The sequence below is a fragment of the Lagenorhynchus albirostris genome, chromosome X (assembly GCF_949774975.1).
Source record: "Lagenorhynchus albirostris chromosome X, mLagAlb1.1, whole genome shotgun sequence".
NCBI lineage: Eukaryota > Metazoa > Chordata > Mammalia > Artiodactyla > Delphinidae > Lagenorhynchus > Lagenorhynchus albirostris.
The window spans coordinates 77,287,519-77,431,697 of record NC_083116.1 but is presented as its reverse complement, the minus strand read 5'-3'; the positions used below and the strand labels follow the sequence as shown (position 1 = coordinate 77,431,697).

The window sequence follows — 144,179 nt, the reverse complement described above, 5'->3', positions numbered from 1 at the left end:
GGTGTTCACCTAAGTCTGCTGAATAGTACCAAGCTGAATTTGGAACAGGGCACCAAGGGCAATGGGGCATTTGCCCATGGTAGATGAAGGTAGATCTCGGACCCTCTTTCCCATGGCCTGATCCCTTGGGAGTTGTGGAAATGAAGGTATATTAGTTGGTTGGTTTAGAAAGTGACCTTAGAGGGAAGAAAGAATCATTGAAGATGTGGTCCAAGGTCACTGAACAAACAGGTGGTATCATTGAAGGGGTGAGCAGCTGAGGAAATGTTAATAGGAATGTTTAGGTGTCTTCAGACAGGCATAGGAACCAACACGTAAGTTCCTCAATAGGGCCTATGGAGAATAAAGCGTGCCAACAGGCCTTATGTAGTCTGAGGAAGTAGGGGATACTTTTGAAGATTTCACATGATGAAAATAAGAAGACTTTTATTTTAAAGCTTAGAATAAACAGAGCAGGAATTTTTCTCTGTTTTGTTTGCTGCTATATCCCCAGCACCTAGAACTTGGCTCATAGTAGGTGCTCAGTAAGCATTTTTAAAATCAATTAATGAATTTACAGATACGGCAACTGAAACAGATTTATCCAAAGTCACACAGTGGCAGAATTGGCGGGTTGGTGGTTAGGAGACCCCAGGCCTCCACTATACTAACCTATAGGTCCTTTCAAGTCCACCTCGATAACCTGACACAATTCATCTTCCCTCAAGAAAAAATAAAATATACCTTTTTTGTTTCTTTGGTATAAAAATGATGCATGCTTATTTTGAAAAATACAAAAAAGAAGAAAATTACTTAGTATACCAGCTCTCAAACACAATCGCGGTAAATACATTGCTGGATTCTCTTTCCAGTAATTTCTTTTCTACATATAGGTCTTTGTTTCACAGGTCAATCTTATATTTCCCTATTCAAAAAATCCCATGCTCCAATCAAACTGCAACACTCATTTCTTCACTGTGTCTTCTATTTTCCCATTTCTACCCTTTCACCCGTGGGATTCCTTCAGTCTGTTACATTTCTGTGTGTCTTTATTCTACCTATCTTTCAAAATCCTTATTAAATGCTAAATTTTCCATGGCACAACTTGATTTTTTCTTTCTTATGGTATTGATTAAATACATTTTATTTCATACTCTGTAATGAGCCTTCCTCACTTCATGTCCTACCCCACCAAGTGTGAGCAACTTAAAGATTAGTCCCATATCTGACTCCACTCTTTCTCCCCCAACAGCATAGCCTATCACTATGTCTGCCATAGAGTATGTGCTCTGTAAAGACTGAATTGATTCAACCATGGTTTAATAAATTTATTGGACACAGATTATGTGCCAGGCACTGTGTTAAGCACTTTACATGCACTAACTCATTGCGAAAACACAATATTCCTACGGGTAAGTACTATTATTAGTTCTGCTTTAGAGATGTGAAAACAGAATGACAGAGGCTAAGTAATTTTTCCAAGGACATACCACAGTATAATATGATTCAAATCCAGGCTATTTGACATCAGGATGCATACTCTTAACTGTTATGCTCTGTTGCCTCTGAAAATCAGGGACAGAAAATGATGGGATGGAAGCAAGGAAATAGTTCAGGCACAGAAGGATACAGGAAGTGGCAGGGTAAACACAAAACACCTTCATGCAACATCAGTTTTACTTACAGATTTGGCCTGGGGGGAGTAAACAATTTAAATAGTGTTGCTTTTATCTTAAAACAAACATGGCTATATCAAAGAAAACAAAACTTGCATAAATATTTGATACATAACATAACATTTCAAAGAAAATTTGGCTTGTAGTTAGCTGTTTTGGGTTGCATCCCTAGCACACCCCAGAAAGACAGAATATTCCCCCCAACTTCCTGGAGTATATGAGAAACACTGGCTCAGAGGGCCATGACAAGAGTGATGGTGGATGTCAGTGGTGAAAAGCATGGGTGAAGTAATAGTTGGAATGCTAGTGGGCTGGAATGGTAGCAATTATGTTGACACTTTGGGTAGCAGCGATGACAGTCCTGACAATGGTGATGATGCCAGTGGTGACACATGAGATGAGAGCGGTGAAGATGAACAGTGCTGATCATAGTAGCTATGGTGATTACTTAATCATGGCCCAGCTTCTTGCCAAACTCTGGGCCACCTCCAGAATCAAATTGAATTAGAAGTGTTTATTTGCTCTCTCACCACGCCCCCCATCCAAATTCAGGACCCCATTTAGGAAGCCTTAGCCATTTTGCAAACTCCTGCTATTTCCCATGAATGCATGATCAGGACTCCATGAAGTTCCCTCTATCTGAGCTACCTGCCCCCTCCTCCCACCTCATTTATACATGCAGCTTCTTTATCTTTCAGGACTCAGCTCTAGAATGTCCTCATACAGCCCCTCCTAGCCAGGTAGACTCAAGTACTCCTGCACCTGTGCTCCCATAGCACCCTCTATTTGAGCATTTGTCACACATTGGATTTGAGAGTCATTTTCCACTTAAGATGTTGCCTTCCATCAGCCTTTGGGATGTGGAAGAGGATGAGGGTAAATCAATAAGAGATTAGTTTTCTCACTGTAAGACTGCAGTTTGGCCCAAAGTCACTGAACAGCCAGGTGTTTATTTTGAAGACTCAGAATCTTATGGGATGGCTTAGAGTTCTTTGAGAGGTAGGTTGATAGATTTGGATGACTTTTAATGGACCATTTCAACTCAAGAGATTGTAGCAGTCATGCCTACCCTGGGATGTTCATTCATTCATTTATTCAACACATATTTATTGAACCTTCAGTAAAATATAAGGCTGTGCTGACTGGCTCCTGAAGACACAAAAGGAGATAGTCTACTCCTCCCTAGCACCTGCCCATGTGTCAGTCAACAGACACTTATTGAATGCTCACATGATGTCAAGGCATTAGCTTTTTTCTATATGGCACCAAGGGATAGAATTTAAAGCTGCAGGAAACAGCTTAATACAAGGAAATACTTTCTAACCATTAGAACTGGTTATAATTAGAACAAGCTGCCTCAGGGAGAAAACAGTTACCCATCATTGGAGGTGTTTCAAACAGGAGCTGGAGTCTTGAAGTAAATATCTAAGATCCATTTGACCTCTGTTCTTCTGTCCCTAGAAAGAGCTCTAAGTCCCTCCTGTCTGTATCTTCATTGCCACTCTCAAATACAAGTTGGTCACTGGAGAATCATCTACCTTAGATTCTTCTTTTATTTGTTGTTCTCTTATTCCTTTATTTCCTATTTCAAACTTCTCTTCTCCTCTCCGTTTCCTTCCCATGCCCCAGTCTTAAGTGAGGGGTGAGAATGAGTGGCAAAAATCACTTCCTTTATGTGACTGCAAAACAGTGTCCTGACTCTCTCTACCATTTGGTATGGAGCTTTATAGTTTGCAAAGCACCATCACATGTATGGATCTGTTCAAGAGACATTTATTGAGCTCTTTACTGTCATGATCTCATGACATCCTCACAACAACCCTGTGAGGTAGTTTGAAGGGGCCCAGGACCCAGCTGTGGACTCTGGGCCCTGGTCACTTGGCTTGTGAGCAGCATCTCAGAGAGGATTGGACTTGCATCTCATGGATCCTTTCAGTCTCATTGGCTGGCTCTCAGATCTATCCCTAAGGAGGAGACAGTGCTTCTCCTAAAAGGAATGGGGAAAAGTTTAGACAGGCTTAGAGGCAAACTGGTTCACAACCAGCCCCAGCTGTTCTATGTCTCTAGAAAGAATGCTGGATCTCTCCAACCTGTACCCTTACCTCACCACCCTCAAATGCCTCATGGCCCCTGAGGAGTCACCTGGATCTAGTTCTTTCTTGCTGGAGGTAGGATGGCTTTTGCCAAAACAGACAGCAGCCAAGCAGCCTGTGTGGCCAGCTTCCAGCTTTGTGGCCTGGACAAAGAGGGTGATTTTTGAGTCTCTTGTCCATGGGCACAGAGTCAGAGGCCAGAATGATTCCGGGCTAGCAACGTTGCAGGCCCTCAAACCACTTGTACCACAAGAGAAGTCTCCTCCAGAAATGTAAGGGGGCCAGCCCTTACACTGGGGCTGAAAAAAAGGAACTGCCCACTATCTGTTAGGGCCTTGCCCTAGCTACCCTTACCTCTTACCCTACTGTCTTAGTCCCCATATCTCCCATGCAGAAATCACCTGAAAAGAAAAGAAAACCAAAAATGAAAATTCAAAATATGCAGAACAGGTCAGGTGGCAGAATTTCAGGTGGTGATCAAACTAAGGGGAGAAAGTTAGACATCTTCTACTGCTATCCATACTTCCATCCCTCTGTTCCATCTCTCCTCTTGCTATTCTTAGTGGCAACAGAAATGGTACTTGGGCTAAATTTATATTTGAATTATGCCCTTGTCCGTAACCCTGCCTCTCATTTGTATTAATTTATTTTTATTTCTTAGACTTGAGAATAAATATTTGATGGATATTTGGCCTGGTGTTTGTTTGTTTGGTTGGTTGGTATTTTTTGGTATCCACATTATTTGGCCTGTGTTTTTTGGTTCACAAAGACCATGCTTTGTCTTGTTGGATCCTTGTAAGACCTTGTAAGACGATCAAGGTGGGACTGATCAGCCCCATTTTGCAGATGAATAAAGTAAGGGAGAGGAGAAGCAATCTGCCTAAGGGCATAGCCATGCTCTTTTCTCCCATAGCAAGGTCATTTCCACTGAAGTGTCTAGGACTCATAAGATTAAGATAGCAACAGTATCCAGGAGGATAATTTTTGAGATCACAGTACCTTACTTGGCAACCCTGAAATTGAAAAGAGGCAGTGACAACTTCACTCCCATGGAGGGTTTACTATTGGCCCTTTTGTAGATCCAGTGAAGTGACTTAAAAAAATCTATGAGGGACTTCCCTGGTGGTCCAGTGGTTAAGACTCCGCACGTCCAATGCAGGGGGCGTGGGTTTGATCCCTGGTCGGGGAACTAAGATCTCACATGATGCTGCAACGCCTCCAAAAAAAAAGAAAAAAATCTGTGAGCAGGTGAATGGGTAGGGTTGGAAGAAGGTGGAGGGAATAGAAGTTCTGGAGGGATAGTCCTGAAGAAGGGCCCTCACCACCATAAGGAAGCAAGCAGAAAGGAATAACACCACTCCATTGCGCTTGGGCAGAGGTCCAAGCGCAAATGGGCTGATGCCAGTACTTCCTGCTCTAAACTTGGTGGAGATAGGGCTTTCTGGGCTCAAAATGATTTTACTAAGCAGTCTACTTACCTACCATTCACCCTGATCACTTTGAGAAGTGCTTCCCTGAAGCCAAGGAGTTGACCCCCATCCAGGGAAGAAGCTGGACAGGGGATGGCCAAGACTGATGTGCACACAGGCCTCTTCTGTAGTATTTAGGGAAATTAGAATATATGGATTTTGTTCCATATAATTTTAGTGCTTGGAAGTTTGTTTTCATTCATGCCAAAGTTAACCAGCAATATTAACTGCATTAATTTTAGCTGAAATATGAACACACAAACTTGTAAAACTGACCTGTGCAACCGACCATACTCACAAATATAATCATGAACACACACAACACCACTCACTTACATAATTTACATAGAAGTCACACTATAGTAAGAAAAGTAAGTATTCACCCCCTTATTCCTGTTCCCAGGGTAGATGATTGCCAAGATGATGTGTAAAATGGACCAGAATTTTGGGCCTAGATGAGTCTTTGAAAAACCAATATCTATAAATAGATCCCCTCCACACATACCACCTCTCTTCCCTTAAAAAAAAAACCCAGAAATTTCAAAGCTTCATTGCTCATTTCTTTGTCTAGCTACTAAGCCTTATCTGGTGAAGAAGTCTATGTGGGCACCCATGGTATCATAATACCAGAGGCAAAGGAATTGGTTTTCAGGGATAAAAAATGCAGTCCAGAGCCCAAGGTAAGTAATAATATGGGGGCTTCTTGAAAACTCCACTTTCCATAACAAAACTTCAGATAACCAAGGTTGGTCTAGGGCCACTGAGTGGTAGGTAAGGAATAAAACAGTATGAGTGTTTACCTTGGCCTTTTATCTTTTCACTCCTGTCTGAGATACCTGTCTTAGGGCTGGCTTCAGGAGGACAGTTTAGCAAGGGAGTGGGGTACGGGGTGCAGAGTTAACTGCCTGTGATGGAGAAGGGTCATGCATGAGCTGAGTGGGCTTTATAAATCTAAGTCAAAATGAAGACATTGTCTACATTCCTTCTCCTTGGGTCCCTTCATAGCCTGTTCCACTCCAATCTCTCCCAGTCTATTATTGATACCAGATACCAGATACTTTAGAAGGTATCTGGTAGGACATTCATTTGGTTAAGGGTAAATCTGCCCTGAGGTCCTCTTTTCAGGGGTAATCCACCTGGGAAGGGAAATACAATAGATGGCTAGCATTTCATTGTAAATGAATAGGTCCAGTCCTGAAGAAGCCTCAGAGTTGTGTGTGAGAGTGGGTGGGAGGGGTGGTGCTGAGAGGGAAATGGTAATGCAGGTTTTATATCCTATTCTGCCACTAACAGTGTTACTGAGAAAATCTTTTCTTTCTGGGTCTCAGTTTACCACCTGTAAAGTGAAGAGGACAGTCTGGTTCCCTTCCAGTTTTGACAGACATGAAAGTGTTGTATTTGGACTCACTTTAGCTAAATGTAGGGTGGGTAGGGGGATTAGGTAAGGGGAGATTTAAGACTAAATATTAATTATTCTTTCCTGTCAGGAAGGCTGGGTATGCTCTATCCTAGGAGTGTTTTCCTTGGGAGGGAAAGGTGGGCAGAGGAATGGTTTACTTTTTCCCCTCCCATGGATCTTTGGGTAGAGCAGGCACCCTTCATTTCAGCTGAGGGGATGGGAAGGAGAAAGATACCTGGGACCCAGGGCGTTTGTGTTTGACCCTGGTTAGAGCTGAGAAGACATAGAGGATATGTTCATGGGACAGGGTGTGCGTACTTGGTTTTTAGTGGCTAAAGAGTGTGACCAGGGACCAGTCAAGCTCGGTATATTCATAATTGACACAGGGTACTTATCATAAGCTAAATAGTAGTGCTAGTTTTAAAATATTACCCACATAATTCCTAGACTTTTAGGTCCCCAATAAAATCCATCAACAAACCTTGGTCTTTCTGGGTCTTTCTCCTTGGGTTTGTGGCAGCAGCAGCAATGCAGTACCCCACAGAGGTTCTTACTCTTTGGCAGCTACCAACAAATGCAGAGGTTCTGGGTAGGGCAGAGAGAGAACAAGGAGAAAAGGAACTTAACCAGCATTCTCTGGAAACAATTCAGACTGAGCTGACCGATTTAATAAATTAGGATTCCTGTGGGATCGGAGCAACTGAGAGGGCATTGCACTCTGTGGGAGCAGTATAATCCTTCAGATATCTTTTATTGGTATGTTGATTGAAGACATTTGGGATTCTCCTGGTGCCCCACCTAAAGGCACTTGGGTATGAGCTCAGGATTGGAGATAACAGGGTGCCCAAGCCCCCTTAGAGTCTAATAATCTTTCTTCTGAGTGGTGATCAGCAGGCATAAGCAATCAGTCTCTTGTCTCACTCACTGACAGGGTAGAAGCATCAGTGATTGTCAGACCACCAAGCCGGATATGGAAGCAGAATCTTCCTGCACCTGCACCTGCACCAAAAATTGGATTCCCAGGATCCCCTGGTAGCCCAGCCAGGACCACTAGAATAATTTGGCAGTGAGACTACCTGGAGAGCTCTTGAGACTCTACTAGGGGGAATAGGCTGCCCTGAGCGCCAGCCATTACCTCAACTCCCTTAACTGATTACCCTGAAGTTGATGAGTAAATGTGTCATCCAGAAATTGGTTTATAGAATCACAGAATCACATAGAGAATTTCAGATGAAGAAACTGAGGCTCAGCTGGGAAAATTGGCTCAGCACTCCCAAGTTCAATACAGAACTAGGTAATACAGTGTTTTTGACTTTGTCTTATTACATGATGTCACTTCTCCTTAGTAGGCTTATATTTTAGCTTTATTCTGACAACAGTGATTGTAATGATAATAATAATGATATATTAATGAAATAACTAAAACAGAAATAAAATTAGCATTAAATGAGAAGGGAGGGTGAAACCTCAGGCAAATAAGTAAGCAGCTGAAATCTGAAAAAGACAAGAAGGCCCCTCTGTTCAAATATCACTTAAAATATAATGGTCAATAAGCCCTTTAAGATTAAGGCCAGGGTGGGTGCCAGAGGTAAGGAAAGAAAGGAGGGAAGAAGAAAGAAAGAAGAAAGAAAGGGGTAGGGAATGTTTTAATTAAGACCCTGAAGCTGGGGGTTGTGGCCTAGCCCAATCCCCTCCTTGAGGATCTTCTTAACCTATGATACACAGTTTTAAACTAGTCATCTCAGCCCAGCTGGCTGGGGGGACAAAAAAGTAAAAGATAGTGGCCGGGCTGGGATTTCAGCCCTCTCCTGGGATAAAACTCTTTCCCCAAAGCCCCTTCTTCATTGATCACACTGTTCTCCTGGGGTCTTCATCCTTAAATTCTGGGTGTTTACCTGGCTTGCTGAATTGCTCTTCTCTCCCAGGGATTCTCCTTTTTTCTGGGTATCGATCTCTTTCTTGAAATTTTTCTTCCCCAACTCCCTGAAATCCCTGATAGTCTAAAATTTTATGAGGTACTCCTTCTTGTCCTGAGTCTCTTTTATTTGTCTTACCACCCCCACCTTTTTAACAATACATTTAACCAATCTCTAATGCTGTGGCCATTTTCTGAAGTTCTATAACTATCTTAGAATCATGGTCTTCAAGCCTCTGGGGTTCAGCCTCTCCCCTGGAGTTCCATTCCCAAATCACTGGGGTTTCAACTTTGATTGCCAATTCTCTCTCTCTTAGGGTCCCCTCCTTGCAGCCCTGGGACTTCCCCACCTTAGGCAGTTTTATTTCGTGCCTAGAAGCCCTTCCTTACATCTTTGTGACTTTACCCCTTTTCTGAAGTCTCTTCTTCAACTTACTTGCCCCAAATTACTGGAGTTACCCCTTCTTTGCATGCCACCAATTTTGCAGGGCACTTTTTTTCTGGGGTCCTCTATTGCTCCTGGTGTCTCCTCACTCTATATCTAGGGCAATCCATTTGGGAGTCCAAATTCTCTTTGGGGCTCTCCTTCCTATATCGGCAAGTCAGCTTTCCTTTCTCCTTCCCTCCCTGTACTTTCTTTCCTTTCCTCCTTCCTTCCTTCTCTCTCTCTCTCTCCATCTATCTATCTATCTATCTAGATATATTTAGATAGATATTCAGGTACCATATAATTCAACCATTTAAAGTGTACACTTCAATACTTTTTATTACAGTCACAGGATTGTGTAACCATCACCATAATAATTAGTTGGAGAACATTCTCATCATCCCCAAAATAAACCCCATATTTGTTAGCAGTCATCTTTCTTTTTAATAGAGTCCTAACTTTCTCCTTTGGTTTACTCTCTATGTCTCTGGGCCTTGCCTTTTATGAGGGGGTGTCTTATGTCTCTCCTGGGGACTCATCCTTACATCTCTGAAGCTGTACACCCTTTAGGGGCCTTTTATTTCTCAGGGTCTCCCCACATCTTAGGGCTATACCACTTTTCTGGTGTGCCCTTCCTGTATCTCTGCAATTCTACCCTTTTTCTTCATTCTTTCTTCTGGTATCACTACCCCAAATCCCTGGACCTATTTCCCTTTTCTGATGTCCCTCCAATATACAGGCCAGTCTTTTGAAAGGTTCTATTTCATTTCTAAAATACCCTCCCTTTAGATATAGAGTCCTACCCCTCTTTGGGTCCAAATTTTATTTAGGCCCCCATTCCATCTTTCCCTGGGGCTTCACCTTTTTTTCTGGAATCTTACCTTTCCTGGGGAACCCCTATGCTTGCATATCTTATCTTTTTTAATGTTTTCTTCTCCCTAAATTCCTGGCACTACAGGGAGGTTTTTTTTTTAATTTATTTTTATTTTTGGCTGCCTTGGGTCCCCACTGCCTTGCCCGGGCCTTCTCTAGTTGTGGTGAGTGGGGGCCACTCTTTGCTGCGGTGTGTGGACTTCTCACCGTGGCAGCCTCTCCCATTGCAGAGCACCGGCTCTAGGAGCGTGGGCTTCAGTAGTTGTGGCATGCGGGCTCAGTAGTTGTGGCACTCAGGCTCAGCAGTTGTGGCCCGCAGGCTCAGCGGCCGTAGCGCATGGACCTAGTTGCTCCGCGGCACGTGGAACCCTCCCCAACCGGGGCTCGAACCCATGTCCCCTGCATTGGCAGGTGGACTCCCAACCACTGTGCCACCAGGGAAGCCCGGCAGGGCAGTTTTTATCTCTCTCAGGAAACCTTCTCTCCCTCCTCCTGATTCCACCCCTTTTCCGGAGTACTGTTTTTTAGAGACTCTTCCTTGTACCACTGGGACCCCACTCATTTTCTGCAGTCTCATCTCTATCCAGTTATTTCCTTTGGGCATCCTTGGGATTCCACCACTTTTCTGCAATCTTCTTCTTCGCCTGGGTTTCTAGGTCTCATGGGATTCATTGTCCCCCATGTCTCTGTGGCACCACCTTTTCTTCTTCGGTATCCTTTCTAAATCTGAGGCTTCAATCTTTTTTATTCTGGGGGTTTAATTTTTCTCCTGCGGCTACCCTGTTCAAATCCCTTGGACTCTACCTCTTTCTCAGATTCTACTTCCCTGCTGGCATCTCCTCCTACTTTGCAGGGCTCTTCCTCTCCTTGGGATTCTTTAGTCACCAAAGTTTCTCCTTTCATTAGCAAGTTCCTCGTTTCTTCTGGACTTTTCCTGCCCACTCCTACTTGTCTCTTGAGCCTCTGTCCCTGAGGTAGCTAATTCAGCATGATCTGTGCCTGCGAGGTCAAGAATATCACCCCATAGGAAATGTGCCAGGTTTCTATCATTCAAAGGTTGTAGGGGCAAGAGCAAAGAAAAGTAAAGGTGAGTGACCTGGGCTTCCCTGGTGGCGCAGTGGTTGAGAGTCTGCCTGCCGATGCGAGGGACGCGGGTTCATGCCCTGGTCCGGGAGGACACCACATGCCACGGAGCGGCTGGGCCCGTGAGCCATGGCCACTGAGCCTGCATGTCTGGAGCCTGTGCTCTGCAGCGGGAGAGGCCACAGCAGTGAGGGGCCCGCGTATGGGAAAAAAAAAAAACCTGAGTGACCCCTGTGTGTCAAGAGCTATGCACATACATTACCTCCAGTAATCTTCACAGCAGCCCTCTGAGTGGACTTTGGTAGCCTCATTTAACAGATGAATAAACTGTGGCTTAGTGGAGAAAAGCTTCTGGGGCTGTATGGAGCAAAGTGGAACCCCCACCCCCTCTGAATGCTGAGTGGGAGTGGGGAATCATCATGCCCAGTCTGGGGAGGGGGCTTGCCTCTGCCTGTGCTACATTTCTCTGACTGGGAAGAACCCAGCCCTGCAGAGTCCCTGGCACTCTAGGATTTGACTCTCCAGCTCGCACTCCAGGAATGTCAGGGAAGAAGGAAGTGATTTTCGCACCTCGGAAGTGAGGTCATATATATACTTTCAAGTTTGGGGTGGGAGATCAGGGTGTTGACAGGGCTTTGAACCTATGGGAGGTGGAGTCGGTGTTGGAGGACCCTCCCTCAGCCCTGATTCCCCTCGCTGCTATTCCCACGTGCACCTTCTCGTGCGGAGCCTGGCCACGTTGTAGAGCTCAACTGCCTCCTGTTCCATCCCCGCTGCCCCAACTACATACCTTGCTCTGATCTTCTTTACGGGGGCCCAGGCACTAAAGTTGGCCAGATCTGGCTAGTGGAGAGCGATCGGCGGGGCTTGTCCAGCGTTTCGCCCAAAGGATAGGGGAGACATGGTCCGCGAGGTCGCAGTGGTAGCCTGTCAGAAGCCCTCAGCGCTGTCATGGGCCAGCAGCAGTAGCCGGGATGGTGGCGGGTTGCCGCAGGAATAAAGCTCTCTTCAACAATCGGCTGTATTCTCCCCGTCCCCGCCCTGGGGCCCCAGGCCCGTGGCGGCGCCCAGCGGGCTAGCGAGTGAGGCTGCCCTAAGTGCCTGGAGACCGATAGAGAAGAAGGTGAACAGGGATGCAGCGAGAACTGACCCTGAAAGCGCGGAACAGTCTTTGACCAGAAATTCCTGGTTCCCACTGGAGGGTTTCAGAACCTCCCTGTAGCCTGCCAGCCGCCGATCACCCCCCTCGCGTGTTAAATACGTACGTGAGTCATCTGGCGGGGGCTGAGGGCGGTTTGGATTGGACTGGGACGGATTGGACGGAATTGAGCTGGAAAGAGCCTCTGACCTTAAGACCGCCCTGGGGAGGGGCTACTGGAGAGCTGCGAAGGGGAGGGGAGGGAATCTGGTGCAGATCTGACAGCGCAGTGTTTGGGGCGGGGGCTGCAGAAGACTCCATAAGAATAGGGCTTCAGAGTAAGGGGCTGGGGGTATAGCGGACCATGTCTCCCTTATGCTTCGGGAGGCCAGGAAAGAGAGGGCAGGATTGGGGCCACTGTAGAGAGATGCAGGAGCTAGGGTGCCCCAGGGAAGACAGGGGTTGGGGATCCTGAGCAGAGAGGAAAGTACAAGGCAAGAAAAGACCTCTAGCTGAGTGATTCTGAAGGGAGTGGGGAATGAAAGGAGGGGGGCACTGAGGGATGAAGGCATAGGAGAATGTTTGGAAGAATGTCTGGCTAATTTGTAGTGACAGGAATTATACCCCAAGGACATAGGAAAGGGCAAGAAGAAATGATTTGGGTTTAGAGCTCAATCCTGCTCTCATTGGATCTTTCCAATCTTCAAGACCTTGTGGTGAGTGCTTCCCTCCCTTGTTATGAGGGAGCTAGTGGAAGTAGCACACCATACACACACACACACACACACACACACACACACACACAGAGTATGAGCCAGCAAGACTGAGGGGCTTCATGCAAGAGAGAGTATTTGGGGATGAGAGAGTAAAAGCAAAGAATTTGGGGGTGCTCTGGATATGTACAGTGCCAAATGTTGATGCGGCCTGGAAAAGAATGTGTAGACCAGATGTTTCCTTGGGAAAAGCACAAGCAATTTCAGGGAAGCACAAGGTGGAGATGAGGAGGTTCTGGAGATGCTGATGGGGAGGTAGGCAGAACTAGCTGATGGTAGAGCTCGGTGGGACGAGGACTGGAGACAACCCTGACTGTAGCCCTAGGGAAAAGTGCAAGGCGCATGAGCTAGGCTGACTGCTCAAGTGGGGCCAGAAGGAGGTGGCTCCTGAATGACAGTCTTGTTCTGACAGTCCCCTGGACACAGTTATTGGGCTATCATACTGTTGCCAAGAAACAAGCCCGCATTTGGACAGCTCCACTGACCAGTCTGAATCCTGTCTGAGACGGCTGTACAGTCCTCTCCCCACCCCCACTTCCTACAAAAGGGGCATGGGTTTCTGCCTGGTTTGGCTGAGCCCTATCCCCTGCCTTACTGGTTTTCTTCTGTGTATTAACCATTCAGACTGTTCAACAGTCCTGGTGTAACCACCTTATATCATCATGCATGTTCTTCCTCTGCTTACAGTGCTTTTCTCCTGCTTTTCCACCAGGTCGACTATTTAACCTTTAAGATCATACTCAAGTGTCACCCCCTCTGTGAAGCTGTCCTTTCAAATAATTTCGCCCAATCAGCACAAAGTTTCTATAGCATTTTCATTCACGCTTCCAATGTAATACTTGCAAAAATATTTTTGTATTGATTTTTCACCTGTATTCCTTAACCAGATGGTGAGGTTCTTAAGGGCAATGTTGTTATTATCTGTATCTCCACAACTAGTTCAGTGTAGAGGCCATCCTAAGGCCTCAGTAAATAGGTGGGTGTTTGGTGCAGTATATATCACAGGAGTAAGAAAGAGGAGGCAGGAATAACACATATTACAATAACCTGTATCAGTGGTAATGAGAGCTTTAATTTGGGCAGTGCAGAAGAAAAGGCCCACACTGATGTCAGCTCTGCTGCAGTGGGTGAATTGATGGGGCTCTGTGATTGATTTGATGTGGGAGGTCAGAGAGAGGAAGAAGTCTGGGATATTCCAGGACTTAACTCGCAAGGATGGGAGAATGGAGAGACTGTCTATAGAACCTAGAAAATCAAGGAGGTTGAATCAAGGGCAGGTTTTAAACATGCTAAATTTGAGATGTGGGTATAAGTGTGTATTTAGAAGATAGGATGGAGCTGGACATGCTAGGGAGCATCCTCACTTAGATTATGCAGAACCAAAATTCTGCAGGAGATCCTGCCAATTCCTCTTTTGCCCAGATGTACCCATTGCAGAAATGAAAGCTAATGGAATTTTGAGGGGCTGTGGAGCAGGATTTATGGCAAGCACATGGATGCATTTGGAGCTACGCTACCAATGAATACCCACATTTGAGAGAAGTTCCATATTGAGGGAGGAGTAGACAGGAATATGGGATATATATATAGGCTGGGATTCTTCTAGAAACTAGCTAGCTTCACAGATGCTGGATAGCAATCTGGATAGCACCTTTCTTTAGAGCACACATTTGTTTATCTTTTCCTACATCAAAACTCATGTGTCCAGTGTCCTAGGGATCCTGCTGTTTCCAGCTAATCCAATGGAAGTATCTCCCACTTCCCCTTTCCTTTCCATTCTCACCACCAGTTTCCTACTATGAATTTTATTCCAACTAATCAATTTCAATAGCCTTCCATCTGATGCCCTCCACCCTCAATCTTTCTTCAATTCATTCTGTGTATACCACCAACCATCTTCTCAATTCAACTAATAAACATAAATTGCTTGGCTCAGAGATTGGTAAAGAATAACTGCTCCATAAATTTTAGCCATTATTCATCTTCTGCAGGATCTGAAAGAGAATAGTATGGTAAAAAGAGCACTGAAATAGAAATTATGGCAGCTCTGACACTGGCACTGTGTGACAAATGACCCAATTTCATTCCTTTATATGGCTGAGTAATATTCCATTGTATATATGTACCACACCTTCTTTATCCATTTATCTGTCAATGGGCATTTAGGTTGCTTCCATGACCTGCCTATCGTAAATAGTGCTGCAATGAACATTGAGGTGCATGTGTCTTTTTGAATTATAGTTTTCTCTGGGTATATGCCCAGCAGTGGGATGGCTGGGTCATATGGTAGTTCTATTTTTAGTTTTTTAAGGAACCTCCATAATGTTCTCCATAGTGGCTGTATCAATTTACATTCCCACCAACAGTGAAACAGGGTTCCCTTTTCTCCACACCCTCTCCAGCATTTGTTGTTTGTAGATTTTTTGATGATGCCCATTCTAACTGGTATGAGGAGATACCTCATTGTAGTTTTGATTTGCATTTCTCTAATAATTAGTGATGTTGAGCAGCTTTTCTTGTGCTTCTTAGCCATCTGTATGCCTTCTTTGGAGAAATGTCTATTTAGGTCTTCTGCCCATTTTTGGATTGGGTTATTTATTTAATATTGAGCTGTATGAGCTGTTTATATATATTGGAGATTAATCCTTTGCCCATTGATTCATTTGAAAATACTTTCTCCCATTTTGAGGGCTGTCTTTTTGTCTTGTTTATGGCTTCCTTTGTTGTGCAAAAGCTTTGAAGTTTCATTATGTCCCATTTGTTTATTTTTGTTTTTCTTTCCATTACTCTAGGAGGTGGATCAAAAAAGATCTTGCGTGATTTATGTCGAAGAGGGTTCTTCCTATGTTTTCCTCTAAGAGTTATATAGTGTCTGGTTTTACATTTAGGTCTCTAATCCATTTTGAGTTTATTTTTGTGTATGGTGGTAGGGAGTGTTCTAATTTCATTCTTTTACATGTAGATGTCCAGTTTTACCAGCACCACTTATTGAAGAGACTGTCTTTTCTCCATTGTATATCCTTGCCACCATTGTCATAGATTAGTTGACCATAGGTGCATGGGTTTATCTCTGGGCTTTCTATCTTGTTCCATTGATCTATGTTTTTGTTTTTGTGCCAGTACCATATTGTCTTGATTACTGTAGCTTTGTAGTATAGACTGAAGTCAGGGAGTCTGATTCCTCCAGCTCCGTTCTGTTCCCTCAAGACTATTTGCCTATTCGGGGTCTTTTGTGTCTTCATACAAATTTTAATATTTTTTGTTCTAGTTCCGTAAAAAATGTCACTGGTAATTTGATAGAGATTGCATTGAATCTCTGGATTGCTTTGGGTAGTATAGCCATTTTCACAATATTGATTCTTCCAAAACAAGAACATGGTATATCTCTCCATTTATTTGTAATATCTTTGCTTTTATTTAACATCTTTATTGGAGTATAATTGCTCTACAATGGTGTGTTAGTTTCTGCTTTATAACAAAGTGAATCAGTTATACATATACATATGTTCCCATATCTCTTCACTCTGGCGTCTCCATTCCTCCAATTCTCCCTATCCCACGCCTCTAGGTGGTAACAAACCACCAAGCTGATCTCCCTGTGCTATGCGGCTGCTTCCCACTAGCTATCTATTTTACGTTTGGCAAGGTATATATGTCCATGCCAATCTCTCACTTTGTCACAGCTTACCCTTCCCCCTTCCCATATTCTCAAGTCCATGCTCTAGCAGGTCTGTGTTTTTAGTCCCATCTTACCCCTAGATTCCTCATGACCTTTTTTTTTTTCTTAGATTCCATATATATGTGTTAGCATACGGTATTTGTTTTTCTCTTTCTGACATACTTCACTCTGTATGACAGACTCTAGGTCCATCCACCTCACTACAAATAGTTCAATTTCGTTTCTTTTTATGGCTGAGTAATATTCCATTGTATATATGCACCACATCTTCTTTATCCATTCATCTTTTGATGGAAACTTAGGTTTGCTTCTATCTCCTGGCTATTGTAAATAGAGCTGCAATGAACATTTTGGTACATGACTCTTTTTGAATTATGGTTTTCTCAGGGTATATGCCCAGTAGTGGGATTGCTGGGTCATATGATAGTTCTATTTTTAGATTTTTAAGGAACCTCCATACTGTTCTCCATAGTGACTGTATGAATTTACATTCCCACCAACAGTGCAAGAGGGTTCCCTTTTCTCCACACTCTCTGCAGCATTTATTGTTTGTAGATTTTTTGATGACAGCCGTTCTGACTGGTGTGAGGTGATATCTCATTGTAGTTTTGATTTGCATTTCTCTAATGATTAATGATGTTGAGCATTCTTTCATGTGTTTGTTGGCAGTCTGTATATCTTCTTTGGAGTAATGTCTATTTAGGTCTTCTGCCCATTTTTGGATTGGGTTGTTTATTTTTTTGTTATTGAGCTGCATGAGCTGCTTGTAAATTTTGGAGATTAATCCTTTGACAGTTGCTTCATTTGCAAATATTTTCTCCCATTCTAAGGGTTGTCTTTTGGTCTTGTTTATGGTATCCTTTGCTGTGAAAAAGCTTTTAAGTTTCATTAGGTCCCATTTATTTATTTTTGTTTTTATTTCCATTACTCTAGGAGGTGGGTCAAAACGGATATTGCTGTGATTTATGTCATAGAGTGTTCTGCCTATGTTTTCCTCTAAGAGTCTGATAGTGTCTGACCTTACATTTAGGTCTTTAATCCATTTTGAGTTTATTTTTGGGTATGGTGTTAGGGAGTGTTCTAATTTCATACTTTTACATGTACCTGTCCAGTTTTCCCAGCACTACTTATTGAAGAGGCTGTCTTTTACTCCATTGTATATTTCTGCTTCCTTTATCAAAGATAAAGTGACCATATGTGTTGGGTTTATCTCTGGGATTTCTATCCAGTTCCATTGATCTAAACTTCTGTTTTTGAGCCAGTACCATACTATCTTGATTACTGTAGCTTTGTTGTGTAGTCTGAAGTCAGGGCACATGATATCTCTGGCTCCATTTTTCCTTCTGAAGATTGCTTTGACTATTCGGGGTCTTTCGTGTTTCCATACAAATTGTGAATTTTTTTGTTCTAGTTCTCTGAAAAATGCCAGTGGTAGTTTGATAGGGATTGCATTGAATCTGTAGATTGCTTTCGGTAGTAGAGTCAATTTCACAATGTTTATTCTTCCAATACAAGAACATGGTATATCTCTCTATCTATCTGTATCATCTTTAACTTCTTTCATCAGTGTCATAATTTTCTGCATGCAGGTCTTTTGTCTCCTTAGGTAGGTTTATCCTAGATGTTTTTTTTCTTTTCTTTTCAGTGGTAAATGGGGGTGTTTTCTTGATTTCATTTTCTGATTTTTTCAACATTAGTGTATAGGAATGCCAGAGATTTCTGTGCATTGATTTTGTAGCCTGCTACTTTACCAAATTCATTGATTAGCTCTAGTAGATTTCTGGTAGCATCTTTAGGATTCTCTATGTATAGTATCATGTCAGCTGCAAATAGTGACAGCTTTACTTCTTCTTTTCCTATTTGGATTCCTTTTATTTCCTTTTCTTCTGATTGCTGTGGCTAAAACTTCCAAAGCTATGTTGAATAATATTGGTAAGAGTGGGCAACCTTGTCTTTTTCCTGATCTTTGTGGAAACGGTTTCATTTTTTCACCATTGAAGACGATGTTGGCTGTGGGTTTGTCATATATGGACTTTAGTATGTTGAGGAAAGTTTCCTCTATGCCTACTTTCTGGAGGGTTTTTTTATCATAAGTGGTGTTGAATTTTGTCGAAAGCTTTCTCTGCATCTAATGAGATGATCATATGGTTTTTCTCCTTCAATTTTTTAATATGGTGTATCACGTTGATTGATTTGCGTATATTGAACAATCCGTGCTTTCCTGGAATAAACCCCACTTGATTATGGTGTGTGATCCTTTTAATGTGCTGTTCGATTCTGTTTGCTGGTACTTTGTTGAGGATTTTTGCATCTTTGTTCATCAGTGATATTGGCCTGTAGTTTTCTTTCTTTGTGACATCTTTTTCTGGTTTTCATATCAGGTTGATGGTGGCCCCATAGAATGAGTTTGGGAGTGTTCCTCCCTCTGCTATATTTTGGAAGAGTTTGAGAAGGATAGGTGTTAGATCTCCTTTAAATGTTTGATAGAATTTGCCTGTGAATCCATCTGGTCCTGGGCTTTTGTTTGTTGGAAGATTTTAAATCACGGTTTCAATTTCAGTGCTTGTGATTGGTCTGTTCATATTTTCTATTTCTTCCTGATTCAGTCTTGGCAGGTTGTGCATTTCTAAGAATTTGTCTATTTCATCCAGGTTGTCCATTTTATTGGCATAGAGTTGCTTGTAGTAATCTCTCATGATCCTTTGTATTTCTGCAGTGTCAGTTGTTACTTCTCTTTTTTCATTTCTATTTCTATTGATTTGACTCTTCTCCCTTTTTTTCTTGATGAGTCTGGCCAATGGTTTGTCAATTTTGTTTATCTTCTCAAAGAACCAGCTTTTAGTTTTATTGATCTTTGCTATCGTTTCCTTCATTTCTTTTTCATTTATTTCTGATCTGATTTTTATGATTTCTTTCCTTCTACTAAATTTGTGTTTTTTTTGTTCTTCTTTATCTAATTGCTTCAGGTGCAAGGTTAAGTTGTTTATTTGAGATGATTCTTGTTTCTTAATGTAGAATTGTATTGCTATAAACTTCCCTCTTAGTACTGATTTTGCTGCATCCCATAGGTTTTGGGTCATCGCGTCTCCATTTTCATTTGTTTCTAGGTATTTTTTGATTTCCTCTTTGATTTCTTCAGTGATCACTTCGTTATTAAGTAGTGTATTGTTCAGCCTCCAAGGGTTTGTATTTTTTACACATCTTTTCCTGTAATTGATATCTAGTCTCATAGCGTTGCTGTCGGAAAAGATACTTGATACGATTTCAATTTTCTTTAATTTATAAAGGCTTGATTTGTGACCCAAGATATGATCTATCCTGGAGAATGTTCCATGAGCACTTCAGAAAAATGTGCATTCTGTTGTTTCTGGATGGAATGTCCTATAAATATCAATTAAGTCCATCTTGTTCAATGTATCATTTAAAGCTTGTGTTTCCTTATTTATTTTCATTTTGGATGGTCTGTCCATTGGTGAAAGTGGGGTGTTAAAGTCCCCAGTATGATAGTGTTACTGTTGATTTCCCCTTATATGGCTGTTAGCATTTGCCTTATGTACTGAGATGCTCCTACGTTGGGTGCATAAATATTTACAGTTGTTATATCTTCTTTTTGGATCGATCCCTTGATCATTATGTAGTGTCCTTCTTTGTCTCTTCTAATAGTCTTTATTTTAAAGTCTATTCTGTCTGATATGAGAATTGCTACTCCAGCTTGCTTTTGATTTCCATTTGCATGGAATATCTTTTTCCATCCCCTCACTTTCATTCTGTATGTTTCCTTAGGTCTGAAGTGGGTCTCTTGTGGACAGCATATATATGGGTCTGGTTTTTGTATCCATTCAACCAGTCTGTGTCTTTTGGTGGGAGCATTTAATCCATTTTCATTTGAGGTAATTATAGACATGTATGTTCCTATTCTCATTTTTTAATTGCTTTGGGTTTGTTATTGTATGTTTTTTCCCTCTCTTCTGTGTCTTGCCTCGGGAAGTTCCTTTAGCGTTTGTTGTAAAGCTGGTTTGGTGGTGCTGAACTCTCTCAGCTTTTGCTTGTCTGTAAAGGTTTTAATTTCTCCATCAAGTCTGAATGAGATCCTTGCTGGGTAGTGTAATCTTGGTTGTGGCTTTTCTCCTTCATCACTTTAAATATGTCCTGCCAGTCCCTTCTGGCTTGCAGTTTCTGCTGAAAGATCAGCTGTTAACCTTATGGGGATTCCCTTTTGTGTTATTTGTTGTTTTTCCCTTGCTGCTTTTAATGTGTTTTCTTTGTATTTAATTTTTGATAGTTTGATTAATATGTGTCTTGGCGTGTTTCTCCTTGGATTTATCCTGTATGGGACTCTCTGTGCTTCCTGGACTTGATTAATAATTTCCTTTCACAAATTATGGAAGTTTTCAACTATAATCTCTTCAAATGTTTTCTCAGTCCCTTTCTCTTTTTCTTCTTCTTCTGGGACCTCTATAATTCGAATGTTGGTGTGTTTAATGTTGTCCCAGAGGTCTCTGAGACTGTCCTCAGTTCTTTTCATTGTTTTTTCCTTATTCTGCTCTGCAGTAGTTATTTCCACTATTTTATCTTCCAGGTCACTTATTCATTCTTCTGCCTCAGTTATTCTGCTCTTGATCCTTTCTAGAGTAGTTTTAATTTCATTTATTGTGTTGTTCATCATTGCTTGTTTCCTGTTTAGTTCTTCTAGGTCCTTGTTAAATATTTCTTGCATTCTCTGTATTCTATTTCCAAGATTTTGGATTATCCTTACTTTCATTATTCTGAATTCTTTTTCAGGTAGACTGCCTATTTCCTCTTCATTTGTTAGGTCTGTTGTGTTTTTACCTTGCTCCTTCATCTGCTGTGTGTTTTTCTGTCTTTTCAGTTTGCTTATCTTACTGTGTTTGTGGTGTCCTTTTTGTAGGCTGCAGGTTTGTAGTTCCCATTGTTTTTGGTGTCTGTCTCCTGTGGCTAAGTTTGGCTCAGTGGCTTGTGTGGGCTTCCTGATTGAAGGGACTAGTGCCTGTGTTCTGGTGGATGAGACTGGATCTTGCCTTTCTGGTTGGCAGGTCCACGTCTGGTGGTGTGTTTTGGGGTGTCTGTGGCCTTATTATGATTTTAGGCAGCCTCTCTGCTAATGGGTGGGGGTGTGTTCCTGTCTTGCTAGTTGTTTGGCATAGGATGTCCAGTACTGTAGCTTGCTGGTCGTTCAGTGAAGCTGGGTCTTGGTGTTCAGATGGAGATCTCTGTGAGATTTTCGCCATTTGATATTATGTTGAGCTGGGAGGGCTCTTGTGGACCAGTGTCCTGAAGTTGGCTCTCCAACCTCAGAGGCACAACACTGACTCCTGGCTGGAGCACGAAGAGCCTTTCCTCCACACCACTCACAATAAAAGGGAGAAAAAATAGAAAGAAAGAAAGAAAGAAAGAAAGAAAGAAAGAAAGAAAGAAAGAAAGAAAGAAAGAAAGAAAGAAAGAATGAAAGAAAGAAGGTAAAATAAAATAAGAGAAAGTGAGATTAAAAAATAGAGTTATTAAAGAAAAAAAATTACAGTAAAAAAACCCACAAAAATACAAAATACAACAAAAACAACACACAAAAAACGGACGGACAGAACCCCAGGACAAATGTGAAAGGAAAACTATACAGACAAAATCTCACACAGAAGCATACACATACACAGTCACAAAAAGAGGAAAAGTGTAAAATATAATATATCTTGCTCCCAAAGTCCACCTCCTCAGTTTGGGATGATTCGTTGTCTATTTAGGTATTCCACAGATGCCGGGTACATCAAGTTGATTGTGGAGATTTAATCTGCTGCTCCTGAGGCTGCTGGGAGGGATTTCCCTTTCTCTTCTTTGTTCGCACAGCTCCCGGGGTTCAGCTTTTGATTTGGCCCCACCTCTGCGTGTAGGTCGACTGAGGGCATCTGTTCTTTGCTCAGAGAGGCCAGGGTTAAAGGAGCAGCTGATTGGGGGCTCTGGCTCACTCAGGCTGGGGGGAGGGAGAGGTACGGATGTGGGGCGAGCCTGGGGTGGCAGAGGCTGGCGTGACGTTGTTGCAGCAGCCTGAGGGTGTGCCGTGCGTTTTCCCCGGGATGTTGTCCCTGGCTCACGGGATCCTGGCAGTGGCGGGCTGCACAGGCTCCCAGGAGGGTAGGTGAGGATAGTGACCTGTGCTTGCACACAGGCTTCTTGGTGGAGGCAGCAGCAGCTTTAGCGTCTCATGCCCTTCTCTGGGGTCCGTGCTAACAGCCGCGGCTTGCGTCTGTCTCTGGAGCTCGTTTCAGCAGCGCTCTTAATCCTCTCTCCTCACACACCAGGAAACAAAGAGGGAAGAAAAAGTCTTTTGCCTCTTCGGCAGGTCCAGACATTTTCCTGGACTCTCTCCCGGCTAGCCGTGGTGCACTAACCCCTTCAGGCTTTGTTCACACTGCCAAGCCCAGTTCTCTCCCTGCGATCTGACCCGAAGCCCGAGCCTCATCTCCCAGCCCCTGCCCTCCCCGGCGGGTGAGCAGACAAGCCTCTCGGGCTGGTGAGTGCTGATGTCACGGATCTTCCATGCAGGAATCTCTCCGCTTTGCCCTCCGCACCCCTGTTGCTGTGTTCTCCTCCGCGGCTCCAAAGCTTCCCTCCTCTGCCACCCACAGTCTCTGCCTGCGAAGGGGCTTCCTAGTGTGTGGAAACCTTTCCTCCTTCACAGCTCCCTCCCACTGGTGCAGGTCCTGTCCCTATTTTTTGTCTCTGTTTATTCTTTTTTCTTTTGCCCTACCCAGGTACGTGGGGGCGTTTCTTCCTTTTGGGATGTCTGAGGTCTTCCGCCAGAATTCAGTGGGTGTTCTATAGGAGCAGTTCCACATGTAGATGTATTTCTGATGTATCTGTTGGGAGGAAGGTGATCTCTGCGTCTTACTCTTCTGCCATCTTCCTCAACCACTCCGATCATATGGTTTTTCCTCTTCAATTTGTTAATATGGTGTATCACATTGATTGATTTGCATATATTGAAGAATCCTTGCATCTTTGTGATAAATCCTACTTGATTATTGTGTATGATCCTTTTAATGTGTTGTTGGATTCTGTTTGCTAGTATTCTGTTGAGGATTTTTGCATCTATATTCATCAGTGATATTGTTCTGTAATTTTCTTTTTTTGTAGTATCTTTCTCTGGCTTTGGTATCAGGGTGATGGTGGCCTCATAGAATGAGTTTGAGAGTGTTCCTTCCTCTGCAGTTTTTTGGAAGAGTTTGCGAAGGATGGGTGTTAGCTCTTCTCTAAATTTTGGGTAGAATTCACCTATGAAGCCATCTGGTCCTAGATTTTGTTTGTTGGAAGATTTTAAATCACAGTTTCAATTTCATTCCTTGTGATTTGTCTATTCATATTTTCTATTTCTTCCTGGTTTAGTCTTGGGAGGTTATACCTTTCTAAGAATTTGTCCATTTCTTCCAGGTTCTCCATTTTATTGGCATAGAGTTCATTGTAGTAGTCTCTTAGGATGCTTTGTATTTCTTTGGTGTCTGTTGTAACTTCTCCTTTTTTCATTTGTAATTTTATTGATTTCAGTCCTCTCCCTCTTTTTCTTGATGAGTCTGGCTAATGTTTTATCAATTTTGTTTATCTTCTTAAAGATCCAGCTTTTAGTTTTATTGATCTTTGCTATTGTTTTCCTTGTTTCTATTTCATTTATTTCTGCTCTGATCATTATAATTTCTTTCCTTCTGCTAACTTTGTGTTTTGTTTGCTCTTCTTTCTCTAGTTCCTTTAGGTGTAAAGTTACATTGTTTATTTGAGATTTTTCTTTTTTCTTGAGGTAGGCTTCCATAGCTGTAAACTTCCCTCTTAGAACTGCTTTTGCTGCATCCCATAGGTTTTGGGTTGTCGTGTTTTCATTGCCATCTATCTCTACATATTTGTTGATTTCCTCTTTGATTTCTTTGGCGATCTCTTGGTTATTTAGTAACGTATTGTTTAGTCTCCATGTGTTTTTGTTCTTTACGTTTTTTTCCCTGTAATTCATTTCTAATCTCATAGCGTTGTGGTCAGAAAAGATGCTTGATATTATTTCAATTTTTAAATTTACTGAGGCTTGATTTGTGACCCAAGATGTGATCTATCCTGGAGAATGTTCCATGCGCACTTGAGAAGAAAGTGTAAACTGTGGTTTTGGATGGAATATCCTATAAATATCAATTAAATCTATCTGGTCTATTGTGTCATTTAAAGCTTCTGTTTCCTTATTTATTTTCATTTTGGATGATCTGTCCCTTGATGTAGGTGAGGTGCTAAAGTCCCCCACTATTATTGTGTTACTGTCGATTTCCTCTTTTAGAGCTGTTAGCAGTTTTCTTATGTATTGAGGTGCTCCTACGTTGGGTCCATATATATATATAGTTGTTATATATATATATATATATATATATATATATGTATATATATAGTTGTTTTATCTTCTTCTTGGATTGATCCCTTGATCATTATGTAGAGTTCTTCCTTGTTTCTTTTAGCATTCTTTATTTTAAAGTCTATTTTATCTGATATGAGTATTGCTACTCCAGCTTTCTTTCGATTTCCGTTTGCATGGAATATCTTTTTCCATCCCCACACGTTCAGTCTGTATGTGTCCCTAGGTCTGAAGTGGGTCTCTTGTAGACAGCACATATATGGTTCTTGTTTTTGTATCCATTCAACAAGCCTGTGCCTTTTGGTTGGAACATTTAATCCATTCACATTTAAGGTAATTATCGATATGTATGTTCCTATGACCATTTTCTTAATTGTTTTGGGTTTGTTTTTGTAGGTCATTTTCTTCTCTTGTGTTTCCCACTTAGAGAAGTTCCTTTAGCATTTTTTTGTAGAGCTGGTTTGGTGGTGCTGAATTCTCTTAGCTTTTGCTTGTCTGTAAAGCTTTTGATTTCTCCATCAAATCTGAATGAGATCCTTGCTGAGAAGAGTAATTTTGGTTGTTGGTTTTTCTCCTTCATCACTTCAAGCATATCATGCCGATCCCTTCTGGCTTGTAGAGTTTCTGCTGAGAAATCAGCTGTTAACTTTATGGGAGTTCCCTTGTACATTATTTGTCGTGTTCCCCTTGCTGCTTTCAATAATTTTTCTTGGCCTTTAATATTTGCCAATTTGATTACTATGTGTCTCGGCCTGTTTCTCCTTGGGTTTATCCTGTATGGGACTTTCTGCGCTTCCTGGACTTGGGTTGCTATTTCCTTTCCCATGTTAGGGAAGTTTTCAACTATAATCTCTTGAGATATTTTCTCAAGTCCTTTCTCTCTCTCTTCACCTTCTGGGACCCCTATAATGCAAATATTGTTGTGTTTAATGTTGTCCCAGAGGTCTCTTAGGCTGTCTGCATTTCTTTTCATTCTTTTTTCTTTATTCTGTTCTGCAACAGTGAATTCCACCATTCTGTCTTCCAGGTCACTTATCCATTCTTCTGCCTCTGTTATTCTGCTATTGATTACTTCTAGTGTAATTTTCATTTCAATTATTGTGTTGTTCATCTTTGTTTGTTTGTCCTTTAATGCTCCTAGATCTTTGTTAAACATTCCTTGCATCTTCTCCACCTTTGCCTCCATTCTTTTTAAGAGGTCCTGGATCATCTTCACTATCATTATTCTGAATTCTTTTTTTCTGGAAGGTTGCCTATATCCACTTCATTTAGTTGCTTTTCTGGGGTTTTATCTTGTTCCTTCATCTGGTACACAGCCCTCTGCCTTTTCATCTTGCCTATGTTTCTATGAATGTGGTTTCTGTTCCACAGGTTGCAGGATTGTAGTTCCTCTTGCTTCTGCTGTCTGCCCTCTGGTGTATGAGGCTATCTAAGAGGCTTGTGCAAGTTTACTGATGGGAGGGACTGGTGGTGGGTAGAGTTGGCTGTTGCTCTGGTGGGCAGAGCTCAGTAAAACTTTTATCTGCTTGCCTGCTGATGGGTGGTGCTAGGTCCCTTTCCTGTTGGTTGTTTGGCCTGAGGTCACCCAGCACTGGAGCCTACCCAGGCTCTTTGGTGGGGCTAATGGTGGACTCTGGGAGGGCTCATGCCAAGGAGTACTTCCCAGAACTTCTGCTGCCACTGTCCTTGTCCTCACCGTGAGACAGAGCCACCCCCCACCTCTGAAGGAGACCCCCAACGATAGGATGTAGGTCTGGTTCAGTCTCTATGGGGTCTTTGCTCTTTCCCTGTGTCCCGATGCCCACACTAGCTTTTGTGTGCCCTCCAAGAGTGGAGTCTCCGTTTCCCCCAGTCCTGTCAAAGTCCTGCAATCAAATCCCACTACTCTTCAAAGTCTGATTCTCTAGGAATTCCTACTCCCATTGCTGGACCCCTAGGTTTGGAAGCCTGACGTGGGGCTCAGAACCTTCACTGCAGTGGGTGGACTACTGTGGTATAAATATCCTCCAGTTTGTGGGTTTCCCACCCAACAGTTATGGGGTTTGATTTTATCATGATTGTGCCCCTCCTACCATCTCATTGTGGCTTCTCCTTTGTCTTTGGATGTGGGGTATCTTTTCTGTTGAGTTCCAATGTCTTCCTGTCGATGATTGTTCAGCAGTTAGTTGTGATTCCAGTGTTCTCACAACAGGGAGTGAGAACATGTTCTTCTACAACGCTGTCTTGAACCAATTGCCCCTAGGTTCCTCATGACTTTTTTTTTTTTTAGATTCCATATATATGTGCTAGCATACGGTATTTGTTTTTCTCTTTCTGACTTACTTCACTCCATATGACAGACTCTAGGTCCATCCACCTCACTACAAATAACTCAATTTCGTTACCCTTTATGGCTGAGTAATATTCCATGGTATATATGTGCCACATCTTCTTTATCCATTCATTTGTCGATGAACACTTAGGTTGCTTCCATGTCCTGGGTATTGCACATAGAGCTGCAATGAACATTTTGGTACATGACTATTTTTGAATTACGGTTTTCTCAGGGTATATGCCAGTAGTCAGATTGCTGGGTCGTATGGTAGTTCTATTTTTAGTTTTTTAAGGAACCTCCATACTGTTCTCCATAGTGGCTGTATCAATTTACATTCCCACCAACAGTGCAAGAGGGTTCCACTTCTCCACACTCACTTCAGCATTTATTGTTTGTAGATTTTTGGATGACGGCCATTCTGACTGGTGTGAGCTGATACCTCATTGTAGTTTTGATTTTCATTTCTCTAATGATTAGGGATGCTGAGCATCCTTTCATGTGTTTGTTCGCAACCTGTGTACCTTCTTTAGAGAAATGTCTATTTAGGTCTTCTGCCGATTTTTGGATTTTATTTTTTTTTGATATCGAGTTGCATGAGCTGCTTGTAAATTTTGGTGATTGATCCTTTGTCAGTTGCTTCATTTGCAAATATTTTCTCCCATTCTGAGTGTTGTCTGTTCGTCTTGTTTATGGTTTCCTTTGCTGTGGAAAAGCTTTTGAGTTTCATTAGGTCCCATTTGTTTATTTTTCTTTTTGGGTTTTTTCATTTCTTTAGGAGGTGGGTCAAAAAGGATCTTGCTGGGGGGACGAGGAGAAGGTGGTGGAAGAGTAAGACACGGAGATCACCTTCCTCGCGACAGGTACACCAGAAATGCATCTACATGTGGAACAACTCCTACAGAACACCTACTGAATGCAGGCAGAAGACCTCAGACCTCCCAAAAGGCAAGAAAATCCCCACGTACCTCAGTAGGGCAAAAGAAAAAAGAATAAACAAAGACAAAATGATAGGGACGGGACCTGCACCAGTGGGAGGGAGCTGTGAAGGAGGAAAGGTTTCCACACACTAGGAAGACCCTTCACGGGCGGAGACTGCGGGTGGTGGAGGGGGGAAGCTTCGGAGCTGTGGAGGAGAGCACAGCAACAGGGGTGCGGAGGGCAAAGCGGAGAGATTCCCGCACAGAGGATCGGTAACGACCGGCACTCACTAGCCCAAGAGGCTTGTCTGCTCACCTGCTGGGGCGGGCAGAGCTGGGAGCTGAGGCTCGGGCTTTGGTCAGAGCGCAGGGAGAGGACTGGGGTTTGCGGCGTGAACACAGCCTGCAGGGGGTTAGTGCTCTATGGCTAGCCGGGAGGGAGTCTGGGGAAAAATCTGGACCTGCCGAAGAGGCAAGAGACTTTTTCTTTCCTATTTGTTTCCTGGTGCGCAAGGAGAGGGGATTAAGAGCGCTGTTTAAAGGAGCTCCAGAGACGGGTGTGAGTCACGGCTAAAAGTGCAGACCACAGAGACGGGCATGGGGTGCTAAGGCTGCTGCTGCTGCCACCAAGAAGCCTGTGTGTGAGCACAGGTCACTCTCCACACCCCCCTTCCGGGAGCCTGTGCAGCCCGCCACTGCCAGGGTCCCAGGATCCAGGGACAACTTCCCCGGGAGAACACATGGTGGGCTTCAGGCTCGTGCAACGTCATGCCGGGCTCTGCTGCTGAAGGCTCGCCCTGCACGCCGTGCCCCTCCCTCCCCCTGGCCTGAGTGAGCCAGAGTCCCCAAAGCAGCTGCTCCTTTAACTCCGTCCTGTCTGAGCGAAAAGAGACGCCCTCCAGCGACCAACACGCAGAAGCGGGGCCAAATCCGAAGCTGAGTACCGGGAGCTCTGAGAATAAAGAAGAGAAAGGGAAATCTCTCCCAGCTGCCTCAGAAGCAGAGGATTAAAGCTCCACAATCAACTTGATGTACCCTGCATCTGTGGAATACATGAATAGACAACGAATCATCCCAAATTGAGGAGGTGGATTTTGAGAGCAAGATTTATGATTTTTTCCCATTTTCCCCTTTTTGTGATTGTGTATGTGTATGCTTCTGTGTAAGATTTTGTCTGGATAGCTTTGCTTCTACCATTTGTACTAGGGCTCTATCCATCCGTTTTTTTAAAAAAACTATTTTCTTAATAATAATTTTTTATTTTAATAACTTTATTTTATTCTATCTTATTTTATTTTATCTTTCTTTCTTTGTTTCTTCCTTCCTTTCTTTCTTTCTTTCTTTCTTTCTTTCTTTCTTTCTACTTTTTCTCACTTTTATCCTGAGCCGTGTGGATGAAAGGGTCTTGGTGCTCCAGCCAGGAGTCAGTGCTGTGCCTCTGAGGTGGGCGAGGCAACTTCAGGACACTGGTCCACAAGACACCTCCCAGCTGCACCTAATATCAAATGTCAAAAATCTCCCAGAGATCTCCATCACAAAACCAGCACACAGTTTCATTCAACGACCAGCAAGCTACAGTGCTGGACACGCTATGCCAAACAACTAGCAAGACAGGAACACAACCCCACCCATTAGCAGAGAGGCTGCCTAAAATCATAATAAGTCCACAGATACCCCTAAACACACCACCAGACGTGGATCTGTCCACCAGAAAGACAAGATCCAGTCTCATCCATCAGAACACAGGCACTAGTCCCCTCCACCAGGAAGCATACACAACCTACTGAACCAACTTTAGCCACTGGGGACAGACACCAAAACCAACAGGAGCTACGAACCTGCAGCTTGCAAAAAGTAGACTCCAAACACAGTAAGATAAGCACCACGGGAAGACAGAAAAACACACAGCAGATGAAGGAGCAAGATAAAAACCCACCACACCTAAAAAATGAAGAGGAAAGAAGCAGTCTACCTGAAAAAGAGGTCAGAAAAATGATAGTAAAGATGATCCAAAATCTTGGAAATAGAATAGACAAAATGCAAGAAACATTTAACAAGGACCTAGAAGAACAAAAGATGAAACAAACAATGATGAACAGCACAATAAATGAAGTAAAAAATACTCTAGATGGGATCAATAGCAGAATAACTGAGGCAGAAGAGCGGATATGTGACCTGGAAGGAAAAATAGTGGAAATAACTACTGCAGGGCACAATAAATAAAAAAGAATGAAAAGAACTGAGGACAGTCTCAGAGACCTCTGGGACATTAAACACACCAACATTCGAATTATAGGGGTTCCAGAAGAAGAAGAGAAAAAGAAAGTGACTGAGAAAATATTTGAAGAGATTATAGTTGAAAACTTCCCTAATATGGGAAAGGAAATAGTTAATCAAGTCCAGGAAGCACAGAGAGTCCCATGCAGGATAAATCCAAGGAGAAATAGGCCAATACACATATTAATCAAACTGTCAAAAATTAAATACAAAGAAAACATATTAAAAGCAGCAAGGGAAAAACAACAAAAAACACACAAGGGCATCATCATAAGGTTAACAGCTGATCTTTCAGCAGAAACTCTGCAAGCCAGAAGGGACTGGCAGGACATATTTAAAGTGATGAAGGAGAAAAACCTGCAACCACGATTACTCTACCCAGCAAAGATCTCATTGAGACTTGATGGAGAAATTAAAACCTTTACAGACAAGCAAAAGCTGAGAGAGTTCAGTACCACCAAACCAGCTTTACAAAAAATGCTAAAGGAACTTCTCTAGGCAAGAATCACAAGAGAAGGAAAAGACCTACAATAAAAAACCCAAAGCAATTAGGAAAATGGCATTAGGAACATACATATCGATAATTCACTTAAATGTAAATGGACTAATTGCTCCCACCAAAAGACACAGATTGGTTGAATGGATACAAAAACAAGACCCATATATATGCTGTCTACAAGAGATCCACTTAAGATCTAGAGACACATACAGACTGAAAGTAAGGGGATGGAAAAAGATATTCCATGCAAATGGAAACCAAAAGAAAGCTGGAGTAGCAATTCTCATATCAGACAAAATAGACTTTAAAATAAAGACTATTAGAAGAGACAAAGGACACTACGTAATGATCACGGGATTAATCCAAGAAGATATATCAATTGTAAATATTTATGCACCCAACATAGGAGCACCTCAATACATCAGGCAAATACTAACAGCCATGAAAGGGGAAATCAACAGTAACACATTCATAGTCAGGGACGTTAACACCCCACTTTCACCAATGGACAGATCATCCAAAATGAAAATAAATAAGAAACACAAGCTTTAAATGATACCTTAAACAAGATGGACTTAATTGATATTTATAAGACATTCCATCCAAAACAACAGAATAGGTACTTTTCTCAAGTGCTCATGGAATATTATCCAGGATAGATCATATTTTGGGTCACAAATCAAGCCTTGGTAAATTTAAGAAAATTGAAACTGTATCAAGTATCTTTTCCGACCACAACACTATGACACTAGATATCAATTACATGAAGAGATCCGTAAAAAATACAAACACAGGGCTTCCCTGGTGGCGCAGTGGTTGAGAGTCCGCCTGCCGATGCAGGGGACATGGGTTCGTGCCCCGGTCTGGGAGGATCCCACATGCCGCGGAGCGGCTTGGCCCGTGCGCCATGGACGCTGAGCCTGCGCATCTGGAGCCTGTGCTCCGCAACGGGAGAGGCCACAACAGTGGGAGGCCCGCACACCGTTAAAAAAAAAAAAAAAAAAAACAAACACAAGGAGGCTAAACAATACACTACTTAATAACGAAGTGATCACTGAACAAATCAAAGTGGAAATCAAAAAATACCTAGAAACAAATGAAAATGGAGACACGACGACCCAAAATCTATGGGATGCAACAAAAGTAGTTCTAAGAGGGAAGTTTATAGCAACACAATCCTACACTAAGAAAGAGGAACATCTCGAATAAACAACCTAACCTTGCACGTAAAGCAATTAGAGATAGAACAAAAAAACCCCAAAATTAGCTCAAGGAAAGAAATCATAAAAATCAGATCAGAAATAAATGAAAAAGAAATGAAGGAAATGACAGCAAGGATCAATAAAACTAAAAGCTGCTTCTCGGAGAAGATAAACAAAATTGATAAGCCATTAGCCAGACTCATCAAGAAAAAAAGGGAGAAGATGCCAATAAATAGAATTAGAAATGAAAAAGGAGAAGTAACAACTGACACTGCAGAAATACAAAAGGTCATGAGAGATTACTACAAGCAACTATATGCCAATAAAATGGACAATCTGGAAGAAATGGAAAAATTCTTAGAAATGCACAACCTGCCAAGACTGAACCAGGAAGAAATAGAAAATATGAACAGACCAATCACAAGCACTGAAGTTGAAACTGTGATTTAAAAACTTCCAACAAACAAAAGCCCAGGACCAGATGGCTTCACAGGCGAATTCTATCAAACATTTACAGAAAAGCTAACACTTACCTTCGCAAACTCTTCCAAAATATAGCAGAGGGAGGAACACTCCCAATCTCATTCTACGAGGCTACCATCACCTTGATACCAAAACCAGACAAGGATGTCACAAAGAAGGAAAACTACAGGCCAATATCACTGATGAACACAGATGCAAAAATCCTCAACAAAACACCAGCAAACAGAATCCAACAGCACATTAAAAGGATCATACACCACGATCAAGTGGGGTTTATTTTAGTAATGCAAGGATTCTTCAATATATGCAAATCAATCAACGTGATACACCATTTTAAGAAACTGAAGGAGAAAAAACATATTATCATCTCAATAGATGCATAGAAAGCTTTCAACAAAATTCAACACTCATTTAAGATAAAAACCCTGTAGAAAGTAGGCATATGGAGAACTTTCCTCAACATACTAAAGGCCGTATATGACAAACCCACAGCCAATATAGTTCTCAAAGGTGAAAAACTGAAAGCATTTCCGCTAATATCGGGAAGAAAAAAAGGTTGCCCACTCTCACCACTCTTATTCAACATACTTTTGGAAGTTTTAGCCACAGCAACAAGAGAAGAAAAGGAAATAAAAAGAAACCAAATCAGAAAAGAAGAAGTAAAGCTGTCACTGTTTGCAGATGACATGATACTATACATAGAGAATCCTAAAGATGCTATCAGAAAACTACTAGAGCTAATCAATGAATTTGGTAAAGTGGCAGGATACGAGATTAATGCACAGAAATCTCTGGCATTCCTATATACTAATGATGAAAAATCTGAAAGTGAAATCAAGAAAACACTCCCCTTTACTATTGCATCAAAAACAATAAAATATCTAGGAATAAACCTACCTAAGGAAACAAAAGACCTGTATGCAGAAAATTATAAGACACTGATGAAAGAAATTAAAGGTGATACAAATAGATGGCGAGATAAACCATGTTCTAGGATTGGAAGTATCAACATTGTGAAAATGACTTTACTACCCAAAGCAATCTACAGATTTAATGCAATCCCTATCAAACTACCACTTGTATTTTCACAGAACTAGAACAAAAAATTTCACAATTTGTATGGAAACACGAAAGACCCCGAATAGTCAAAGCAATCTTCAGAAGGAAAAACGGAGGTGAAGGAATCAGGCTCTCTGACTTCAGACTATACTACAAAGCTACAGTAATCAAGCCAGTATGGTACTAGCACAAAAGCAGAAAGATAGATTAATGGAACAGGATAGAAAGCCCAGAGATAAACCCACGCACATATGGTCACCTTATCTTTGATAAAGGAGGCAGGAATGTACAGTGGAGAAAGGACAGCCTCTTAAAACTTGCTTGGAAAACTGGGCAGGTACATGTAAAAGTATGAGATTAGATTGCTCCCTAACATCATACAGAAAAATAAGCTCAAAATGGATTCAAGACCTAAATGTAAGGCCAGAAACTATCAAACTCTTAGAATAAAACATAGGCAGAACACTCTATGACATAAATCACAGCAAGACCCTTTTTGACCCACCTCCTAGAGAAATGGAAGTAAAAGCAAAAATAAACAAATGGGATCTAATGAAACTTCAAAGCTTTTGCACAGCAAAGGAAACCATAAACAAGACCAAAAGACAACCCTCAGAATGGGAGAAAATATTTGCAAATGAAGCACCTGACAAAGGATTAATCTCCAAAATTTACAGGCATGTCATGTAGCTCAATAACAAAAAAACCAAATAACCCAATCCAAAAATGGGCAGAGAACCTAAATAGACATTTCTCCAAAGAAGATATACAGATATACAACAAACACATGAAAGAATGCTCAACATCATTGATCATTAGACAAATGCAAATGAAAACTACACTGAGATATCTTCTCACACGCGTCAGAATGGCCGTCATCAAAAAATCTAGAAACAATAATTGCTGGAGAGGCTGTGGAGAAAAGGGAACACTCTTGCACTGCTGGTGGGAATGTGAATTGGTGCAGCCACTGTGGAGAACAGTATGGAGTTTCCTTAAAAAACTGCAAATAGAACTACCATATGACCCAGGGATCCCACTACTGGGCATATACCCTGAGAAAACCATAATTCAAAAAGAGACATGTAAAAAAATATTTGTTGCAGTTCTCTTTACAGTAGCCAGGAGATGGAAGCAACCTAAGTGCCCATCATCAGATGAATGGATAAAGAAGATGTGGCACACATATACAATGGAATATTACTCAGCCATAAAAAGAAACGAAATTGAGCTATTTGTAATGAGGTGGATGGACCTAGAGTCAGTCATACAGAGTGAAGTAAGTCAGAAAGAGAAAGACAAATACCGTATGCTAACACATATGTATGGAATTTAAGGAAAAATTATGTCATGAATAACCTAGGTGTAAGACAGGAATAAAGACACAGACCTACTAAAGAATGGACTTGAGGATATGGGGAGGGGGAAGGGTAAGCTGTGACAAAGTGAGAGAGTGGCATGGACATATATACACTACGAAACATAAAATAGATAGCTAGTGGAGAGCAGCTGCATAGCACAAGGAGATCAGCTTGGTGCTTTGTGACCACCTAGAGGGGTGGGGTAAGGATGGTGGGAGGGAGGGAGACGCAAGAGGGAAGAGATATGAGACATATGTATATGTATAACTGATTCACTTTGTTATAAAGCAGAAACTAACACACCATTGTAAAGCAATTATACTCCAATAAAGATGTTAAAAAAAAAAGGATCTTGCTGTGATTTATGTCAGGAAAGCTTTATTAATATGGGTCAATTTTGCAAATATTTTTGCATAAAAACAAAGGGGTAATTTACATGACTTCAGTCACTTTTCTATTTTGAAATGTCTGCTTTTTAGTGGTTTCATTAATGTATTCAATATTTTCTGATCACTTACTATGTAGTAGGCTGTGTGCTGGGGATAAGATAGTAAAGAAGGTCAAAAATTATTAAAGTGTTCTGCCCTCAAAAAGCTCACAGTTCAGTGAGAGATGTAATCACAAGCAAATGTATAATTTGTGATGTGTTCTGTGATGAAGAGCAAGATGTTAAAGAAACAAGATATTGAATACATCCATATTTTATTGACATTAATTTTTTAAAGTGCATCTAAAATTTGATGAAATATGGTAGAATTTTCTTCATAGATTTGTTGTTGTGAGGATTAAATGAGTTACTATATGTAAAGCTTAGAGAGCAGAGCTAGAATCATAGCAAATACTCATTGAACATTAGTTACTATTACACTCATTCTCTAGGGTTGTTTGGAGGAGTTAATGCAATAAGGTTTCTGAGTGTACCTGGTATAAGATTTAAGTGCCAGGTAGGAAGCCTGTGCATATGGAAGGCATTAAGTTTGTGTAATTCATGACTCTTTGTCAGTGAATTCTTTATGGCTTATGTTAGATGAGTTGGCCAGGGCCAGAGGAAAAAATTGCTGAGGGCCCTGTTTTGCCATGAGTTTATTTCGTTGTGAGGAAAAACAATTTAGCTCTTGCCACCTTACTGGGCCCTTCCCACTCTTTCCTTTTGCTTTTTGTTGTGGGTAAGTTCATGACACTGAGATACCGCTGGCCAAAGGCCCAGGAGCTGGACTTTTTTTCATGGAGTCTGAGGCAGGTTGGGGGGCTCCAGGGAACTTCTTGGCTTCCTTTCTCTTCCAAGAAGAAGTAGGCAAGGGCCAGAAAAGTCAAGGACATTTTAATGACCCAGAAATTAGGATGACTGAGGGAGTGGACTAGAGCTAACTCAGACTGAGCTGATGTCTCACTAGTCTCACAAAGTGGTTTTCTTTAAATGGAAATATTAATTCAGCAGGTCTCTAAACTACTTTGCTGATTTTGGTACTTTTTTCAGCCCCTAAACGTGAGAGGATCTCCCAATCTGAAGAATCTTCTGGGAAACAGAGCTCCCAGTTTTGCTGGGCTGCCCATTCAATGTTCCTGAGGTTTACCCCTGTTCTGCTATTCCTAGTCCCCAAGAATGGAGGGGTCTAAGTAGCACCTATAAGGAACAGTATAGATAAGACTGGACACGGTATTAGAGTCTTAGGTTCCAATTCCAGATCTGACACTTGCTAGTGTGTGTCCTTGGGTAAGCCATTTCAGTTTGTGGAACATACGTTTCATCATCTGTCTTACCTGAGGGCAAGAGATCAGGACCTCATGAAGCCAATAAGAAGATTAAATATGATAACAAAGATTCCAGCAGAAGCAGCTACTCTTAAGTCATTTGCTGAATAATGGTCCTCTTCTTTGTAAGTCATCCTCTCCAAGGAAGAGTGACACACAGGGGATGACAAGGGTTAAAGAGGAGTCAAAGTTGGAGGTCAATAAGGTGAAAAATATGTATCTGTAACCCCCCTCAGAATGAGGTAATGCATGAAAAGGTGTATAATAAACACAGGGGCTGACATAATAGGTTTTTACGAAGTGCTAGTTTCCTTCCTTCCACTCTTCCTTTTTCAGGGGAAAAACAACTATTTTGGAACCTCTTTGTTCCTGGTATCTTCCCTTGGGAAGCTCAGATAATGCCATTAAGCTGCTTTATTAGTGTATAGCAGATTAGCTCAGTTAATTAGCACACCTCATTATTGAAGCCAACAGGCCCAATTCAACTCCTCTGTGGGTCATTTACCTTTGCTCTTCTCATTCACCATGGACCATACAAATAACAGCATGTCAACTTGTTTGAAGGGTAGGGATGCATATCAGAGATGAAAATGTCCACACTGTCAGATGTGAGGGAGGGGCTGGTTTGGTGTTCTCCTTTCTTATTGCTATTAAAACACCAAATCTACCCTCAGGGTGGAGGAGTAATAATGAGACAGTGTTGACTCAGAAAACATCAGAGTTCAAAAGGACTTCAGGGATCACCCAGTTCAATTCTCTCTCCTCTCATTTGTCAGATGGAAAGACTCAGGCTCAAAGAGAGTCTGGATCAAGAGTGTTACAAATTGTCAAAGTCAGAGTTGAGACGACTGACTCCTATAGTTAACTATTCTTCCCACAAGCCAATGGTGCCTCTCTGAAATTAAGTTCAGTTCCCAAAATGGCACCTAGTTGTGCTCTAAGAGTCTTTTGAGAGCAGGAGCCAAGCCTTATGAATTGAGTAGCGAGAGTGAATCAGGTCATGAAAGGGCAGCAGTCATGTGGTAAGACTCTCTAATTAGCCTGGAGGAGCCTCAAAGTGTCCAAAGTCATGGTGTCTTTCTGACTTTCTGAGAAAAATTGGTTATTTATTCCTTTTTTTCCTCTGAAACTGGAAACAGTAGGGTTATTGTGGCCTGAGCCCCATGTCCTGGCCTCCTAGGGACTAGCACTCAGCTTTGTGCAAGGCCCTCTTCCTTCAACTATGAAGTTGATACTGCATGAGACCTTTATCAATAGAGGATGTTTCCTTGGCAACCAATGAGGGGATTGTTTGCTTTGGGTAACTCTTCTATCTCCTTGGATCCCTTTGGGAGCCTGGTAGCTCCTGAGGAATAAAAATGTCCAAAATGTAACAGAAATAAAATTTTGTTTTTTCCTATTAAAATACTAAATTAAATAAAATGAAAGATAGTGGAGTTTTCTGGGCAACTTCCCAGGGTTGGACCTCCCACTGTCACTTGGGGAATACTTCTTGGTTGCCCTTTCTTTCTCTATTACTCTTTATGTGGAGAAGAGGGAGGTGACAATAGTCAGGAGGAATAAACTCCACACTGTGATAACAGAAACAAACATTTCAGTATGAAAAAGTCTAGAGGGTATAGGGGTATCCTATGTATTATTGTTTTTTTCCCAATTTTATTGAGAAATAATTGACATATCATGTACTATTCTTATTCTTGCAACTTCTCATGCATTTGAAATTATTTCCAAATAAAAAGTAATTAATATGTTAAAAATCTAGGATCTTATTTATGAGCTGTCCTGAGCCCTGTCAGATAAAGGTACCTGTGCAGATAGATGGCAGGTAGAACCCAGGCCAGGACAAGGCAGCCAGGGGCAGATTAATGGGAGATAGAATCTTCTTTTTTGGGATTAGGGGGAACAGATTATAACCTGGGCATTTTTTGATTCATCTAGTCTGAAAAATTTGTACCAGCATGAGTGGATCTGGCTAATAATTGGAGTTTCTTCTGCTAATTCCAGACCAGTGTTCTTTTCACTTCATCATGTTTAGTGTCTAATTTACTTCTGCTTTATGCTCATGCACTATTATATCACTGAATAACAATAGTATACAGCTATTAATGTTCATGAAGGACTATGTTCAAAGGTCCTAGTACACACATTATCTCACTTAACCTTCACAACATTCCAAAGAGATATGTGCTATTTCTCAGATGAGGAAACAGGCTCAGACAGGTTAAACAATTTGCCCAAGATTTCACAGACAGCAAGTTGTGGAAACAAAATTCAAATACAGATGTCTGTCTGACTTCAGAACCTATGCTCATAATTACTACTTTATGATATCTGTCTTGAAGGATTCTTTTGACCCACCATGGGTAGAGCATATAATTTGACTTTCATCCCAAGGAAGAGGAATGGTCTTTATATGCAGCAATGCATTATGACTGATGGTAAACATCTTTGAAATAGATGAATGGAGAGAAGTGCAGTCTGTGTTTGGGGAACCAAATTCTGTCTGTTGGCATATACCTTCTTCCTAGGGAAATATAACCCATTCTCTGGTCTCACTTGTCTGTGTTCTACTCCTAATCCAGTCCATATGCTTCAGGAAAATTTGTGGAATTAGTGGACAGCTGCTAAGGAGGCTATATGTTTTAAGTAGTGAGGGAAGGTGGAAAGAGGAACACTGTAGACCCTTAAATACAGAAAGTTCTGTCATTTCATCATTGTATTGGTGGGTTCTAATTGCTTCATTAATGGCCAATTAATTGTATGGCTATATCAAATCTGAATTTATAGAAGTCTGTAATGAGAAGGTGACCTAGAAGGCTTCGTCCAGCTCTGGTACTAAGTCTTTTAGGAGGATATTAACAGAACTTTTTCAGAAGACAGAAAGTCAATTTATGAAGGAGCTGGATACCATAACACATGGAGAGTTTTAGAACCAGGGCTGTTTGGTGAGAAGTGATAACTTAGAGAAATCCAAATTGATATCCTTATCCCTGACTCTTCCCTCTATCTAATGTCCCACATCCAGCCACCAGTCATGTGGTTCTAACTCTTGAATATCTCTCAAAATCCAAGAGCAAAAATGGAAAATTATAGAATAAAATAATTCACAAAAAGAAAAACCTGAATGGCTCATTAGTATATGAGTATATATTCAATTTATCTGGAGAAAAGATAAAATAATGAACGGTCACTTTATACAGATACACTATATACACTGTATATACAGTATACAGTGTGTACTATACAGACAAAATTAGTAAGGAGGAAAATATCAAGTATTGATGAGCATATGGGAAATAGGAATACTCAGGCAATACTGATGGGAGTGTAAACTGAAGGAAAATCTGGCAATACTTTATCAAATTACATGCATGTTATCCCTACTTTCTACTCTCTTTGGGTTCATTCAACTTTTCCTTTTCTAAATTCTTGAGTGCTTAAATTATTAATTTTGAGCCTTTCTTCTTTTCTAATATAAATATTCATAGGTAAATATGTTCTTACAAGTACCACTTTAGTTTTTCTATGTAGTATCTTCATTATTTTTCAGTTCTAAGTATTTTCAAATTTTTCATTGATTTCTTCTTTGATTCATGAGTTGTTTAGTAGAGTATTTTTCATTTCTAAATATATCTTTAATTATCTTTTTATAATTGGTTTCTAAATTGATTGCATTTTTTGAGCTGTAGGATGCCAATCATTTGAAATTTGTTAAGGTTAGTCTTAGGGCCTAGCACATGGTCAATTTTCACAAATGTTCATGCATGCTTAAAAATAATATGTATCCTCCAAATTCTGGGTATGAAATTCTGTATATAATTTTTTGAACTCCAGCAGTTCAAATTTGATTGTTATTTTGTTCACGTCTTCTATAACTTTACTGACTGTCCGCTTGATCAATACTGAGAAGGATGTGTTAAACTTCCCATGGTGATGGTATAAGTTGTCTATTTCTCCTTATCATGCTGTTACTTTTTTTCTTTATAAATTTTGAGCCTAAATTGTTAGATACATATAAATTTATATTTGTTATATCTTAGTGATTAATTGATCATTTTGTCACTGTATAGTGACCACCTTTATCGTTACTAATGCTTTTTGCTTCATGGTCTATTTTGACTGATATTAACATAGCCACAACAACCTTTTTTCCATTATTAGTATTTGCCTGTTATATATTTTTCCATACTTTGACATTCACACTTGTTGTGCCATTCTGTTTTTTTATTTTATTTTATTTTATTTTATTTTTTATTTTTTTATTTTTTTACATCTTTATTGGGGTATAATTGCTTTACAATGGTGTGTTAGTTTCTGCTTTATAACAAAGTGAATCAGTCATACATAAACATATGTTCCCATATGTCTTCCCTGTTGCGTCTCCCTCCCTCCCACCCTCCCCATCCCACCCCTCCAGGCTGTCACAAAGCACCGAGCCAATATCCCTGTGCCATGCAGCTGCTTCCCACTAACTATCTACCTTACTGCGTTTGTTAGTGTGTATATGCCCATGACTCTCTCTCGCCCTGTCACAGCTCACCCTTCCCCCTCCCCATAACCTCAAGTCCGTTCTCTAAGAGGTCTGCGTCTTTATTCCTGCTTTACCCCTAGGTTTTAGGTGTATCTCTTTTGAACTGTTTACAGCAGGATTTTAAAAATATTCTGATGACCTCTGTCATTTAACATAGTAAATTTACTGTGATTGCTGATAATTTTTGTTTATTTGTATGCACTTATTATTTGTCCCATTTACTCTATTTCCCCCTTTTTCCCCCTAACTTTTTACCATATTTTGGAATGATTAGAGCTTTTCCTCCTTACTCTATATTTTTCTCCTTCTATCATTTGGAAGTTATATGCTCTGTTTAGTCTTTTAGTGTTTACTCTAGCTGTATTAACATGCATACTTAACTAACAAAATTCTAATTTTAGCTCAAGTTTTGACCTTCCTCCTAAACAATAAAAGGATTTTAAAATACTTTAATCATCCAGTCCTAAAGTATATGCTATTTCTATCAAGTATTTTAGTACTATCCTCTTTTTTTTTACTTGGTGCTGTGTATGGTTTTAGTATCAGGGTGATGCTGGCCTTTTCCAATGAGTTCAAAAGCAATCGTTTCACTTTAAATTTTTGAAATGGTTTGAGAAGGATAGGTGTTAACTCTTCTTTAAGTGTTTGGTAGAATTCACCTGTGAAACGATCTGGTCCTGCACTTTGTTTTTTGGATTTTTTTTTATTACTAAGTCAATTTTATTACTGGTATTCAGTCTGGTCATATTTTTTATTCCATCTTGATTTAGCCTTGGGAGATTGTATATTTCTAGGAATTTATCCATTTCTTCTAGGTTGTACATTTTATTAGTATACAAATGTTTGTTGCAATCTCTTATGATACTGTGTATTTCTGTGGTGTCAGATGTAACTTCTCTTTTTCATTTCTGATTTTATTCATTTGGCCTGTCTCTCATTTTTTCTTGAAGATACTGACTAGAGATTTTTCAAAGTTTTTAATCTTTTCTTAGAACCAGCTCTTAATGACATTGAACTTTTGTATATATTTTTTATCCTCTATTTCATTTATTTCTGCTCTGATTTTTATTATTTATTTCTTTCTACTAAATTTGGGTTTTGTTTTTTCTTCTTTTTCTAGTCCTTTAGGTGTAAGGTTAGATTATTTATTTGAGATATTTCTTGTTTCCTGATGTAGGCTTGTATTGTTCTAAACTTTCCTTTATGTACTGCTCTTGCTGCGTCCCATAGAATTTGGATTGTTGTGTTTCCATTTTTATTTGCCTCCAGGTATTTTTTGATTTGCTCTTTGATTTCTGCAGTGATCCATTGGTTATTTAGTAGCATGTTGTTTAGCCTTCACATGTTCGTGTTTTTGCAGTTTTTTTCTGGTTGTTGATTTCTAGTCATAGCATCGTGGTTGGAAAATATGCTTGATATGATTTCAATCTTCTTAAATTTATTGAGACTTGTTTCTTGGCTTAGCATGTGATCTATCCTGGGGACTGTTCTATGTACACTTGAAAATAATGTGTATTCTGCTTCTTTTGGATGGATATATATAGATCCCATCTGGTGTATAGTGTCACTTAAGGCCTGTTTTTCCTTATTTTTTATTTTCTGCCTGCACGATCGGTCCATTGATGTAATTGGGATGTTAATGCCTCCTACTATTATTTTTATACTGTCAACTTCTCCCTTTAAGTTCATTAATATTTGCTTTATATATTTAGGTGCTCCTATGTTGGCTGCATAAATATATAGAATTGTTATATCTTGTTGGATTGATCCTTTTATCATTATGTAATGCCCTTCTTTGTCTCCTGTTACAGTCTTTGCTTTACAGTCTATTTTGCTGATGTAAGTATTAGTACCTGAGCTTTATTTTCATTTCCGTTTGCATGGAATACCTTTACTCCATCACTTTCAGTCTGTGTGTGTGTTTAGGTCTGAAGTAAGCCTCTTATAGTCAGCATATACATAGGTGGTTTTTTTAAATTCATTTAATCACTCTATGTCTTTTGATTGGAGAAAATATTCCATTTACATTTTAAGTAATTATTGATAGGTATATATTTATTGCCATTTTACTTGTTTTATTTATTTATTTATTTTGGTGGTATGCAGGCCTCTCACTGTTGTGGCCTCTCCTGTTGCAGAGCACAGGCTCCAGATGTGCAGGCTCAGCGGCCATGGCTCACGGGCCCAGCCACTCCGTGGCATGTGGGATCTTCCCGGACCAAGGCACGAATCCGTGTCCCCTGCATCAGCAGGCGGACTCTCAACCACTGCGCCACCAGGGAAGCCCTATTGCCATTTTATTAATTGTTTGGGGGCTTTTTGGTAGTTCTTTTTGTTCCTTTCTTCTTCCTTTGCTTTCTTCCCTTGTGATTTGGTGCACATCTTTAGTGTTATGCTGGGATTCCTTTCTTTTTTGTGTGTATCTATTATAGATACATGTTTGTTGTTGCCATGAGGTTTATGTATAACTATAATGACTATATATGAATATATATATGATTATTTTAAGTTGATGATTTCTTACTTTCACACACATTCTAACATCCCTGCATTTTTATCCCCCCTGCATTTAATTTTTGACATAATATGTTACATCTTTTTCTTTTGTGTAGCCCTTAACTAGTTTTTGTGGATATAGTTGATTTTACTACTTTTGCCTTTTAACCTTCCTATTAGCTTTATACTATTTTTAAAAATTATTTATTTTATTTTATTTATTTTTGGCTGTGTTCAGTCTTTGTTGCCGTGCATGGGCTTTCTCTAGTAGTGGCGAGTGTGGGCTACTCTTTGTTGCAGTGCACAGGCTTCTCATTGTGGCGGCTTCTCTTGTTGTGGAGCATGGGCTCTAGGTGCGCAGGCTTCAGAAGTTGTGGCACGCGGGCTATAGAGCACAGGCTCAGTAGTTGTGACGCATGGGCTTAGTTGCTTTGTGGCATGTGGGATCCTCCCAGACCAGGGCTCGAACTCGTGTCTCCTGCATTGGCAGGCGGATTCTTAACCACTGTGCCACCAGGGAAGCCCCCTATTAGCTTTATAAGGGTTAATCTTCTACTTTTTCTGAATATTTATCTTAACCTGTGAGATTTTTCTTCATAATTATCATATATCTAGTTGTAGTCTTTTCTTTTCTACTTAGAGAAATCACTTTAACATTTATGGTAAAGCCAATTTTAGTGCTATTGAACTCATTAACTTTTGATTATCTGTAGAACTCTTTATTTCTCCTTCAAATCTGAATGAGAGCCTTGTTGGGCAGAGTATTCTTGTTTGTAGGGGATTTTTACCTTTCATCATTTTGAATGTATCATGAAACTCCCTTCTGGCCTGCAAAGTTTCTGCTGAAATATCTGCTGATTTCCATAAGGGAATTCCTTTTATGAAACGAGTTGCTTTTCTCTTGCTGTCTTTATCTTTCATTTTTGCCATTTTATTTACAAAGTGTCTTTGTGTGGATATCTTTGGGTTCATCTTGTTTGGGATTCTTTGCTTCCTGGATCTGGATATTGTTGTTGTTCCCCAGGATAAGGAAGTTTTCAGCCATTATATCTTCAAATATGTTCTCTGCCTTTTCCTTTACCTCTTCTCCTTCTAATACCCTATAATGTGAATATTAATATGCTTTATGTTATCTCAGAGGTCTCTTAAACTGTCCTCATTTCTTTTAATTCTTATTTTTTCTTTTTTCTGTTCAGTTTCAATGATTTTCTCCACTCTGCCTTCTAGCATGCTGATCCATTCCTCTGCATCATTTAATCTACTGTTGATTCCTTCTCGTGTATTGCTCATTTCAATTATTGTATTCATCTTTGTTTGGTTCTTCTGTACATTTTCTAACTCTTTGTTAAAAGCTTCTAACTTCTCACTGTTCATTAAATCTTGTCCTGAGTTCTTTGAATGCTATTTTTCTTTTTACACAACTTTATTGGACTAAAATTGATTTACAATGTTGGGTTAGTTTCTGCTGTATAACGAAGTGAATCAGGTATATGAATACATATATCCCCATATCTCCTCCCTCTTCAGCCTCCCTCCCACCCTCCCAATCCCACCCCTCTAAGTGGTCACAAAGAACCAAGCTGATCTCCCTGTGCTATGTAGATTCTTCCCACTAGCTATCTATTTTACATTTGGTAGTATACATATGTCAGTGCTACTCTGTCACTTTGTCCCATCTTCCCCGTCCCCACCCCTACCCCATGTCCTCAAGTCTATTCTCTCCGTCTGCATCTTTATTCCTGTCCAGCCACTAGGTTCATGAGAACCCTTATTTTTTCTTAGATTCCGTATATATATGTGAGCATACAGTATTTGTTTTACTCTTTCTGACTTACTTCATTCTATATGACAGGCTCTAGGTCCATTCACCTCACTACAAATAACTCAATTTCGCTTCTTTTTATGGTTGAGAATTATTCCATTGTGTGTGTGTGTGTGTGTGTATATATATATATATATATATATATATATATACATGCCACATCTTCTTTATCCATTCATCTTTTGATGGGCATTTAGGTTGCTTCCATGTCCTGGGTATTGTAAATAGAGCTGCAATGAACATTGTGGTACACGACTCTTCTTGAATTATGGCTTTCTCAGGGTATATGCCCAGTAGTGGGATTGCTGGGTCATATGGTAGTTCTACTTTTAGATTTTTAAGGAACCTCCATACTGTTCTCCATAGTGGCTGTATCAATTAACATTCCCACCAATAGTTCAAGAGGGCTTGCTTTTCTCCACAACCTCTCCCGAATTTTTTTTTTGTAGATATTTGATGATGGCCATTCTAATTGGTATGAGGTGATAACTCATTGTGGTTTTGATTTACATTTCTCTAATGATTAGTGGTGTTGAGCACCTTTTCATGTGTTTTTTGGCCATCTGTATATCTTCTTTGGAGAAATATCTATTTAGGTTTTCTTTCCATTTTAGATTGGGTTGTTTTTCTTTTTTGATATTGAGCTGCATGAGCTGCTTGTATAATTTGGAGATTAATCTTTTGTCAGTTGCTTCATTTGCAAATAATTTCTCCCACTCTGAGGGTTGTCTTTTTGTCTTGTTTATGGTTTCCTTTGCTGTGCAAAAGCTTATAAGTTTCATTAGGTCCCATTTGTTTATTTTTGTTTTTATTTCCATTACTCTAGGGAAAAAAGGATCTTGCCTGTGATTTATGTCATACAGGGTTCTGCCTATGTTTTCCTCTAAGAGTTTTATAGTGTCTGGCCTTAAATTTAGGTCTTTAATCCATTTTGACTGTGTTTTTGTGTATGTTGTCAAGAAGTGTTTTAATTTCATTCTTTTACATGTAGCTGTCAAGTTTTCCCAGTACCACTTTTTGAAGAGGCTGTCTTTTCTCCATTGTATATTATTGCCTTCTTTGTCAAAGATAAGTTGACCATATGTGTGTAAGTTTATCTCTGGGCTTTCCATCCTGTTTCACTGATCTATATATCTGTTTTTGTGCCAGTACCATAGTGTCTTTATTACTGTAGCATTGTAGTATCATCTGAAGACAGGGAGCCTGATTCCTCCAGCTCCATTTTTCTTTTTCAAGGTTGCTTTGAGGGTCTTTTGTGTTTCCAATCAAATTGTGAAACATTTTCTTCTAGTTCTGTGAAAAATGCCATTAGTAGTTTGATAGGGATTACAATGAATCTGTAGATTGCTTTGCGTAGTATAGTCATTCACACAATGTTGATTCTTCCAATCCAAGAACATGGTATATCTCTCCATCTGTTTGTATCCTCTTTAATTTCTTTCATCAGTGTCTTACAGTTTTCTGCATACAGGTCTTTTGTCTCCTTAGGTAGGTTTATTCCCAGATATTTTATTCTTTTTGTTGCGATGGTAAATGGGAGTGTTTCCTTAATTTCTTTTTCAGATTTTTCATGGTTAATGTAGAGGAATGCAAGAGATTTCTGTGCATTAATTTTGTATCCTGCTGCTTTACTGGATTCATTAATTACCTCTAGTAGTTTTCTGGTAGCATCTTTAGGATTCTCTATGAATAGTATCATGTCATCTGCAAACAGTGACAGTTTTACTTCTTCTTTTCCGATTTGGATTCCTTTTACTTCTTTTTCTTCTATGATTTCTGTGGCTAAAATTTCCAAAACTGTTGAATAATAGTGGTGAAAGTGGGCACCCTTGTCTTGTTCCTGATCTTAGAGGAAATGCTTTCAATTTTTCACCATGGAGAATGATGTTGGCTGTGGGTTTGTCATGTATGGCCTTCATGATGTTGAGGTAAGTTCCCTTTATGGTTCCTTTCTGGAGATTTCTTTATTTTTATCATAAGTGGGTGTTGAATCTTGTTGAAAGCTTTTTCTGCACCAATTGAGATTATCATATAGTTTTTATCCTTCAGTTTGTTCACATTGATTTTTGTATATTGAAGAATCCTTGCATTTCTGGGATAAAGCCCACTTGATCATGGTGTATGATCCTTTTAATGTGCTGTTGGATTCTGTTTGCTAGTATTTTGTTGAGGATTTTTGCATCTATGTTCATCAGTGATATTGGCCTGAAGTTTAATTTTGTGTGACATCTTTGTTTGGTATTGGTATCAGAGTGATGGTGGCCTCATAGAACGAGTTTGGGAGTGTTCCTCACGCTGCTAAATTTTGGAAGAGTCTGAGAAGGATAGGCATTAGCTCTTCTCTAAATGTTTGATAGATTTCACCTGTGAAGCCATCTGTGCTGGGCTTTTGTTTGTTGGAAGATTTTTAATCACAGCTTCAATTTTAGTGATTATGGTTGGTCTGTTCATATTTTCTCTTTCTTCCTGGTTCAGTCTTAGAAGGTTGTACTTTTCTATGAATTTCTCCATTTCTTCCAGGTTTTCCATTTTATTTGCATATAGTTGCTTGTAGTAAACTCTCATGATCCTTTGTATTTCTGCATTGTCAATTTTTACTTCTCCTTTTTCATTTCTTTTTTTTTTACATCTTTATTGGAGTATAATTTCTTTACAACGGTGTGTTAGTTTCTGCTTTATAACAAAGTGAATCAGTTATACATATACATATGTTCCCATATCTCTTCCCTCTTGCATCTCCCTCTCTCCCACCCTCCCTAACCCACCCCTCTAGGTGGTCAAAAAGCACCGAGCTGATCTCCCTGTGCTATATGGCTGCTTCCCACTAGCTATCTATTTTATATTTGGTAGTGTATATATGTCCATGCCACTCTCTCGCTTTGTCACAGCTTACAATTCCCCCTCCCCATATACTCAAGTCCATTCTTTAGTAGGTCTGTGTCTTTATTCCTGTCTTACCCCTAGGTTCTCCATGACATTTTTTTCTTAAATTCCATATATATGTGTTAGCATATGGTATTTGTCTTTCTCTTTCTGACTTAATTCACTCTGTATGACAGACTCTAGGTCTACCCACCTTATTACAAATAGCTGAATTTCGGTTCTTTTTATGGTGGAGTAATATTCCATTGCATATATGTGCCACATCTTCTTTATCCATTCATCCGATGATGGACACTTAGGTTGTTTCCATCTCCTGGCTATTGTAAATAGAGCTGCAATGAATATTTTCATACATGACTCTTTTTGAATTATGGTTTTCTCAGGTTATATGCCCAGAAGTGGTATTGCTGGGTCATATGGTAGTTCTATTTGTAGTTTTTTTTAAGGAACCTCCATACTGTTCTCCATAGTGGCTGTACCAATTCACATTCCCACCAGCAGTGCAAGAGTGTTCCCTTTTCTCCACACCCTCTCCAGCATTTATTGTTTCTAGATTTTTTGATGATGGCCATTCTGACGGGTGTGAGATGATATCTCATTGTAGTTTTCATTGGTATTTCTCTAATGATTAATGATGTTGAGCATTCTTTCATGTGTTTGTTGGCAGTCTGTATATCTTCTTTGGAGAAATGTCTATTTAGGTCTTCTGTCCATTTTTGGATTGGGTTGTTTGTTTTTTTGTTATTGAGCTGCGTGAGCTGCTTGTAAATTTTGGAGTTTAATCTTTTGTCAGTTGCTTCATTACCAAATAATTCCTCCCATTCTGAGAGTTGTCTTTTGGTCTTGTTTATAGTTTCCTTTGCTGTGCAAAAGCTTTGAAGTTTCATTAGGTCCCATTTCTTTATTTTTATTTGGTTTTAATTTTTTTATTTATTTCTTTTTCATCTTTATTGCAGTATAATTACTCTACAATGGTGTATTAGTTTCTGCTTCACAACAAAGCAAATCAGCCATACATATACACATGTTCCCATATCTCTTCCCTGTTGCGTCTCCCTCCCTTCCACCCTCCCTATCTCACTCCTCCAGGCGGTCACAAAGCATGGAGCTTATCTCCCTGTGCTATGCGGCTGCTTCCCACTAGCTATCTACCTTCCGTTCGGTAGTGTATATATGTCCATGCCTCTCTCTTGCTTTGTCAGAGCTTACCCTTCCCCCTCTCCATATCGTCAAGTCCATTCTCTAGTAGGTCTGTGTCTTTATTCCTGTCTTACCCCTAGGTTCTTCACGACATTTTTTCCTTATTCCATATATATGTGTTAGCATACAGTATTTGTCTTTCTCTTTCTGACTTACTTCACTATGTATGACAGACTCGAGGTCTATTCACTTCATTACAAATAGCTCAATTTCGTTTCTTTTTAAAGCTGAGTAATATTCCATTGTATATATGTGCCACATCTTCTTTATCCATTCATCCAATGATGGACACTTAGGTTGTTTCCATCTCCGGCCTATTGTAAATAGAGCTGCAATGAACATTTTCGCACATGACTCTTTTTGAATTATGGTTTTCTCAGGATATATGCCCAGTAGTGGGATTGCTGGGTCATATGGTATTTCTATTTGTAGTTTTTTAAGGAACCTCCATACTGTTCTCCATAGTGGCTGTACCAATTCACATTCCCACCAGCAATGCAAGAATGTTCCCTTTTCTCCACACCCTCTTCAGCATTTATTGTTTCTATATTTTTTGATGATGGCCATTCGGATTGGGGTGACATGATATCTCATTGTAGTTTTGATTTGCATTTCTCTAATGATTAATGCTGTTGACCATTCTTTCATGTGTTTGTTGGCATCCTGTATATCTTATGTGGAGAAATGTCTATTTAGGTCTTCTGCTCATGTTTGGATTGGGTTGTTTGTTTTTTTATTATTGAGCTGCATGTGCTGCTTATACATTTTGGAGATTAATCATTTGTCACTTGCTTCATTTGCAAATATTTTCTCCCATTCTGAGGGTTGTCTTTTGGTCTTGTTTATGGTCTCCTTTGTTGTGCAAAAGCTTTTAAGTTTCATTAGGTCCCATTTGTTTATTTTTGTTTTTATTTCCAATTCTCTAGGAGGTGGGGCAAAAAGGATCTTGCTGTGATTTATGCCATAGAGTATTCTGTCTATGTTTTCCTCTAAGAGTTTGATAGTTTCTGGCCTTACATTTAGGTCTTTAATCCATTTTGAACTTATTTTTGTGTATGGTGTTAGGGAGTGATCTAATCTCATACTTTTACATGTACCTGTCCAGTTTTCCCAGCACCACTTATTGAAGAGACTGTCCTTTCTCCACTGTACATTCCTGCCTCCTTTATCAAAGATAAGGTGACCATATATGCGGGGATTTATCTCTGGGCTTTCTATACTTTTCCATTGATCTATCTTTCTGTTTTTGTGCCAGTACCATACTGTCTTGATCACTGTAGCTTTGTAGTATAGTCTGTAGTCAGGGATCCTGATTCTTCCAGCTCCGTTTTTAGTTCTCAAGATTGCTTTGGCTATTCGGGGTCTTTTGTGTTTCCATACAAATTGTGAAATTTTTTGTTCTAGTTCTGTGAAAAATGCCAGTGATGGTTTGTCAAGGATTTCATTGAATGTGTAGATTTCTTTGGGTAGTAGAGTCATTTTCACAATGTTGATTCTTCCAATCCAAGAACATGGTATATCTCTCCATCTATTTGTATCATCTTTAATTTCTTTCATCAGTGTCTTATAATTTTCTGCATACAGGTCTTTTGTCTCCTTAGGTAGGTTTATTCCTAGATATTTTATTCTTTATTTTGCAATGATAAATGGGAGTGTTTTCTTGATTTCACTTTCAGATTTTTCATCATTAGTGTATAGGAATGCCAGGGATTTCTGTGCATTAATTTTGTATCCTGCTGCTTTACCCAATTCATTGTTTAGCTCTAATAGTTTTCTGGTAGCATCTTTAGGATTCTCTATGTATAGTATCACGTCATCTGCCAACAGTGACAGTTTTACTTCTTCTTTTCCGATTTGGATTCCTTTTATTTCCTTTTCTTCTCTGATTGCTGTGGCTAAAACTTCTAAAACTATGTTGAATAAGAGTGGTGAGAGTGGGCAACCTTGTCTTGGTCCTGATCTTAGTGGAAATGCTTTCAGTTTTTCGCCATTGAGGACGATGTTGGCTGTGGGTTTGTCATATATGGCCTTTAGTATGTTGAGGAAAGTTGCCTCTATGCCTTCTTCTCTGTAGGGTTTTTTTTTTTTATCATAATTTGGTGTTGAATTTTGTCGAAAGCTTTCTCTGCATCTATTGAGATGATCATATGGTTCTCCTTTAATTTGTTAATATGGTGTATCACGTTGATTAATTTGCATATATTGAAGAATCCTTGCATTCCTGGAATAAACCCCATTTGATCATGGTGTATGATCCTTTTAATGTGCTGTTGGATTCTGTTTGCTACTATTTTTTTTAAAGATTTTTGCATCTATGTTCCTCAGTGATATTGGCCTGTAGTTTTCTTTCTTTGTGACATCCTTGTCTGGTTTTGGTATCAGGGTGATGGTGACCTCATAGAATGAGTTTGGGAGTGTTCCTCCGACTGCTATACTTTGGAAGATTTTCAGAAGTATAGGTGTTAGCTCTTCTCTAAATGTTTCATAAAATTCGCCTGTGAACCCATCTGGTCGTGGGCTTTTGTTTGTTGGCAGATTTTTAATCACAGTTTCAATTTCAGTGCTTGTGATTGGTCTGTTCATATTTTCTATTTCTTCCTCATTCAGTCTTGGCACATTTTGCATTTGTACGAATTTGTCCATTTCTTTCAGATTGTCCATTTTTTTGGCATAGAGTTGCTTGTAGTAATCTCTCATGATCTTTTGTATTTCTTCAGTGTCAGTTGTTACTTCTGCTTTATCATTTCTAATTCTGGTGATTTGAGTCTTCTCCCCTTTTTTCCTAATGAGTCTGGCTAATGGTTTATCAATATTGTTTATCTTCTCAAAGACCCAAATTTAGTTTTATTGATCTTTTCTCTTGTTTCCTTCATTTCTTTTCCATTTATTTCTGATCTGATCTTTATGATTTCTTTCCTTTTGCTAACTCTGGGGGTTTTTTTTGTTGTTGTTGCTGGTCTTCTTCTTTCTCTAATTGCTTTATGTGTAAGCTTAGGCTTTTTATTTAAATTTTTTTTTTAATTTTCTTGATGTTGGATTATATTCCTATAAACTTTCCTCTTAGAACTGTTTTTGCTGCATCCCTCTTTGAACATGTCTATGATCATTACCTTGAACCCTTTTTTTTATGTACATTGTCCATCACCACTTCATTTAGTTCCTCTTCTGGGGTTTTATGTTGTTCCTTCATTTTGAACATATTTCTGTTACCCCATTTTGCCTAATTCACTGTTTTTATTTCTATGTATTTGGTAGATTGGTTATATTTCCCAATCTTAGAGAAGTGGCCTTATGTTGGTGACATGCTATGGGACCTAGTAGCATACTCCCCTCTGGTCACCAGAGCTATATGCTTTAGGGGTATCCTCTATATGGGCTGTATGTGTCTTTCTATTGTGGCTGGCAGAGCACTGTGTATACACTGGTAGGCATTATTGGTCCCCTTTTCAGTTGGTTGCCAGGCTTTGCCTTGTGCAGAGGCTGCTTGCCCCTAGTGGGCAGAAGTGTGTCCTGGCACAGCTGGCCATGGGAGTCTTGGTTCTGGTACTAGGTTGATCAGGTTGGCAGGGTCAGGGCAGGAGACCACCTGGGGGTAGTCCTGCCCCACTGATGGGTTGAGCTAAGTCTTGCAGTTCCTTCCTGAAGGACCGTGGGTCCCAGAGCTAATGCCCACCTGCTGATGGGTGGGACAGTGGCCTGGGAGGGGGTCCTGAGTCTGGTGATGTCCTACTGGTGGGTGAGGCCAGATCCTGACATGGCTGGTGGAGTAACCCATGGTTTCCTGGAGATTATTTTGGCTTACTGCTGAGAAGCACTGAAGCCCAAGTTGTTCCGGGATGTTGCTGGCCTGCTAGTCATTGGGCCTGGTTAACATGGCTAACTGTGGGGCCACAGTGGTCCTGGAACTGGTGTTGGCTCACTGGTGGGTGGGGCCTGGGCTCTGGGTATCACAGGACTGGTGCCCACTTACTGTTGTGTAAGGCTAGGCCCTGGGACTAAAGCTGGTCCCCTGTTGGGTGGAACTGCTTCCTGGGTTCTCTCACTGTGCTTCTGGGTATCTTAGTGCTGGTATTGTCTCACTGTTGAGTTGTTCTAGGGCCTAGAATGACACAGGGCTAGTGCCAGTGCTCTTGTGTGTAGACCTGGGTCTTGGGATTTCTGGCTGCAGAGCTCTGGAGGCCCCAAAGTTGGTGTTGACCCTCAGGTACGTTGGGCCATGGCCCAGGATATCCCAGGGCTGATGTCTGCTCATGATTGAGTGAGGCCATGTCACAGGGCTAGTGTTGGCTCACTGGTTGACAGAACCAGGTCCTGGGTTCTTTGGTTGTGGAGTCTATAAATTATAGATTTGGTGTTGGCCCCCCAGTGGGTGTTAGCAGGGCCCAGGGGTTCCCAGAGCTGCTGCTCCACTGGTGGGTGCTGCCAAGTCCTGGGCTTTCTGCTGGGCACGGCCTGGCTCTGGGGCAGCTGTTGGCTCAAGGTGTCCAATACCTGGGCCCAGCCTGCTCACAAGTGGGGTGATGTCCCTATCCAGATGGCTGTGTGGCTTTAGGCGTCCCAGAACAGATGTTGAATAGTTGGTAGATGGGACTGGGTACTGGTCCTAATAACCATGAGGGAGGATTCCAAAATGGCACTTATCAGCACCAGTCCTCATGGTGGGATAAACTACCAGAAATGGCTGCTGTTGGTGTCTATGTCCCCAGGGTGAGTTTCTGTTTGCCCCTGCCTTTTTGAGAAGCTCTCTAAGATCAGATTATGGGTCTGACACAAGCTTATTTAAAATTACTGCTAATGCCCTGTGTCTTGAGCATGTGAGATTTTGTGTGTTCCCTTTAAGAGTGGAGTCTCTATTTCCTACAGCTCTCTGGCTCTCCTGAAAGTAATCCCTATTGGCCTTCAAAGCCAAACATTCTGGAGGCTCATCTTCTAAGTGCAAAACCCCTGTGCTGGGGAGCCTGATGTGGAGCTTGGACCCCTCACACCTTGGGGAGAACCTCTGCAATTGTAATTATCTTCCCATTTATGGGTCATCTACCCTGGGGTATGGGTCTTGAGTATACTGTGTCTCCACCCCTCCTACTCATCTCATTATGGTTCCTTTTCTATATCTTTTGTTATAGAAGATATTTTATGCTAATCTTCAGGTCACTATCATGGATAGTTTTTATGTAAATAGTTTCAATTTTGATGTGCCTGTGGGAGGAGGTGAGCTCAGTGTCTTGTCTTCCTACTCTGCCATCTTGGCTACCTCATCTTTTATGTGGATTTGAGTTACCATCTCGGGTTGTTTGCTTCCATTCTGAAGAATTTCCTTTAGTATTTTTTGTAAGACAGGTCTTCTAGCAATCAATTTTCTTGGCTTTTGTTTATCTAGAATTTTAGAAAACTTTTCCTTTGAGCAATTTTGATAAATTATTCCATAGCTTTTTCATTTCCATTGTTTCTGCCAAGAAATTATTTTTTAACTTCAAAGTTTTCCCCTTGTTTTGAATTTCAATATTCAAATATTTCCCCCTTGTTTTGAATTTCAGTACTTTTTACTTTGACGTGTCTGTTTGTGGATCTCTTTGTATTTATCCAATCCTGAATTACTGAGCTTCCTGGTAGTGTAGATTATTGTTTTTCAAAAAAAAAGAAGAAGAAAAAAAAGAAAAAAACGTAAATGGTGTTTTATTTTTTTAACATCTTTATTGGGGTATAATTGCTTTACAATCATGTGTTAGTTTCTGCTTTATAACAAAGTGAATCAGTTATACATATACATATGTTCCCATATCTCTTCCCTCTTGCGTCTCCCTCCCTCCCACCCTCCCTATCCCACCCCTCCAGGCGGTCACAAAACACCGAGCTGATATCCCTGTGCTATGGTGTTTTGATCCATTATTTCTTTCAATATTTATTTTTCTGCTCTTTTCTCTCTCTTCTCTCCTCCTGGTAACTCTATTATACATATGTTGGCATGCTTAATGGTGTCCCACATTTCTCTAAGACTGCTCATTTTTCTTCTTTGAGTTTTCTCTCTGTTCTTTGGCTTGCATAATGTGTATTGATCTATCTTCAAGTTAACTTATTCTTTCTTCTGTTAGTTTAAATCTACTATTGAGTCCCTCCAGTCCTCCAGTGAATTTTTAATTTCAATTATTTTATTCAACTCCAGTGTATTCCGATTCTTTTAAAATACTTTTCTCTATTGATATTCTTTATTTGATATGGCATTGTCATATCTTATTTTCCTTTTTAATTATGGTTTCCTTTAATTCTATGAACATGCTTACAATTGCTACTTTGAAGTCTTTTTCTGATGAATCCAACATCTAGTCCCTCTCACATGCAGCTTCTTAAACATGATGTTTTTTAGTGTATTTGTCATACTTTCCTGTTTTTTTTTTTTTGTATGCCTCATAATCGTATGTTGGAAACTGGACATTTTAAATAATATAGTAAATCTGGGTACTGGTCTTCCCTTATCCAGGGTTTTTTACTTTTATTGCTTATTTGTTTAGTGATGGGCTGGATTATTTAAGTGAAATCTATTCCTCTCTTCTCCATGCCTATGATGTTGATTCTCATGAAAACACTGCTTTGAATATGCCCACAGTCACCCTGGGATGACAGTGGCTCTGGTACTGCTTTCTTCCCCTTTTTCCCTGACCACACTCACATGTTAAACTCTACTAATTATAGGGTTTTTGCTCTATTGTTTTCAACAGTTCTCTGGGGCATACATTGCTCTGCAAACTAGTTCAGTCAAATTCTGGTTCTTTTGAAGGAGAGGTTTCTGAAGTCACTGTTTGATATTTGTTCTAGCAAAACTCTGATCTAGGGCTCTGGAGCTGGGCTTGGGGACAATAGCAAGCTTTTCTCTGAGTGACGCCCCTACTCCAGGAGCTGAGTTCCCTGTGGTGGTGAGAGGCAGTAGCCTAAGGACATCTTAGCTTGTTGTCTTGCTTGGCATGAAACCCCTACCTCATGAACTGGGGAAATGGCAACTGGGGTCCCAGTATTCTCAGCATGCTGCATCCAAGGTAGAGCATCCATTCCATGAGAAGCGTATGGATAGATGAAGGGAGCCTGCACTCACTTGGGACTTAGCCTCAGCAGCAGGTAGCTGGGGACAGGATGAGAAACACTGACATCTTTCTCCTCCCAGTAAGACAGCCCTTTGACTGGAAGCTGGGGAGAGAGGGAACCCTGTGTTCTTGGCTGCAGCAGTATGGAGTGTAGTCTCCATCTGGTTGAGCTGGAAGGGGGAAGGGAGCGAGTGGTCTTTTACTTCAAATACTATAGGCTTTTCTCTCATACAGAATTTTCATAGATTTTCTTGAATAAATGTTTCTTCATTTTTTGTGGGTCTTTAGGACTCTTTCCAGAGGTTTTAAATCGTTGCTTTCTTATATATTTTTTTTATCAGTTTCGGTTGGGAGCAAATCTGTGGAAATCCTCATGCTAGCTTTCTAGAAATCAATCTCCTCAACTTGCCATATATTTTTCTCTAACCTGAACAATATGTCTTGTCATCTTTCCATGTAAATACAGCTCTATATCAACATTTGTAATGGCTGTGCAATACTAATTTTATGGATATTCCATAATTTTTATCCAATTACACACCAATGTATATTTAGACTTTTTTTCAACTTGTTGCTTTCAAAATTTGCATTTCAATGGATATTCTAGTACATAAATATATACACCTTCACACATTTGTCCTTATTTCCTTAAGATAAACTCCCAGAAGAGAAAATGATGAGTAAAAATTGCATTTCCTTTTCAGATTATTATGTTAATTCATATGTTTTCCTAAGTTAGATTAACCTGGATCTTTTGCTTGGATCTAAACATGCTCAGTTCCTGAAGCAGTCACAGGTAAACTATCAAGAGTATTTTCTACTACATACTGCTACTTCTAAGATGCTCTCCTGGCTCCACCTCCCAAAGTTCATCCAATCTTTCCTTAAAAATTTAGACTGTCCATCCCACCCACAGCTTGTCTTGTGAAGGGAGTTCAAATAATGTAAAAATTAGTAAAAATTGATTTGAGACACTGGTTAAGGGTATGGGATCTGGGATTAGACAGTGTAGGTTCAACTCACACTTCACATACTTACTAGCTATGTGACAATGGACAAAATACTTAATGTTTTTGTGCTCCAATTTCTTCATTCAAAAAGTAGAGATGATATCTACCTTCTTACCTTTTAAGCATGTTAGGTGGATTTTATGGGCCAATGTAAATACAGAGAAGAAGCATTTTCTAGTACATAATGTGTTCACCAGTTGATACATTATTGATTATATTTTCTCTTAATGAACAATTAGAATGGATCTTATTCATAAAAACATTCTGTATTTTAGGGAGTCTTATGTCCCAATCCTAAGGAGGTTTGAGAGGCCCTATTTCACATGAAGCATTGTCTGAATTATGTTTTCTTTCTTGTTTTGATTCTGCTCTGGTGTCAGGGAAAATCTCTGAATGACGTGATATATGAAATCAGTGGCTTTAGAATCACTCTTGCTGGTTATTCATGGGACAAGTCATATTAAAATGTAAGCCAGTTTATATGGAGCATTAACACTTTTCTGTGAGTTCTCTAGCAAATGGATTTTCAATTAACATTTCACTGTCAGTTTGGGCTCAATCTTACAGAATACAATCTTTTTGACGTTTTCATCATATCATCAGCATAGAAGCAACAGCATAAAACAGAAAACACCATATTATTTAAAATATTTTTAATCTTTAGGATTACATAACATTATAGTTAAATTATTTGTTTATGTATCTGTATGACCTGTTATAGCTAAAGCTTCTCCAGGTCAAGGGCCATATCTTTTTCATCTTTGGGTTCCCAGATGTAGCACAGTGCCTGGCACACAGCAGATGTATCTTAAATGTTTGTTGTTCTGAATTGACTAGATTTAATATTTTAATCACTACTTTACCCACTGCTGGCAAGTCTCACTCAGAGGCCATCTAAAAAATTCCTATCTTCATCCTTTCTTGGAGTCTTTAGTTTCTTTTCTTGCTCTTTTGTTCTCCAGTAGTCATTTTAATATGAATGTCTAGGTGGTGGGGAGAATTTTATAAACACTACCAAGGGAAAGTAAGAGCTGTACACTGACTGACCTGGAAGTAATAAGAATCATATGATTTTAAGAACAACAAATATGTGACCATCTATGTCCAAGAAAAAAATGTATTTCTCATAGCTGTTGGATTATCAACCCCCTTATTTTGTTATTAAAATGTTCAAGCATACAAGAGTTGAAAGAATTTTATAGCAAACACCTCCATGCCCTCCACCTAGATTATATCTTTAACATTTTACTATCTTTTAAATACCAAATATCTATCCATTCCTCTATATGTCACTTGGCATATCAATTTTGTCAGTTCTCTCCTGGCCCATTAATGGCCTCGAAGTCCACACTCAAAATACCTTGGAGTTGGAAAAAACCTCAGAAATTACCTAGTTCAATCTCTTTCTCAGCTCATTTTACAGCAGTAGAAAAGGAAACCCAGAAAGTGGAAGTTATTTTCTTAAGGTCACAAACATAAAGAAAGAATGGATATTCAAAACAAGGTCTCTTAATTCTCAAGCTGTTTTTTTTCCTCCACCATATAACAATGTTGCTGCAGCTGCTCTCCAATGGTATGCCCTAATTCTCCTTACCCAGACAAATTCTGGTAAACTGTATTAAACATGGCTTACATGAGGAAATGCGTGTCTTTAATCAAGCTACTCCAGGGACATAGCCTACATCAGCTGAGGGTCCCAGACCCTTAACAGTGGCCCAGATAGACAAATATGTATCCAGAAGAAAGTGAGAAGTCCAGAGAAAGAAGAGGAAATCTACCTTATGAAGAGGGGCTTAATGAGCTTAGAAGAACAGGAGACTCAGGTAGATATAGCTTCGGTCTTCAGATATTGGAACAGTCAAGGAGCAGAGTGAGTATGCACATTCTGGTAGGTTCCAGAGGGTAGAGCAGGATACAAGAGCAAATGCCACAGGAAGAATGATTTCAGCTTAATACAAGTAATCTCTCTCTAAAAGAAATCTAAGGAGAGGGAGATCAAGATGACAGAGTAAAAGGACAGGGAGTTCACCTTCCAGCATTAACTAATCAAAAATACATCTACATGCAGAACAATCCTCATGGAAAACTAACTGGAAACTGGCAGAAAGACTCCTATACAACCAAGGCTGTAAGAAAGATACACACATAATGGGTAGGATGGGAAGAAAGCATTGGGTTATAACCTGTACCCCTGGGAGGGGACTAAGAGGACAAAGGAGATCACACAGGTGGACACTCGCCCTGGGGAGTGAGTGGGTCGAGTTACAAACTGGGCTTCCCAGTTCTGGGGTCCTACACATAGGAGGCAAGCCGTCTTGTCTGCCGGGAGAACAGCTAAGACAGGTAAAAAGGCTGGAGAAGCCTATTTCCACTAGTGAGGAGTACATGGGTGTGGCTTGTCCCCAGATAGGATAGAGAGAGGTCAGCCTTAGCTGACCGAATAAACACCCACTCACTCCACACCACAGCTTGGCACTGGATCTAGGGCAGCCAAGACCAGGGAAAAGACCTGATTAAGGTAAACAGAGGCAACCCAGGGGCCTGGGCTGTAGTCCAGGTGGGACAGATGCAGCCATAGTTGGCGCTTACTCAAACAGCCCAGACTTCTGACAGCAGCATGGCCACCAGAATTCCCATGACTGCCTTAATGCACACCCCAGCCCAAGCAGAGTGAATGCTCCAGCACTGCCTACTCCACCCATGCCTAGCATTAGATCTGGGGTGGCCACAACATGGGAAAAGACATGACCATGGACTGCATCTGAGTAGAGCCTCAAATGCCTACACAGGCAGCACATGGGATCTCTGTAAGTACATAGGTCACACTTGCTTCAGCACTTCCCTCCTTTGGGGCAAAGGCCCTAGTTCAGGGAGAACGAAAAACACACACTTAAAGGGAACAAAACCAGTTTAAGCCTGAAACTCAGAGCTTACACTCCAGCAACTTGGGAACAGACCCTGACCCTAACAAGACAGTAATGGTCCCTTAGCAGAGAGGAAGTCCTATCTTAAACCCTGTGCAGGCACTAGCTTCTCCATCACCAGCCACACCCCTTACCAAGGTGACAGTGGCCAGCACACACTGAGGAAAGACATGACTGGCATTCACATCAAATCTATCCCTCCCACCAAATGTATTTGGCAATGCAGTCTACATAGGGATACTCCCACCTAAGAATACCTCTTCAAAACCACAGTAGGTAACTGTTTCACCTAATTTCATAGAGACAAAGTTAAGTAAAATGAAAAGGCAGAGGAACTGTTCTCAATAGAAAGGGCAAGAGAAAACCCATGAAAAAATAAACAAGCAGAAATAAACAATCTACAGACAAATAATTCAAAAGTCAGTACTAAAATTACTAACTGAATTAAGGAAGAGAAATGATATAAATACAGATCATTTTAAGAAGAAACTGGAAAATATAAAAAAGAACAAGTCAATTCAGTATCTGAGATAATTCAGTATCTGAGATAAAAGCACTCTAGATAGATAATTCAGTATCTGAGATAAAAAGCACTCTAGAAGCAATGAATAGCAGACTAAATGACACAGAAGAATGCACAAGTGATCTGGAAGATGGAATAATGGAAACCACCTAGTCAGAACAGCAGATAGAAAGACAAATGAAAAAAATAAAAGCAACATATGGGATCTATGGCATAACATTAAATGCGCCAACATTTGCATAATAGTGTTCCAGAAGGAGAAAAGAGAGAGAAGAGTATCAAAATGTACCTGAGGAAATTATGGCTGAAAACTCCTCAAACCAAAAGAAGGAAACAGATACTGAAGTATAGGAAGCACAGAGGATCCCAAACAAGATGAACCCAAACAGACCACACCAAGACATATCATAATTAAAATGGTAAAAGTTAAAGAGAAAATTCTAAAGGGAGAAAGATAAAAAGAGTCTTATACAAGGGAATCCCCATAAGGCTATCAGATATTTTTTGGCAGAAATGTTGCAGAGCAGAATGGAATGGCATGATATATTTGAAGTGCTGAAAGGATAAAACCTGCAACCTAGGATGCTCTACCCAGCAAGATTATAATTTAGAATAAAAAGTGACATAAAGAATTCTCGGTCAAGCAAAAACTAAAATAATTCATCAATACTAAACCCACCCTAAAAGAAATGTTAAAGGCACTTCTCTAAATGGAAAAGAAGTAAGAATCTACAGTAAAGAGAAAATTCCAATAAGAAAGGCAGATATATAGTAAGGATTGAAGATCACTTAAATAAGCCAATGCATAGATTAAAAAACAAACAAAAAATTGTAAAAGCAACTATAACTACAATAAACAGTAAAGGAATAAGCATGAAGTTGTCAAATATGAGATAAAAACAGAAATGTGGAGGAGGGTAGTAAAAAATGGAGATCTTTTAGAATGTGTTTGAACCTAAATGACTATCAGTTTAAATCAAGTAGATTTAATTATAGATCAACGTATATGAATCAGATGGTAACCACAAATCAAAAACCTACAATAGGTACAAAAAGAAAAGAAAAGAAACCCAACTACAAAAGAAAATCATTAAACCACAACTGGAAAAACAAAAAAAATGAAAAAAGAAGAACTACAAAAACAACTGGAAAACAAATAATAAAATGGCAACAAGTACATACCTATCAATAATTAATTTAAATATCAAGTAGACTAAATGCTCCAATGAAAAGACATAGGGTAGCTGACTGGATTAAAAAAAATACCATTCAATATGTGCCTACAAGAAACTCACTTCAGCGCTAAAAGCACACACAGAATGAAAGTGGGGATGAAAAGTGATATTTTATGCAAATGAAAATGAAAATAATGTAAGGGTAGCAATACATTTGTCAGACAAAAAAGACTTTAAAAAGCAGGCTATAGGACGGGGGGAAGATGGCAGAAGAGTAAGATGCGGAGATCACCGTCCTCCCCACAGATACACCAGAAATACATCTACACGTGGAACAACTCCTACAGAACACATACTGAATGCTGGCAGCAGACCTCAGACCTCCCAAAAGGCAAGAAACACCCCACGTACCTGGGTAGTGCAAAAGAAAAAAGAAAAAACAGAGACAAAAGGATAGGGACGGGACCTGCACCAGTGGGAGGGAGCTGTGAAGGAGGAAAGGTTTCCATACACTAGGAAACCCCTTCGCGGGTGGAGACTGCTGGTGGCGGAGCAGGGAAGCTTCAGAGCCACGGAGGAGAGCACAGCAACAGGGGTGCAGAGGGCAAAGCGGAGAGATAGCCGCACAGAGGATCGGTGCCTACCAGAACTCACCAGCCCGAGAGGCTTGTCTGTTCACCCGCCAGGGTGAGCGGGGCTGGGAGCGTAGACTTGGGCTTCGGTCAGAGCACAGGGAGAGGACTGGCGGCATGAACACAGCCTGAAGGGGTTAGTGCACCATGGCTAGCCAGGAGGGAGTCCGGGGAAAGTCTGGACCTGTTGAAAAGGCAAGAGACTTTTTCTTCCCTCTTTGTTTCCTGGTGCGTGAAGAGAGGGGATTAAGAGCGCTGCTTAAAGGAGTTCCAGAGATGGGCGCGAGCCATGGCTAAAAGCGCAGACACCAGAGACGGGCATAAGACGCTAAGCCTGCTGCTGCCACCACCAAGAAGTCTGTGTGGGAGCACAGGTCACTATCCACACACACCCCTTCCAGGGAGCCTGTGCAAGGCGCGACTGCCAGGGTCCTGGGATCCAGAGAATGCATGGCGTGCCTCAGGCTGGTGCAGCATCACGCTGGCCTCTGCCGCCACAGGCCCGCCCACACTCCGCACCCCTCCCTCGCCCTGGCCTGAGTGAGCCAGAGTCCACGAAGCAGCTGCTCCTTTAACCCCGTCCTGTCTGAACAAAGAACAGATGCCCTCCGGCGACCTACATGCAGAGGCGGGGCCAAATCCAAAGCTGAGCCCCGGGAGCTGTGAGAACAAAGAAGAGAAAGGGAAATCTCTCCCAGCAGCCTCAGAAGCAGCGGGTTAAAGCTTCACAATCAACTTGATATACCCTGCATCTGTGGAATACATGAATACATCCCAAATTAAGGAGGTGGACTTTGAGAGCAAGATTTATGATTTTTTCCACTTTTCCTCTTTTTTTGAGGGTGTATGTGTATGCTGCTGTGTTAGATTTTGTCTGTATAGCTTTGCTTCCACCATTTGTTCTAGGGTTCTATCCGTCCATTTTGTTTTCCTTAATAATTAATTTTTATTTTAATAACTTTATTTTATTTTATCTTACTTTAATTTACTTTACTTTATCTTCTTTCTTTCTTTCTCTCTTTCTTTCCTTCCTTCCCTCCTTTAGACAATGAATCATCCCAAATTGAGGAGGTGGACTTTGAGAGCAAGATTTAGGATTTTTTCCCTGTTTCCTCTTTTTGTGAGTGGGTATGTGTATGTTTCTGTGTGAGATTTTGTCTGTATAGCTTTGCTTCCACCATTTGTCCTAAGGTTCTATCCGTCCGTTTTTTTTTTTGTTTGTTTTTAATTTTTTTTTCTTAATAATTATTTTCTATTTTAATAACTTTAGTTTATTTTATCTTACTTTATTTTATTTTACTTTATCCTCTTTCTTTCTTTCTTTATTCCCTTCCTTCCCTCCTTCCTTCCTTCCTTGCTCCCTCCCTCCTTTTTTTCTTTTTCATTTTTCTTTCTTTCTACATCTACTAATTCGTTCTTTCTACTTTTTCTCCCTTTTATTCTGAGCCGTGCAGTTGAAAGGTTGTAGGTGCTGCAGCCAGGAGTCAGTGCTGTGCCTCTGCGGTGGGAGACTCAACTTCAGGACACTGGTCCACAAGAGACCTCCCAGCTCCACATAATATCAAATGGTGAAAATCTCTCAGAGATCTCGATCTCAACACCACCACCCAGCTTCACTCAACGACGAGCAAGATACAGTGCTGGACACCCTATTCCAAACAACTAGCAAGAAAAGAACACAACCCCACCCATTAACAGACAGGCTGCCTAAAATCACAATAAGTCCACAGACACCTCAAAACACACCACCTGACGTGGATCTGCCCACCAGGAAGACAAAATCCAGCCTCATCCACCAAAACACAGGCACTAGTCCTCTACACCAGGAAGCATACACAACCCACTGAACCAAACTTACCACTGGGGACAGACACCAAAAACAGTGGGAACTATGAAACTGCAGCCTGCAAAAAGGAGACCCCAAACACAGTAAGATAAGCAACATGAGAAGACAGAAAAACACACAGCAGATGAAGGAGCAAGATGAAAACCCACCAGCCCTAACAAATGAAGAGGAAATAGGCAGTCTACCTGAAAAATAATTCAGAATAATGATAATAAGGATGATCCAAAATCCTGGAAATAGAAAGAACAAAATGCAAGAAACATTAAACAAGGACCTAGAAGAACTAAAGATAAAACAAGCAATGATGAACAACACAATAAATGAAATTAAAAGTTCTCTAGATGGATCAATAGCAGAATAACTGATGCAGAAGAATGGATAAGTGACCTGGAAGATAAAATAGTGGAAATAACTACTGCGGAGCAGAATAAAGAAAAAAGAATGAAAAGAACTATGGACAGTCTCAGAGACTACTGGGACAACATTAAACGCACCAACATTCGAATTATAGGGGTTCCAGAAGAAGAAGAGGAAAAGAAAGGGACTGAGAAAATATTTGAAGAGATTATAGTTGAAAACTTCCCTAATATGGGAAAGGAAATAGTTAATCAAGTCCAGAAAGCACAGAGAGCCCATACAGAATAAATACAAGGAGAAATATGCCAAGATACATATTAATCAAACTGTCAAAAATTAAATACAAAGAAAACATATTAAAAGCAGCAAGGGAAAAACAACAAATAACACACAAGAGAATCCCCATAAGGTTAACAGCTGATCTTTCAGCAGAAACACTTTAGGTCAGAAACGAGTGGCAGGACATATATAAAGTGATGCAGAAAAAACCACAAACAATATTACTCTACCCAGCAAGGATTTCATTCAGATTGGATGGAGAAATTAAAACCTTTACAGACAAGCAAAACCTGAGAGAGTTCAGCACCACCAACCCAGCTTTACAACAAATACTAAAGGAACTTCTCTAGTCAAGAAACAGAACAGAAGGAAAAGATCTAAAATAACGAACCCAAAACAAGAAAATGGGAATAGGAACATACATATTGATAATTACCTTAAATGTAAATGGACTAAATACACCCACCAAAAGACAGAGATTGGCTGAATGGATACAAAAAAAGACCCATATATATGCTGTCTACAAGAGACCCACTTCAGACCTAGAGACACATACAGACTGAAAGTAAGGGGATGGAAAAAGATATTCCATGCAAATGGAACCCAGAGGAAAGCTGGAGTAGCAATTCTCATATCAGACAAAATGCACTTTAAAATAAAGACTATTAGAAGAGACAAAGAAGGACACTACATAATGATCAAGGGATCTATCTAAGAAGAAGATATAACAATTGTAAATGTTTATGCACCCAACATAGGAGCACCTCAATACATCAGGCAAATACTAACAGCCATAAAAGGGGAAATAGACAGTAACACATTCATAGTAGGGAACTTTAACACCCCACTTTCACCCATGGACAGATCATCCAAAATGAAAATAAATAAGGAAACACAAACTTTAAATGATACATTAAACAAGATGGACGTAATTGATATTTACAGGAGGTTTTATTCAAAAACAACAGAACGAACGTTTTTCTCAAGTACTCATGGAACATTCTCCAGGATAGGTCATATCTTGGGTCACAAATCAAGCCCAGGTAAATTTAAGAAAATTGAAATTGTATCAAGTATCTTTTCCGACCACAACGCTATGAGACTAGATATCAATTACAGGAAAAGATCTGTAAAAAATACAAACATATGGAGGCTAAACAATACACTACTTAATAAAGAAGTCATCACTGAAGAAATCAAAGAGGAAATCAAAAAATACCTAGAAAAAAATGTCAATGGAGACAAGGCGACCAAAACCTATGGGATGCAGAAAAAGCAGTTCTAAGAAGGAAGTTTATAGCAATACAATGCTACCTTAAGAAACAGGAAACATCTCGAATAAACAACATAACCTTGCACCTAAAGCAATTAGAGAAAGAAGAACTAAAAAACCCCAAAGTTAGCAGAGGAAAGAAATCATAAAAATCAGATCAGAAATAAGTGAAAAAGAAATGAAGGAAACGACAGCAAGGATCAATAAACTAAAAGCTGGTTCTTTGACAAGATAAAGAAAATTGATAAACCATTAGCCAGACTCACGAAGAAAAAAAGGGAGAAGACTCAAATCAATACAATTAGAAATGAAAAAGGAGAAGTAAGAACTGACATTGCAGAAATACAAAAGATCAGGAGAGATTACTACAAGCAACTCTATGACAATAAAATGGACAACCTGGAAGAAATGGACAAATTCTTAGAAATGCACAGCCTGCCAAGACTGAATCAGGAAGAAATAGAAAATATGAACAGACCAATCACAAGCACTGAAATTGAAACTGTGATTAAAAATCTTCCAACAAACAAAAGCCCACGACCAGATGGCTTCACAGGCGATTCTATCAACCATTTAGAGAAGAGCTAACACCTATCCTCCTCAAACTCTTCCAAAATATAGCAGAGGGAGGAACACTCCCAAACTCATGTTATGCGGCCACTATCACCCTGATACCAAAACCAGACAAGCATTTCACAAAGAAAGAAAACTACAGGCCAATATCACTGATGAACATAGATGCAAAAATCCTCAATAAAATACTAGCAAACAGAATCCAACAGCACATTAAAAGTATCATACACCATGGTCAAGTGGGGTTTATTCCAGGAATGCAAGAATTCTTTAATATACGCAAATCAATCAACGTGATACACCATATTAACAAATTGAAGGAGAAAAACCATGTTCATCTCAATAGATTCAGAGAAAATGTTTGACAAAATTCATCACCTATTTATGATAAAATCCCTGCAGAAAGTAGGCATAGAGGGAACTTTCCTCAACATACTAAAGGCCATATATGGCAAACCCACAGCCACCATCATCCTCATTGGTGAAAATCTGAAAGCATTTCCACTAGGATCAGGAGCAAGACAAGGGTGCCCACTCTCACCACTCTTATTCAACATAGTTTTGGAAGTTTTAGCCACAGCAACAAGAGAAGAAAAGAAAAGAAAAGGAATCCAAATCGGAAAAGAAGAAGTAAAGCTGTCATTGTTTGCAGATGACATGATACTATACATAGAGAAACCTAAAGATGCTACCAGAAAACTACTAGAGCTAATCAATGAATTTGGTAAAGTAGCAGGATACAAAATTAATGCACAGAAATCTCTGGCATTCCTATACACTAATGATGAAAAATCTGAAAGTGAAATCAAGAAACACTCCCATTTACCAATGCAAAAAAAAGAATAAAATATCTAGGAATAAACCTACCTAAGGAGACAAAAGACCTGTATGCAGAAAATTATAAGACACTGATGAAAGAAATTAAAGACGATACAAATAGATGGAGAGATATACCATGTTCTTGGGTTGGACGAATCAACATTGTGGAAATGACTCTAATACCGAAAGCAATCTACAGATTTAATGCAATCCCTATCAAACTACCACTGGCATTTTCACGGAAGTAGAACAAAAAATTTCACAATTTTATGGAAACACAAAACAACCCGAATAGTCAAAGCAATCGTGAGAATGAAAAACGGATCTGGATGAATCAGGCTTCCTGACTTCAGACAATACTACAAAGCTACAGTAATCAACACAGTATGGTCCTGGCACAAAAACAGAAATATAGATCAATGGAACAGGATAGAAAGCTCAGAGATGTACCCACGCACATATGGTCACCTTATCTTTGATAAAGGAGGCAGGAATGTACAGTGCAGAAAGGACAGCCACTTCAATAAATGGTGCTATAAAACTGGACAGGTACATGTAGAAGTATGAAATTAGATCACCCCCTAACACCATACACAAAAATAAGCTCAAAATGGATTAAAGACCTAAATGTAAGGCCAGAAACTATCAAACTCTTAGAGGAAAACATAGGCAGAACACTCTATGACATAAATCACAGCAAGGTTCTTTTGACCCACCTCCTAGAGAAATGGAAACAAAAACAAAAGTAAACAAATGGGACCTAATGAAACTTACAAGCTTTTGCACAGCAAAGGAAATGGTAAACAAGACCAAAAGACAACTCTCAGAATGGCAGAAAATATTTGCAAATGAAGCAACTGACAAAGGATTAATCTCCAAAATTTATAAGCAGCTCATGCAGCTCAATAACAAAAAAACAAACAACCCAATCCAAAAATGGGCAGAAGACCTAAATAGACATTTCTCCAAAGAAGATATACAGAGTGCCAACAAACACACGAAAGAATGCTCAACATCTCTAATCATTAGAGAAATGCAAATCAAAACTACAATGAGATATCATCTCACACCAATCAGAATGGCCATCATCAAAAAATCTAGAAACAATAGATGCTGGAGAGGGTGTGGAGAAAAGGGAACCCTCTTACACTGTTGGTGGGAATGTAAATTGATACAGCCACTGTGGAGAACAGTATGGAGGTTCCTTAAAAAGCTACAAATAGAACTACCATATGACCCAGCAATCCCACTACTGGGCATATACCCTGAGAAAACCATAATTCAAAAAGAGTCATGTACCAAAATGTTCATTGCAGCTCTATTTACAATAGCCCGGAGATGGAAACAACCTAAGTGTCCATCATCGGATGAATGGATAAAGAAGATGTGGCACATATATACAATGGAATATTACTCAGCCATAAAAAGAGACGAAATTGAGCTATTTGTAATGAGGTGGATAGACCTAGAGTCTGTCATACAGAGTGAAGTAAGTCAGAAAGAGAGAGACAAATACCGTATGCTAACACATATATATGGAATTTAAAAAAAAAATGTCATGAAAAACCTAGGGGTGAAACAGGAATAAAGACACAGACTTACTAGAGAATGGACTTGAGGTTATGGGGAGGGGGAAGGGTAAACGGTGACAAAGCGATAAAGAGGCATGGACATATATACACTACCAAACGTAAGGTAAATAGCTAGTGGGAAGCAGCCGCATAGCACAGGGAGATCAGCTCGGTGCTTTGTGACCGCCTGGAGGGGTGAGATAAGGAGGGTGGGAGGGAGGGAGACGCAAGCGGGAAGAGATATGGGAATATATGTATGTATATAACTGATTCATTTTGTTGTGAAGCTGAAGCTATCATACCATTGTAAAGCAATTATACTCCAATAAAGATGTTAAAAAGAAAGAAAAATTAAAAAAAAATATAAAAAAATAAATAAAAATAAATAAATAAATATAAAAAAAAAGAAAAAAAATGTCATGAGGAATCTAGAGGTAAGACAGGAATAAAGACACAGACCTACTTGAGAATGGACTTGAGAATATGGGGAGGGAGAAGTGTAAGCTGTGACAAAGCAAGAGAGAGTCATAGACATATATACACTATCAAATGTAAGCTAGATTGCTAGTAGGAAACAGCCGCATAGTACAGGGAGATCAGCTCCGTGCTTTGTGACCACCTGGAGGGGTGGGATATGGAGGGTGGGAGTGAGGGAGATGCAAGAGGGAAGAGATTCGGGAACATATGTATATGTATAACTGATTCACTTTGTTATAAATCAGAAACTAACACATCACTGTAATGCAATTATACTCCAATAAAGATGTAAAAAATAAAAGAATGCTATAACAGAAGACAAAGAAGAACATTATATAATGATAAATTAATACATACACTTCCAATACTGGAGGACCTAAATATATGAAGCAAATACTAAGAGACCTAAAGGAGAAATTGTCAATAATACAATAATAGTGGGATACTTTAACACCCCACTCACATAAATGGACAGATCATCCAGACAGAAAGTCAGTAAGGCAACAGTGGTCTTTTTTTTTTAACATCTTTATTGGGGTATAATTGCTTTACAATGGTGTGTTAGTTTCTGCTTTATAACAAAGTGAATCAGTCATACATAAACATATGTTCCCATATGTCTTCCCTGTTGCGTCTCCCTCCCTCCCACCCTCCCTATCCCACCCCTCCAGGCTGTCACAAAGCACCGAGCCAATATCCCTGTGCCATGCGGCTGCTTCCCACTAGCTATCTACCTTACTACGTTGGCAACAGTGGTTTTAAATGACACAATAGACGAGTCAGACTTCATAAATTTCTACAGGATATCCCAAACCAGCAGAATACACAATCAAGTGCACATGGAACGTCTCTTAGATAGATCACATACTAAGTCAAAAAACATGGCTCAAAAAAATTTAAGAGGACAGAAATTATATCAAGCTTTTTATACCAACTACAACAGTATAAAACTAGAAATCAATTACAGAATGAAAAATGGGATAAGAACAAACAAATGGAGACTAAACAACATGCTGCTAAGAAAACCAATGGGTCAATGAAGAAATGAAAGAAGAAATCAGAAAATACCTCAAGACAAGTGAATACGGAAACACAACTTTCCAAAATCTATATGGTACAGCAAACGGTTTCCTAAGAAGGATTTCATAGTGACAGGGTCCTTCCTCAAGAAACAAGGAAAAACTCAAATAAACAACCTAACCTACCTCTTAAATAATCAGGAAAAGAAAAAAACAGAGCTCAAAATCAGCAGAAGAAAGGAAATAATAAAGTTCAGAGGGGAAATAAATTAAATAGAGACCAAAAAATCAATAGAAAAGATCAATGAAAGCAAGAGCTGGTTTTCTTGAAAAGATAAACAGAATTGATAAACCTGTAACCAGGCTCAACAAGAAGAAAGCAGAGAGGACCCAAATAAAGAAAATGAGAAATGACAGAAGAGAAATAACAAGTGATATTACAGAAATACAGAAAAATTGTAAAAGAATACTATGAACATTTATACGCCAATAAATTGGACAACATAGTAGAAATGGACAAGTTTTAGAAAGATACAGCCTGCCAAGCCTGAGACAAGAAGAAACAGACAACTTGAACAGACCAATCACTAAAAGTGAAATTAATTTATAATACTAAAACAACCAAACAAACAAAACTCCCAGCAAACAAAATTATAGGACCCGATTTCTTCACAGAGGAACTTTATCAAACATAAAGAAGAACTAATACCTATCCTTTTCAAACTATTCCAAAAATAGAAGGGGGTGGGGTAACAATTCCTAAATTCATTGTATGGGCCACCATTACCCTGATACCAAAACTAGACAAAGACACTATCAAAAAAAAAAAAAGAAAGAAAATATCTTGATGAATATCTTAGTGATGATATTACCAGTATGTTTGATAAATATAGATACAAAAATCCTCAGCAAAATATTAGCAAACTAAATCAAACAATACCTAAAATTGATCATACACTACGAACAAGTTGGATTTATTCCAGGATCACCAGTATGGTTCAACATTTGCAAATCAATCAATGTGACTGCAACATTTTGTCATAAAGGCCATTTATGACAAATCCACAAACAATATAATACTCAACAGTGAAAAGCTGAAAGCCTTCCCACTAAATTCAGAAAAAAAGACAAAGATGCCGACTCTTGCCACTTCTATATAACATAGTATTGGAAGTTCTAGCCATGGCAATCAGACAAGAAAAAAGAAATAAATGATATCCAAATTGGAAGGGAAGAAGTAAACTCTCAATTTTTGCAGATACTTTATATACAGTGACATGATAATTTACATAGAGAACCCTAAAGTCTCCACACAAAAATTATTAGAACTAATAAATTCAGCAAGATTGCAGGATACAAAATACACAAATCTGTTGAGTTTCTATATATTTATAATGAAATAGTAGAAAGAGAAAGTAAAAAAAGCAGTCCCATTTATAATCACATCAAAAAAAAATACATAGGAATAAACTTAACCAAGTAGGTGAAAGATCTATACTCTGAAAACTATACAACATTGATGAAGGAAATTGAAAATGATTCAAAGAAATGGAAAGATAGCCCATGCTCTTGGATTGGAAGATTTAATATTTTTAAAATGTCCGTATTACCCAAAGAAATATACAGATTTAATGCAATCTCTATCAAAATACCCATGATATTTTTCATAGAACTAGAACAAACAATTCTAAAATTCATATAGAATTACAAGAGACCCTGAATTGCCAAAGTGATCTTGAGAGAAAAGAGCAAAGCTGAAGGTATAACCCTCCCAGATTTCAGACTATACTACAAAGCTACAGTAATCAAAACAGCATGGTGTTGGTGCTAAAACAGACACATAGATCAATGGAACAGAATAGAAAGCCCAGGAATAACCCACACACCTATGGTCAATTAATCAACAAGGATGCAAAGGAGGCAAGAAGGTACAGTGGAGAAAAGACAGTCTCTTGAAAAAGTGTTGCTAGGAAAACTGGACAGTCACATATAAAACAATGAAATTAGAACTTTCCCTCACACTATATACAAAATAAACTCAAAATAGTTTAAAGATCTAAATGTAAGGCTTGAAACCTGTAAAACTCCTAGAAAAGAACATAGGCAGAACATTCTTTTACATAAATTGTAGCAATATGTTCCTGTATCAGTCTCCTAAGGCAAAATAAATAAAAGTAAAAATAAACAAATGGGATCTAATTAAACTTAGAAGATTTTGCACAGCAAAGGAAACCATCAACTCAAAAACAACCTATGGAATAGGAGAAAATATTTGCAAACCATGTGACTGACAAGGGGTTAATATCCAAAATAAACAATCAGCTTATACAACCCAATATCAAAAAAACAAACAACCCAATCAAAAAATGGTCAGAAGACCTGAATAGACATTTTCCCAAATAAGACATACAGATGACTAACAGTCACATGAAAAACTGCTCAACATCACTAATTGTTAGAGAAATGCAAATCAAAACAACACTGATGTCACTTCACACCTGCCAGAACGGCTATCATCAAAAGTCTACGAACAACAAATGTTGGAGAAGATGTGGGAAAAAAAGGAACCCCTGTACATTGTTGGTGAGAATGTAGATTTGTGTAGCCACTATGGAAAACAGTATGGAGGTTCCTTAAAAAACTGAAAATGGAACTACCATATGATCCAGCAATTCCACTCCAGTGTATATATCCAGAAAAAAACGAAAACACTAATTTGCAAAGTTATGTGCACCCCAATGTTCATAGTAGCACTATTTACAATAGCCAAGGATAAGTAAAGGATATACTGTATAGCACAAGGAATTATACCCATTATCTTGTAATAACATATAATGGAGAGTAATCTGCAAAAGTACTGAATCACCATGCTCTACACCTGAAACTAACATGATATGGTAAATCAACTTTATTTTGATTTAAAACATAAAAGAATTCTTGGAAAGGTCTGCCTAGAATAATAGTGAGTTTCCCATAGTCAGAGGTTTTCCATCAGTGGTTGGATGACTACATGGCAGGGCTTTTTTGGAAAGGCTCAAATGATATGACAGAGGCTTGGACTAGAGGCCTTTAACTTCTATCTCAGTCCTGAGGTTCTAGGTCTGTGTGGATGATACTGCTTCTAGTCATCTTACCAGAGACAGTAAATTTTGTGGGTGAGAAGAAAAGTCTTGTGGAGCAGTGAGGCCTGAGATTCTGCATTTCTATCAAATTCCAAGTGACGCCAATGCTATTGACTTAAGACCACTCTTTGAGCAGCAAGTTGTTAGCATGCATTCTCAACTGGGATTATATAGTCCTCAAACAGGTAAAAATTGCCTTTTGTGGGGCTGAGGGGAAGATCTTAGTTATTACACTGGCTTGTGTCCCTCGAAATGGTCATAGTATATGAATATACAGTAAAACTCTGTTATTAAAATTTCACAGGTGGAGTGATTTGGGAAAAAGTGTTCGAAAATGTTTATTGGTGGGTAAGCAATAATTTTAAAAATGTTGAGAAACACTCTATTAGAGGGTCTAGACAATTGCTTTCAACTTTGACTCTACATTGGAATTACCTGGGGAGCTTTACATATTTTGGATACCTGGACTACACTCCTAAAGATTCCAGTTTAACTGGGCTCAAGTATAACCTTGACATCCGTTTTTGTTAAAGCTTTCTTTTTTTCTTGGCCGTGCCATGTGGCATGTGGGATCTTAGTTCCCTGACCACGATTGAACCCATGTCCCCTGCATTGGAAGCACAGAGTCTTGACCACTGGGCCTCCAGGAAAAGCCTATTAAAGGTTTCTAGATGTTTCTAATGTAAAACTAAGCTTGAGAGTTATTGGTCTAGAGAGAAGACAAGAGGGTAAGATGCGGAGATGAGAAGAGAGGTATGGAAGGCATGGGGATGGGGTGGGTGTGACTTACTGGAAAAATGAGACACTTCAACACCTCTGGCACACTCAACAGGCACTATTTAAGGCTAAGAGCCCTGGGAAGCTATCAAAATATCTCTGTCCTCTTTGGGGGGAAGAAAACATCAAAACAATAAGCCAAGGCAAGAAGAGGGTGGGAAAGTGGCATGGGGTGGCAATTAAAAGGGTGGATGGGACTTCCTTGGTGATCTAGTGGTTAAGAATCTGCCTTCCAATGCAGAGGATGTGGGTTTGATCCCTGGTCGGGGAACTAAGATCCCACATGCTGGGGGGCAGCTAAGCCCATGCATCACAAAGACTGAGCCCATGCACTCTGGATCCCATGCACCACAACTAGAGAGACTGCGTGCCACAACTACTGAGCTTGTGCGTTCTGGAACCAGCACACCACAACTAGAGAGAAGACCACGCGCCACAACAAAGAGCCCACCATCCACAACGAAAGATCCCACGTGCCACAACTAAGACCTGATGCAGCAAAAAAAAAGATAGATAAATAAATAAATGAAGGAAGGAAATTAAAAAAAAACGGGTGGAGTCTGCAATTAGATTGATAACAAAAGCTGGGGAATTCTATGAGAACAATTGTCCCGGTCTTTTCAACAAGTCAGTGGCATGATTTTAAAAGGAAGGTGGAAATTAAGAGATCTAACAACCAAATGCAATGTGTGGACTTTGATTAGATCCTGGTTCAAATAGATATTTGGCAGAACAATTTGAAAAATGCTAATATGGACTATGTGATGAGTATTAAGGAATTATGCTTAACTTTTCTAAGTGCATATGTAGGAAAATGTCCTAATTTTTTGAGGTGCATTCTAAAAGGGGTGAAATGTCAGTATGTCTATAATTAAAAAAAATATTTCACAAAGAAAGATGAAGCAAACTTGGAAATATATTAATAACAGCTAAATATAGGTGATGGGTATATGGGATATATTATACTATTTTTCTACTTTTAAATTTATTTTATTTTTTATTTTTGGCTGTTTTGCGTCTTCATTGTTGCATGTGGGCTTTCTTTAGTTGCGGCGAGCGGGGGCTACTTTTTGTTGTGGTACATGGGCTTCTCATTGAAGTGTCTTCTCTGCGCAGCATGGACTCTAGGTGTGCGGGCTTCAGTAGTTGTGGCACGCAGGCTCAGTAGTTGTGGCTCACTGGCTCTAGAGTGCAGCCTCAGTTGTTGTGGCGCATGGGCTTAGTTGCTCCATGGCATGTGGGATCTTCCCGGACCAGGGATCGAACCCATGTACCCTGAATTGGCAGGTGGATTCTTAACCACTGTGCCACCAGGGAAACCCTATTTTTTTCTATTTTTAATGAAACAATAATACAAAATATTTCTTAGAAAGTGTGTTCTTTGGAGCCAGCTGTCTTAGTTAAAAGACAAGCTCTGCCAGTTTCTTAGTTCCAACATGACCTTGGGCAAGTCCTTTCACCTCATTGTGCCTCATTTTTTCTCACCTGTCAAATGGAGATTGTTTGAGGGGTATTATGGAGTTGCTGAATAGTGCTCAGAGTGGTGTCTAGCACATAAGAAGTACTCAGCAAAGCTCAGTGTCAGGTCTTCTCACTCAGCAGAATGGAGAACTCAGGTTAGAGAACTCAGGATAACAAATTCAAGGGGGTTCAGGAATGTGCCCCAGTACTAAGCTGTGTGCACAGATATAAGCTAAGTGCAACCACTGGGACGAGACAGGACATTCAATCAAAGCTGTATTCACTGTGTGCTGGGTCCTGGGAGGAATGCAGGGATGAAGAAACTCAGGCTTCTGCTCTCCTGCAGCTTTCAATCAGACCACCAGAGGGAGACGTCAAGAAAGGAGCACCTCATTGTGATAAGTGTATGGGATTAAGAGGTAGTAGGAGATAAAACTGTAAAACTAATCTGCGATCAGATTCTAGAAAGGAGATTTATATGTAATGTTAAGCCTGAAATGACCAGTTCTTTGAGGATCAACTTCCAAGTTCAATAGAGGGATGAACCATTCTTCCTGTGCCCCTCTCATCCTGGGGAATGCTTTTGCATTCTGCAGAAGCACCTTGGAGTTCCCAGAAGCATGGATTCAGCATGCACAGGATGACATCTTTTTGTGGTTTATCTGCTAATGCGAGAATTTCAGTCTGTCCTGGGCTCATATTGTGACCTCAAATTCAGTCAAGTTCTTGAAAAGGAGTCATATTTCTCATGTTTTTTGTTTTGTTTTGTTTTGATTCCCAAAGTACCATGGAAAGAAGTTTTCTCTTTCAGGGATTGCTAATCATTTCCTCCTGATTCAGTTAACTTCTTCATTTGGGGGAATAGGATGGTGTGATAGAATCCCAAAAAGTTTAAGTGAACTGCTTCAGATCACATAAGTAGACAATTTAGTCAGGATGACAGATTTGTAGAGTCATAGTTGGAGGTGACCTCAAAGATCTGTTGGTTCAATCTCCCACCACCACCACACTCATCTAAGCCATGAATTGCTTCTACCACAACACTTACAAATGTTTTTCTGGTCCTTGCTGCATACTTTCAATGACAGGGAGCTTGCTCCTTTCTGAGACAGCCCATCCCATCTCTGAAAAACTCTATCATTAGACATTTATTTCTTCTGTTAAGCTGAAATTTATCTTCCTGTGGCTTCCACCCATAGGCCCTAGCTTTATCACCTGGCACCACCCAGAGCCCATCTGCTCCCTCCTCCCATGATAGTCCTTTAAAGACCTAAACATAGAGAACATATCTCCTTAATGTGTTCTCCAGACTAAATAGCTTTGGTTCCTTCAAAAGTTCCTCATGGTCCTTATTAGAAGCCCCTTCTCCAGACTGTTCACACTCTTTTGGACATAACCCAGTTTTCCCATGTTACTATGAAATCTCCTTACACTGAATCCTCTCACACTAAAAATCTATGGCTGCTAATATTTAGTTTGGTGGGAAGAGCCTTAAAAGTCAGGAGACCTAAGTCTTAGCCTTGGATCTCTCACTGACTCACTGGGTGATTTCAGGTGGTCTCCTTCTCTTCTCTACTATTTTCCAATTATACAAAAAAGGATAGACACTATGAATTGTGAATGCTCTCCAAACTAGAAAATTCCATAGATCTAAGACAAAAGAGTAGACTCAGATGGAGAATGAAGGTCTGGCTTTATGGTACGGATGCCTGAGCAGAATAACTTTTCTCTTGTGCTCCAGCAAACCCCTTTAGCCCTAGGTTGTCCACTATGTGGAAAACATTGGCCTGTAATGGTTTCAGAGCCCTGGAATCCCAGCCTGCTAGCTTAAAGGCCAGGCAATGGCTGAAAAACCAGAGCCCAAACTCCCAGATAGAAAGCCAAGGAAACCTGAGACAGTCAGGATGAGGACCTTCTTGGCCCTTCTAAAGAAGAAAAAGATTCATGGGGGTGGATGTGGACTCAAATTGCAGGCTTTTGCAGCACAAAGAGCTTCTGGATGGGGACTTAGATCCAGCCCCAGAGACTTACCAACATGTTCATTACACATTAAAATGCCCAGAAATCTAGCTTCCAGGCTTGACCTTTTTGGAGGATCAGTTCTCCACCCACCTCCTTCTATCTCAACTTTTGGTATGGTAGAATGGCTGCAATGGGATGGAGCCCTGAGAAGCCCCACATGGCAGAATGATTTTGCCTAACATGACATAAAAATACCTTCCTCAGACTTCTGGTCCAGACAAGATGGCATAGACCAGACAAGATGACATTCTCTCTGCTTTTCCCTGCTAAGGAAAACTAAAAACCCTAGCAATAATGCCAATAGGCAAGGAAGGAGAACTGTGGAAGGTAGTAAGAAAAGGCTAACTGGTTCGAAGCCCTAGGCTTGGAGGAACAGCACAGGAGCAGGATGTCTTACACTCATAAACTTGACAGCTTAATACAAATGGACTGATTCTTTGAAAGCCACAAACGACTGAAACTCAACCAAGATGAAATAGGTAATCTGAATAGTCGTACAATCATTAAAAAACTGATTAAAAATCTCCAGAAAAATAAAATGCCCAGACTAGATTGTTTCAAGAATTCTACACACATTTACAGTAGAATTTATACCAACACATACATCCCAATTCCAGGAGTTAGGAGAGGGAAGGGCAAGAAGATAGAGGTGGCTATAAAAGGGTAACAGAAGGAATACATGGTTCTGAAAAGGTAATACAATACATACTTATGGTGATGGAACTGTTCTGCAACTTGACTGTGGTGTTGGTCCCGCAAACCTACACATGTGATAAAATTGTATGGGGCTGAGAGGAGCTTCAATATGGCAGGAAAGTAAGACATGGGGATCATCTTCCTCCCCACAAGTCATCAGAAATACATCTACATGTGGAACAACTCCTACAGAACACCTACTGAATGCTGGCTGAAGACTTCAGACTTCCCAAAAGGCAACAAACTCCCAACGTACCTGGGTAGGGCAAAAGAAAAAACAGAGAGAAAAGAATAAGGAAGGGACCAGCACCAGTGGGAGGGAGCTGTGAAGAAGGAAATGTTTCCACACACTAGGAAGCCCCTTCGTGGGCAGAGACTGCAGGTGGCAGAGGGGGAAGTTCAGAGCCATGGAGGAGAGCACAGCAACAGAGGTGCAGAGGGCAAAGTGGAGAGATTCCTGCACAGAGGATCACTGCTGATGAGCACTCACCAGCCTGGGTGTGTTGTCTGCTCACCTGCTGGGATGGCTGGGGGCTGGGAGCTGAGGCTCTGGCTTCAGTCGGATCCCAGGGAGAGGACTGGGGTTGGCTGCATGAACACAGCCTGAAGGGGGATAGTGTGCCAAAGCTAGCCACGGGGGAGTCCGGGAAAAGTCTGGAGCTGCCAAAGAGGCAAGAAACCTTTTTTTTTTAATTTTAACAACTTAATTGGAGTATAATAGCTTTACAGTGGTGTGTTAGTTTATGCTTTATAACAAAGTGAATCAGTTATACATATACATATGTTCCCATATCTCTTCCCTCTTGCATCTCCCTCCCTCCCACCCTCCCTATCCCACCCCTCTAGGTGGTCACAAAGCACCAAGCTGATCTCCCTGTGCTATGCGGCTGCTTCCCGCTAGCTATCTATTCTATGTTTGGTAGTGTATATATGTACATGCCACTCTCTCACTTTGTCACAGCTTACCCTTCCCCCTCCCAATATCCTCAAGTCCATTCTCTAGTAGGTCTGTGTCTTTAGTCCCGTCTTACCCCTAGGTTCCTCATGACCTTTTTTTTCCCTTAGATTCCGTATATAGGTGTTAGCATATGGTATTTGTTTTTTCTCATTCTGACTTACGTCACTCTGTATGACAGACTCTAGGTCCATCCACCTCACTACAAATAGTTCAATTTCGTTTCTTTTTATGGCTGAGTAATATTCCATTGTATACATGTGCCACATCTTTTTATCCATTCATCCAATGATGGACACTTATGTTGCTTCCATGTCCTAGCTATTGTAAATAGAGCTGCAATGAACATTTTGGTACATGACTCTTTTTGAATTATGGTTTTCTCAGGGTATATGCCCAGTAATGAAAGAAATTAAAATGACTCTACTACCCAAAGCAATCTACAGATTCAATGCAATCCCTATCAAACTACCACTGGCATTTTTCACAGAACTGGAACAAAAAATTTCACAATTTGTTTGGAAACACAAAAGACCTGAATAGTCAAAGCAATCTTGAGAACAAAAAATGGAGCTGGAGGAATCAGGCTCCGTGATTTCAGACTATACTACAAAACTACAGTAATCAAGACAGTATGGTACTGCCACAAAAGCAGAAATATAGATAAATGAAACAGGATAGAAAGCCCAGAGATAAACCCATGCACATATGGACACCTTATCTTTGATAAAGGAGGCAGGAATATACAGTGGGGAAAAGACATCCTCTTCAATAAGTGGTGCTGGGAAAACTGGACAGGTACATGTAAAAGTATGAAATTAGAACACTCCCTAACACCATACACAAAAATAAACTCAAAATGGATTAAAGACCTAAATGTAAGGCCGGACACTGTCAAATTCTTAGAGGAAAACATAGGCAGAACACTCTATGACGTATATCACAGCAAGATCATTTTTGGCCCACCTCCTAGAGAAATGGAAGTAAAAAGACTTTTTTTACCTCTTTGTTTCCTGGTGCGTGAGGAAAGGGAATTAACAGCACCAGTTAAATGTGCTCCAGAGATGGGCACAGGCTGCGGCTATCAGTGTGGACACTAGAGACAGGCATGAGATGTTAAGGCTGCTGCTGCAGTCACCAAGAAGCCTGTGTACAAGCACAGGTCACTATCCACACATCCCCTCCCAGTAGCCTGTGCAGCACGCCACTGCCAGGGTCCCGTGATACAGGGACAACTTCCCTGGGAGAACACACAGCATGCTTCAGGATTGTGCAAAGTCATGAAAACCTCTGCCGCTGCAGGCTCGCCCCACACTCTGTACCCCTCCTTCCCCCCAGCCTGAGTGACCCAGAGCCCCCGAAAGCTGCTACTACTTTAACCCCATCCTGTCTGAGTGGGGAACAGATGCCCTCAGGCAACCTACACGCAGAGGTGGTGCCAAGTCCAAACCTGAAACTCAGGAGCTGTGCAAACAAAGAAGAGAAAAGGAAATTTCTCCTAGCAGCCTCAGGAGCAGCGGATTAAATCTCCACAATCAACTTGATGTACCCTGCATCTGTGGAATACCTGAATAGGCAATGAATCATACCAAACTGAGGAGGTGGACGTTGGGAGCAACGATATATATATATTTTTCCCCTTTTTTAATTTTTGTGAGTGTGTATGTGTATGCTTCTGTGGTTGATTTGGTCTGTATAGCTTTGCTTTTACCATTTGTCTGATGGTTCTCTCTGTCCTTTTATTGTTTGTTTTTTTCTTTTTTAGTATACTTTTTAGTGCTTGTTATCATTGGTGGATTTGTCTTTTGGTTTGGTTGCTCTCTTCTTTCTTTTTTCTATTACGTTTTAATTTTTTAAATAATTATTTATTATTTTACATTTGAATAATTTTATTTCATCTTTTATTTCATTTTCTTTTATCTTCTTTCTCTGTTTCTTTTTCTCTCCATTTTATTCTGAACAAGGTGGATGACAGGCTCTTGGTGCTCCAGCCAGGCATCAGGACTGTGCCTCAAAGGTGGGAGAGCCAGGTTCAGGACATTGGTCCACCAGAGAACTCCCAGCTCCACATAATAGCAAACAGTGAAAATTTCCCAGAGATCTCCATCTCAATGCTAAGACTGAACTCCACTCAATGACCAGCAAGCTACAGTGCTGGACACCCTATGCCAAATAACTAGCAAAACAGGAACACAACCCCATCCATTAGCAGGGAGGCTGCCTAAAAACATAATAAGGAAACAGACACCATAAAACACACCACAAGACGTGGAACTGTCCACCAGAAATACAAGATCCAGCCTCATCCACCAGAACACAGGCACTAGTCCCCTCAACCAGGAAGCCTACACAAGCCACTGAACCAACCGTTGCCACTGGGGGCAGACACCAAAAACAATAGGAACTACAAACTTGCAGACTGCAAAAAGGAAACCTCAAACACAGTAAGTTCAGAAAAATGAGAAGACAGCAGAACACACAGCAGATGAAGGAGCAAGGTAAAAACCCATCAGACCTAACAAATGAAGAGGAAATAGGAAGTCTTACCTGAAAAAGAATACAGAATAATGATAGCAAAGATGATCCAAAATCTTTGAAATAGAATGGAGAAAATACAGGAAACGTTTAACAAGGACCTAGAAGAACTAAAGAGCAAACAAACAGTGATGAACAGCACAATAAATGAAATTAAAAATTCTCTAGAAGGGATCAGTAGCAGAATAACTGAGGCAGAAGAATGGATAAGTGACCTGGAAGATAAAATAGTGGAAATAACTACTGCAGAGCAGAATAAAGAAAAAAGAATGTAAAGAATTGAAGGCAATCTCAGAAACATCTGGGACAACATTAAATGCACCAACATTCAAATTATAGTGGTCCCAGAAGAAGAAGAGAAAAAGAAAGGGACTGAGAAAATATTTGAAGAGATTATAGTTGAAAACTTCCCTAATATGGGAACAGAAGTAGTTAATCAAGTCCAGCAAGCACAGAAAGTCCCATATAGGATAAATCCAAGGAGAAGCACGCAAGACATATATTAATCAAACTATCAAAAATTAAATACAAAGAAAAAATATTAAAAGCAGCAAGGGAAAAAGAACAAATAACATACAAGGGAATCCCCATCAGGTTAGAAGCTGATCTTTCAGCAGAAAATCTGCAAGCCAGAAGGGAGTGGCATGATATTCTAAAAGTGATGAAGGAGAAAAACCTGCAACCAAGATTACTCTACCCAGCAAGGATCTCATTCAGTTCTGATGGAGAACTTAAAACCATTACAGACAAGCAAAAGCTAAGAGAATTCAGCACCACCAACCAGCTTTACAAGAAATGCTAAAGGAACATCTCTAGGAAGTAAACACAAGAGAAGGAAAAGACCAACAATAACAAACCCAAAACAATTAAGAAAATGGGAATAGGAACATACATATCGATAATTACCTTACATGTAAATGGATTAAAGGCTCCAACGAAAAGATATAGACAGGCTGAATGGATAGAAAAACAAGACCCACATATATGCTGTCTACAAGAGACCCACTTCAGATGTAGGGACACATACAGACTGAAAGTGAGGGGATGGGAAAAGATATTCCATGCAAATCAAAATCAAAAGAAAGCTGGAGTGGCAATTCTTATATCTGATAAAATAGGCTTCAAAACAAAGACTATTACAAGAGACAAAGAAGGACACTACATAATGATCAAAGGATCAATCCAAGAAGAATATATAACAATTGTAAATATTTATGCACCCAACATAGGAGCACCTCAATACATAAGGCAAATACTAACAACCATAAAAGGGGAAATTGACAGTAACAAAATCATAGTAGGGGACTTTAACACAACCCTTTCAACAATGGACAGATCATCTAAAATGAGAATAAATAAGGAAACACAAGCTTTAAATGATACGTTAAACAAGATGGACTTAATTGATATTTATAGGACATTCCATACAAAAACAACAGAATACACCTTCTTCTCAACTGCTCATGGAACATTCTCCAGGATGGATCGTATCTTGGGTCACAAATCAAGCCCAGGTAAATTTAAGAAAATTGAAATCATATCAAGTATCTTTTCTGACCAAAAGGCTATGAGAGTAGATAACAATTACAGGAAAAAATCTGTAAAAAATAAAAACACATGGAAGCTAAACAATACAATACTTAATAACCAAGAGATCACTGAACAAATCAAAGAGGAAATAAAAAAAATACTTAGAAACAAATGACAATGAAAACACGACTACCCAAAACCTATGCGATGCAACAAAAGCCGTTCAAAGAGGGAAGATTACAGCAACACAATCCTACCTTAAGAAACAAGAAACACCTCAAATAAACAACTTAAACTTACACCTAAAGCAATTAGAGAAAGAAGAACAAAAATATTCCAAACTTAGCAGAAGGAAAGAAATCATAAACTTCAGAGCAGCAATAAATGAAAGTTCTTAGATAACCTCATCCACCAGAGGGCAGACAGCAGAAGCAAGAAGAATTAAAGTCCTGCAGCCTGTGGAACAAAAACCACATTCACAGAAAGATAGGCAAGATGAAAAGGCAGAGAGCATGTACCAGCTGAAGGAACAAGATAAAACCCCAGAAAAACTACTAAATGGAGTGGAGATAGGCAACCTTGCAGAAAAAGAAGTCAGAATAATGATAGTGAAGATGATCCAGGACCTCGGAAAAAGAATGGAGACAAAGATTGAGAAGACACAAGAAATGTTTAACAAAGACTCAGAAGAAATAAAGAACAAACAAACAGAGATGAACAATATCATAACTGAAAAGAAAACTACACTAGAAGGAATCAATAGCAGAAAAACTGAGGCAGAAGAACGGATAAGTGACTTGGAAGACAGAATGGTGGAATTCACTGCTGTGGAACATAATAAAGAAAAAAGAATGAAAAGAAATGAAGACAGCCTAAGACACCTCTGAGACAACATGAAATGAAACAACACCCTAATTATAGGGGTCCCAGAAGGAGAAGAGAGAGAGAAAGGACCAGAGAAAATATTTGTAGAGATTATAATCGAAAACTTCCATAACATGGAAAAGGAAATAGCCACCCAAGTCCAGGAAGCTCTGTGAGTCCCATACAGGATAAACCCAAGGAGAAACACGCCGAGACACACAGTAATCAAACTGGCAAACATTAAAGACAAAGAAAAATTATTGAAAGCAGCAAAGGAAAAATGAGTAATAACATACAAGGGAACTCCCATAAGGTTAACAGCTGATTTCTCAGCAGAAACTCTTCAAGCCAGAAGGGAGTGGCATGATATTCTTAAAGTGATGAAAGGGAAGAACCTACAACCAAGATTACTCTACCCAGCAAGGATCTCATTCAGATTTGATGGAGAAATCAAAAGCTTTACACAAAAGCAAAAGCTAAGAGAATTCAGCACCACCAAACCAGCTCTACAACAAATGCTAAAGGAACTTCTCTAAGTGGGAAATACAAGAGAAGAAAAGGACCTACAAAAACAAACCCAAAACAATTAAGAAAATGGTCATAGGAACATACATATCGATAATTACCTTAAACGGGAATGGATTAAATGCTCCAACCAAAAGACACAGGCTTGCTGAATGGATACAAAAACAAGACCCGTATATATGCTGTCAACAAGAGACCCACTTCAGACCTAGGGACACATAGAGAATGAACGTGAGGGGATGGAAAAAGATATTCCATGTAAATGGAGATCAAAAGAAAGCTGGAGTAGCAAAACTCATATCAGATAAAATAGACTTTAAAATAAAGAATGTTGCAAGAGACAAGGAAGGACTCTACATAATGATCAAGGGCTCAATCCAAGAAGAAGATAGAACAATTATAAATATATATGCACCCAACGTAGAAGCACCACAATACATAAGGCAACTGCTAACAGCTCTAAAAGAGGAAATCAACAGTAACAAAAAAATAGTGGGGGACTATGGCACCTCACTTACACCAATGGGCAGATCATCCAAAATGAAAATAAATAAGGAAACACAGCTTTAAATGACACAATAGACCAGATAGATTTAAATGATATTTATAGGATATTCTGCCCAAAACCACAGTTTACACGTTCTTCTCAAGTGCTCATGGAACATTCTCCAGGATAGATCACACCTTGGGTCACAAATCAAGCCACAGTAAATTTAAGAAATTGAAATCATATCAAGCATCTTTTCTGAACACAATGCTATGAGATTAGAAATGAATTACAGGGGAAAGAAACGTAAGAAACAAAAACACAAGGAGGCTAAACAATACGTTACTAAATAACCAAGAGATCACTGAAGAAATCAAAGATGAAATAAAAGAAATATGTAGAGATAGATGGCAATGAAAACACGACAACCCAAAACCTATGGAATGCAGCAAAAGCAGTTCTAAGAGGGAAGTTTATAGCAACACAATCCTACCTCAAGAAACAAGAAACATCTCAAATAAACAATCTAACCTTACACCTAAAGCAATTAGAGAAAGAAGAACAAAAAAAAATCCCAAAGTTAGCAGAAGGAAAGAGATCATAAAGTTCAGATCAGAAATAAATGAAAAAGAAATGAAGGAAATGATAGCAAAGATGAATAGAACTAAAAGCTGGTTCTTTGAGAACATGAACAAAATTGATAAACCATTAGCCAGACTTATCATGAAAAAAAGGGAGAAGACTCAAGTCAATAGAATTAGAAATGAAAAAGGAGAAGTAACAGCTGACACTCCAGAAATACAAAGGATCAAGATACATTGCTACAAGGAATTATGTGCCAATAAAATGGACAACCTGGAAGAAATGGACAAATTTTTAGAAATGCACAACCTTCCAAGAGTGAACCAGGAAGAAATAGAAAATATGAACAGACCAATCACAAGTAATGAAATTGAAACTGTGATTAAAAATCTGCCAACAAACAAAATTTCAGGACAAGATGACTTCACAGGTGAATTATATCAAACATTTAGAGAAGAGGTAACACCCAACCTTCTCAAACTCTTCCAAAACATTGCAGAGGAGGGAACACCCCCAAGCTCATTCTATGAGGCCCTCATCACCCAGATACCAAAACCAGATAAAGATAATTTAAAAAAATGAAAATTACAGACCAATATCACTGATGAATGTAGATGCAAAAATCCTCAACAAAATAATAGCAAAGAGAAACCAACAGCACATTGAAAGGATCATACACCATGATCAAGTGGGATTTATCCCAGGGATGCAAGGATTCTTCAGCATATGCAAATCTAACAATGTGATACACCATATTAAGAAACTGAAGAATAAAAACCATATGATCATCTCAACAGATGGATAGAAAGATTTTGACAAGAGGGACGAGGGGAAGATGGCGGAAGAGTAAGACGCGGAGATCACCTTCCTCCCCACAGATACACCAGAAATACATCTACACGTGGAACAACTCCTACAGAACACCTACTGAACGCTGGCACAAGACCACAGACCTCCCGAAAGGCAAGAAACTCCCCATGTACCTGGGTAGGGCAAAAGAAAAAAAGAAAAGAGACAAAAGAATAGGGACGGGACCTGCACCAGTGGGAGGGAGCTGTGAAGGAGGAAAGGTTTCCACACACTAGGAAGCCCCTTCGCGGGCGGAGACTGCGGGTGGTGGAGAGTGGGAGCTACGACTCCGTGGAAGAGAGTGCAGCAACAGGGGTGCGGAGGGCAAAGTGGGGAGATTCCCGCACAGAGGATCGGTGCCGACCAGCACTCACCAGCCCGAGAGGCTTGTCTGCTCACCCGCCGGGGTGGGCGGGGCTGCAAGCTGAGGCTCGGGCTTTGGTCAGAGTGCAGGGAGAGGACTGAGGTTGGAGGCGTGAACACAGCCTGCAGGGGTTAGTGCACCACGGCTAGCCGGGAGGGAGTCCGGGAAAAGTTCTGGAGCTGCTGAAGAGGCAAGAGACTATCTTTTCCCTCTTTGTTTCCTGGTGCGCGAGGAGAGGGGGTTAAGAGCGCTACTTAAAGGAGCTCCAGAGACGGGCACGAGCCGCAGCTGAAAGCACGGACCCCAGAGACGGGCAGGAGACGCTGAGGCTGCTGCTACCGCCACCAAGAAGCCTGTGTGCGAGCACAGGTCACTCGCCACCTCCCTTCCGGGGAGCCTGTGCAGCCCACCACTGCCAGGTCCCTGGGATCCAGGGATAATTTCCCCGGGAGAACGCACGGTGAGCCTCAGGCTGGTGCAACGTCATGCTGGCCTCTGCCGCCGCAAGCTCGCCCCGCACCCCATGCCCCTCCCTCCCCACAGGCTGAGTCAGCCAGTGCCCCCAAATCGGCGGCTCCTTTAACCACGTCCTGTCTGAGCGAAAAACAGACGCCCTTTGGCGACCTACATGCAGAGGCGGGGCCAAATCTGGGAGCTGTGAGAACAAAGAAGAGAAAGGGAAATCTCTCCCAGCAGCTTCAGAAGCAGCGGATTAAAGCTCCACAATCAACTTGATGTATCCTGCATCTGTGGAATACATGAACAGACAACGAGTCATCCCAAATTGAGGAGGTGGACTTTGAGAGCAAGATTTATGATTTTTTCCACTTTTCCTCTTTTTTTGAGTGTCTATGTGTATGATTCTCTGTGAGATTTCTTCTGTATAGCTTTGCTTCCACCATTCGTCCTAGGGTTCTATCCATCTGTTTTTTTCTTTTCTTAATAATTATTTTTTATTTTAATAACTTTATTTTATTTTATCTTACTTTATCTTTTCTTTCTTTCTTTCTTTCTTTCTTTCTTTCTTTCTTTCTTTCTTCTTTCTTTCTTTCTTTCTTTCTTTCTTTCTTTCTTTCTTTCTTTCTTTCTTTCTTTCTTTCTTTCTTTCTTTCTTTCTTTCTTTCTTTCTTTCTTTCTTTCTTTCTTTCCTTCCTTCCTTCCTTCCCTCCTTTAGACAACAAATCATCCCAAATTGAGGAGGTGGACTTTGAGAGCAAGATTTAGGATTTTTCCCCCTTTCCTCTTTTTGTGAGTGTGTATGTGTATGCTTCTGTGTGAGATTTTGTGTGTATAGCTTTGCTTCCACCATTTGTCCTAGGGTTCTATCCATCCGTTTTTTTTTTTTAGTATTTTTCTTAATAATTATTTTTGATTTTAATAACTTTATTTTATTTTACTTTATCTTCTTTCTTTCTTTCCTTCCTTTCCTCCTTTCGACAATGAACCATCCCAAGTTGAGGAGGTGGACTTTGACAGCAAGATTTATGATTTTTTCCCCTTTTCCTCTTTTTGTGAGTGTGTATGTTTCTATATGAGATTTCGTCTGTATAGCTTTGCTTCCACCATTTGTCCTAAGGTTCTATCCGTTCATTTAAAAAAATTTTTTTTCTTAACGATTATTTTTTAAGTTAATAACTTTATTATATTTTACTTTATTTTATTTTACTTTATATTCTTTCTTTCTTTCTTTTTTCCTTCCTTCCCTCCTTCTTTCCTTCCTTCCTTCCTTCCTCCCACTGTCTCTCACTCCCTCACTCCCAAACTCCCTCCTTTCTTTCTTTCTTTCCTTCTTTCCTTCTTTCTTCCTTCCTTCCTTCCTTCCTTCCTTCCTTCCTTCCTTCCTTCCATTCGTTCTTTCCTTCTACTTCTGCTAATTCTTTCTCCCTACATTTTCTCCCTTTCATTCTGAGCCATGTGGATGAAAGGCCCTTGGTGCTGCACCCAAGAATCAGTGCTGTGCCTCTGAGGAGGGAGAGCCAACTTCAGGACACTGGTCCAGAAGAGACCTCCCAGCTCCAGATAATATCAAATGGTGAAAATCTCCCAGAGATCTCCATCTCAATGCCAGCACCCACCTTCACTCAACGACCAGCAAGCTACAGTGCTGGACACCCTATGCCAAAAACTAGAAAAACAGGAACAAAACCCCATCCATTAGCAGAGAGGCTGCCTAAAATCATAATAAGGCCACAGACACCCCAAAACACACCACCAGATGTGGACCTGCCCACCAGAAAGACAAGATCCAGCCTCATCCACCAGAACACAGGCACTAGTACCCTCCACCAGGAAGCCTACACAACCCACTGACCCAACCTTAGCCACTGGGGACAGACACCAAAAACAACGGGAACTACGAACCTGCAGCCTGCAAAAAGGAGACAACAAACACAGTAAGATAAGCAAAATGAGAAGACAGAAAAAAACACCACAGATGAGGGAGCAAGATTAAAACCAACCAGACCTAACATATGAAGAGGAAATAGGTAGTCTACCTGAAAAAGAATTCATAATAATGATAGTAAAGATGTTCCAAAATCTTGGAAATAGAATAGACAAAATGCAAGAAACATTTAACAAGGACCTAGAAGAACAAAAGATGAAACAAACAATGATGAACAATACAATAAATGAAATAAAAAATACTCTAGATGGGATCAATAGCAGAATAACTGAGGCAGAAGAATGGATAAGTGACCTGGAAGATAAACTAGTGGAAATAACTACTGCAGATCAGAATAAGGAAAAAAGAATGAAAAGAACTGAGGACAGTCTCAGAGATCTCTGGGACAACATTAAAAGCACCAACATTCGAATTATAAGGGTTCCAGAAGAAGAAGAGAAAAAGAAAGGGACTAAGAAAATATTTGAAGAGATTATAGTTGAAAACTTCCCTAATATGGGAAAGGAAATAGTTAATCAAGTCCAGGAAGCACAGAAAGTCCCGTACAGGATAAATGCAAGGAAAAATACGACAAGACATATTAATCAAATTGTCAAAAATTAAATACAAGGAAAGCATATTAAAAGTAGCAAGGGAAAAACAATGAATAACACACAAGAGAATCCCCATAAGGTTAACAGCTGATCTTTCAGCAGAAACTCTGCAAGCCAGAAGGGAGTGGCAGGACATATTTAATGTGATGAAGGAGAAAAACCTGCAACCAAGATTACTCTACCCAGCAAGGATCTCATTCAGGATTGATGGAGAAATTAAAACCTTTACAGACAAGCAAAAGCTGAGAGAGTTCAGCATCACCAAACCAGCATTACAACAAATGCTAAAGGAACTTTTCTAGGCAAGAAACACAAGAGAAGTAAAAGACCTACAATAACGAACACAAAACAATTAAAAAATGGGAATATGATCATACATATCGATAATTACCTTAATGTAAATGGAATAAATGCTCCCACCAAAAGGCAGAGATTGGCTGAATGGATACAAAAACAGGATCCATATGCTGTCTACAAGAGACCCACTTCAGACCTAGAGACACATACAGACTGAAAGTAAGGGGATGGAAAAAGATATTCCATGCAAATGGAATCCAAAAGAAAGATGGAGTAGCAATTCTCATATCAGACAGAATAGACTTTATAATAAAGAGTATTACAAGAGACTAAGAAGGACACTACATAATGATCAAAGGATCGATCCAAGAAGAAGATAAAACAATTGTAAATATTGTTTACACCGAACATAGGAGCACCCAACATAGGAGCACCTCAATGCATAAGGCAAATACTAACAGCCATAAAAGGGGAAATTGACAGTAACACATTCATAGTAGGGGACTTTAACACCCCACTTTCACCAATGGACAGATCATCCAAAATGCAAGTAAATAAGGAACCACAAACTTTAAATGATACATTAAACAAGATGGACTTAATTGATATTTATAGGACACTCCATCCAAAAACAACAGAATACACATTTTTCTTAAGTGCTAATGCAACATTCTCCAGGATAGATCATATCTTGGGTCACAAATCAAGCCTTGGTAAATTTAAGAAAATTGAAATTGTATCAAGTATCTTTTCCAATCACAGCGCTATGAGGCTAGATATCAATTACAGGAAAAGACCTGTAAAAAATACAAACACATGGAGGCTAAACAATACACTACTTATTAACGAAGTGATCACTGAAGAAATCAAAGAGGAAATCAAAAAATACCTAGAAACAAATGACAATGGAGACACGACGACCCAAAACTTATGGGATGCAGCAAAAGCAGTTCTAAGAGGGAAGTTTATGGCAATACAAGCCCACCTTACGAAACAGGAAACATCTCGAATAAACAACCTAGCCTTGTACCTAAAGCAATTAGAGAAAGAAGAACAAAAAAACCCCAAAGTTAACAGAGGGAAAGAAATCATAAAAATAAGACCAGAAATAAATGAAAAAGAAATGAAGGAAACAATAGCAAAGATCAATAAAACTAAAAGTTGGCTCTTTGAGAAGATTAAAAAAAATAGATAAACCATTAGCTAGACTCATCCAAAAAAAAAGGGAGAATACTCAAATCAATAGAATTAGAAATGAAAAAGGAGAAGAAACAACTGACACTGCAGAAATACAAAAGATCATGAAATATTACTACAAGCAACTCTCTGCCAATAAAATGGACAATCTGGAAGAAACGGACAAATTCTTAGAAATGCACAGCCTGCCAAGACTGAATCAGGAAGAAATAGAAAATATGAACAGACCAATCACAAGCACTGAAATTGAAACTGTGATTAAAAATCTTCCAACAAGCAAAAGCCCAGGACCACATGGCTTCACATGCGAATTCTATCAAACATTTAGAGAAGAGCTAACACCTATCCTTCTCAAATTCTTCCAAAATATAGCAGAGGGAGGAACACTCCCAAACTCCTTTTACGAGGCCACCATCATCTTGATACCAAAACCAGACAAGGATGTCACAAAGAAAGAAAACTACAGGCCAATATCACTGATGAACATACATGCAAAAATCCTGAACAAAATTCTAGCAAACAGAATCCAACAGCACATTAAAAAGATGATACACCATGATCAAGTAGGGTTTATTCCAAGAATGCAAGGATTCTTCAATATACGCAAATCAATCAATGTGATAAACCATATTAAAAAATTGAAGGAGGAAAACCATATGATCATCTCAATAGATGCAGAGAAAGCTTTTGACAAAATTCAACACCCATATTTGATAAAAACCCTGCAGAAAGTAGGCATTGAGGGAACTTTCCTCAACATAATAAAGGCCATATATGATATGACAAACCCACAGCCAACATCATCCTCAATGGTGAAAAACTGAAAACATTTCCACTAAGATCAGGAACAATACAAGTTTGCCCACTCTCACCGCTCTTATTCAACATAGTTTTGGAAGTTTTAGCCACAGCAATCAGAGAAGAAAAGGAAATAAAAGGAATCCAAATCGGAAAAGAAGAAGTAAAGCTGTCACTGTTTGCAGATTACATGATACTATATATAGAGATCCTAAAGATTCTACCAGAAAACTACTAGAGCTAATCAATGAATTTGGTAAAGTTGCAGGATGCAAAATTAATGCACAGAAATCTCTGACATTCCTATACACTAATGATGAAAAATCTGAAAGTGAAATCAAGAAAACACTCCCATTTACCATTGCAACCAAAAGAATAAAATATCTAGGAATAAACCTACCTAAGGAGACAAAACACCTGTATGCAGAAAATTATAAGACACAGTTGAAAGAAATTAAAGATGATACAAATAGATGGAGAGATAGACCATGTTCTTGGATTGGAAGAATCAGTACTGTGAAAATGACTCTACTACCGAAAGCAATCTACAGATTCAATGCAATCCCTATCAAACTACCACTGGCATTTTTCACAGAACTAGAGCACAAAATCTCACAATTTGTATGGAAACACAAAAGACCCCGAATAGCCAAAACAATCTTGAGAACGAAAAACGGAGCCGGAGGAATCAGGCTCCTGGAATTCAGACCATACTACAAAGCTACAGTAATCAAGACAGTATGGTACTGGCACAAAAACAGAAAGATAGATCAATGGAACAGGATAGAAATCCCAGAGATAAACCCACACACATATGGTCACCTTATCTTTGATAACGGAGGCAGGAATGTACAGTGCAGAAAGGACAGCCTCTTGAATTAATGGTGCTGGGAAATCTGGACAGGTATATAATATTTTCTTTATGGATAATTGTAAACTGAAGCTCAGAGAAGTTAAATAACTTGTTGTAAGTCACATAGCTCGTATGTGGCAGACTAGAAGCAAGTTCTTTATAACTCTAAAAACTATACTTTTTCTGCCACACTACACTATCTCCCTAGTTTTCACTTGAGAATTTATCATCCATCCATCCATCCATTCATTCATCCAACAAACATTCATTGGGAGGCCTTCTTGTTTCAGACCTTATGGTTGGCCCTAGAGTTATGGAGATAAGATATGATCCTTGCTTTTAAAGACCCTACACTCTAGGATAGTTGAATAGAATGTCATCAGTAGCACTGCCTTCAGTTTACCATGTAGAATGCAAGAGACTTCACAACAGTGGCAGGAATATCAGTATTGTTGGGTAGTCATAGGTGTCTACCATAGTCACCAAGTCCAGCTTCGACCCATTCAATTTCTGTGGATTCCATTTTGCCAACTCCTTGAGAATCTTTGTCTTCTCTCATTTCTTAACCCTTTCAACAACACTGATCACTGGGAAGCCACGTTCTTTCTATATTGGTCTCTATTTTTCTACTGGGAATTCAGGTAGGACCATATCCCCAAATGCTTTCTGCTATAGAGTTGGAGAGGCCTCCTGATCTACACATCAAAATCCTCTTGAACCTCATTATTTTCAAGCTGTTGGCCTCACCTCATCTCCAGTTGATTCAGCCTCTTGATGATTACCAAGATATTTCTTGGTCGTCTCTTAACTTGTCACTATGCCTTCATCACACTTCATATTTTGGTCCAATATGTCTTTCTTTTCTCTCACTACTTATTCATCACTTTTTGCCTAATACTTACTCCATAGCCATCCCCTCCTGGACCATGGTGTACTTAGACAACAATATGTTAATACATGTGGGGAGCAAAAGACAATATTCATCTGAATTTCAAGAGCTCCAACTTTAAACTCACACCTCAGCAGGAGGACTTGCTTATCACATCAGCTCAACTTATATTCTCTTGTGGTCTTGGTCAGTGAAGAGCCTTTGGGTACCCCAAAACCAAGAGGTTTGTAAGAGTGCAAGATAGAATCCTTTCCTCTTTATACTTCCAAGACCCACTTGAAAAGTCAACTATATGACCTTCAAAGGTTCTTTTTGGTATTGCAGGTGTATCCCCTTGGAAGAAAGGAGAACATTGGGACAATGGGTAAAGTACTGCCTACATCAGGACATTTTTACCCCCTGGAAAACTGGGAGCTTACGTCACTACTGGCCAAATAAATGAAATTTGAGTAAACTTATTCTTCAGTGAAAGAGATCAAAACACCCTAAAACAAAGAAAAAAAACTACTTGCATCTATACAGTGATTTAAATTTAATAAAGTGCTCTTACATACCTTATCTCATTCCCTGACAGGAGTTGATGGATCAGGACTTGATGTCAGGTCTTCAGATTCCAAGTCCATTACTCTTTCTGTGACACTAAGCTGACACCAACTGTGGGTGGGTATCAGCTCTCCCATTCTCAAATGCTTTCCTGATTTTCTACTCATTCTGCCAGTGTCCTACTGTACCTTTTACCCTCTTAACTTCTTAGCATTGTTAACTTGTGCCTGGACTATTGCAACAGCCTCCACCCAGGCAGGCCTCTTTGCCTTCAGTCTTTCTTCCACCCCCTAAATCCATCCTGCACATAGCCTCAGAGTGATCTTTCTGGAGTGGAGCTTTGATCAAATCAGACCCCCTGCTTTACTGTCTTCCATGTGTCCCCATTGTTCAAGTTAAAACTATCTCGTTAGCATGGATTCTAGGGCATCTACCAACTTACTCTCCACTTCAGCCCCTCATTTCCACTCTTTGGCCTTTGTACCCCAAACCTATTCTCTATGGCTGTTAGGTTCTTCTTTCTCCCCCATTTCCAACAAAGGCTATTTTATTTATCTTCCTAGGCCTATCTTAAACACAATAGTCTCTGACTACTTAATTGAGAGTAATATTTTCCATTATGACATAGCATTCTTTGTCATGCAGTGTGGGTATTTAAGTATCTATATGCCTCCTTCAATGGATCATAAACTTTTTGGTAGCAGAATATGTATTGTACATCAAAGTCTTTGCTGATTAACGTTTCAACCCAATACTCCACCTGGCTCAATACATGTGTGCTCAATTTACATCAATTGATTAGAGGTCTGGAGAGACATTGAAAGCCACAATCAGGGGAAGTTACAGAGAAAAAAACTTCCCTTTGTAGCCTCACTGGGAAGGACCATAGAGTAGTCACTCTAGAGTATCCCAGTAAGTGAAGATTCTCTCCCAAGATTTCTCTAAGCTCTTGCAGTTTAATAACCAGGCGAGTCAGAGGTGCTGCGCCACTCACCAGATCCAGCTGGTTCCTCACTTTTAGAAAGCAGCTGCCAAGATAAGGTTCATGACTAATTCTGCCTATAACCAAGAGAATGCATAAAATTGACCCTAGCCCTCAGCTGCTACTACCCCAGTTGCTTCTCCAAGCAGAGAAAATATATCTCTAGGAAGAGACTGTGGTTGGGGTAGAAAACTGTCTGCCTTTCAAAAGTGGAAATCTGAATTCTAATCCCCTCTTTGCCACTGCATAGTTTTGTGACCTTAGCCAATTTCGTTCATCTCTTTGGACTTCAGTATTCCCATCTGAGTGGCTTGGAACAAATGGTGTCTTAAGATCCCTGGAGAGCTTTCATTCTTTAGTTATTTACTCTAGGATGATAATCAAGTGTTTCTCTTAATACCTCCTATCCTAGCTAAGAACCAGATTCTGTTACCCCTATTTCCTTTCTGCACCTAGGGATGTCCCAGAGCTGAGACAGCTGCTCTAGGGATAGGTTTGAATAATGTGGTGGGAACAACTGGGCTGTTTTTCAGACCTTTTATCCCTTTGACTCCTACATCCTTGCCCTACTCCCTGCAGCCAACATATTTCAATATGACAACCATGGGATAGATGCCAGGGGGCCCTAGGCACAGACCCCAGTGACTCAGGGAGATGAAGAACCTGCTCAAAAATTAAGTTTCCTAAAGCCATTCTTTGCTTCCCTGGACTCAGTTTAAGGTTTCCTGAGCCAGGATGGTAGATGGCTTAAGAGGTATATATCTGGAGGTCTAAGGATGAAATAATATAAATGATCTCTTATATCTCCAAACTGCACTCTATGTATTAGGGTCCATTCACATCCTTACTCTATGGAGGTTAGATCCTCAGTTGTATGCCATATCTTATAGATGAAAAAACTAAGACATATATAAAACACTAAGTAACAAAATTTGAAGGTGGCTGCACTGGGACTCAAACATGTCTTCTGGTTATTGCTTTTTGCTGTGTTCCACAATCAGGGTAAGGGACAGGGCTGGAAAATAAACCACATAATTTTTCCATATCTACTATATTTTCCAGACTAAAATTAGGACCCATGAAATGAGAATTGATTTTTTAATAAATTTATTTATTTATTTATTTTATTTTTGGCTGCGTTGGGTATTTTTTTTTTTTTTTTTTTTTTGCGGTATGCGGGCCTCTCACTGTTGTGGCCTCTCCCGTTGTGGAGCACAGGCTCCGGACGCGCAGGTTCAGCAGCTATGGCTCACGGGCCCAGCCACTCCACGACATGTGGGATCTTCCCGGACTGGGGCACGAACCCGTGTCCCCTGCATCGGCAGGTGGACTCTCAACCACTGCGCCACCAGGGAAGCCCAGCGTTGGGTCTTTGTTGCTGTGCACGGGCTTCCTTTAGCTGTGGCGAATGGGGGTTACTCTTTGTTGTGGTGCACAGGCTTCTCATTGCGGTGGCTTCTCTTGTTGTGGAGCCCGGGTTCTGGCCATGCAGGCTTCAGTATTTGCGGCACGTGGGCTCAGTAGTTGTGGCTTATGGGCTCTAGAGCGCAGGCTCAGCAGTTGTGGCACAGGGGCTTAGTTGTTTCTTGGTATGTGGAATCTTCCCAGACCAAGGGTGGAACCCATGTCCCCTACATTGGTAGGCAGATTCTTAACCACTGCATCACCAGGGAAGCCCAAGAATTGATTGCTACTTGTGAAATTATTCACATAAAAGATGTAAGACAATAGCGCTTTGCTTTGCATTTTAACAAATTACTTGAAAAACTCTTATTCTTCCTCTAGAATCCTCCGTGACACCTTCAGAGTCAATATATTATTTTTCTGTACACTCTTCTATTCTGAGAGCTACCTTTCAGGACTCACCACATTATCTGTTTCTGTGTATCTGTTTCCCTTTACTAGATGGAGAACTTTTTGAGGGAATGTATCATATCTCTATATCTCCAGGGCATAGCACAGCTTCTGGCACAAAATTGCTATTCAATAAATATGAATTCAAAATGGACTGAACTGAAAACATGTGGAAATGGAAAGTCTTGGCAATTCTGAGATTAACGGTTGCTAACTTTCTAGCCTATGGTGTGGGCCTAGGTCCCAAGGCTAGCCCTTCCAAGTGCGATGGTATGGGCATAATATGCCCTCAGCTTATAATATAGGAACCATGAAAACCAAATTCCTGAAGCCTGTAGACAGGAAAAAGTAGGACCCAGATATTGTCAGTCTAGTCCCTTCCTAGAAGTATTGCCAAAGCATACAATTGTAGTCATAGTGGGTGTGCTCCAAGCCATGATTGCTACAATTTAGCAAGTAAAAAACACTCCAATTTACCCTAAAACCTAACTTATCTCCCTGCCTCAAGTCTTTATCCTGTCATCCTCTACACTGCCACCCGAATGTTAACTTTCCCTTTTCTCATAGACCTTTAGTGCTCTCTATTATGTCATATAGTTCTTATGCCCTCTTATATAGTTCTCATATAGTCTATATATGTGCATAGTCCTAAGCCTGACACTCTAGGTCCTTTGTAATTTATCCCCTAACTGTCACAGAGTTGCCAACCATTCTTATCTAGTATCTACTTTCTTTTCCTACATACACATTTTAAGGTCTTAAACTTGAGCGTGAATTGGAATCTCCTGGAATGCCTGCTACAAAAATGCATATTCCTCACCCTTCCTCCACCAAATCTGATTTAACAGGCCTGAGGTGAGACCTCAAATATTTGAAAAAACATTTAACACTACTACCATGTGATTCAGAATCAAATGGTCCAGGGACCATACCTGGAGAAAGATTACCAAACACAGTCCAGGATTTCCGGGAAGATGGCGGAAGAGTAAGACACGGAGATCACCTTCCTCCCCACAGATACACCAGAAATACATCTACACGTGGAACAACTCCTACGGAGCACCTACTGAACGCTGGCAGAAGACCTCAGACCTCCCAAAAGGCAAGGAACCCCCCACGTACCTGGTTAGGGCAAAAGAAAAAACTAAACAGAGACAAAAGGATAGGGACGGGTCCTGCACCAGCGGGAGAGAGCTGTGAAGGAGGAAAAGTGTCCACACACTAGGAAGCCCCTTCACGGGTGGAGACTTCGGGAGGCGGAGTGGGGGAGCTTGGGAGCTGCAGAGGAGAGCACAGCAACAGGGGTGCGGAGGGCAAAGCGGACAGATTCCAGCGCAGAGGATCGGGCCGACTGGCACTCACCAGCCAAGAGGCTTGTCTGCTCGCCCGCCGGGGCGGGCGGGACTGGGAGCTGAGGCTCCGGCTTTTGTCAGAGCACTGGGAGAGGACTGAGGTTGGCGGCGTGAACACAGCCTGCAGGGCGTTAGTGCACCGTGGCTAGCCGGGAGAGAGTCCGGGGAAAAGTCTGGACCTGCCGAAGAGGCAAGAGACTTTTACGTCCCTCTTTGTTTCCTGGTGCACGAGGAGAGGGGATTAAGAACACTGCTTGAGAGAGCTCCAGGGACGGGCACGAGCCACGGCTAAAAGTGCGGAGCCCAGAGACAGACATGAGATGCTAAGGCCGCTGCTGCCGCCACCAGGAGGCCTGTGTGCGAACACAGGTCACTAGCCACACGCCCTTCCGGGGAGCCTGTGCAGCCCGCCACTGCCAGGGTCCCGGGATCCAGGGACAACTCCCCCGGGAGAACGCACGGCGCGCCTCAGGCTGCAACGTCACGCCGGCCTCTGCCGCCGCAGGCCCGCCCCACACTCCGTGACCCTCCCTACCCCCCGGCCTGAGTGAGCCAGAGCCTCCGAATCAGCGGCTCCTTTAACCCCGTCCTGTCTGAGCAAAGAACAGACGCCCTCCAGCGACCTACACGCACAGGCGGGGCCAAATCCAAAGCTGAGCCCCTGGGAACTGTGAGAACAAAGAAGAGAAAGGGAAATCTCTCCCAGCAGCCTCAGAAGCAGCGGATTAAAGCTCCACAATCAACTTGATATACCCTGCATCTGTGGAATACCTGAATAGACAATGAATCATCCCAAATTAAGGAGCCCTGTGGATGAAAGGCTCTTGGTGCTGCAGCCAGGAGTCAGTGCTGTGCCTCTGAGGTGGGAGAGCCAACTTCAGGACACTGGTCCACAAGAGGCCTCCCAGCTGCACATAATATCAAACAGCAAAAATCTCCGAGAGATCTCCATCTCAACGCCAGCACCCAGCTTCGCTCAACGACCAGCAAGCTACAGTGCTGGACATCCTATGCCAAACAACTAGCAAGACAGGAACACAACCCCACCCATTAGCAGAGAGGCTGCCTAAAATCATAATAAGTCTACAGACACCCCAAAACACACCACCAGACGTGGACCTGCCCACCAGAAAGACAAGATCCAGCCTCATCCACCAGAACACAGGCACTAGTACCCTCCACCAGGAAGCCTACACAACCCACTGAACCAACCTTAGCCACTGGGGACAGACACAAAAAACAACAGGAACTACGAACCTTCAGCCTGCAAAAAAGGAGACCCCAAACACAGTAAGATAAGCAAAATGAAAAGACAGAAAAACACACAGCAGATGAAGGAGCAAGATAAAAACCCACCAGACCTAACAAATGAAGAGGAAATAGGCAGTCTACCTGAAAAAGAATTCAGAATAATGATAGTAAGGTTGATCCGAAATCTTGGAGATAGAATGGACAATAGAATGGACAAAATGCAAGAATCAGTTAACAAGGACCTAGAAGAACTAAAGATGAAACAAGCAATGATGAACAACACAATAAATGAAATTAAAAGTACTCTAGATGGGATCAATAGCAGAATAACTGAGGCAGAAGAACGGATAAGTGACCTGGAAGATAAAATAGTGGAAATAACTACTGCAGAGCAGAATAAAGAAAAAAGAATGAAAAGAACTGAGGACAGTCTCAGAGACCTCTGGGACAACATTAAACGCACCAACATTCGAATTATAGGGGTTCCAGGAGAAGAAGAGAAAAAGAAAGGGACTGAGAAAATATTTGAAGAGATTATAGTTGAAAACTTCCCTAATATGGGAAAGGAAATAGTTAATCAAGTCCAGGAAGCACAGAGAGTCCCATACAGGATAAATCCAAGGAGAAATACGCCAAGACACATATTAATCAAACTGTCAAAAATTAAATACAAAGAAAACATATTAAAAGCAGCAAGGGAAAAACAACAAATAACACACAAGGGAATCCCCATAAGGTTAACAGCTGATCTTTCAGCAGAAACTCTGCAAGCCAGAAGGGAGTGGCAGGACATATTGAAAGTGTTGAAGGAGAAAAACCTGCAACCAAGATTACTCTACCCAGCAAGGATCTCATTCAGATTTGATGGAGAAATTAAAACCTTTACAGACAAGCAAAAGCTGAGAGAGTTCAGCACCACCAAACCAGCTCTACAACAACTGCTAAAGGAACTTCTCTAGGCAAGAAACACAAAAGAAGGAAAAGACCTACAATAACGAACCCAAAACAATTAAGAAAATGGGAATAGGAACACACATATTGATAATTACCTTAAATGTAAATGGACTAAATGCTCCCACCAAAAGACACAGATTGGCTGAATGGATACAAAAACAAGACCCATATATTTGCTGTCTACAAGAGACCCACTTCAGACCTAGAGACACATACAGACTGAAAGTAAGGGGATGGAAAAAGGTATTTCATGCAAATGGAAACCAAAAGAAAGCTGGAATAGCAATTCTCATATCAGGCAAAATAGACTTTAAAACAAAGACTATTAGAAGAGACAAAGAAGGATACTACATAAAGATGAAGGGATCGATCCAAGAGGAAGATATAACAATTGTAAATATTGATGCACCCAACATAGGTGCACCTCAATACATAAGGCAAATACTGACAACCATAAAAGGGGAAATCGACAGTAACACATTCATAGTAGGGGACTTTAACACCCCACTTTCCCCAATGGACAGATCATCCAAAATTAAAATAAATAAGGAAACACAAGCTTTAAATGATACATTAAACAAGATGGCCTTAATTGATATTTATAGGACATTCCATCCAAAAACAACAGAATACACATTTTTCTCAAGTGCTCATGGAACATTCTCCAGGATAGACCATATCTTGGGTCACAAATCAAGCCTTGGTAAATTTAAGAAAATTGAAATTGTATCAAGTATCTTTTCCGACCACAACGCTATGAGACTCGAAATCAATTAAAGGAGAAGATCTGAAAAAAATACAAACACATGGAAGCTAAACAATACACTACTTAATAACGAAGTGATCACTGAAGAAATCAAAGAGGAAATCAAAAAATACCTAGAAACAAATGACAATGGAGACACGACGACTCAAAATCTATGGGATGCAGCAAAAGCAGTTCTAAGAGGGAAGTTTATAGCAATACAATCTTACCTTAAGAAACAGGAAACATCTCGAATAAACAACCTAACCTTGCACCTAAAGCAATTAGAGAAAGAAGAACAAAAAAAACCCCCAAAGTTAGCAGGAGGAAAGAAATCATAAAAATCAGATCAGAAATAAATGAAAAAGAAATGAAGGAAACGATAGCAAAGATCAATAAAACTAAAAGCTGGTTCTTTGAAAGGATAAACAAAATTGATAAACCATTAGCCAGACTCATCAAGAAAAAAAGGGAGAAGACTCAAATCAATAGAATTAGAAATGAAAAAGGAGAAGTAACAACTGACACTGCAGAAATACAAAAGATCATGAGAGATTACTACAAGCAACTCTATGCCAATAAAATGGACAACCTGGAAGAAATGGACAAATTCTTAGAAAGGCACAACCTGCCAAGACTGAACCAGGAAGAAATAGAAAATATGAAAGATCAATCACAAACACTGAAATTGAAACTGTGATTAAAAATCTTCCAACAAGCAAAAGCCCAGGACCAGATGGCTTCACAGGCGAATTCTATCAAACATTTAGAGAAGAGCTATCACCTATCCTTCTCAGACTCTTCCAAAATATAGCAGAGGGAGGAACACTCCCCAACTCATTCTACGAGGCCACCATCACCCTGATACCAAAACGAGACAAGGATGTCACAAAGAAAGAAAACTACAGGCCAATATCACTGATGAACATACATGCAAAAATCCTCAACAAAATACTAGCAAACAATCCAACAGCACATTAAAAGGATCATACACCATGATCAAGAGGCATTTTTTCCAGCAATGCAAGGATTCTTCAATATACGCAAATCAATCAATGTGATAAACCATATTTACAAATTGAAGGAGAAAAATCATATGATCATCTCAATAGATGCAGAGAAAGCTTTTGACAAAATTCAACACCCATTTATGATAAAAAACCCTGCAGAAAGTAGGCATAGAAGGAACTTACCTCAACATAATAAAGGCCATATATGACAAACCCACAGCCAACATCGTCCTCAATGGTGAAAAACTGAGAGCATTTCCACTAAGATCAGGAACAAGACAAGGTTGCCCACTCTCACCACTCTTATTCAACATAGTTTTGGAAGTTTTAGCCACAGCAATCAGAGAAGAAAAGGAAATAAAAGGAATCCAAATCGGAAAAGAAGAAGTAAAGCTGTCACTGTTTGCAGATGACATGATACTATACATAGAGAATACTAAAGATGCTACCAGAAATCTACTAGAGCTAATCAATGAATTTGGTAAAGTGGCAGGATACAAAATTAATGCACAGAAATCTCTGGCATTCCTATACACTAAGGATGAAAAATCTGAAAGTGAAATCAAGAAAACACTCCCATTTACCATTGCAACAAAAAGAATAAAATATCTAGGAATAAACCTACCTAAGGAGACAAAAGACCTGTATGCAGAAAATTATAAGACACTGATGAAAGAAATTAAAGATGATACAAATAGATGGAGAGATGTACCATGTTCTTGGATTGGGAGAATCAACATTGTGAAAATGACTCTACTACCCAAAGCAATCTACAGATTCAATGCAATCCCTATGAAACTACCACTGGCATTCTTCACAGAACTAGAATAAAAAATTTCACAATTTGTATGGAAACACAAAAGACCCCGAATAGCCAAAGCAATCTTGAGAACGAAAAACAGAGCTGGAGGAATCAGGTTTCCTGACTTCAGACTATACTACAAAGCTACAGTAATCAAGACAGTATGGTACTGGCACAAAAACAGAAATATAGATCAATGGAACAGGATAGAAAGCCCAGAGATAAACCCACGCACATATGGTCACCTTATCTTTGACAAAGGAGGCAGGAATGTACAGTGGAGAAAGGACAGCCTATTCAATAAGTGGTGCTGGGAAAACTGGACAGCTACATGTAAAAGTATGAGATTAGATCACTCCCTAACACCATACACAAAAATAAGCTCAAAATGGATTAAAGACCTAAATGTAAGGCCAGAAACTATCAAACTCTTAGAGGAAAACATAGGCAGAACACTCTATGACATAAATCACAGCAAGGTCCTTTTTGACCCACCTCCTAGAGAAATGGAAACAAAAACAAAAGTAAACAAATGGGACCTAATGAAACTTCAAAGCATTTGCACAGCAAAGGAAACCATAAAGAAGACCAAAAGACAACCCTCAGAATGGGAGAAAATATTTGCAAATGAAGCAACTGACAAAGGATTAATCTCCAAAATTTATAAGCAGCTCATGCAGCTTAATAACAAAAAAACAAACAACCCAATCCAAAAATGGGCAGAAGACCTAAGTAGACATTTCTCCAAAGAAGATATACAGAGTGCCAACAAACACATGAAAGAATGCTCAACATCACTAATCATTAGAGAAATGCAAATCAAAACTACAATGAGATATCATCTCACACCAGTCAGAATGGCCATCATCAAAAAATCTAGAAACAATAAATGCTGGAGAGGGTGTGGAGAAAAGGGAACCCTCTTACACTGTTGGTGGGAATGTAAATTGATACAGCCACTGTGGAGAACAGTATGGAGGTTCCTTAAAAAGCTACAAATAGAACTACCATATGACCCAGCAATCCCACTACTGGGCATATACCCTGAGAAAACCATAATTCAAAAAGAGTCATGTACCAAAATGTTCATTGCAGCTCTATTTACAATAGCCCAGAGATGGAAACAACCTAAGTGCCCATCATCGGATGAATAGATAAAGAATATGTGGCACATATATACAATGGAATATTACTCAGCCATAAAAAGAAACGAAATTGAGCTATTTGTAATGAGGTGGATAGACCTAGAGTCTGTCATACAGAGTGAAGTAAGTCAGAAAGAGAGAGACAAATACCGTATGCTAACACATATGTATGGAATTTAAGAAAAAAAATGTCATGAAAAACCTAGGGGTGAAACAGGAATAAAGACACAGACTTACTAGAGAATGGACTTGAGGCTATGGGGAGGGGGAAGGGTAAACGGTGACAAAGCGATAAAGAGGCATGGACATGTATACACTACCAAACGTAAGGTAGATAGCTAGTGGGAAGCAGCCGCATAGCACAGGGAGATCAGCTCGGTGCTTTGTGACCGCCTGGAGGGGTGGGATAGAGAGGGTGGGAGAGAGGGAGACGCAAGCGGGAAGAGATATGGGAATATATGTATATATATAACTGATTCATTTTGTTGTGAAGCTGAAACTAACATACCATTGTAAAGCAATTATACTCCAATAAAGATGTTAAAAAAATAAAAAAAATAAAAACCAAAAAAAAAAAAAAACCCACAGTCCATCTCCTTTCCTTCTTCAGCAGGTGATATCTGATCTAGGGGTTGTTTGATGTGTTACAATTTAACATAGATGCTTTTCAGTTTGACAGGCTCTGCCTGTTAAGATACCTACTAGCCAGTTGTTCCCAATGTCCTTCCTCAGGCTGATGGGGTCTGCTGCCACAGGCTCCATTTTTATGGCTTTTAGTATCTCTGAATCTGTGGTCACTTGCCAGTTCAATGTCTGGCCTCTGCTGCTGACTCTTTACATGGGACTTGGCTCCCAAGCTTTTTGGACTTTCCCTACCTTCTGATACTCAGGGCTAATATTCAGGAAGTTCAAACCTGTACCAGCTTTTAAATATTGAAGTCTTCCTATACCAGCTGGTAAATAGTCACTGCCCTAAGCTCCCTACATAACCCCAACTGCCCTAGTCCCTCACCTGGAACCCCTAAGCCCTCCTAGAATCCAGCAACTAAAGGGGTAATGTTTCTAGAACCTTGTTTCAGCATCACAGGCCTATATTCATTCAGATACTTTGGGGCCATTGCTATACATGTTGTTAAATATTTTGAATATTACTCCTATGTGTGCCCAATCTTTTACAATATACTTGACTACTTGGGATCCTGTCTTGTCCCTAGCTGTCTTGGTTCTAGTATCAGGCCTTAAGATCTCCAAATTTTTGCATTCAAAGCCCAGTTTTGGGGTTCAAGATTTCGTAGTCTATATAAGGAATTCTAGGCAAGTGAGAAGGCCTTGAGAATTTGATGGTCCACTTGCTGCCTATAAAAATCATACTATGCCCAATTATAAACCTATCCAAGGGTTATCCAGGCTGAGATTTTAGAAAATCAGAGGTTGGCTTACTATCAGATGGATCAATTTAAGTGTAGACTCTGTTCCATACTAATTGTGTAACATTAGATGAGTCACTCAATTTTGTGAGTCTCAGTTACCTTGTCTATAAAATTGAGATAATGCTATTATAATAGGGTTATTATATGAAACAAATTAATTGATCTAACAAATACTGAGGTCCTACTATGCGGCAGTAATTGTTCCAGGTTCTTGCTCCTCAAAGTGTCGTCCATATCGACAGTATTGACATCACAGAATACCAGTCCCACCGCTTAATCAGAATCTTCATTTTAACAAAAATATCAATAGACATTAAAGTTTGAGAAGCACTGATCTAAACAGACCACATTCCTCGAATATAGACATGATCATTCCTAGAGAAAACACCTGTTTGAAGGAGTAGACATTTTGGTTTTGGTGTCCTGGAACCATGGAGTTAGAATAAAAATGAAGGTCAGAGAGCCCTGAAGAGTAGAAATCATGGTTCAGATGTTTGCTGGAGCTAAGCAGGAGCTACTAGGCAGGTGCTATGTCCCTAGAAAACAGCAGGTGCACCCAGCTCCAGTTGATTGTTGCAAGGTGGAAATGCCAGCCTAGGGATGCTAAACCTGATTTTTCAAGAGAAGCTAGAAAGCCAGAGGTCCACAGAGAAGGGCACAAGCTCTTTCAGGTGGATCTCAAATTCTTTCACTTCTACCTAGAGATCTCTATCATCTTGCTATTCAATGCATGGTCTGTGGATGAACAGTATCTGCATCACCTGGGAGCCTGTTAGAAATTCTGAATTTCAGGCCCCATTTCAGACCTTCTGAATCAGAATCTAAATTTAAACAAGATTCCCCAGGTAACTTTTACACACAAAGTCTGAGATGCATGATTTAGCTGCTGGAAATATAATAGTGAACAAGGCCTTTTGTTCTCATGGACCTTACATACTAGTGGGACAAGATATACAATAGAACTGTAAACTAGTGTATAAACAAGGGTAGTTTTGATGGTGATAAATACTATGAAGAAAATAAAATGTCCAGGATGGCTTCTTTCCTCACATGGATGGTGTTTAATCTGGGGCCATAGACAAACTAGAAGGATCAAAATGGGATGGCTAGAAACACTGGCTTGGCATGTCTCTCTTCATGTGACTTCTCCACATGGCTAACATGGGCTTCTTCATAGCATGGTGATCTTAGGGTAATCATACATCTTACATGGTGGTTAGCTCCACCCAGAATAAGCATTCTAATAGACCGGTGAGGCAACTCATTAGTCCAACAGAAACTGAGGACCTACTCTGTGCAAAGCACTATTCCAGGCCCTTGCTACAAATATTCTTCTGATGTAGCCTCAGAAGTTATACAGCATCACTTCTGTCACATTCTATTAGTTACAAGGGAGGTACAGGACCATCCCAAATTTAAAGAGATAAGCTATACAAGAATACGAAAAATGAAGCAGTGTGATTCCTTGGGGAGTCATCTTTGGACACTGACTACCACAGGAGGTAACATCTGAGCTGAGACCTGAATAGAGCAAAGTTGCCAACCATGCAAAATTCTCGGCAAAAACACTTCAGGTGGAAGAAACAGCCTGCAAAGGCCCTGAGACAGGAGAGAGCTTGAAATATCCAAGAGATATAAGGAGGACAATGTTATTAGAGCAAAGTGCATGGAAGGAAGAGTCATAGAAAATAAAACTGGAGAGGTAGGCAGGAGCCATAATATAGGTGAGAAGTTCATATTTTACTCTAATCACCATGGGAAGGATTGGAGGGTTTAAAGCATGGAAGTATTAAAAGATAACCTGAGGCATATTACAAACTTTGAGTTTATTTGAACAAAAATCATTTGGAATCAGACAGTGCCAAACTGAAAATGGTTAGGAGTGCTCCACGAACAGGAGCTAAAGGAAAGACTTTATAGAGAAAAGGCAGGCAGATGCAAAGAAGAAAACCCATTATTTACTTGGCTATAGTTTAAGCAGTTGCATTACTTAACTGTTTGTGATGGGTTGTCCTTAGGTTTTAATTTGTTAACCTTGAGACATTACAGGCTTAGGTTTTGGTTTGTTTACACAGACGCCTAAGGCATTTAATCCATCTCTGTTTAATGGCTTTCTTATTTAACTAATTTAACAATTTCTCTGTTTTGGTCACCCTATCAGACATGACAGATTGACCAAATATTTGGTATTAGCACTACTCTCAGTCACCATCAGGGTTAAGTTGTTCTTGCCTCATAATTGTTTTTGCTGCTCATCTTGCTTCTGTTTCTCCAAGTGCAGTGAGACCATCTGATGTACTGGTGATGGCTGCAAATATATATTTAATACACTTGAAAGAACATAGCACTCCAGGGAGACTACAGTGATAACTATAAGGAGGAAAAAAATCAAGAGACTGAAATATGATCCTTAGTCAGGGACCCCATGGACCAAACAAATTTGTATCAAATAAAGAATGTACCTGAAGAGGAAGTAACCTGTTTTAGTCAAGTGTCTTGTTTGCTAACTTCTTATATTTGTTGTCATACCATAGCTGTTGATTCAGGTACAGTGGGAGGTATTTACTATGGCACAGACTCCTGCTTGTTCAGCTAATAAGTAATCTAAAGCAATTTTATTATCTAAAACCTTCTGAGCAAGAAAGCCTGGGAATTTTTTCTGTGCATCTATGACCTTAGTGGTAGATTCAGTAATAGAGTTGCCAGAATTAATATATATTATCTTCCCAAGCATTAACAGAAAGGAAAAATAAAGTAGCAAAAAGGCAAAAGGAATAAAGTTTTCAACTAGATGAAGATATTGATCTGTAATCTTGGGAGATCTTGTCCACCACAAGATGTTGTCTGCTTCTGGGGAGGAAGCTCTCTGGTCAATTTTAATTTTAGGTCTCCAGCTGGTGTGCAGTTGCAAGAGTCTGGAGGAGCCTTTTTAAATTGGGACATGTGGTCCTGAGGTTCAAAGCCTTAAAGTTTGGCTGCCCTCTGGATAGTGAGGATGACCTCATATGGCCCCGTGTATAATAGCAAGTTTCAAGGAGAGTCTTCATCCTTAATGATTCCAAGACAGAAGGTTGGGGAAAAATTGGAAACATTAGTCTGAAGAGTCCTAAACAGATATTTGAGGAAATAAGAAAAATTTAGTATCCAGTCCAGTTTACAGGTAGATAACAAAACCTCAAAGACAATGAACAGGACTAGAAATTAATACCCACAAGAGTGTGCTATAGTTTTCCATTGAAACATAACTTTTCTTTCTACAGTAACACCCATTTCTACCAAAGATAATCCAAATTCTGGAGGCATAAGGTAGGGGGGAAAAGTAAATGTCTCAATTCTGTTTACAAAGGTATACCTTACCAAATATCTCTAAGTTATATATACCTTAGAAAAAAGATAAAAATGTTTTCCTTAAATGTGGAAAACCAAAACTTTAAAGAACCAGCAATGTTTCAAATAAAAAGTCATTAAAAATGATAATCATCCTCATCAGTTCAAGATATCCCATGTTATTAATTCTTGTTCTGCCTGAATCCAGTTTTTCATTTTTATTTCTTTGTGTTTAAAAAATTTTTTTTTAGTTTTATACAATTTTTAAAGGTTACACTTCATTTACAGTTATTACAAAATATTGACTATATTCCCCATGTTGTACAACACATTCTTGAGCTTATCTTACACCAACAAGTTTGTTCCTCCCACTCCCCCACTCCTATATTGCCCATCCCCCTTCCCCACTGAAAACCACTAGTTTGTGAGTCTGCTTCTTTTTTACTATATTCACCAGTTGGTTGTGTTTTTTAGATTCCACATATAAATGATATCATACAGTATTTATCTTTCACCATCTGATGTATTTCACTTAGCTTAATGCCCTCCAAGTCTATCCATGTTGCTGCAAATGACAAAATTTTGTTCTTTTTTATGGCTGAGTAGTATTCCATTGTATATATATATACCACTTCTTCTTTATCATTCATCTGTTGATGAACACTTAGTTTGTTTCCATGTCTTAGAAATTGAAACTAATGCTGCAATAAACATTGGGATGCATGCATCTTTTCAGATTAGTATTTTTGTTTTTTTCAGATATATACCCAGTAGCAGAATTGCTGGATCATATCAATTTTTAGTTTTTTGAGAAACCTCCATACTGTTTTCCACAGTGGCCAATTCACATTCTCACTGACAGTGTAGGAGGGTGCCCTTTACTTCACATCCTCACCAACATTTTTAATTTGTGGTCTTTCTGATGATAGCAGTTCTGAGAGATGTGAGGTGATATCTCATTGTGGTTTGATTTGCTTTTCTCTGATGACTGGCAATGTTGAGAATATTTTCATGTGCCTGTTGGCCATCCGTATTTCCTCTTTGGAAAAGTGTCTATTGTTCTTCTGCCCATTTTTTAATTGGGTGGTGTGCTTTTTGATGTTGAGTGGTATAAGCTGTTTATATATTTTGAATATTAATTCCTTAGAAGTTATATTATTTGCAAATATTTTCTCCCATTGAGTAGGCTGTCTTTTTGATTTGTTGACGCTTTCCTTTGCCATTCAAAAGAGTATTAGTTTAATTAGGTCCTATTTGATTCTTTTTGCCTTTATTTCCATTACTCGAGGAGACGTATCCAAAAATCATACCTGCAGTTTATTTTTTTATTTTATTTTATTTTTCTTTACTTCTTTATTGGAGTATAATTGTTTTACAATGGTGTGTTAGTTTCTGCTTTATAACAAAGTGAATCAGTTATACATATACATATGTTCCCATATCTCTTGCCTCTTGCGTCTCCCTCCCTCCCACCCTCCCTATCCCACCCATCCAGGCGGTCACAAAACACCGAGTTGATCTCCCTGTGCTATGCGGCTGCTTCCCACTAGCTATCTACCTTACGTTTGGGAGTGTATATATGTCCATGCCTCTCTCTCGCTTTGTCACAGCTTGCCCTTCCCCCTCCCCATATCCTCAAGTCCATTCTCTAGTAGGTCTGTGTCTTTATTCCTGTCTTACCCCTAGGTTCTTCACGACATTTTTCCCTTAAATTCCATATATATGAGTTAGCATATGGTATTTGTCTTTCTCTTTCTGACTTACTTCACTATGTATGACAGACTCGAGGTCTATTCACTTCATTACAAATAGCTCAATTTCGTTTCTTTTTAAAGCTGAGTAATATTCCATTGTATATATGTGCCACATCTTCTTTATCCATTCATCCAATGATGGACACTTAGGTTGTTTCCATCTCTGGCCTATTGTAAATAGAGCTGCAATGAACATTTTCGCACATGACTCTTTTTGAATTACGGTTTTGTCAGGGTACGTGCCCAGTAGTGGGATTGCTTGGTCATATGGTAGTTCTATTTGTACTTTGTAAGGAACCTCTATACTGTTCTCCACAGTGACTGTATCAATTTACATTCCCACCAGCAGTGCAAGAGGGTTCCCTTTTCTCCACACCCTCTCCAGCATTTATTGTTTCTAGATTTTTTTGATGATGGCCATTCTGACTGGTGTGAGAGGATATCTCATTGTAGTTTTGATTTGCATTTCTCTAATGATTAATGCTGTTGAGCATTCCTTCATGGGTTTGTTGGCAGTCTGTATATCTTCTTTGGAGAAACGTCTATTTAGATCTTCTGCCCATTCTTGGATTAGGTTGTTTGGTTTTATGTTATTGAGTTGAATGAGCTGCTTATAAATATTAGATTAATCCTTTGTCAGTTGCTTCATTTGCAAATATTTTCTCCCATTCTGAGGGTTGTCTTTTGGTCTTGTTTATGGTTTCCTTTGCTGTGCAAAAGCTTTAGTTTCATTAGGTCCCATTTGTTTATTTTTGGTTTTTTTTCCATTTCTCTAGGGGGTGGGTCAAAAAGGATCTTGCTGTAATTTATGTCATAGAGTGTTCTGCCTAGGTTTTCCTCTAAGAGTTTGAAAGTTTCTGGCCTTACATTTAGGTCTTTAATCCATTTTGAGCTTATTTTTGTGTATGGTGTTAGGGAGTGATCTAATCTCATAGTTTTACATATACCTGTCCAGTTTCCCCAGCACCATTTATTGAAGAGGCTGCCGTTTCTCCACTGTACATTCCTGCCTCCTTTATCAAAGATAAGGTGACCATATGTTTGTGGGTTTATCTCTGGGCTTTCTATCCTGTTCCATTGATCTATCTTTCTGTTTTTGTGCCAGTACCATACTGTCTTTTTTTTAAATTTTTTTTTATTTTACTTTTTATTGAAGTATAGTTGATTTACAATGTTAATTTCTGCTGTACAGCAAAGTGACTCAGACACATATATACATTCCTTTTTATATTCTTTTCCATTATGGTTTATCGAGTATATTAAATATAGTTCCCCATGCTATACAGTGTTATTATTATTAAATTTTTGTAGGAAATGACCAAGTGCACTCCTGGACACTCGTCACCAGCCAATCCTTAGATACCGCGTGGAGAGTAGGAAAGGGGTCAGTGACACTGGCAGTTTCATTTCTGGTGGGCACCCTCTGCTACTTCAGAAGGCTACATTTATATTTAGGGCACCGGCTGAAAAGGTATGTGGCTATGTCATCTTTAATTTTCAAAAATGCCCTTGCTGTTTAAAATAGAATTTTGATATTATCATTCCCTTATCTTTTAGGTGGATTGGATATCTGCAGAGGAGATTCAAAAGTAAATATTTTCATGCATATGTTTCCTTATTTTTAAAGTGCAGAGAGGGTTCAAGAAGGGAAAGGAAAGGGAAAATTCACCACCATGTATCTTTGATTTGGTCCAGGGAACCTCAGTGTGGAGGCAGAAGTTGATTTACTCAGTTATTGTGCAAGAGAATGGAAAGGAGAGACACCCCATGCCAAGCTGATGAGGAAGGTGTGTCTGTTTATACAGCTCGTGGTGGGTGGAGAATTTGTGTGTAAAAATCGGGAAACACGCATTCCATTCTGCTTTACGAAATGTGGCACCAAGAACAACTGTGGCTCTAATTAAAAGCCAAAGAGCTGCTAGACATTGCCTTCAGGCCTTTCACCTAGAGCTAGTGCCTTCGAGGACTTGGGTAAATTAGGCCCGTAATTTCAGGACACTTGAGCGTTGAACCCTTTTCAGCTCCCTGCTGACCAAGCCTATGAACACATCTGCACATGCAGTGGAGACTTCTGTCCTTGAAGGGATTCAGGCACCTTGACATAAAACATTTTGAGGATTTTTAGAACTTTCCATCAGACCAATCTTGGTAAATATTCCCAGAAGTGCTGTCCAAACTTGTCACTAGATATTCAGTCAGCCCTGGACCAGAAGGCTCTGTAGAACAGCCAGAAGTGCGTGCCATATGTCTGCACTGGAAGACCATAGAATGCACTTTAGGAAACAAGAGCTCAGCGTGGAATGAGTGTGGTTCAAAGCCAGCGTGGATGAGTGGACCACATGTGGGACATTCAAGTTATATTCCTATCCGGTGTCTCTGGAGAAAATACCACTCTCTTCAAGTCTCGGCTTTTGTCCACTGCTCAGGGTGTGCATGGACTTCCTTTGGGTGCTGGCTTCTCTGTTGGACCGAACTTCATGGGAAGGACCCCAGGGCTAGGTGATGAGAAGCAGCTGGTGTAAACTGACGGTGGGGGTGAAGACCTGAAAAGCTGCATGAATGTTCTGGAACTTCCCGTATGTGATTCCAAGTAGACACATTTATGACTCCCTGGTAATTAATGACCCACTATCCGCCAGCCACTTCTCTTCACAGGAGCATTCTAACTGTTTCTCAGCATCCAGCCATACGTTGGGTCCCTCTATGCAACTGCAGGCAACCTCAGTTCCATGTTCCCTCACAGCAACTCTTTGGTCTCAAGCAGCCCGAGAGGCTTGTCTGCTCACCCGCCGGGGCGGGCGGGGCTGGAAGCCGAGGCTCGGGCTTCGGTCGGAGCACTGGGAGAGGACCGGGGCCGGCGGCGTGAACACAGCCTGCAGGGGGCCAGTGCGCCACGGCTGGCCGGAGGGGAGTCCGGAAAAAGTCTGGACCCGGAAGAACACACGGCATGCCCCAGGAGGGTGCAACGTCACGCCGGCCTCTCTACCATACTGTCTTGATTACTGTAGCTTTGTAGTATAGTCTGAGGTCAGGGAGCCTGATTCCTCCATCTCCGTTTTTCGTTCTCAAGATTGTTTTGGCTATTCGGGGTCTTTTGTGTTTCCATACAAATTGTGAAATTTTTTGTTCTAGCTCTGTGATAAATGCCAGTGGTAGTTTGATCGGGCTTGCATTGAATCTGTAGATTGCTTTCGGTAGTACAGTCATTTTCACAATGTTGATTCTTTCAACCCAAGAACATGGTATATCTCTCCATCTATTTGTATCATCTTTAATTTCTTTCATCAGTGTCTTATAATTTTCTGCATACAGGACTTTTGTCTCCTTAGGTAGGTTTATTCCTAGATATTTTATTCTTTTTGTTGCAATGGTAAATGGGAGTGTTTTCTTGATTTCACTTTCAGATTTTTCATCCTTAGTGTATAGGAATGCCAGAGATTTCTGTGCATTAATTTTGTATCCTGCCACTTTACCAAATTCATTGATTAGCTCTAGTAGTTTTCTGGTAGCATCTTTAGTATTCTCTATGTATAGTATCATGTCATCTGCAAACAATGACAGTTTTACTTCTTCTTTTCCGATTTGGATTCCTTTTATTTCCTTTTCTTCTCTGATTGCTGTGGCTAAAACTTCCAAAACTATGTTGAATAAGAGTGGTGAGAGTGGGCAACCTTGTCTTGTTCCTGATCTTAGTGGAAATGCTTTCAGTTTTTCACCATTGAGGGTGATGTTGGCAGTAGGTTTGTCATACATGGCCTTTATTATGTTGAGGAAAGTTCCTTCTATGCCTAGTTTCTGCAGGGTTTTTATCATAAGTGGGTGTTGAATTTTGTCAAAAGCTTTCTCTGCATCTATTGAGATGATCATATGATTTTTCTCCTTCAATTTGTAAATATGGTTTATCACATTGATTGATTTGCGTATATTGAAGAATCCTTGCATTGCTGGAAAAAATGCCTCTTGATCATGGTGTATGATCCTTTTAATGTGCTGTTGGATTGTTTGCTAGTATTTTGTTGAGGATTTTTGCATGTATGTTCATCAGTGATATTGGCCTGTAGTTTTCTTTCTTTGTGACATCCTTGTCTCATTTTGGTATCAAGGTGATGGTGGCCTTGTCGAATGAGTTTGGGACTGTTACTCCCTCTGCTATATTTTGGAAGACTTTAAGAGAGATAGGTGTTAGCTCTTCTCTAAATGTTTGATAGAATTCGCCTGTGAAGCCATCTGGTTCTGGGCTTTTGTTTGTTGGAAGATTTTTAATCACAGTTTCAATTTCAGTGTTTGAGATTGGTCTGTTCATATTTTCTATTTCTTCCTGATTCAGTCTTGGCAGGTTGTGCCTTTCTAAGAATTTGTCCGTTTCTTCCAGGTTGTTCATTATATTGGCATAGAGTTGTTTGTAGTAATCTCTCATGATCTACTGTATTTGTGCAGTGCCAGTTGTTACTTCTCCTTTTTTATTTCTAATTCTATTGATTTGAGTCTTCTCCCTTTTTTTCTTGATGAGTCTGGCTAATGGTTTATCAATTTTGTTTATCTTCTCAAATAACCAGCATTTTAGTTTTATTGATCTTTGCTATTGTTTCCTTCATGTCTTTTTCATTTATTTCTCATCTGATTTTTATGATTTCTTTCCCTCTGCTAACTTTGGGGATTTTTTGTTCCTCTTTCTCTAACTGCTTTAGGTGCAAGGTTAGGTTGTTTATCCGAGATGTTTCCTGTTTTGTAAGGTAGGATTGTATTGCTATAAACTTCCCTCTTAGAACTGCTTTTGCTGCCTCCCATTGATTTTGGGTCGTTGTGTCTCCATTGTCATTTGCTTCTAGGTATTTTTTGATTTCCTCTTTGATTTCTTCTGTGGTCACTTCATTTTTAAGTAGTGTATTGTTTAGCCTCCATGTGTTTGTATTTATTACAGATCTTTTCCTGTAATTGATATCTCATCTCATAGCGTTCTTGTCAGAAAAGATACTTGATACAATTTCAATTTTCTTAAATTTACCAAGGCTTGATTTGTGACCCAAGATATGGTCTATCTTGGAGAATGTTCCATGAGCACTTGAGAAAAATGTGTATTCTGTTGTTTTGGGATGGAATGTCCTATAAATATCAATTAAGGCCATCTTGTTTAATGTATCATTTAAAGCTTGTGTTTCCTTATTTATTTTAATTTTGGATGATCTGTCCATTGGGGAAAGTGGGGTGTTAAAGTCCCCTACTATGAATGTGTTACTGTTGATTTCCCCTTTTATGGCTGTTAGTATTTGCCTTATGTATTGAGGTGCTCCTATGTTGTGTGCATCAATATTTACAATTGTTATATCTTCCTCTTGGATCGATCCCTTCATCATTATGTAGTGTCCTTCTTTGTCTCTTCTAATAGTGTTTATTTGAAAGTCTATTTTGTCTGATGAGAATTGCTACTCCAGCTTTCTTTTGGTTTCCATTTGCATGAAATATTTTTTTCCATCCCCTTACTTTCAGTCTGTATGTTTCACTATGTCTGAAGTTGGTCTCTTGTAGATAGCAAATATATGTGTCTTGTTTTTGTATCCATTCAGCCAATCTGTGTCTTTTGGTGGGAGCATTTAGTCCATTTACATTTAAGGTACTTATCAATATGTATGTTTCTATTCCCATTTTCTTAATTCTTTTGGGTTCATTATCGTAGGTCTTTTCCTTCTGTTGTGTTTCTTGCCTAGAGAAGTTCCTTTAGCAGTTGTTGTAAAGCTGGTTTGGTGGTGCTGAACTCTCTCAGCTTTTGCTTGTCTGTAAAGGTTTTAATTTCTCCATCAAAGCTGAATGAGATCCTTGCTGGGTAGAGTAATCTTGGTTGCAGGTTTTTTTCCTTCATCACTTTAAATATGTCCTGCCACTCCCTTCTGGCTTGCAGAGCTTCTGCTAAAAGATCAGCAGTTAACCTTATGGGGATTTCCTTGTGTGTTATTTGTTGTTTTTCCCTTGCTGCTTTTAATATGTTTTCTTTGTATTTAAATTTTGACAGTTTGATTAAATGTGTCTTGACATATTTCTCCTTGGATTTATCCTTTATGGGACTCTCTGTGCTTCCTGGACTTGATTAACTATTTCCTTTCCCATCTTAACGAAAATTTCAACTATAATCTCTTCAAATATTTTCTCAGTCCCTTTCATTTTCTCTTCTTCTTCTGGAACCCCTATAATTCGAATGTTGGTGCATTTAATGTTGTCCCAGAGGTCTCTGAGACAGTCCTCAGTTCTTTTCATTCTTTTTTCTTTCTTCTGCTCTGCAGCAGTTATTTCCACTATTTTATCTTCCAGATCACTTATCCGTTCTTCTGCCTCAGTTATTCTGTTATTGATCCCATCTAGAGTATTTTTTACTTCATTTATTGTGTTGTTCATCATTGTTTGTTTCATCTTTTGTTCTTCTTTCTAGGTCCTTCTTAAATGTCTCTTGCATTTTTGTCTATTCTATTTCCAAGATTTTGGATCATCTTTACTATCATTATTCTGAATTCTTTTTCAGGTAGACTACCTATTTCCTCTTGATTTGTTAGGTCTGGTTGGTTTTAATCTTGCTCCTTCATCTGCAGTGTGTTTTTCTGTATTCTCATTTTGCTTATCTTACCATGTTTGGGGTCTGCTTTTTGCAGGCTGCAGGTTCGTAGTTCCGGTTGTTTTTGGTGTCTGTCCCCAGTGGCTAAGGTTGGGTCAGTGGGTTGTGTAGGCTTCCTGGTGGAGGGGACTAGTGCCTGTGTTCTGGTGGATGAGGCTGGATCTTGTCTTTCTGGTGGGCAGGTCCACGTCTGGTGGTGTGTTTTGGGGTGTCTGTGGCCTTACTGTGATTTTCGGCAGCCTCTCTGCTAATGGGTGGGGTTGTGTTCCTGTCTTGCTAGTTGTTTGGCATAGGGTGTCCAGCACTGTATCTTGCTGGTCGTTGAGTGAAGCTGGGTGCTACTGTTGAGATGGAGATCTCTGGGAGATTTTTGCCATTTGATATTATGTGGAGCTGGGAGGTCTCTTGTGGACCAGTGTCCTGAAGTTGGCTCTCCCTCCTCAGAGGCACAGCACTGACTCCTGGCTGCTGCTCCATGATCCTTTCATCCACATGGCTCAGAATAAAAGGGAGAAAAAGTAGAAAGAAAGAATTAGTAGAAGTAGAGAGAAAGAAAGAACAAAAGAAAGAAAGGAAGGAAGGAAGGAGGAAGGAAGGAAGGAGGGAAGGAAGGAATAAAAGAAAGGAGATGAAGTAAAATAAATTAAAGTAAGATAAAATATAATAAATATATTAAAATAAAAATATAATTAGTAAAAGAAAAAAAATTAAAAAAACAACAACTACAAAAGAAAAGGACAGATAGAACCCTAGGACAAATGGTGGAAGCACAGCTATACAGACAAAATCTCACACAGAAGCATACACATACATACTCACAAAAAGAGTAAAAGGGGAAAAAATCATAAATCTTGCTCTCAAAGTCTACCTCCTTAATTTGGGTTGACTCGTTGTCTAAAGGAGGGAAGGAAGGAAAGAAAGAAAGAAAGAAAGAAGATAAAGTAAAATAAAGTTATTAAAATAAAAAATAATTTTTAAGAAAAAAAGTTTTTTAAAAATGGATGTATAGAACCCTAAGACAAATGGTGGATGTAAAGCTATACAGACAAAACCTCACACAGAATCATACACATACACACTCACAAAAAGAGGAAAAGGGGAAAAAATAATAAATCTTGCTCTCAAAGTCCACCTCCTCAGTTTGGGATGATTCGTTGTCTATTCATGTATTCCACAGATGCAGGGTACATCAAGTTGATTGTGGAGTTTTAATCCACTGCTTCTGAGGCTGCTGGGAGCGATATCCCTTTCTCTTCTTTGTTCTCACAGCTCCCAGGGGCTCAGCTTTGGATTTGGCCCCGCCTCTGCGTGTATGTCGCTGGAGGGCGTCTGTTCTTCGCTCAGACAGGATAGGGATAAAGGAGCCGCTGCTTCGGGTGCTCTGGCTTACTCAGGCTGGGGGGAGGGAGGTGCACGGAATGCGGGGCGAGCCTGCAGTGGCAGAGGCCGGCGTGATGTTGCACCAGTCTGAGGCACACCGTGCGTTCTCCCAGAGGAGTTGACCCTGGATCCCGGGACCCTGGCAGTGGCGGGGTGCACAGGCTCCCCGGAAGGGGGTGTGGATAGTGACCTGTGCTCGCACACAGGCTTCTTGGTGGCGGCAGCAGCAGCCTTAGCGTCTCATGCCCGTCTCTGGGGTCCGTGCTTTTAGCCACGGCTCGCGCCCGTCTCTGGAGCTCCTTTAAGCAGCGCTCTTAATCCCCTGTCCTCACCCACCAGGAAACAAAGAGGGAAGAAAAAGTCTCTTGCCTCTTTGGCAGTCCAGACTTTTCCCATGACTCCCTCCCAGCTAGCTGTGGCGCACTAACCCTCTGCAGGTTGTGTTCACGCCACCAACCCCATTCCTGTCCTGGTGCTCCGACCGAAGTCCGAGCCTCAACTCCCAGCCCCTCCCGCCCCCGCGGGTGAGCAGAGAAGCCTCTTGGGCTGGTGAGTGCCGGTCGACCCTGATCCTCTGTGCGGGAATCTGTCCACTTTGCCCTCCACAGCCCTGTGCCTGCGTTCTCCTATGCAGCTCCGAAGCTTTCCCCCTCCGCCACCCGCAGTCTCCGTCCACGAAGGGGCTTCCTAGTGTGTGGAAACCTTTCCTCCTTCACTGCTCCATCCCACTGGTGCAGGTCCCATCCCTATTTTTTGTCTCTGTTTATTCTTTTTTCTTTTGCCCTATCCAGGTACGTGGGGAGTTTCTTGCCTTTTGGGAGGTCTGAGGTCTTCTGCCAGCGTTCAGTAGGTGTTCTGTAGGAGTTGCTCCACGTGTAGATGTATTTCTGGTGTATCTGTGGGGAGGAAGGTTATCTCTGCATCTACTCTTCCGCCATCTTCCCGGAAGCCTCCATACCTGCGGTTTATGTCAAAGAGTGTTCTGCCTAGGTTTTCCTCTAAGAGTTTTGTATTATCCTTTCTTACTTTTAGGTCTCTAATCCATTTTCAGTTTATTTTTGTATATGGTGTTAGAGAATATTCTAATTTCATTATTTTGCATGTAGCTGTCCAGTTTTCCTAGCATAATGACGTACTGAAGAGACTGTCTTTTCTCCATTGTATATTTTTGCCTCCTTTGTCATAGATTAACCAACCAAAAGTGTGTGGGTGTAGCTGTGGGCTTTCTATCCTGTTCCATTGATCTATCTTTCTGCTTTTGTGCCTGTACCAGACTGTTTTGATTACAATAGCTGGGTAGTATGGTTTGACGTCAAGGAGCCTGATTCCTCCAGCTCTGTTCTTCTTTCTCAAGGTTGTTTTGGCTATTCAGAGTATTTTGTTTCCATACAAATTAAAAAAAAATGTTCCAGTTCTGTTGTAAAATTCCATTGGTAATTTAGTAGGGGTTGCATTGAATCTGTAGATTGCCTTGGGTGGTATGGTCATTTTAGCAGTACTTATTCTTTCAATCCAAGAACATTGGATTTCCATTTGTTTGTGTCATCTTTAATTTCATTCATCAGTGTCTTATAGTTTTTGGAGTACAGGTCTTTTGTCTCCTTAGGTAGGTTTATTCCTAGGTATTTTATTCTTTTTGATGCAAAGGTAAATGAGATGTTTCCTTAATTTCTATTTCTGATCTTTCATTGTTAGTGTATAGAAATACAACAGATTTCTGTGTGTTAATTTTGTATCCTGCAACTTTACCAAATTCATAGATGAGCTCTATTAGTTTTCTGGTGGCGTCTTTAGGATTTTCTATGTATAGTACCATGTCACCTGCAAACAGTGACCGTTTTACTTCTTTTCTGATTTGAATTCTTTTATTTCTTTTTCTTCTCTGATTTCTGTGGCTAGGTCTTCCAAAACTATGTGGAATACTAGTGGTGAGAGTGGGCACCCTTGTCTTTTTCCTGATCTTAGAGGAAATGGTTTCAGTTTTTTCACCATTGAGAATGGTGTTGGCTGTAGGTTTGTCATACATGGCCTTTATTATGTTGAGGTAGGTTCCCTCTATGCCCACCTTCTGGGGAGTTTTTATCATAAATCGGTGTTGAATTTTGTCAAAAGGTTTTTCTGTACCCATTGAGATGATCATGTGGCTTTTATTCCTTAATTTGTTAATATGGTTACAGTTTTACTTCCTCCTTTCCAATTTGGTTTCCTTTTATTTATCTATTTTTTCTTCTCTGATTGCTGTGACTAGGACTTCCAAAACTATGTTAAGTAAAATTGGCGACAGTGAGCATTCTTGTCTTGTTTCTTGATCTTAGAGGGAATGCTTTAAGTTTTTCACTGTTGAGTATGATGTTACCTATGGGTTTGTCACATATGACCTTTGTTATGTTGAGGTAGATTCCTCTATTCCTACTTTCTGGAGAGTTTTTTAATCATAAATCGATGTTGAATTTTTTTTTTTTTTTTTTTTTTGCGGTATGCGGGCCTCTCACTGTTGTGGCCTCTCCCGTTGCGGAGCACAGGCTCCGGACGTGCAGGCTCAGCGGCCATGTCTCACGGGCCCAGCCGCTGCGTGGCATGCGGGATCTTCCCGGACCAGGGCACGAACCCATGTCCCCTGCATCGGCAGGTGGACTCTCAACCACTGCGCCACCAGGGAAGCCCTGGATGTTGAATTTTATCAAAAGCTTTTTCTATTTCTTTGGGAGGTAGGTCAAAAAAGATCTTGCTGTGAGTTATGTCATAGAGTGTTCTGCGTATGTTTTCCTCTAAGAGTTTGATAGCTTCTGGCCTTACATTTAGGTTTTTAATCCATTTTGAGCTTACTTTTGTGTATGGTGTTAGGGAGTGTTCTAATCTCATAGTTTTACATGTACCTGTCCAGTTTTCCCAGCACCACTTATTGAAGAGGCTGCCTTTTCTCCACTGTACATTCCTGCCTCCTTTATCAAAGATAAGGTGACCATATGTGTGTGGGTTTATCTCTGGGCTTTCTATCCTGTTCCATTGATCTATATTTCTGTTTTTGTTCCAGTACCATACTGTCTTGATTACTGTAGCTTTGTAGTATAGTCTGAAGTCTGGGAGCCTGATTCCTCAGATCCGTTTTTCTTTCTCAAGATTGCTTTGGCTATTCAGGTTCTTTTCTGTTTCCATACAAATTTTGATTTTTTTCCCCTAGTTCTGTGAAAGATGCCATTGGTAGTTTGATAGGTATTGCATTGAATTTGTAGATTGCTTTGGGTAGTATAGCCATTTTCACAATGTTGATTCTTCCAGTCCAAGAACATGGTATATCTCTCCATCTGTTAGTATCATGTTTCATTACTTACAACAGTGTCTTATAGTTTTCTGCATACAGGTCTTTTGTCTCTATAGGTAGGTTTTTTCCTGGGCATTTTATTCTTTTTTTGCAATGGAAAATGTGAGTATTTCCTTAATTTCTCTTTCACATTTTTCATCATTAGTGTATAGGAATGCAAGAGATTTCTGTGCATTAATTTTGCATCGTGCTACTTTACCAAATTCCTTGATGATCTCTAGTAGTTTTCTAGTAGCATCTTTAGGATTCTCTATGTATAGTATCATGTCATCTGCAAACAGTGACAGCTTTACTTCTTCTTTTCCAATTTGCATTCCTTTCATTTGTTTTTCTTCTCTGATTGCTGTGGATAAAACTTGCAAAACTATGTTGAATAATAGTGGTGATAGTGGCCAACCTTGTCTTGTTCCTGATGTTAGAGGAAATTGTTTCAGTTTTTCACTGTCGAGAAAGATGTTGTCTGTGGGTTTGTCATATGTGGCCTTTATTATGTTGAGGTAAGTTCCCTCTATGCCTGCTTTCTGGAGGGTTTCTATGATAAATGTGTGTTGAATTTTGTCGAAAGCTTTTTCTGCATCTATTGAGAAGATCATATTGTTTTTGCCCTTCAATTTTTTAATATGGTTTATCACATTGTTTGATTTGCATATTTTGAAGAATCCTTGGATTCCTGGGATAAAACCAACTTGATCATGATGTATGATCCTTTCAATGTGCTGCTGGATTCTGTTTGCCAGTATTTTGTTGAGGATTTTTACATATATGTTCATCAGTGATATTGGCCTGAAGGTTTTTTCTTGTGACATCTTTGTCTGGTTTTGTTATCAGGGTGATTGTGGCCTATTAGAATGAGTTGGGGAGTGTTTCTCCCTCTGCTATATTTTGGAAGAGTCTGAGAAGGATAGGTGTTAGCTCTTCTCTAAATGTTTGATAGAATTTGCCTGTGAAACCATCTGGTCCTGGGCTTTTGTTTGTTGGAAGATTTTTAATCACAGCCCCATTTCTCTGCTTGTGATTGGTGTGTTTATATTTTCTGCTTCTTCCTGGTTCAGCCTCAGAAGATTGTGCTTTTCTAAGAATTTGTCCATTTCATCCAGGTTGTCCATTTTATTGGCATATAATTGCTTGTAGTAATCCCTCATGATCCGTATTTCTGCAGTGTCAGTTGTTACTTCTCGGTTTTCATTTCTAATTCTATTGATTTGAGTCTTCTCCCTTTTTTTCTTGTTGAATCTTGCTAATGGTTTATCAATTTTGTTTCTCTTCTCGAAGAACTAGCTTTTAGTTTCATTGATCTTTGCTATTGTTTCGTTCATTTCTTTTTCATTTATTTCTGATGTGTTATTTGTGATTTCTTTCCTTCTGCTAACTTTTGGGGTTTTTTGGTTCTTCTTTCTCTAATTGCTTTAGGTGTAAGGTTGGCTTGTTTATTTGAGATGTTTCTTGTTTCTTGAGGTGGGATTGTATTACTATAAACATCCCTCTTATAACTGCTTTTGCTGTGTCCCATAAGTTTTGTATTGTCATGTTTTCCTTGTCATTTTTTTCTAGGTATTGTTTATTTCCCCTTTGATTTCTTCAATTATCTCTTGGTTATTTCATAGTGTATTGTTTAGCCTCCATGTGTTTGTATTTTTTACAGATTTTTTCCTGTAATTGATATGTAGTCTCATAGCATTGTGGTTGGAAAAGATGCTTGATATGATTTCAATTTTCTTAAATTTACCAAGGCAAGATCTGTGACCCAAGATATGATCTATCCTGGAGAATGTTCCAGGAGCATTTGAGAAGAAAGTGTATTCTGTTGTTTTTGGATGGAATGTCCTATAAATATCAATTAATTCCATCTTTTGTAATGTGTCATTTAAAGCTTGTGTTTCCTTATTTATTTTCATTTAGGGTGATCTGTCCATTGGTGAAAGTGGGGTGTTAATGTCCCCTACTATGATTGTGTTACTGTTGATTTCCCCTTTTATGGCTGTTGTATTTGCCTTATGTATTCAGGTGCTCCTATGTTGTGTGCATCAATATTTACAATTGTTATATCTTCTTCTTGGATTGATCTGTTCATCATTATGTAATGTCCTTCTTTGTCTTTTGTAATGGTCTTTATTCTAAAGGCTATTTTGTCTGATATGAGAATTGCTACTGTATCTTTCTTTTGATTTCCTTTTGCATGGAATACATTTTTCCATCCCCTCACTTTCAGTCTGTATGTGTCCCTAGGTCTGAAGTGGGTTTCTTGTAGACAGCATATATATGGGTCTTGTTTTTGCATCCATTCAGCCTGTCTATGTCTTTTTTTTTTTGGAGCTTTTAATCCACTTACATTTAATGTAGTTATCGATATGTATGTTCCTGTTACCATTTTCTTAATTGTTTTGGGCCTGTTATTGTAGGTCTTTTCCTTCTCTTGTGTTTCCTGCTTAGAGAAGTTCCTTTAGCATTTGTTGTAAAGCTGGTTTGGTGGTGCTGAATTCTCTTAGCTTTTGCTTGTCTGTAAAGGATTTAATTTCTCTGTCGAATCTGAATGAGATCCTTGCTGGGTAGAGTAATCTTTGTTGTAGGTTTTCCCCTTTCATCTCTTTAAATATGTCCTGCTGCTCCTTTCTGGCTTGCAGAATTTCTGCTGACTGATAAGTTGTTAACCTTATGCAGATTCTCTTCTATTTTATTTGTTGCTATTTCCGTGCTGCTTTAAAATTTTTTCTTTGTAGTTAATTTTTGATAGTTTGGTTAATATGTGTCTTGGCATGTTTCTCCTTGGATTTATCCTTGTTGGGACTGTTTGTACTTCTTGGAATTTATTGACTATTTCCTTTCCCATATTAGGGAAGTTTACAAATATAATCTCTTCAAATATTTTCTCAGTCCATTTATTTTTCTCTTCTTCCTCGGGACCCCTATGTTTCGAATGTTGGTGTGTTTAATGCTGTCCCAGAAGTCTCTGAGACTGTCCTCAATTATTTTCATTCTTTTTCCTTATTTTTCTCTGCAGTAGTTATTTCCACTAGTTTATCTTCCAGGTCACTTATCCATTCTTCTGCCTCTGTTATTCTGCTATTGATTCCTTCTAGAGAATATTTAATTTCATTTATTGTGTTGTTCATCATTGTTTGTTTGCTCTTTAGTTCTTATACATCATTGTTAAATGTGCCCTGTATTTTCTCCATTCTAATTCCAAGATTTGGATCATCTTTACTATCATTACCCTGAATTCTTTTGCAGGTAGACTGCCCATTTCCTTGTCATTTGTTTGTCTACTGAGTTTTTACCTTCCTCCTTAATCTGCTGTGTGTTTCTCTGTCTTCTCATTTTGCTTAACTTTCAGTGTTTGTGGTCTCCTTTTTTCAGGCTTCAGGTTCATAGTTTCCATTGTTTTTGGTGTCTACCTCTGGTGGCTAAGTTTGGTTCAGTGGCTGTGTAGGCTTTCTGGTGGAAGAGACTGGTGCCTGTGTTCTGGTGGATGAGGCTGGATATTTTCTTTCTGATGGGCAGGGCCACGTCCAGTGGTGTGTTTTGGGGTGTCTGTGACCTTATTATGATTTTAAGCAGCCTTTCTGCTGATGGGTGGTGTTGTGTTCCTGTCTTGCCAGTCATTTGGCATAGGGTGTCCAGCACAGTAGCTTGCTGGTGGTTGAGTTGAGCTTGGTCTTAGCATTGAGATAGAGATCTCTGGGAGAGCTTTCATCATTTGATATTATGTGGAGCCAGGAGGTGTCTGGTGGACTAATGTCCTGAACTCAGCTCTCCCACCTCAGAGGCCCAGGCCTGACACCCAGGTGGAGCATGAAGACCCTGTGAGCCACACGGATTATAGGAAAAGGGATTAAAAAAAAACAATGAAAGAATAAAATAAAGTTTTAAAAATTAAAAAATTATTAAATATAAAAATTAAAAAGTAATAAAAAGATAGAAAAAGGAAAGAAGAGAGCAACCAAACCAAAAAACAAATCCACCAATGATAACAAGTGCTACAAACTATCCAAAAAACAAAAAAGCACGGACAGATAGAAACCTAGGACAAATGGTAAAAGCAAAGCTATTCAGACAAAATCACAGAAAGAAGCATATACATACACACTCACAGAAAGAGAAAAAGGAAAAAATATATATATATAAAAAGGAAGAGAGCAACCAAATCAATAAACAAATCTACCAACGATAATAAATTCTAAATACTAAACTAAGATAAACATAAAACCAGAAACAAATTAGATGCACAAAGCAAACCCCAAGTGTACAGTTGCTCCCAAATTCACCACCTTAATTTTGGGATGATTTGTTGTGTATTCAGGTATTCCAGAGATGCAGAGTACATCCAGTTGATTGTGGAGATTTAATCCACTGATCCTGAGGCTGCTGGGACAAATTTCCCTTTCTGTTCTTTGTTTGCACAGTTCCTAAGGTTCAGCTTTGGATTTGGCCCCGCCTCTGCATGTAGGTCACCTGAGGGCATCTGTTCTTCACTCAGACAGGGCGGGGTTAAAATTGCAGCTGATTAGGGGGCTGTGGCTCACTCAGGATGGGAGGTGGGAGAGGGAGGGGTATGCAATATGAGGCGAGCCTGCGGTGGCAGAGGCTGGGGTACGTTGCAACAGCCTGAGTTGCACTGTGTATTCTCCTGGGGAAGTTGTCCCTGGATCACAGGACCCTGGCAGTGGTGGGCTGCACAGGCTCACAGGAAGGGAGGTGTGTATAGTGACCTGTGCTTGCACACAGCCTTCTTGGTGGCTGCAGCAGCCTGTCTCATGCCTGTCTCTGGTGTCTGCAGTGATAGCTGTGGCTTGCACCCTTCTCTGGAGCTCCTTTAGGTGGTTCTCTGAATCTCATCTCCTTGCACACCCCGAAACAGTGGTCTCTTTCCTCTTAGGCAGTTCCAGACTTTTTTCTGGGACTCCCTCCTGGCTAGCTGTGGCACACTAACCCTTTTCAGGCTGTCTTCACGCATCCAACCCCAGTCCTTTCCCTGGGATCTGATCTCTGAAGTCCGAGCCTCCAACTCCCAGCCCCCGCCCACCCCACCGGGTGAGCAGACAAGCCTCTCAGGCTGGTGAGTGCTGGTCGGCACCAATACTCTGCACGAGAATCTCTCTGCTTTGCCCTCTGCACCCCTATTGCTGTGCTCTCCTCCGTGGCTCTGAACCTTCCTCCCCCCCCATCTCCACCAGTGAAGGGGCTTCCTAGTGTGTAGAAACTTTTCTTCCTTCGCATCTCCCTCCCAGAGGTGCAGGTCCCATCCCTATTCTTTTGGCTCTGTTTTTTCTTTCACCCTACCCAGGTACGTGAGGGTATTTCTTGCCTTTTGGGAAGTCTGAGGTCTTCTGCCAGCATTCGGTAGGTATTATGTAGGGGTTGTTCCACATGTAGATGTATTTCTGATGTATTTGTGGGGAGGAAGGTGATCTCCACGTCTTACTCCTCCACCTTCTTGAAGGTCTCCTATGGATATTTCTAAAAATACAAATGCACTGGGGCAGGCCCCAGCCCCTGATGCTTCCAATATCTATAGCTGAGGAAGCAGTATATCAGTTGGCTTTCTTTGGGGTTAACACAGTGTGTTTAGCCCAAGACCTAATTGGAGGAAGATATACAGACAGAGGCTACAAAGTCCATAAGTCTTGTGACTTTTGTCTGTCTTCTTCCCACAGGGCTATCCTCTGGAAATAGGAAGCAATGTTCGAATTGCGTATGTGTTAGTCATAGCACCCCAAAGCACTGTGGCACCAACAAATCTCCCAGCAACCCTTCCTTTATAGATGTGCTGGGGACCCCAGGCTTCCAGATGTGTTGGTTGGCAATCTCCTTTGTGTCTGCAGGGCCATCAGGAGGGGCTGGACTGCACACAAGCAGCCTGCCTTTCAGTGCCATGCAGCAGAGGCCAGCTCACCCATAGAGTGTGAATTCCTGCCTCTTCCTTCACACCAAGTCCTGTTTGCTTAGTGCCTTCCTCTCCTTCCCTGTTGTGCCCCTTGTAGCACAGTTCATACTAAAAATGGACTGAGGAGAGACAGGAAAGTGGCTGTATTGTCCCAACCTGCCTCAGCATCCTCTGGATAAGAAGCAAAGAGCTTGCAGGAAGCAACTCTGGTTAGAAAGAGAAAATTGTACATTGACCTCTGTACTTTTTCTGCCTGAGTTGTCACACCAGTTAGTCATAATCATTTATGGAGCAAGTGAAAGAAGAGAAATATATGGAAGACTTGGTTTCTTCTTTCAAACAGTTCACAGCCATGGCTAAAAGGACTGAGGAGAGTACCTGATATGCTAATTGATTATAATAAATTATAATCAATGTTATTAAAGACAGATTAACTAAATTTAGGATGAAACAGCAAATTTACTTTGGGAAAGTTTGGGAAGATTTCACATTTAGAATTAAATTTGCAGTGGGTTTTGAAACTGAGTTTTGTGTACTGAGGCAGCATAACGTGCAAAGAAATGAAAGGGCATAGCTAATGGAAAGTAATTTTTAATTGCCAGGGATTAGGGTATGTGTCAGTGGGAGAATGGAAGATGGTAGAAGGAGTGACTATGAATAGGATGTTTGAGATCCAATTTTGATGCTGCACTAAGAATTTGGCCTTATCCTGTTGATGATTGGGAATCATTAAATTCCTATCAGAAAAGTGACATAAACAACTAATTATCAGACAGAAGTATAGAGCATGAAAGGAAAGTTGCAGTTGAAGTCTTGAAAGAAAATTTTGTTTAAAAAATTAAAGTGAATTAATTTAATTAATTCACTTTAAATAAATCACTTTATTTAAATCACTTTATTTAAATCACTTTATTTAATTCACTTTAAATAAAATTAAAGTGAATTAAAAAAATTAAAATGAAATAAATAAATTACAAAGACATAGAAGTGGACAAATGAAAATAGTAGATAATGTATGTATTAAGAACCAAATTCTAGCCATAGGATGCCTTATTTGATCCAATTTCTGGCTATGGAGACCCCGGGCAGGTGGTGGAAGTGGCTCAGATAGCTTTTGATTCAAAGACAACCAAAGCATATTGACAAACTACTATACGTCTGGGAACATGCTAAGCAATTTTACATATATTTGATGATTTTCCTCTGGTTTTGGGATATCAGATTTGATTGTTCCTCTATGCCAGGTTACCACTCATCCCCCTCTGTACCCCCTGTCCCAACATGGATGTAGGGATAAAAGCAGGAGAACAAAAATCAGGAGACCTTTGATCTAGTCTCAGTTATTACTTTGCTCTACTGTGTGACCTTGGGCAATTCCTTTCCCCTTTCTGGGCTCCATTTTACCCATTAGTGCAAAAGTTTGAATTATCTCTAAGGATCCTTCCTACTCTGTCATACAATTTTCTAAGTAAGTAATTCAGATACAGTGAGTACTACATAAATTCTGAGCAGAGAGAATCCTATGGGCTGGGCTGATCAAGAAGGGGTTCTTGGAGGAGGTTAAATATGAGCAGAAGCTGGTAGAACTGGGTATGTCTTTCATAACTTTGTTTTCCTTTCCCTATTGTACTGAGAATAGCTGAGAGGCAGGGACATGTACTTAAAAGTATACCATAATAGAAAAATATGAGTTTTAGAGTTGGATGAGTTTAGAGAGGAATCCTGGATCTGCTATATTATGTGACCCCAACTGATACTTCCAGCCCTAACAAACATCTTGATTTCAGCTTTATGAGATCTTGAAACAGAGGACCTCGTTAAGCTATGCACAGACTACTGACCCACAGAAACTATGAGATAATAAATCTGCTAGATTTATAGTAATATTATTACAGAGCAATAGATGACTAATACTATGGAACAAAATGAAATTATTTCAAAAGCATGCTTAGTGAAAGAAGCCAGATCCAAAAGTGTACATATTGTGTGATCACATGTATGTAAAGCTCAAGGTCCTTTCTAAATTGAAAATTGCTTGATTCTAGAAATACCATGTCTACCATATAAGGAAGACCCTTACAAATCTAGCTCACATTATCTCCACTTCCAGACACCATAGAGAGTTTTCATCACATTGGCTGGAATAACTTAGCCTCTAGTGTTTGTGTCAAAATGTGATGAGAATTTGGTTCAGGTTTACTTTAAAAAATGTATCTTCAGTTCCAGAGCATTGTATAGAGCCTGGTGGCCCCAATCTTGCTCTTCCAAACAGTTTGATTTCTACTCCAACACAGTATCTGAACATCCAGGCTGGTAGATCCTGTTGCCCAGCTGCTCTCCCTTTGTGCAGCTCAGCCTCAATGCCCTCTGCTCTAAGAACTTGTGAAAAATGGCCTTTCAACTTCCACAAAGAAAAACACTGTCTGGAAATTATAATTTTCCTTTCCTTTTCCTTCCTTTCCTTTCCTTTCCCTTCCTTTCCTATTCTTTGCCCTTCCCCCTTGGCAGTAGCAAGGAAGAAGAGCCAAGCAGAGGAAGTGGGTAGTTACAAATTGCTTAGAGGTCTCAGAGCAGCTCATTGGTCATTATGCTTGTTGCTAAGGCAAATGTTCCAGGCTATGAGGTAACTTTTGCAAAAGTATACATGTTCGAGATTAAGACTAAATGACGAATGATGTCAATTGGGGGCCTGTTTATTCTCTAAAGTGAAGGGTAATCATTTGTTAGCTGATGTAAGACAGGGTGCCTTGATGACAGGGAATATATTCAATTCTACTCAACAAATATCTTGTAGGTTCTGCCCCAGATCTGGCTCCAGATCTTTAGCCAGTCACTTCTCCTCTTTCGGTCTCATTCTCCCCATGCATATAATGGGATCTAGATCTTTCTTAGTGTTCCTTCTGAAACCAATATGCTGGAGTTATGTCAGATCTTTACTGTTGAGGGGGAGATCTCAGCTATGATGAGGACTGTTGAAGGTTTTGAAGTATGAGATGTAGAGGAAGTGCACTGAACTTTGAGTTCACAGTCTTAACTTTTATACTAACAAGGAGGATGACTCTGAGCAAACCACCTCATTTCTTAGAGTTTCCTTTTCCTCATTTGTAGAACAAGGGCTAGATGATCCTTAAGGCCCCTCCAACTTTGGAACACTACAAATGCATACATTTCCAATAACAAAGACTCTATTTCATGTGCTGTGGAGACATAATTGGATAAGACAATTTTTGCTCTGAAACAACTTCACATCTAGTAGGAAAAATGGATGTTTACTGTAATTGTCCTCCTTATATCATTTGGAATCCTTGGCCCAATTCACAAATTATCAGCCCTCTCCAATTCAAAAATTCATTCAAATAACATTTTCTACTGATTGAGTGATTCACTAAACACATGTTAACATGCTAAGTATTTGAAGAAAATTTATCCTAAGACATATCTTAACTCTTATCTGGCTCTAACCTAGTTATCTCAGTCCTTTTGTATACCTCTATTATCACATAACACATATACTACTAAGATTTTGTGATATATCTGTCATTCTCCAGGTGGACACTTAGCTTCTGGAGGGCCATGACTAAGCCTTGGTAATTTCTGAGCTCTTTTCATGGCACTTGGCACATAATAAATGCCCAATAAATATATGCTAAACAAAAGAATAAATGAATAAGTGAATGAATGAAACAAATGTAATATAAATGAGAGGCGTATATAAATCACAGAGGAGATTCTAGCTTCTGGTAACTTGTGACTAGTGGAATTAAAGGAGGTTCCATGGGAAAAAATGTTATGTAACAATGTTATTAAAGATTATTAGAGTCTCATCTTGGGGAGTATTCCAATGGAAGGAGCCAAGTAAAGCCAATAGAATTAGGCAGGGAAGGGTTATGTTCAGAGACTGGGGAGCAGTTCAGCTTGGCCATTCCATGCAGGTTGATGAAAAGGTAAGGAGTGACACAAGAAAAAGTTCTTTGGGAACAGATTATAGTAAATTTCGAGTACCAGGCTAAGGGTTTTTAACTTCCTTCTGTAGGCAATGAAGAGTTACTTGTGGCTTCTGAGCACGTAAGTACTGTAATCCAAGGTGTGCTTGATGGAAAGGATTGTGGGAATGGGGCTGAGGAGGCACTGAAAGTTTGGGCAGTGACATGAGACAGCCTCAGAGACAAGAAGACAGACCCAAGACCCTGCTGTGAGATGACAGAAGAGTGGCATTCTAGCGTGCTTGTGAGAACTCAAACCATCATAATTGTGATAGATGCCAAAAATTTCATGAAGGATGGCCTTATTTTCAACAAATAAATAATGAATCATTCTTTCCAGCTGTGAACACTAGGCAGCTGTGGCCCATATATGTAGTGACAACCACCCGGGACATGACATACCAGTTTAACAGGGGACTCTAAAGTTCTGACTGAGGCTCCCTTCAGCAGTACTAATTCCTGTGTGACTTGGCCCATTCCAGCTGTGGGCTGTTCCCTGTACTACTGGGGAAATTGTTATTGTCATAATATTGCCCTCTAGTGGTCTTTATTCTTCCTACAAGCAGAGGCACTCAACCCCATCTTTAAACTGTTCCCCTTTTCTCGCAAGTTGCAGTTTTCTTTTATGTCATTCTCTTCTTTCTCTCTCATCTCTACTTCCTTTCTCTCCTTCTCTTGTTCCATGGTAGAATGAAGTAAGTGAAGCAGACAGGACTAGACTGTATTCACCCAATATTACAGATAAGGAAATTGAGGCTTAGAAAGGTGAAGTAATTTGCTCTATATCACTCAGTTAAAAAGAGGCTGGAATGGAATTCAAACCTTATCACTTGACGTAGAATTCTGGGTTCCTTCCAGGTGTCTTTCCTCATTCTCTCCTCTCCTTTTCCATACTCTCTCTTTTCCCTTTCTTTCTTTCCACAAATGCCAAGTGACTAGTCTGTACCAGTGACGATGTTAAGACCTGGAGATGAATAGATCCCACCTTAGAGGGAACTCCCAGTCTCTCTCTCAGTACAGGCAGACATATAATAATTATAACCCAATGTGATTAAAGCATTGATAGCATCATATTGAATGTGCTGGGTCACCAAGGACGTAGGGTAATTTACCTGTCAGAGAAAAGGGGGAAAGGGAGATGAGTTCAGGACAAGGGACCAGCAAGCAATAAGGCTTGAGGAAAAGATACGGCATTTTCAGAGAAAGGGTAAAGGGGTGGAAGAAGGAGTGGGGTCTGCAGCCAGATTGTAGCAGCCTTTGTGTGCCAGGCAGAGTACTTTGGACTTTAACCTCTTTATTTACACAATTTCTGAAGCTTATAGTCAAATATGTTTTCTAAGTTATTGCCACCCACCCACACCCCCAGATACACACTAACTAAGCTGTTTAGATCATTTGTCAGGCAGATCAAAAAATAACAAGAAAATTATTATTACTATTATTAACATCTTTATTGGAGTATAATTATTTTACAATGGTGTGCTAGTTTCTGCTTTATAACAAAGTGAATCAGTTATACATATACATATATTCCCATATTTCTTCCCTCTTCTGTCTCCCTCCCACCCACCCTCCCTATCCCACCCCTCTAGGTGGTCACAAACCACAGAGCTGATCTCCCTGTGCTATGCAGCTGTTTCCCACTAGCTACCTATTTTATGTTCGGTAGTGTATATATGTCCATGCCACTCTCACTTTGTCACAGCTTACCCTTCCCCCTCCTCATATCCTCAAGTCCATTCTCTAGTCGGACTCTGTCTTTATTCCCATCTTGCCCCTAGGTTCTTCATGACCTTTTTTTTTTCCTTAGATTCGATATATATGTGTTAGCATACGGTATTTATTTTTCTCTTTCTGACTTACTTCACTCTGTATGACAGACTCTAGGTCCATCCACCTTACTACAAATAACTCAGTTTTGTTTCTTTCTATGGCTGAGTAATATTCCATTGTATATATGTGCCACATCTTCTTTATCCATTCACCTGTCGATGGACACTTAGGTTGCTTCCATGTCCTGGCTATTGTGAATAGAGATGCAATGAACATTTTGGTACATGACTTTGAATTATGGTTTTCTCAGGGTATATGCCCAGTAGTGGGATTGCTGGGTCGTATGGTAGTTCTATTTGTAGTTTTTTAAGGAAACTCCATACTGTTCTCCATAGTGGCTGTATCAATTTACATTCCCACCAACAGTGCAAGAGGGTTCCCTTTTCTCCACACCCTCTCCAGCATTTAATATTTGTAGATTTTTTGATGATGGCCATTCTGACTAGTGTGAGAGGATATCTCATTGTAGTTTTGATTTGCATTTCTCTAATCATTAATGTTGTTGAGCATTCTTTCATGTGTTTGTTGGCAGTCTGTATATCTTCTTTGGAGAAATGTCTGTTTAGGTCTTCTGCTTATTTTTATATTGGTTTGTTTGTTTTTTCATATTGAGCTGCATGAGCTGCTTGTAAATTTTGGAGATTAATCCTTTGTCAGTTGCTTCATTTGCAAATATTATCTCCCATTCCGAGAGTTGTCTTTTGGTCTTGTTTATGGTTTCCTTTGCTGTGCAAAAGCTTTTAAGTGTCAGTAGGTCCCATTTGCTTATTTTTGTTTTTATTTCCATTTCTCTAGGAGGTGGGTCAAAATGAATCTTGCTGTGATTTATGTCATAGAGTGTTCTGCCTATGTTTTCCTCTAAGAGTTTGATAGTTTCTGGCCTTACATTTAGGTCTTTAACCCATTTTGAGTTTGTTTTTGTGTATGGTGTTAGGGAGTGTTCTAATTTCTTATTTTTACATGTACCTGCCCAGTTTTCCCAGCACCACTTATTGAAGAGGCTGCCTTTTCTCCACTGTATATTCTTGCCTCCTTTATCAAAGATAAGGTGACCATATATGTGTGGGTTTATCTCTGGGCTTTCTATCCTGTTCCACTGATCTATATTTCTGTTTTTTTGCCAGCACTGTACTGTTTTGATTACTGTAGATTTGTAGTATAGTCTGAAGTCAGGGAGCCTGATTCCTCCAGCTCCGTTTTTCTCTCTCAAGATTGCTTTGGCTATTCAGGGTCTTTTGCTTTTCCATACAAATTGTGAAATTTTTTGTTTTAGTTCTGTGAAAAGTGCCAGTGGTGGTTTGATAAGGATTAAAGCAAATTATTTTTAAACTTATCCAGAGACACAGTGTAAGCCCAGGGCCAAAAGGGGACCAAACACTGATTTCCTACCTTCCAGGTGTCCTGATGTTGATCAAAATTGAGGAGAAGAGGCCAATGTGGAGAAAGAAATTCAAAAACAATGAGAGATATTCCAAACATCTAGTCCAATCTCAGGTAAATAATTATTAGCCTGGGGCTTACCATGAGCGAAGTCCTCTCACAACCACTGGGGTCTTCAACAATCCTAAGAGGGATGTTAAGAGGCAAGTTCAGCTCTTTGTTTTCCAGAAGAAACAAAGGTTCAGAGACTGACTTGCTCCATGCTAAGGGAAGGAGGCAGAACAGGATTCCAAGTTCAGTACTGTTGATAACCATCTAGTTCCTGTCAAGAAATATAATCAAAAGAACACTAAAGCCTCAAGGTTTTTGAAGATTCATTAACAACACTTTAATTTAAAATACCTCAAAGTCAATTTCCATTTCCTGCACATTTTCTTCAGACTTATGTTCTTAGGACCCAGAGAAGCCACATTGAGCCGTGGCTGTGACCAGTATAACACATTTACATTCTGAACCAAAATATCAACAAAGGTCATTCTTACTCAGGGCCAGTTGAGCAGCATTTAGGCCTAGGACTCCAGGAACAGGAAACATACCAAGAAATTGACTTATTTTCCCCCACCAGATAAAACAGTGCTTGAAATTTGTTCAGTGATCTTTAGACATTCTTCTGCCTTTAGATGCTTCTCCTTCATAACTGACTTTCTCTCTGTTTGCACCTCCTAACCTCAGGGCATGGACCTCAGGGATCTGCTACTGTTCTCTAAATGCTCTGTCTTTTTGTGTCTTATATCTCCATCACTCTATGTGTATGTATCCATCTCTAAGAGAGATCTCATCTCCTCTATGCTGAGACTCCCACATGTCCTCATGTGGTACCAAGCCATAAACATTTATAAATTCCTTATAAATCCTTACAAAGCACTATGAAGCATGTGTGTAGCATCAATAACGTTTTTTAACAGATGAGGAAACTGAAGCCCAGGAAGGTTAGGTTATTTTCCCAAAGTCAAACTGTTTAGAAATGCAAGATTTGAATCCAAGTAGTAGATTCTAGAGCCTGTATACTAAAGCACTGTCCACGTTATCTTGCTTTTAATTTCAACATTCAGGGCCTCTCACCTCTTGCTTTCACCCCTTGGCCCAGTCAGTTATCCTAATATATTAGGTTCATTTCAATCTTTATATATTGGTTTAAGCTGCTTCCCCTACTCCCAACACCAGCCGGTTTTTATTTCTCTGTACCTATACAGATATTTGGAGGATTAATTCAAAGTCCTATGTTTTCCACAAAGCCTTCGCTAAACACTCCAGGATACATAACAACATGATTGCAGTTAGCATGAAATCTTAGAATGTCTTTTCACTGATCTTTTAGTATTCAGGGATAGATATCTTTTCAATTCTATCTTAGCTTTTTCAAGAACAGACACTTCTTTCATGGCAGTCAGATAGCTTTAGCACAACACTTAGGTATATACTTCTAGTGAACCGATTTTCCAAATCTAAGTAAATACTGGTGTGACAACAGGTCAAATTTCTTGAATCTGGAATGAATTGTCCCAGTCCACAGGGTAGACTTTAGCTTGTGCAATAAATAATTTAACCAATGGTTAACTAAATAATCATCTTAGTTAATCAACTCATGTTTATCAGAATGTTAGCAGATTTGTTACAGCAGGCAGATAGCTAGATATGAGCAGAGAAAGGGGGGGCAGGGGCCAGGTGACAGGAAAGCATGCCTCTTGTAAACAGCGGGGGTCCATGGGCAGACAAAGAAAAGTAGGAACCTCCAGACTGACAGGAAACCACACATTTTGGGGGAGAAATGTCCTGGAGGTGGACAGGCTGGACAGGTGGGTGAGGTTGGTCTAAGAGGCTTGTTCAGGCTTCCTGGTGGGAGGTACTGGTGCCTGCCCACTAGTGGGTGGAGCTGGGTCTTGTGCCTCTGGTGAGCAGGGCCATGTCAAGGGGTGTGTTTAGAGGCAGCTGTGGGCTCAGGAAGACTTTAAGCATCCTGTCCACTGGTGGGTAGGGCTGCATTCCTGCCCTGTTGGTTTTTTGGCCAGAGGCATCCCAGCAGTGGAGCCTATAGGCTATTGGGTGGGGCCAGGTCTTGGTGTCAAAATGGCAGTCTCCAGGATGGCTCATGCCAGTGAGTACTCCCCAGTACCTCTGCGACCAGTGTCCTTGTCCCTGCAGTGAACCACAGCTGCCCCCCACCTCCCTAGGAGACTCTCCAAGTCCACCAGGTACGTCTGGCCCAGGCTCCTATGAAGTCACTGTTTTTTATCCTGGGTCTTAGTGTACATGAGACCTTGTATGTGCCCTCCAACAGTGGAGTTTCTGCTTCCCTCAGTCCTGTGGAGTTCCTCTGATCAAGGCCCACTGGCCTTCAAAGCCAAATGCTCCCCACTAGCTATCTACCTTACATTTGGCAGTGTATATATGTCCATGCCTCTCTCTCGCGCTTTGTCACAGCTCACCCTTACCCCTCCCCATATCCTCAAGTCCGTTCTCTAGTAGGTCTGTGTCTTTATTCCTGTCCTACCCCTAGGTTCTGCCGTATAGCACAGGGAGATCAGCTCGGTGCTTTGTGACCGCTTGGAGGAATGGGGTAGGGTGGGTGGGAGGGAGGGAGACGCAAGAGGGAAGAGATATGGGAACATATGTATATGTATAACTGATTCACTTTGTTATAAAGCAGAAACTAACACACCATTGTAAAGCAATTATACCCCAATAAAGATGTTAAAAAAATGCCAAATGCTCTGGAGGCTCCTCCTCCTGATGCCAGACCCCCTAGGCTTGGGAGCCTGATGTGGGGCTTAGAACTCTCACTCCTGTGGGAGAACCTCTGCAATATAATTATTTTTCAGTCTGTGGGTCGCCCACCTAGTGGGTATGGGATTTGATTGTATCACAGATGCACCCCTCCTACCATCTCGTTGTGGCTTCTTTTTGTCTTTGGAAGTAGAATATCTTTTTCGGTATGTTACAGTCCTTTTTGTCAATGATTGTTCAGCAGGTAGTTGTGATTTTGGTGTTTTTGTGAGAGGAGGTGATCTCAGGTCCTTCTATTCCACCATCTTTTTCTCAGACCTCGTGCCCCAGCCCAGGCTCCCTCACCCAGGGCAGCACCCGCCCATTTGCTGTGGGTCTCTATGAGGAGCACTCAAGAGAGAGTGCAGGGCCTGCTCCCGGTGCCAAGGTCACAGTCTTGGAGAGGTGCCCATCCTTAGGTCCAAGCCACAGCAGACCCAGCAGATCCTCTATATATTTAACAAACATTTGTTTTTCCTTTTCCGTGAAATGCCTGTTCAAATCCTTTTGCTGATACTTCCATTTTGGTTTATCTTTTTTTTTGAATCACATTAGAGGTTTATATATAAAATGCCACTAAATAAATGTACACAATGTTAGCTTGTGTTAGCATTTTCAATGTTAAGAGGCAAGTGGACTTTTCTTAATATCCATTGATTCTTTTTTCAACTATTTGTTGAACACCTGCTATCTTCCAGACTCCAGAATATATAATGTTGAGCAAAAGAGATATAACTCCTGCCCTCATGAAAATTATGATCAGTTAAATGGGTAGAAAGATATTAATTAAACTATTAATTAAATAGTTACAAATAATTATAAGTGCTGTAAGAGAAAAGTACCTTGACTAAAAGGATTGAGGAATCCAGGCTGGTGGGCCATTAGGTAGGCTGCAATAGAGAAAGGATGAGTAGCAGTGCTCCCATTCAAAGAGCCAGAAGCAATGGGAAAGGATCTCTCATCTCCTGAAGACAATCACCTTCTAAGGCTCTTTCTCATTAGCTCTAGGATCACAGTCTGCTTGAAAAGTATGCTTTATGAAATAAAGTTAGCTATAAAAGTACTGGGTGAATAGAGAATCTAGCACTTCACTATTAATCTTTGGCCAAAAACGAGGAAAAGACTATCCTCTGTATCCCCGGCACAAGTCCACTGCTGGAATCCTTCTAGGAAAGCCAGGAGAAATATGTGATGGGTAAACCAAATGTTTTCTGCAGAAACTAGGGAAACTGTGACTTGTGGAAATCCAGTAGGACTGTGTACTCCATTATAGCACTATCAACACCAGCAAGAGCAATGATATTAGCAACATCAAAACTCAGAGCAATGGCAAGAATATCAAGATTCTTAAAAACAGGAGCAACAATATCAACACGAACAAGAACATCAATCACAACAACAGGCAGTATAATGACAGAGGATGATAAGAGCACCTCAGACTGTTTTGTACTTACTCTCAAGAAGACAGTAACAGCATGTTCAAGGATGCTTGCCACTTCTGTCATGCTATGCACTGAGAAACCACCTTCAACCTCAAGAAACATGGAATGGAAGATAAAGTGTGGGCCCAGAGTGTGATCCATCAAACTCTTATGATCCATTGGAGAGACACCATCCACTGTGAGGAAAACCACAATCCTGAGCAAGAATTGCTCCTAAGAGTTGTATGAGGAAATCCAAAAAATTTGGAGAAGTTGTCCATTTCATCTGGTCTCTACTCCCACATTTCCAGCCTTTCCATGCTTGACTGAGAAACCCATCTAGGCTTGGGACCTAAGAAAGTCTTCCTAGCACAGAAAACAGTTTGGGTTGTGGTAGGCAGCATTGGCCTAAATAGTTTCTATTTATGATGCTTTATAACAAAATAGAATGGCCTTTACTTTAATTGACTCATCATTTTAAGACCTTAAAACTTAAGAAGCAGAAGAATATAAGACTTCAAATTCTCCAGGACTCATGGCTCTCTGGCTGATGCAAGCTTCACAATATGGTTTGAGGCTAGGCTGTGATAAGGGCTGGGCTGTAGTGATCTTGGAAGTTAGGGCTGCTCCAGGGAGAGGTTTGAACCCATAGCCCCTCTAGGGAAATGTGGGGGCCTTGGCTGTCCCAGTTTGTCAATGTTCCTCTCAGAGTGTGGTGCCCATAAGGGAAAACATTCTGTAGTCTGACTTTTTGGCCACCACATTTCACAATTGATGCATACTGAGCTCACTGTCCACCGAAATCCCAAAGCTGTATTACACATGCTTCCTCTAAGCCACATCTCATCAGTGGCCCTTCTCCTTGGATAGTGTCAGCAGCACATCAACACATTCTTTTGTTTTTGTCTCCTCTTTCTCTAGCCTCAAAGGAGACTATCCCCCTCAACCTCCTGTCTGTTGTGACAACACAACAGTAACTTCAGCCAAATTACAACATAATTGAATAGGTTACTGTTTTCTATATACTAAATTCCATTCCTGCTATGTCTTCCTAAACACTGGACTTGGAACACAACCTGGTCCTTTCATCGAGACTTGGGACACATTCGAGTTCCATCACACCAGTAATATGTGTCCAAATCCCTTTTTCAGGCTCAACTCTTTCTGCAAAAGGCTGAGCTCATATGTTTATTGTTGATTATGTTTGATTCATTTTCCAAACAATCAAATTTGGTCTAATTTGACCTCTGTAGGAGCAAGTAGAGGAGATGGGGTTGGTTGGAGGATGTGATCCTTGTGGGATTTGGCACACCTTCACGATAACTATACAAAGTTCAACTCCTCCAGAATTTATAATAATCAGCTCTTACATACCATTTCTTTTGAAAGGTTAAACAAGTCTGATTTTATTATAAAGAGGCTTTACTATTTATTTATTTATTTATTTATTTATTTATTTAAGGCTGTGTTGGGTCTTTGTTGCTGTGCACAGGATTTCTCTAGTTGTGGCCAGCAGGGGCTACTCTTCGTTGCAGTGTGCAGGCTTCTCATTGTGGTGGCTTCTCTTGTTGTGGAGCATGGGTTCTAGGCGCGCGGGCTTCAGTAGTTTTGGCACATGGGTGCAGTAGTTGTGGTTCGTGGGCTCTAGAGTGCAGGCTCAGTAGTTGTGGTGCACAGACTTAGTTGCTCAGGCAGATTCTTAACCACTGCGCCACCAGGGAAGTCCCTGCATATCATTTCATTTAGTCTCTGTAAGAGTCCAGTGAGATACACATTGTCACCTGTTTATTGATGAGAAAGCCAAGGTTTAGAGAGACTAAGGGTTGTGTTTAAGAGTTACACAACTAGTTATGAGCAGAGCTGAACACAGAAACTCTCTTGAATAATAATGCAAGACTTTTCTGCCTTTCCATTTGGCTTTACCTAAGAGTTGGTGGGACCTCCCAGCTATGCTACTCCTGCCATGACTATCCTGTTTCTGACTGTTTATGGAGACCTCACAGTGGGACAAAATATGCCTGTGACAAAATCATGTGATGCCTTGTCCAGACCTGAAGTAGAAGAGAAAGGAAACTGGCCTCATTGCTTAGGTGCTGCTGCCAATGAGGTGGCCTGGTCATAGTGCTTAAAGAGGAGGAGAGAGATTTTACCAGACTACTAAGAAGGTCTCCCTTTGCCAGGGACTCATAATGCCCTGAGAGAGACATCAGTGGACACTGGATTAAAAAAAAAATTGGTCTCTGCCTGTATTAGTTTTTTAGGGTTGCCATAATAAACAATTCAGACTGGGTGGCTTAAAAAACAAACAAAAAATATTTCCTTATAGTTCTGGAGGTTAGAACTTTAAGGTGTCAGCAGTTTTGGCTTCTCCTGAGGCCTCTCTTTTGTCTTGGAGGTGGCCACCTTCTCACTGTGTCCTCACATGGTCTTTCCTCCATGTGTACACATTCTTGGTGTCTCATTTTGTGTCCAAATTTCCTCTTCTTATAAGGATACCAGGCGGATTGGATTAGGGCCCATCCCAATGGCCACACTAACTTAATTACCTCATTAAAAGCCCTATATACAAATACAATCACATTCTGAGGTAGTGGGGGTTCAACATATGAATTTTATAGGACACAACTCAGCTCATAATACTGTTCCTCAGAGTTTGGACTGAATCTAGTCCTCCTTTTAGTTTTAAATACATAAAGAATAGCTGCATAAAGAGACACATAAATAAGGTAGTTTTGAGAAGAAGGATGTGTGGTGAGAGGGGTCAAGATATTGATTACCATCTAGTATCTATACCTGTTCCGCCAGGTTCCAATTCCTTCACCCCTAGGACTAGAATTTCAGAGTTTCTTGGCAACCCCTTATTGTCTTCTTGCTACCAGAATCTTATTTTTCTTGCTGAACTGTCTCTTTTCTCCTGTTTGGCTAATATTTGATTCTTTGAGAAAGTTTGGTTTTCTGGAAACAAGTATACAAAATAAAATTTTGATCTATATTTATAGATCTTTGATCCAAAAATGGACATTCTATCTTTAGGCAGTGATAATCATAAATATGGTAGACATAGATTTCAGATTTCCCAGCATAACTTCAGGTCTAAAAGTTTGGTCTTATTGCTCCCATAATTACATACACATTTGTTAGACTGTTTGTTCGCATCTGGGTTCAGAAAATATACTTCAGGAAGTTACTAAATAAATTTTAGTATTCCCTTCAATAACTTTCCATTATTTGGGGGACAAATTCTAAACTCAGCATGACATTCTATGTTCTCAGTGATTTGGACCTGCACATCTATCCAGTTTCATCTCCTGCCACTCCTCAACATAAATTTTGTGATCAAACCACACAGAATTTTAGTCACCC

At 40.1% G+C, this 144,179-nt stretch overlaps 1 long non-coding RNA gene across 1 annotated transcript; it reads left to right on the top strand.

The window, feature by feature from the left end:
- The first annotated feature begins 113,631 nt into the window (after positions 1-113,631).
- LOC132513756 (uncharacterized) lies at positions 113,632-113,980 on the top strand. The gene is made up of 3 exons (XR_009538531.1): positions 113,632-113,663; positions 113,750-113,781; positions 113,888-113,980. It is a non-coding gene; the product is annotated as an uncharacterized LOC132513756 (long non-coding RNA).
- The last annotated feature ends 30,199 nt before the right edge of the window (positions 113,981-144,179 follow it).